The sequence below is a fragment of the Fusarium vanettenii genome, assembly GCF_000151355.1.
Source record: "Fusarium vanettenii 77-13-4 chromosome 2 genomic scaffold NECHAsca_18_chr2_1_0, whole genome shotgun sequence".
Lineage (NCBI taxonomy): Eukaryota > Fungi > Ascomycota > Sordariomycetes > Hypocreales > Nectriaceae > Fusarium > Fusarium vanettenii.
The window spans coordinates 1,393,130-1,515,025 of NW_003315867.1; the positions used below are offsets into that span (position 1 = coordinate 1,393,130).

A 121,896-nucleotide genomic window follows, 5' to 3' on the forward strand; every position below is an offset into this window, starting at 1 on the left:
ACGCATTTACAACCTCTCGTCCCTTCTCCTGGCCATCGTCATATATTTCAATCCATCCCCTCCAGTCAATGAAAGTCGCCTGTCCCTTTCCTGGCGCTTGCATGCACTCCCCTGCGCACCGCTGTCGCCCCACGGCCTTCAGACGCTTTTGTTGGGCTTCGTATCGCCTATCCTCGACGTGGTTTCCTCCCAATGCATACATATCTGGTGCCCAATGGTCAGCATCGCACTTCAATCGAACAGCCAAGACACATCCGACTTACATGGGGAAGTAAGCCTACCAGCCGCAGTCACGTCTACCATGTTAGACCTCTGACTTTCGTTCAAGTTTCAGGTTTGAAAAATCAGGGGTTGTTCACCTTGAATGCCGGGTTGCCGGCCTCGCTCCTTGCTTGGGCAACAAGGAGCTGAAAATCGTTAAACGACATCCTGCCGAGAGCTTAGCAAACAAACGGTACCTCGGAGTTCAACTGATACCAACGCACCCTAGGAACTGTGTGAAGGGGTAAAGTGCCAGCGAGTATAGGAGCTGATTGACGTTTTCGTTGTTCGACCACCCGATCTCATACTCTCGAGCATCTGCAGTGCCATGATCAGCATCATCTCGACAACAAAGTTATCACCTGCGTCCTACCATTCGACCAAGCACACATCGGCAAGGTCAACAACCTTGATTCGACTTCGGTAAACCCCGCACTCCTCATCCAGGTTGCCATCTGCAATGGTGCCCGAGGGTCTTTGTACGGCTGTTGGCTCTGCAGATACCGCCTCGACCACCGTGATAGAGCGTGGTCTGGATGCAATGGTTATTAATGGTCGACAACCCCTTGGTTGAAGATTGGAAGGCTTGCCTCGAGTTAATGTCCCGTTGTCCGACTGCGCGTTGAAGTATATCTCGACCATCTGACACCAGCCGCCCGGCCTCAGTACCCGAAATATGTCTCGAATATAGCTTCGCCATCGATTCGCGTGTATCCCACCTGCCACCATCTGACTATGGACAACATCAAAGTGGTTGGATTGGAATGTGAACCTATGCCGGGACATGACTTAGCGCTTTGCTCTTTGTTCGTTCTTGGACAACCTACCTTCCGTTGAGGTCATCAACCTGGAGCTCCATGTTGTCGGGTGGATTCTCAGGGATCACATGCGGGCTTATGTCGATTCCGAGGACCTGTCGATTACGATCAGTCGCTTATTGCCATCTCTCAACATGGTCGTAAGGAACAGAACGACTCCTTCGGCATCGGCGACCCAGCAGCCCCAGCCCCTGGTTGTCAGTCCCTCTCGGACAGAGCTCTGCTCGGATCTTCTTAGACAAGTGTTACGGGGGCTGGGTGTTGAGCCAAACGGTCGATCTCGCTGCGTCGTACCCAGAGTGGTGTGCCAAGTCCTCTTCGATCAGGACGCCTCGCAGGGACCGCGTGTAACGAGAAGCAAGGAGCGTCGGACTGGGGAAAACGACTTACCTCAGCATCAGGATACTGCGAAGCAACCTCCATAGCCCAGTCCCCAGGGCCACAACCGCAGTCAAGAATCCTTCTCGGAGATCTGATGGGCGGGAATATTAGACGGCTGTCGAAGAGTCTGTTGAGCACGCCGTGCATCAGCTCGAGGCGTGAAATTTCGTCCTAAACCGGTGTGACATGCTCTGTTAACGATTTAGTTGTCTTGACTACCGGAAGTTGCCCTACCTCGTCGATCGGTGCAAAATAGACTCCATTTGTCAGGGCGTAATGTTGATAACTGCGGCCATAGTGCTCAATGGTCTCGGTAAACGTCTCGTCAAGGGGCACGGTTCCGTCTCTTTTGAAAGGGGGGGAGGGGCTTAGCGAGTTCTTCACACCCAGAGATCTTGGTTGTCTTACTCGGCTTCCATGGTTCAGGATTGTTTTCCAAACTGCGTCGCCTTTGGAAAGTTCACGAGTGGATTTGGTGTTTGTCTGCGAGAGACGATAAAGGTAAGTCGATTTCCCTTCCTTCTAAGGGGAATTTGGGCCACTATCAAGTGTTAGGAAATCATGTGGTACCCTGAGCGTGGCCCGAGTCCACACGTCAAGAGCCACCCTGGTGCCGGGATGCAGTCTCCAAAGACATATCGGGGCTTATGGAGGCTCTTGCATACAACGGCCTTTCGTAGCACTTACGGGCACCGCGAGGCTTTCTGGGACAATGCGGAGATGACTTGGCCAACAGCCAAGCAGATTGGTCGAGAAAGTGTTGTTTCCCAAGGTTCTACTGCCGATCTTGACCTCTGAGAGCTCTATTGCTTGAGTCCACCTCAGCATCAGGGATTACCCGCAGACCTACGGCTGTGGGCTATTCTATATGTGCAATGACTCGAAGCCAATAAGTTGGGGCTGGGAATCAGAATCAAGCGCAAGACTGCTTGCTAGCTGGGGTCAAAGTTGATGTCCCTTGAACTGTTGTGAGGATGGGCCAACAGGCTTGATCCGATGCCCAACCGACCTCGAAGAGCAATAGGCAACAACACTCTAATCAGGTATGATCGATCTCCTGGTGCGAAGGAGCCGGGATGAGATGAAAATGGACGAAACTGGCCAGGATACTTCTGGGATTGCCTCATCGTTGACCTCTCTATGGCTCCATCCTTGGACGACGACACTGGTTCCACTCTTAGTGGAGGGGTTGGTGTGCCGCATGTTCAGACATGATTGCGGTCGAAAACAGATGCAGCATTTCCAGGGTCTCATTCCCTTCAAGCTCCATTGGAGCCACCCAATGTGCCCATTCCTGGGCAGAAGCCCTCCCACCATCTCAGATCCATACATCTGTTTTTCGGGAGTCCTGCGGAACCTGCGGATGGCTTGGAGCTACGAGCTAACCATAGAGAGGGATGGATGCGAACTGTTTCACGTCGAGGGCGAGGCTGTCTCTCCCCCACGCCAGCGGCTGTGTGTGCTACCAGACCTCGCCCCCCAAAGATGGCACTTTACGAGGGAGGTGTGGTTCACGCCTTGTGTTATGACGTTCCGCAGCGGGTGAGGGAAGATCTCCTGGTCACTTGAGTGACCACTTCGGGGCATAGTCCAATGACAGACCATGTCAATACCGAGGACATGGACTTGGGACCTCAGAACAAAGACAGGCTGAATCCGCCGCGCCGCCATCTTTGGAGCTTTGCTATACTGGGTGACTGGCTATACTGGCTAAACTGGAAAGCGGTTTAACCAGCATGGATCAAGCACGGGCACGGGGATAGCCCTGCTTACTTACCCCATGGTTTCCTCCAGAGGCAATCTCAGGATGCGAGGGACCGCGGTGGAAGCGACAGGCGGACGGCTGTCCAGAAACGAGGCACGATGATGGAGGGAGGCCATCGCCTGGCCTCAGGGGCACCGTGACCGATCCACCTTGGGAGTCTTGGGGGCCTCTCAAAGTCAAGCAAGGGAAATTCCAGGACCACGAGCACGAAGCTTCATCTCTTCACCGCCTCCTGTGTCCACAGCTAGGCCGACTACGGGCCCTCAACCAGCAGGCAGGTCAATATGCACCATCTGGAGACAGGAGAATTCTAGTGGTAGGAAGGGAAGAGGAAGGAGGCCTCATGGCCACATTGGCGTTGGCAATGGGCCGCTAAGTTGCATCGGGCTGCGGGCTCTCGCGGCTGGTGTGCAGGTTCTTTTTGTGCCCCCCATCGGCTCGCCCTTAGTTGTGGCCAACATCATACGACGTGTCGATTCCCTGACCGACATCAGCGGCTTGGAAACTGTACAAAGGCATCCGTCGATGGAACAAACAAGACGGACTCGCGCCGCTCTAGCTGCTTGTGCTTGTCGACGGGCCGCTGCAGGTCGCAGGACGGCAGAGGTGGTGGGACATGGGCAAGCCAGAGCTCCTCTCCGAGTTCGCGGCCATGCCTCTAACCGCTCTGACACTGTTTCAAGGACCCTAGAAAGGCAACTCTGGAACCGGGAGTCTGGTGCAGTCGAGGGTTAGCGGTACTGGTGGGTTCCCTTGGAAGGCCATTCCTTACCCCTACTCCCGCATCCCCACACAGGGGGTTCCCGACAAGCTCAACCTCATCTGGGCATGACCGGCCTGCTGGAGCTGCCCACGGCAGAGAAGGACCGAGGCATGACGGGGCCAGGTCAGGCAGTGCCTTGCCACGGACTGTGCGTATCTGCCGAGGACAAAAGGCCCGCGAGTCCCAGGATGGGAGAGAAGACGTGGAAGAGTGAGTCTTGGATACAACTCGACAGCAGCGAGGCAAGACAAGACGAAACAACCACGGCGCTGGGCCATCCATGATCACACCAGCGCGGGCAGCTAGAGCGAAACAAGACTCGCATGCGATCAGCAAACGATTACGAGATAATATTGCATTAGATGGCACGGCGGACTCCCGCAACGTTGCGGACGTTATCACGCCCAGAGGCGTCCCATCACTCCGGTACCCACACCCAATCTTGTACGGCCGCTGCGGCCCGCCAGCATGGAGTCTTGTGGGGGACAGGAAGCACCGAATTCCAAGAATTCCAGGCAGGGCTGCACGCCAGAGGAGGATCGTCGACCGATTGCGACCTCCCTGACCACCTGCTAAGGAAGGGCTGCACGGAGGCTAATGCCAGCGGTTTAGTTAGAGAGGCCATCCTTGCAATGCCGATGTGTTAGCCGCGGTCTCCCATGGGAAATTCGCAAAAGACGACGAGGCGACGCCTTTTCCGCGAGACATGGATCCTACTTTGCTTGAAAAGGGATAACTGCTCGGTGTGCCTTTCCGTCTGCCTCCCCGAGGGGGTTGGTCCAAGGTGCTCGTGCGCTACCTATCGCTGGTGCCACAAGAGACAGGGGAACCATGCTCGAGCCACGGCTTGCCGACCCAGACTCTCGGGTTTTTGACCAGAGAGTCGGGAAACCGGTGGGCTATGCTGGACGCTGGACACGCGGGATGACGGGAGGAGCGGGAAACGAGGGCCAGCCAGGACACGGACACGGCCAACAGCTCGCTTCGCAGGCGCAGGCGCAGTAGGCCAGCCATCCATTGACTTGACTTGACTGTTCAGCCCTTGGGCACCCTCTGTCCGACCCTCTGGGACCGACCTCTACGTCCCACGTGCGGCATGCTTCCTCTGGAATCCATCCATCTACCCACTGAGCAAGCAAAGCAGAGCTGCACTGCTACAGCAGCATTTTCATTTGGATGTAACCGAGCTAAAGGGGTCGACAGTCGGACCCGAACCGAAAGAGGATATCATCCAGAAGACGCTGACACGCTTGAAGCTGTTCTATTTTGGCTACATGTCTTTCTTTGTCAGAGGATCCTTTTTTCTTCCCATGGATGCACCTCAACCGTCATGACGCGTTTAAAATTGCCTTCGCACCAGACCCAAGACACGATCAAACAAGACCGGAGCAAACAAGAAAAAAAGGACCGCAAGACGCCCATTGGAAATACTGTACAACATGACAGGTCAGCTCCCGACCCCGCTCACTCTGCGCCCACCATCGCTTCGCTGTCTTGTCCCCAATCTACTGCTACCTGTGTGATGTATGCAGGTCAACTTGAATTTCTTTTCATTTCCTGGTAGGTCCTCTTTCCCCTTTCCTCTGCAGCTCGAACTATACGGAACGGTACTGTACTGCGTCTTCTTTTCCTGGGCAAGGCGGAGGGAAAGGGGAGGGGGTTCATCAAATGGATGAGGCCCCCCAGATGATAGGTCGGTTTTGAGAGTTTGAGACACCTTCATCAGCCGCTCTCATGCATGATAAGCTCGAATAAGCAAGACACGCAAACAGCATGTCGGCGAAGCCTTCAGGCTGGCAAGCAACGGAACGAACCCCTGGAGGCCCAAAATTAAGGTGCTCTAAAGACATGGGTCGTGATCTCATACGACGGTGCGCGTTGGGATGGTTACAACGTGGCGGCTGTGGCTAGAGTCGAGCTCACGCTTTCACGCGCCCAAGCCCCGTTGCAGCCACCAACAGTCGCAGTCGCGCTGGAACGTGAGCCAACACCACCGAGGCTCAGTTGAACTGGATAATCAGTCGGTTCGGTTGGACGCGCTCACCAACACGTAAAGACGGGGTTCCTGCTCTTGACGGCCTCGAGGCGCTCCACGATGACCTTGCGTTGGTTGCCCATCTGACCCTCGGCCGCGGCATAGCCGAGGTCGCCTTCCAGGTCGTCAGTATAGGTCTCGTGGATGTCTCCATAGTACTGCTGCGCAATGGCGTTGCTGTTGCGCCGTGCAGCGGTATTGGCGAACGAGTACCTCCGCTGCTGCCGCGACGTCTGCTGACGTGCTGGTTCGTACATATTGAGCGCCCGTGCAGGCCCTTGGTAACTGTTTCTAAACCCGCCTGCCTGGATGGTGGGACGCTCGTTCAGCTCCCTGCCACGCTGCTGTTGCCCCGCAGGTTCCAGGAAGTTGGAATCGCTCGAAGGGACCTCATCAGGTGATTGGGCTGTCTCGCCTGTTGGAGAAGCAAGCTCGAACCGGCCGGGATGAGGCATATCTGCTGGGGCACTGGCGAGTCCGAGGAGATCCTCAATGGGAGGGTTGTTGGCTGGAGCCGAGCTCGCGATGTCGGCCTCGTCCATAGACTGGCGGACGTGGGGGTTGCGGCGGACTTCAGACGATGTAGCACGCATTGGAACCGCAACGGGGACGTCAACCAGGTCGTCCCAGACGCAGACTCGCGCTCGGCGAGTGAGTTCGAGAGGGCCATGGTCAGGCGTCTTTAGCGTCTCAACGACATTCCACGCCTGGCCTTTCATGACGGCAATCTGCTTGGCAAACATGCGCTCCTGGAAATCAACATCCATCTGGAATACCCTCTTCAGGGCAAGAGTCGTTTGACTCCACCACGTGGTGGATGTGAGTAGAGGTAAAAAGTGATCCCGCGTCTTTTGCGAAAAGGGTCTACCGATGAGGTCGACAGGTAAGAAGAGCCAGCCAAAAGGGAAACTAACATTGAGGTTAGCATATGTCATGAAAACGAGGAACTAGCCTCAGAATCTGTTCTTACCTTCTCCAAGCATCCGGGTGCTTCCAAGGCCACGAAAGCGAGTTATCGATAGCTCCGATGGTGATGGCGGGCTCATTCCCTGCGTATTGCCGGCCGGAGGCACTCATCGGTTTCTGAGTCTTGTAAGGGTATGATGCTCTCGTGGCACGAGGGGCCTGCTGTGAGAGATCAACAGGACGAGGGCCCTCTTCCTCAGCGACCGGCTCCATGTTCAAGTGAATTGGATCTGAGGCTATAGAGGCCTTACCGGTTTCCCAGTCGACCTTGATCATCCAATTATCGAGGCCACGATCAGTGTTTCGCATGATGTAGTCGAGGATGACCAATTTTTCGAGTTCCTCGCGCAAGGATTCTTTGAGGTTTTCCGTCCAGATGAAGTTCTCAGGACCCAAGAGGTGATCATCCTGGGCCTGGTCGTCATCGCTGGCGTACGCATCATCCGGCGAAGCATTCCCTGAGGGACGACAGCTCTCAGTCCACCTCCTCCTCTTCTTGCCATGCCCATCATTTGTCCGGAACCCTGACCAATACTGATCCGGCCAGGGATGTTCACGCAGGAACACATTTGCGTCTTTGAAGCCCTTGAGGAAGACCTGGAAGCTGCCGGGCTTGGCAGGAAGAGGCCTCTTCTTTCGATTGAACTTTCGTCGATCCCAGAACGGGTAGTGAAAGGATTTGGAGGATAGCCAAACAACATCGGTATATGGGACCAGATGTGTTCTCAACTGGCAATCGAGGACGTACGCGGCGGCTTCACTGACATAGGACAAGTTGGGGATAAGACTGGAAAGGAGTTAGCAAAGGTTCAAAGGAAGAGGCGAATGATACATACCAAGCTCGTCCAAAGCAGCAAGGGAACAGGTTCCGATGAATCCACTTGTTCCATTTGGGGTTTCCTGCCGCATAGGGTTCCTCATCTTTGGGCTTGAACACGCCTACAATCTTGCCGTCTGGGTTCCGCGCAAAGTAGCTGCCCGAGCTGCCCTGTGAGATCATACTCGGGTGAATCTCTTGCCGAATGGCACTTCGGACACTCTCGACGATAGTCTCGAATTCAGCCTTTGTCATAAACCCTTCTTGAAACTCGGCCATGCTCTCAGCAGTAACAGGGCGAACGCCTTCTGGAGGCTGGAAGACTGAGTAATGGATCTCGAGACGTTCCTCTTCGCCAGGTTGATTCCTGCCCTTGCGCTTGAAACGGGAGGCGATTTCGTCGGCCCAGCGCTCGAGGCGCGCATTGATGGCCTTGAGGTCGACACCGGAGCTGCTACCGGCACGGTGACGGAACTTGGGCCTTGATGCTGAGACGAAGGACTTGGGGCTGGCCATGCCAGAACGATGGCGCGGCTGGGTGACGGGGGCATATCGGGGCGCGGCGGCTGGCTGCAGCGAAGCGTAGGATTGGGAGAGGGGATCATCCTCGGAGTCGGAGCTGAGGTCGTCGGCCTGGGCGAGGCGTTCGTAGCCCGTTGTCGCGGGACGGGATCGAGGCATGGTTGCGAAGGTCGCGGGAGCCAACCGGGAGAAGGAGGAGAGGATTCGAGGTTGATTTAAGGGTTTTGCAGGGCCATTCCTTATCGATCAAGGTAGAAACGTGGATTAGATGGCGGCGAGCAAATCGTTCCGTTGTCCGATGGTGGCAGCGCGCGCTCTCGCAGGATGAAAAGGGGCGGATTATTTTGATTCCAGGGACGAGCACGGGAGGATGGAAGAGGTTATGAGCAGGACTACAAGGGGATTTTAAAAAGGAGTAAGCCAAAAAGAGGAGTAGAGAAAGGTAAAGGATGATAAGATTTAAAGGTGAAGAAGAGGAAGAAGGAAGCAACAGCAGCCAGTAGACGCGTTGTCGCTATCACCAACCGAAGTGAAGCTCCTGAAATGACGACGGGACAGTGATGGTCTGAGTGTTGGTAGGTTGTTCACCAGTTGCGGGTTTGGGAGCTGGCACATGTTGTCATCCAATGGCGTCGTCCAGGCTCGCGTGGCCACCTCCTTCCTGTTTTCCCTTCCAGCTTGTGACGGGGACGGAAACGGGGAGGAGCAAGGACTCCGGTGGGTACGTACCCCTGAGCCGGAAGCGGAAAAAAACAACCTACCTAACAATCATGAACGCTGCTTACAGATCGAGGCGAGTTTGTAATTAGAAGTTGTCTGTTGGAATTTACGGCTTAGAAGTGAAATTCAATCTTGTGTGATTACGCATTGAGAGTTGCTTTATTTAACTATGGTTTTGATAGTCATCCCATCTGCCAAGGCCAAGGCAGACGATAGGAGATCAAAGCAGTTCCCATGATGTGCCGTCTATTTTTTTCAGGGTTGAAATGCATTGATTATCGGCCCCGGAACTCGACACCCCCGAGGACACCGGGCTGAGACTCGTTTCCGCCGACACGGCGTAACGGCCGATTAGCGATTGACACCCTTTCAAGGGGATGAGAGAAAAAGAAAAAAGAAGGATACCTGGCTTCGAATTTAAACGGGTGCCTGCCTGCTTGGCTTCAAGCCATCATCATGTCTGCCTGCCACCGTGGGGACAAGCTGATTCTCGTTTCCCATCACAACCTCGATGACAGCTCACGGCTTTACGGCTTTGTTGTTGCTTTGCTTGGAATAAGCTCGCAGACGGGCTGCCGCATCTGCCCCATCACGGCCAGCAGAGTCTATGCCGGGCCAGCGCAAATGGACCGGTCTCGACCCATTGACATCAGCGTGTTTGCTCTCCTCGAGGCGCGGCAGAAACCCCCAAGGTTTCCCTTGGGCGAGAGAGAGCCACTTGCTAGAACATCCTTGGTTGAACTTCTGGGGGAATAAACGCGCTGAAGGATTCCAAGCCGACGCCACATCAAGACAGCCAACGAGCGATGCATCTCAGGTGTTTCGGGCGCTAAGAGAGTCCTCTGATCGACGGGTGAGGGTGTGGTGGAGGAATTGATTGTGAGCCTCCTCGGCCGAGCTGCTGATGATGACGAGAACCTACCAAGCCACGGCGACGGATATGGCTACAGAGTGTGAATATGGACTGTTTCTACCATCTCGTCGAAGCCTCGAGGTAGTGTTACGTAGACGAGACTGTGCATCCTGCTGATGGGTAGCAATGCACCACCCCAAAACACATGTTTTCTCGTACCGGCAGCAGGCCAGGCAGCCCAGGTACAGAGGGCACCTGAGCACGTTTTGTAGGTTTTCCCCGACGTTGGCTGATACGTCATGACATGCGTTCGTCATGTTTCGTAAGCACCAGCTGGGAGATGATCATCCGGTGATTCACCCCCGACGGCATTCTGTCTGGGGTAGCACTCGACCAAGTCGCTCTGGAGCGGCTTCTGCTTGAGACGACGCTACTGTACTGTCCTTTCGAAGCATCCAATCCAAGGTCTACACACACGGGCTGACAGGATTTCGTAACTTACTTGCAGTGCTGAGTGTGCATGCAACGGCCAGCACGCGGGGAAGAGAGCTGCCGTCAAGTCAAGTTGAACTGACGGCTTGCCACACATCCCTCCATCCCGTGCAAGAGACAGATGCTGCTGTCCAACTCCCGATGCGACTAATCAAGACAAAGTTCAGCCCCTGCGGATTTGGGCTGATGCTTGGGGTTGCACATCACACATCCCAACACACACGTCGTGGAGCCATCCTTCTTTCCCAATCGACGAGTTCTGAAGCATTGCATAGCATTGCATTGCAGTTAATTTGGAACGACTGGGATTATCGTCAATGGAAGGCTTTCCAGGGTCCAGGAGAAACATCCATGGATGACAAGGGGGGGAGTAAGAAAGTAAGGCGACCCAGACCCCAAAACATCCAAAGCGAAAGGCAAAAAGGCAAAGGGTCCCGAGCCAAGCAACAACCCCATTCCATCATATGACTGACATTTGACGCCCTGAGAGGATCTTGCTTCTTTTTTTTCCTTACGCTTCTTTGCTTCTAATTCGCCTGCTGATGGGACGGATGTCAATGCCGTTACCGCACCCCCTCCATCCACATCCCTTGGCCTCCTCCTCCTCTCTCCATCAATTCGTTGCCCCCTTTTGTTTGTTTTACCCTGCAACTATTTATAATGTAGAGGGAGGCCCAACTTTTTTTTCTACTCTTGCCATTTTTCACGAGTTGCACAAAAACAAACGTACATGCCGCTGCCACGTCTCCCTGCATCAGACGACTCCATCCCTAGAGGTAGTCTGTTGTTACTCGAGTGACCCAACAAACAATCCAATACAAAGAGACTCCTTATATAATACTCTCCTTGTCTTGTTTATTACTCCGTCTTGATCATCAATCACCACCTCTCGCTTTCACTCTGTGCCTTGCCGTATCTACATCACATCCGCTCCGTATCCTACCTACAACTCGATCATCTTCTACTTCGCCAAGGAGCCAAGGCACAATGTCGGCGAGAGTCGCACCCGGCAGCTCCTCCTTTGCTGAACCACCCACCATTGTCTCTCCCGCTGCCGACCACGATGGCATGCGAGGCCGCAAGAGGGAGCGAAGCATGAACCGCGGCGCCAACGTCCGCTCAATCCGCTGTGCGCCCTCGGATGAGTCGAGCACCCTCCGAGGACGTTCTCGCCGCCGCGCAGTGTCACCCTCTCTCGGCTACACATCACGGGCCTCATCCCCGAGGAGGGTTCTGTCGCCAACCAGACGAAGACTTCTCCACGCCAGGCTCCGCCGCGAGCACTGTCCCTCCCGCGTTGCCTCCCCCATCGAGCAGCAGCGCCCCTTCCGGCGGCGACAACGGACACGGAGCCGGAGTCGGGGACCTCGGCTGGAGATGGAGCTCGAGGCGGCGGCCCGACAGGCCGATGTCCTGTCCGGTCTGCGGAACGAGGTCCGAGCCTCTTCTTCTGACGAGAAGGAAGGGGTCAAGACGGACAAATAAAGGCAACACTATGCCTGTCTACACACCTATCAACCTACCAGTACATTCATCTCCACTCGTTCCAAATGAACGAAGATGGAAACCAGATCGATACCCACATCATATACCTTAATCTTTGATTGTACGATGACTGGATGCCACCTATTATTCTTCTCTGCTTGTTTCTTTTTCCCCCGATCAAAACGCACGGAGAGCTGGATATCTCACGTGGGGAGTTTCCTTTGTTCGGTAAAACGGATGGCATCTTTTTTGGAAACCAATGGATAAGAGGGCGCTATGGGTTTTTGCAATTAAAGATTGTATCCTTGGGCAACACGTTTTTTCTTCTTTTTTCTTTTGTTGTACGATTACGATATTCAAAGCAGCCGAGTTTGACATTGGTCTGACCAGCAAATTGATAAACAATTGAAACTATCACGACTTGTATTTGTCTGTTAATACCTGTAGTGAAGCCGTTAGTCCAGGGTTGACACTGATTGGTTGCCACCCAGTCCAAGAAATAAATGGCATACTGTAGGTAGGCAATGAGACCTTTGCCGGGCTATATAGACATTAATTAGATTAGAATAAATAAATAAAAATATAAAATAAATAAATAGTATTCTAGACTCTATATAAATTCTTAGATTTATAATCATAAGCCTTCTATGCTGTGATTCAGCGGATTAAAAGGCAGAATAGGTACTTGCGAAGTGTGCCAATTTTTTCTTGGACCACTAGGTTGCTTCTGCTTACAAGGCCGGGGTCCTGAGTCGAGAACTGTCGAACCGTCAGGCCCGCTATTTCCCGTAGTTGGAGCCTCGCCCATTGGCCATTGACAATTCCATATATTTTTTTTTTCGCCATGAGAGCGTCAATGAGCTGATGGTGATGATCTTGAAGCTAGGCCTTGCTTAACTCTTTTGCTTCTTCTTTTTGCATGCGAGTCTTGTCGGTGCCAAGCTCTTAATCAGCTTCATTTGTCCTGCTCTGTCGGGTTATCTCGTGCTTAATCAGGCTTCCCCCGCATCCATTTGTTTGTGTCTCTCAATCCCTGCACCCCACGAACCGACATCCCTCCTTCGCCGAATTTGCTTTCTTGCAACTCACCTAAGCATGCTGGCATAAAGCAGATCCCTCTTCGACCCAATGCTTGAACGAACGGCTGCCGGCCTTGAAACGCGCAGCCTCCAGCGCGCCATAAGGCAATCGCACACAACCAATCGATCTCGCCAGCTGCGCACCGGCTTCTGGCAGCATGGCGCCTCCGCAATCGAGCTCGCCAGCGCCTTGCCCAGCTCGTCGCGAGCTGTCGATGTCGAGGCCGCGAGCTCAGATATAATCTCCCGTCAGCTGCAGCCGACATTGGTTGCTTCGGCCTTTATGCTCGACTTCCTCTATCCGACTTCGACTCTTCCGCTGCTTCGCCAGATATACCCCAAGCTTCCCAGCTCCCAAGCTGGGCAACGGACAGCTGTCGTAACACAGACACGGCCGTACTCTTCAGAGCCTTCCCCGCCCTCGGACGAAGGACAAGACGCAAGCACACGACTCGCCTCGAACACTTCCAAGAACAATGGGAACAAGTCGGAACTTGAGGAAATCCAGGAGCTTCTGGAGGCGGATGGACATGAGTATCAAGATGTCTGGGATTTATACTGTGGAATGGACAATGACCAGCGACGTCCTGTCCGGGGATCGGTAGTCGAATATCTCTCTAAATCTCACGGAGTCGTCGAGACAGGGAGAGCAGTTTCCGTCTTTCGACAAATACCCTCGGAGGAATGGACAGAGTCACTCTTGACAGCGGGAATCATTCTGTTGCTTCGCGCTGGTGATATGCCGTCGGCTGTGGAGTACTTCAGAAAGGGACTTAAAGAGACGGGATTCAGCAATGGCCTCGAGTATCTCATTGCAGACGCCATGAGCTCGCAAAAGTGGGCAGAAACCCTCCAGGTCTGGATCACATACTGCGAGGAACAGCGCAAGAAGTCACCAGGGAGACCGCTCAGCACTGAGCGGCTTCAGCAGCTCGAAACTCTTCCCAACCAAGGAGACCTCTACTTCGCCTTCCGCCAGTATCTTGTCACAGAAGAAGGCGCCGAATACTACAAGAAGATCCAGACCGACGAGGTTTCCAACCTTGCTTTCCGCATCTTTCGGAGACACTTTGCAAGGATGGCACTGTGGGAACCCTGCCGTCCGGAGCAAGCTGCCATCATCCTCGAAACATTAAACGATGCCGATCTATACAACGATTACTTTGTTCGCATGTTTGATCGCTGGTACGAGAAACAAGAGGTTCGCGCCACCATTCAAAAGCTTCCTGTTCTCTACCAGAAGTTCCGAGAGCTCCCTGGTGCCGTACCCGCCATGCCTGTCTTGCGTGGCATGTTCAAGATCAACTTTCCCAAGAACACACCCAGACTTGAGGAGCTGCGCCAGGATTGGATCAGAACCAAGGGTGGCCTGAACCAATGGGGCTACGAGAAATTCATGAAGCTGTATGCTTCACAGGGTGATGTCCAAAAAACGCGAGACTTGTGGAACCAGTACGCTAAAGAGTTCCCCGAGATGCTCAAAACCACGCGCGGCTTTAGAAGCCCCCTGAATGCTTGTGCCCAAGCTGGAGATCTCCAGGGTGCCTGGGCCGAGCTTGAGAAGATGACGGAGGAGTACGGGGTGAGACCGGATATCGACAGTTGGAACACGGTGCTCAAAGCTCACATGCGAGTGAGCGACTACGATGGCGTCATGAAATGCTTCGATGAGATCTCGCAGAATTACAAGCCGGATCCCTTCACTTACGCTCATGTCATGGCGATGAGTGCTAAGAAGGGAGACCTAGACACGACCCTGGAATTCCTGAGCCGGTCCCAGCAGATCGGAATACCCATCAGCAAGGAGATGGCACTGGCTCTGGTGGTAGCATATTGCCAGAACAACCTCCTCTCCGAGGCAGAGAGCCTGTGTATCGAACTGACTGAGCGCAAGCTTACTCACTCAGCCATCTGGAACCAGCTCATCAACTTCTACGGCGTCGAGGGCAAGATTGACAAGGTCTACGACCTGCTCCGGCATATGCGAGAGTTCAACGTGGAATGGGACGACGAAACTTATGGCTTCCTTCTTCAAGCTCTCGTCAAGGTCAACCAGATCCATCCCGCCTACTCACTCTTGAAGCGGGCCGATGAGGAGCAGCTCTTCCTCGTTACGCCGGAGCATTTCGCCATCGTCATGGCGGGAGCCGCGCGCGTTGGCGAGTATGAACTAGTTGAGAAAATCCACGTTCGTCTTCAAAAGTCGGAGATGCCCGTCACCTTTGGAGCTCTCGTTGCGCTCGTCAGCGCCGCTGCCAAGCGGAAGCCTGGAGAGCAACGGACCAAGAATCTGGCAAATGAGTTTGTCGAACATTTCCGCAAGTCTGTGGAAGCGTCCAAGACCGCCGGCCGCCACGCAACTGTCGCCAGCGGCCTCGATGATGCGGGCAACATTAATCGGCTAAGAGAGGAGAGCCAGCATGTTGGAAGAGCTATTGCGCTTCTTGTGGAGCTCCGTGAACTTGGTTCCGCTGAAGAGCTCATGAGCCTGTTTGCCCAAGTGTTCCCCCAGTACCAGAGCCAGGACCAGTTCCCCCCTACTGTGGTGTCGGCCCTGATGCTTGCGCACTACAAGGAAGAAAAGTACGACGAGGTCCTGGAGCTTTGGGACAAGGCCTGGGAGCGCATCCTAGAGTCCAGCAAGAAACCCTCGGGCGAGGGAGTCTTTGCTGGCAGCGAGTATGACCTCTCTCGCATTATGAATGTCGTCCTGAGGGTGTACAAGGAGAAGGGTGACGCCCAGGGGCTCTCGGACAGCATTGACAAGGTGGTGGGCGCAGGCTTCAAGCTTACAAGGGCCATCTGGGCGTTGGCTATCCGCAACCTGACTGAGCTGGGCAGATGGGAGCGGGCAATGTACTGGTGCGAGACCATGCTCATGCCAGGCTGGACAGGATGGAACCCGCAACGATCCAACAAGGAGAAGCGTCAGCTCCAAAACACGCGTATCCTCAAGGCGCCCAAGAACGTTGTTTACCGCCTACAGCAGGATTGGCTCGAGAAGCGCAAGATGGCAGCGTGGTCCGAAGACATCTCGCGCCAGGTCTCCAGCGTCGAGGAAAAGTACCCCCGTCTGCACCACGCCTTCACCACCTCTGAGATCGAGAGCATGCCTACCACATATGTGATCGACGGCAAGGAGGTGTCTGCCCGTGACCTCGACAAGGTCCTGCAGACCATGTCCTACCATGAGCTGATGAAGGTCAAGGAGGCCCTCCTTAAGGAACTAGCCAAGGAGAAGAAGCGTGAGTCGAGCCTCGGCGTCACGCCCGACCCCAGGAGCCCCACAGACATACAGGAGTGGAAGAGCATGCTGCACAACAAGGTCCGACGGTACGCAGCCATGTGGGCCAAGCGGCGCAGGGAGCAGGCCACGAAGGAGCAGGGCGCAGATGAGGTTGGCGAGGTCAAGATCGAGGCCAAGGACCCTAAGCCAGAGACCCCGGACCAGCAGGCCGCCCGCGAGCGGTTCAGCTACTGGAACGACTTCTGGGACCGGTACGATCAGCGCCCTCACCGTAACATCCGCCAGAAGAAGACCTTCTCGAAGAAGAACCACCACGGCGCCAAGACGCGCGGAAAGATGGACAGGAGCAAACCTCCTCCCCTTGCCCGGGAGGTAGTCGAGTAAATATAGGGAGAGGACTAAACCAAAGCCTCGAGGATAGAAAAAAAAAATGATGTGGGTTGCATCAGTGTACGAAAAGGAGTTATGAAGGCATGATAAGAGGAGGTAAATGGGATGGATAAATGAAAAGAACCTGTATGTAGATATGTATAACTCTCCTGAGCCTTTGTTGTTGTTGATTCGTGTACAATATACTCATCTATTGAAATATCCACTACCCAAGTACTAAGATGATGATTCTGATATATTTCATTCTTGTCAAACTAAACTACTTGACTATGTACCTATCTAAATGACCTGCCTTCCATGGTATCGAGCTACTCCAAACGCCTTGAAAGCAAGCAAACTGATGACCCAATCCCAATTCCCATTCCTTTGTTGGGTGAAATCCAGCCGGAGAAACGCCATCCAAAGGGCAAAAGCCCTGCAGGGTCTATATCCGAGACTCCCAAAATGTAGCAATTAGGGTTCTCTGAGTTGAGAGGAGTGTATGTACAATGCAGCATCTTGCAAGTATCCACAGAATGGATGCCACATATGTGTTGTATTCAAAGAGACGCATCTTCGTCATGGCCAGATGCGTCAGGAGGAGGAGGTGGCTTCATGCCGAGGGAGCGGAGGCGCTGGGATAGCAAGCCCTCAGCACCAGCGCGTGTGCCTGGGCCGTTGTTGAGAGCAAAAGCGTTGCCGCCATAGCCTGGCTCGCCCTTGTTCAACTTCTCATAAAGCGTAGGACCCCAGGGCATCGCGCTCGTCGAGTCTTTCGTCGATGGTCGACTTGCCTGGGACGAACCAGGAGAGCGCAACCCCATCGTGAGAGCAGAAGTAGTGTTGGTGGTGTCACTCACATCGCTTCCCACGCGGTCGCGTGCAGGGAGACGGAAGGGGATAGGGTCAATTGGCACCGTGTTGGTAGCTGCAAACCCTCCAGATGAAGAACCAGGCCCCTGATACATGCCCTCCATGGCGTCAAATGCCTGAGAGGATGGGCCTGGGAAGAAGCTGACGCTGCGTCTGCGCAAAGCCTTGTCAGCAGCCAGCATGGCAGCAGGCCCGGACAGGGCAGGCGTCGGCGGATGCATAACTCGGATGGGCTTGTATGGAGTAAAACGAGGTTCTGGCCAAGTTGTCTCGTTCCTCAGTTTCTCCTTGCCATCAGGGACGCGATTTGCAAAGACAATTCGGATGCTCTTATAGAGGTAGTACCGTCCCTTGGCAGGGCAGCAGATGTGCAGATGAGCGAGATACCTCAAAATTGGCCGGTCTGACGACTCTGCCTCAGACGTGACGGGGACATTCTCGATGATCGGTCCAGCTGAATAGCTGCGCTGCCGCACAAACGTCTTGGTGCCTGGCTCCATGCCTGCCAGATCGTAAGGGATCAGGAAGAGCTTGACAGCCGTCTTGTTCGGGTTCTTAATGATGATTTGAATCTGCCCCTTCTCGGGAATCCTGTAGCTTCCTCCTGGAGGAGCTTTCGGAGACCCAGATCTGCGCTTGGTTCTAGAGTTGCGGCGTGACTCTTGTTCAGACCCTGGAGTGGCAATGCTGATGTCCATCTCGTCCTCTAGAGGCTTCCTGTCGGCATATCGACTCTGAGCCTTTTTCTTGGCCCGGTGTTCCTCATCCGGATTGGGAAGCCCATTTTCGAGATCGATTTGACCAACATATGGGCTCGGGCCGTCTTCAGAGCTTGAGCGGCCATGCGAGGTGCTGCCGTAACTGTAGTACACTGCGGGGAACGCAAGACTGACATGTGGTGGGCACTTGAGGCTTGACTTGCATTTTCCTCGGCCCAACACCCCAATTTGAGCAACAAAGTCCAACGGCTTGGAGGGAGTGGTTGACATGCGGCCACGGAGAATGCTCTCTTCATATGAACCGACCATGGACGCATGATGAAGTGGTGAAGAGTCGGCTACAAAGGAAGCCCGACGTGGCCTGAGAAAAGCAGGAGTTGGTGGCGAAGTGCCGGGCTGCATGAAGCTTGGTGTCGAGGTCAATGACCTCCGGGGCTGATGTGCTTGGTACGGGAAAGCCTCCCGTCGGTATGAAGATACGCGAGGCAAGGAGTATCCCGGAGATGGTGACATGAAGGGGGATGTAGTAGCCGAGTTTGGCATGTAGCGTCTCGCGCTGCTTCGACCAGAAGAGAAACCGAAGCCGTCCAGCGGCATGGGAATATCTAACTCGTCATAACTGTGCGATTGGACCAGAGGGCTCGTAGGCGGCTTATATACGAAACTCGACGACAGAGATGACGAGAGAGGCGAGGTGCCAGATTGAAAACTGTCCACGCTGCCTGGGAATGGAACTCCTTTGTCATGCTGGAAGGGTGTGAAATGCCTGGGAGGTGACGTAGCGACCCACGGGGACTCTGCCGGGGCATCATGATTGTCGATATGTGCTCTGCCGACGGGAGCTGTATGGTCTTTGGCTACCGCTTGTTCCTCAGTAAAGTTTCCGCTGTGTAACGCCGACCTCGGCCGCTCAATGCTGAGGCCATCGCGCAATCTGTTGTCGTCTGATTCGGACTGGCTGTCGGTCTTCTCGGGGGTAATTCGAGCGGGTGGAAGGAGGGTTGAGGATTCGGTTGGAGTTTGAGGGCGCTTCGTGGGAGATGTATGATGCTGGAGGATCGACTCAAGCTGGGGAGCTTTGGTTAGCAGGTAGAGTAAGACAGGAGGCGATCATGACATACATGTCGGTTTGGGATCCAAGTTGGAGACTGAGCCCTCTTGAGTCTCTCAATCAGAGCAGCCCGATCCGATATCGCAGCTTCACCACTTTCACTTCTCTTGGGAGTGCCAGGCCGAGGTGGACTGTCGGGAATGGGCCCTTCGCAGAGCTCAGTACGGATGCTCTCCTCTGAAAGGCGTCTCAGGCTCTGAGTAGGCACGTCGATTGGAGCGGGCTCGACAGGTTCATGGTGGTCTAAATCAGCCTGAAATATAGGCATGATGGTGGTGTCGAGTGGCTGGAACAGCAACCACGATGGAGCTGGCAGAAGCTCGTCATGAATTACAAGGGCGAGGGAGCTGGGAGGTGGTGGTCAAGGCGACGAGGTTCAATGCAGGGAGGAGAGGTCTCGCGACAGGTGACAAAGCCGAAGTCTGAGGCTGGATCTGAGAGTGAAGCTGAGGGTGCAAGACAAGAGTCTGATAATTAAATGAGCCGAGCGAGGTGGATATCACGTATCATGCCATGTGAGCCTTGTCCTGCGTCGAAGCTGTCAGGGCGCAGCGTGGGTCGAGCGAGGTTCAGGTTCGGGATGGGGATGGGGATCTCAAAGATGGGGAATCTGGGATCGTGGGACGTCATCCACCGATGGCCATATGACGACGATGACGATGGAGTGAGTCTATGCGAGTCCCGTCTTCCCCTGGAAGGCGTACGAGGGGAGAAAAGAAGGAGAAGAGATCTTGACGGCGGGGGGATTGAACTGTAAAAAAAAAAATAGGTTGTTGGGGTTTGATGTGTAAGTCAGCGACCTGAGGCAAGAGAGGTTGAGCTGGACTGGACTGGACGGAAAGAAAGAGGCGCCGGCTGCAGGGTCCAGGATAGACTTGATGGGATGGATGGATGGATGGGGACTTGTTATGATACGACACTGATCATCGCGGGAGCCAGCAGCCAGCCAGCGGGCAAGCCATGGAGCCAGCCCCAGCGCCGATGGCGGTGAAAGCGCGTGTGAATCATCCCCTAGAGCTAGACCAACACAGAGCCAACGCTAACTGTAGACCTCCCGGTTTTACTGACACTTCCATCCATGTTAGCACCCTGAGGAGGTGGAGACGGCAAGACAAAGAGACGGGATCCAGTCGTCCGAGCGAGCGAGCGAGTGATTGTCATGTTACTCCAAGACCGGAATCAGGATAGAAATCACTCTCTTTCCCGAGGTCTTTTTGACCATTTCTGGCCTTCTGGGGCGTATGATCATCACTCTTCAAGGTACTTATCAAGCACGTCAAGTAACAGCAGAGTTTTGTCAGTCTGCGTTGGCTCTTGTTTTTCCGGTGGAGATGAGATAACCCCGACTACGTTTCTGGTTTGGTTTCTGATGAAATCATGCACGCGGCCGCTTATGATTCCCTCTGCTGTTGCTCACAAGACACTGAAGAAAAAGAGACTTTCCAGGCAGGGGCCGCTAAATTACAGTGCTCACATTCACTCTGGGTCCCCTGTTGTTTGAGCTGCCCGTCTAGCGCGGCTTTGCTGAGGATTGAAATGTGAATAATGGGCGCTGATGCATAATTGACGTGTTAGCCGGGCTTCATCAGGAATACGACATTTGTCCTTGTGACTCAAAGCATTCTTTTAGGTTATCTCTCTCTCTTGCCCTTGCCCTTTCACAAGGTACAGAGACTAATCCGAGGCTGGGCACAGAAATCACCTTGATGTGTTGGTACCTTGTCGTCCAGTCCAATCCATTCATCCGCAGATTCCCGTTCTGCTCCCTCTCTGTCTGTGTGACCTGGCCATGCATCCATCCCAATCCCGCAACTCTCCTCTCCTGCCAACTTGCCAGCCAGCTCCTTCAGTTAGCCCACTTCTGAGCGGCAAATAGCCGTCTGCAACCTCCCTTGGCCGCCGCACTTGTTCTCGGCCTTGGTCCAAAATGCAACAAACACCCTATTCCAATGTTTGCCATGCGTCAGGCTGTTTCGCCCTGTGAAAAAAGAGAATCCGTCATGCATCCCCTTATATGACGAATCGCGGGTCGGGTTACGGAGCACATACGGAGTAGCTCCGTCCGAAACCTCCGAGACCGCCCCATGAGGTACCCGTAGACCCGCCGTCCCGGTCTGCGATGCATGAGTCCCACTTTCTTCACCTTGGTCCACCGAGAAAAACTGTGGAGACAGAATTCTCATCAACGACAGCTCTCACAGAGATTCACATCTCATCAGCTCTGTCGCCTCGAATCATGGCTGCCAAACGCCAAAACGATGCCGAGCCTGCAGCTCCAGAGGCAAAGAAGCCCAAGCACGGCTTCAGAGTCGGCCCTGAAAATCTTCCCGATGGTCCCTGGCGGCGAAAAGGTTTGTCTCCCTGTTTCAGAATTTTCATCACATGCTCACACTCGGCGCCTACAGTCACCAAGGTCAAGAAGGAATTGATTCACAAAGCCAAGGTCAAGAAGGCCTATGCGAAGATCAAGGCTCGTGAACAGCAGGCTGCTCAGGAATCAGCCAAGAAGCCTGAGCCTGTCCCCATTCAGGCCCCAGCGGAGGATGTCGAGGAGGATGCTTGCAAGCAGTCGGAGGACGATGCCAACGCCGGTGAGGAGAAAAAGTCAGAGGAAGAAGGCGAGCAGATGCACCCCACGCGACATCTCATGCTAGTAGATGAGGCCAAAGCCCAGACCAACGCTATCGGCGAGGACACAAGCGATGGCAACAGACGACGCACACGGCGGCCTGGATATTACGATAAGCAACTCCAAAAGGCAGATGAGCGACGCAAAGAGGCAGAGGAGAGACAGAAAGAATTCCAGCGCAGACGCGAAGAGCGAGAGCAAAAGATTGCCCAGCGGGAGCGGTTCAAGAAGGCCATGGCCAAGACGAGGGATCGCGACGGCAAGAAGAAGCTTGGAAGGGAGAGCAGCATCCTCCTCGACAAGGTCCGGAGGATGGTTGCTGACAAGTGAAGATGCCGGGAGCTTTCGAGTTGGATTCGGGGATGGGTTGTGGTACTCTTCGTTATTACAAGTTCTGCATGGCATCACTGATGTGGGCGTTTACAAGGCTAGATAATTTGTGTCAATGGCTTAGATAAAAGTTGACTGATACCAATTCTCCGCCCATGATCTCTTTGTTCCGAGATATCTATTTGGGCATGTTGCGTGCGATAGTCCTGGACAAATTGATGCTCGGGCGTCCGCGTGTTTAAAGGCTTCATCACCACAATCACGCCAACCTCGGGAATTCTGATCACGACTAGTTTGAAATGAGTATGTTCATTGTTTCGAGCGAGCAGTATTGGGATTTTGTGCACAGAGGAGTAGCTTCATCCGAAATAGCGGAGTTGCTATGGAGGCCGTGAAGTAGCTCACTCACCTAGAGACTTCGTATTACTATACTTGAGGCCAGATGTCAACGCAAAGTCCAAAGTAATAACCTTGGGTCACAACTAGAGTATCGAGGCAAGTTAAGATGAGAATTAACCTTGCTCGTGCTTCCACAGCCATCGTATTCCTGTTACCAGGCGCTTCATGCTGTACCATCATTCTGTGTCACGCACCTTCGATAAAGCAGAGGCCAGCAATCATGTACACGTCATAGCCAACGCACATGTTTGAGAGGGATTATCAACTCGAGATGAGGATATAATATGATACGTAGCCCCGTAGGAAGCGGTCTACCTCTTCCTGGACTCTGGTTCGTCAATATCTTGCTGATGTTGGTTGAAGACGTCGTGTCCGCCCACTTCGAGTGACACTTTTCTAAACCTGTTTGGGAGCACAGTCTGGAGACAAGAATGCTACATGATCTGAAAACTATTCAATCTGAAAAGGCGGCCTGGGGCTACCCGTATACGCTAGAGCGGGAGCATTTCATCGCACTGTTGGAAATGATATCTCATCATGAGCACAAGTGGGCACCCCTCTGCCAAGTTTACGAACTGCGAGCCAATGGCAACACTTACAAATATCCGGAATGGATGGGTTACGGAGAATTTTTGTTAATAATTGTGCTACTGAGGCTCACCGTGTTTGAGGTAGAGGGCGGATGTTGTGAACTGGACCATCTGTTGGTTCTTACTTGAAGCGCATGCTGCATGAGTAGTTCCAGAGCATCTCACGGGTACCTGTCTCGGAAAGATTGACAGATGCAGTAATGCCCGTCAACGGGTTTATACGGGGGAGCCACTAGAGCCACATGGCAAGCCGTCGGTGGAGGATATGAGTTTATGAGAGACTTAAGAGAGGGAACTTGTGCATACGGCACGGCAGGTATCGGGACATCTGCCCTCGGCAGCAGGAAGGGGATAAAATTTGGCTGAAAAAGGTGGTGAATAACATGGCGAGAGGGATATTATTGATAAAAGGATGGGCAACTTGAAACAGGTTGGAGTTGGGTTTCAAGATATGCCTCGTCGGACCCTGAAGTGGTCATGACGATGATGATCAGACGTTGAATCACATCACATCGAGAATGGCTGTTTCTTGTCAAGATTTCACGGCAATCAAAGTCGATCGATGCCAAGAGGATTATCCGACGGGGCAAGGCTGAATACAACAGCATCGGGGTACGCGTAAGTTGTAACTTTTGTGTGTCGTGGTAGCATTACGGGGAAATTGGATTTCCAGGGACGTGGTCGTGACAGGCTCCAGTCAGTGTCAGTCAGGATCCATGCTCTCGAAACCGATCCATGCATGACCCTAGCGACCCTGTTCGAGGCCATGCCCCTTTGGGTCAAATCGCTAGGCCTCTTTCTCGCGCCTGCATCGCATGGGGATGTGTCCAGGGTTCGTGGGGACGACGAGAAACGTGGTTTCATGATGCCGACCCAGCGCCACTGTCAGGGGATCAGTCAAATCAAGGGGAGGGACGAAAATAGATTGATCAGGATGATAGAGGCGAAGAGAAGAAACGAAAAGATGAACCTGATATTACAGGTTGAGGTTGCGGTCAAGGGGTAGTAAGAATCAGTCATGGACTCTTGATTTCAAAGCTGCAAGCCCATCTCTCGTCTTGCCCTATCAACGTTGGCCGTTTTGCGTTTCATCAATGCCTTGGCCAAGGGTAGAAATCACTCTGTCTGAAACAGCCGAGCATGAAATAATTACATAGGCCGGCAAGTATCTCTTTCTTTCTTGCCGTGGTTCATGCTCTGCCTGCCGTCCAGGTCTCTCTATCTCGGCTTCAACTCACCTTCTGGTTTCGTGTAAAGCGGCGTGATGGATGGCAAGATGAGCCAGTTCAGCTGACGGCCCGTTGCTGACGAAGAACAGGGTCGGCCGCTCGCAGGATGGTTCTGTGGTATCTGTATTATCAAGCAGGCTCCCGTGAGCACTTATACTCCGCTTGTACAATCAAGGGCGCAGGACGGAGTGGACGCCTGTAGGCTGTAGGTTTTCACATCCCGCCACAGCCCCAGTGCATGCAATACAATGCTTCTTCATTCCTTTGATGGATGTCTCGGCAGCCCTCCTCTGGGCTAACCGAGTTCCAGCTCCCGTCCCTTCACACCCTCTCGGGGGCACGTCAGGGTCTTGGGTTCTGGTCGGTTTGCAATCCATATTGTCCGATATTCCCCATCCTCCCAGTCGTCGCCATCGCAATGTCTTGTAGCAGTCGTATCGTATGTAGAAACGCCCCTGAGCGGGTCTATCCCATGGGATCGACAAAGCCCAAGGAGCTTGATCCCCATGATGCCCAGGTCGAGCGCCGCCGCCCGCCACAAGCGCGCCTTTTGCTCTGTGACCTTGCCTTGAGCATCCAGAGGCGGTGCGTGTACCTGTGTGTGTGCCTCTCTGCTTGTGCGCCCCAGCCAAATGACTTGGCTGCCCCTTGGACACTGCGCAGAGGCGGCAACGCACTAGGCAAGGCGTCTGCAGGTGGATTTTTATTTAGCCTCGAGACCGTCTTTGATGATGGCGAGGGGAGGGAGATTGGCTTTAATTATAGCACTCGTCTACCAACCATGGGGCGATCATTTTGCTTCTTCTGACGAGACCTCCCAGCGTCCGTATAGAGACATGTATGTATAGGGACATGTATTATCAACTTCGAATCGTGAAAAAGAGTCAATATTTACATACATGCCCTGCAAGAAATCATCACCCCTTATGCCAACCCCTGGGGCATGCTCCAGCCCACACGCACACAAATCTGATGCCGTGGTACCGCACACGTTCATGGATGGCCAAGGTAGTAACCCTTGGATATGCCCTGACGCAGAGCCCTTCCTTGCGAGCTTCTGCTACGTGGATCAACCTCATTCCAATCGACGAGGCTCCCTGCCGGGGAAACCGTGAATCGTAGCATGCACGACAAATCTGACAATGTGCCTGGACGGGTTGACAAATACGCAACAGACCCAACAAGTCGGTTTCCACGGCTTCTGCTGCTGCTTGTTCAGCCTCCTCCTCCTCCTGTATACGTATGGATATTGCGCGGCGTGTACATACACTACTGAGCTTTACCCCTGGTCTGCCACAGCCCCTGCTCCTCTAGAAGCCCTGGCACGGCGTTTCCATAGGTTGTTGGATGGTATCCGTGCCTCGTCAGACCCGACAAGAGGCGGGAGACTGAGGTGATCCATCCATGAGCCCCCCTCCCCAACTTCCTTCTCAACCTGACCCAACCCGGGGCTGGAACGGAGTGCTAGGGGCCGTTTAGCGTGTTGGTCCCCTTGAAAGCTGGAACCCTTCCACTGTGTTCCAGGCTTAGTGGGTGATCCCCTCCCCCTAGACTGCTGGGCGTCCTCACTAATCCCTCCACTAAATCCTCTTCATCCTCCCAGGCTCCGTGAAGTCAAGTGGCTTGCTGTTCATCCCATCCCCATTTGGATCCCACGTCTCCATTCCCACCTATCCATTCATTCCTCCCATCTCGACACCCGCCGTCTTCCTTCGTGAACCAGACACAATCCGGATCGGATCCTCTCTTTTTCTGTGTCTGGCCCGGGGTCCTCTGGGTTCTAGTTCTTCTTCCATCATCCATCACATCTTCTTTTGTCATCCATCCAGAGGGTTCCGTCACTGTCAGTCTCGCCCCGTCCCGCATCGACATTGTCAACCGAGCGTCGAGGTTTCATCGCTCAGCGCCTTTCGTCCTCGCCCATCGCTCCTAGGCCTCGCTCGCTTCCATCCGTTTGCCTCCAGCTCTCAGAGCTCAACTTGCAGCTTCAAATCAACTGAGGCCCCTCTCGCCAATCCCGTCGCTGGACCACCCTGGCCCTATTCCACGGACCAAGGACCTCCTGGACCCTCGTCCTCATCAAACCCAACCCTCCACACGCCCCCTTGTCTGGTCTGGTCCGCCTTTGCTGGCTTGTCCTGACTTTGGCTGGGCTGTCCTCTGCTGCTTCTTGACCTCAGCTCAGGTCCCTCCTCCAGTTCCAATCAGTCTTCCTTCACAGCAGCCCGAGGCACGACCCTGCGCCGTCGTTGCTTGATCGACTCCAACATCGACCGACTATCCCGACGACCCTCTCCTCGCGCCGAGTTCTGGCTACCACTCGCCTCTCCGATCGTTGATCCGATCTCTCCGTTCATCCCCTCGACTCGTCCATGACGCCTGCTCTCTAGCCACGTCGTGTCGCTTGCTACCTTGGGCCGAAGCCTTCACCTTCATGAGAGCCGTTGCCGCCGTCAGCACCACACCTCGCTCGCTCCACTCTCCGCCCCAAAGTCGACTTCCGCTCTTTGGCTGATACAGACCGCCCACCATGGCCGGCATCGTTGAAGACTACCTCGACGGTTCCATGGACAATGATACCGACGATGTATTTCCATGCAAAGGTTGCGGAGAAGTATGATATTTCTACGAGTGTATACGGTCTACGACCTGTTACTGACTGGTGCTATTCTAGATCCTCGAGGAAGGCAAGGCGTTTGAACTAGGTATGTGAAAGTTTTCCACATTGACGATACCCCTCGTTATGCTTCCGCAGCCCGATGCCACCGCAAGATGGCTCAGAGCGGGAGCTGTCGGTTATCGCCGTCTCATTGTACTATTTGCTGACCGTCTTGACAGCTGGCAACCGATGGCACCTGGACTGCTTCCGGTGCAACACCTGTGGTACCCTCCTAGACTCCGATGCGAACCTCCTCCTTCTCGGCGATGGGTCTCTCATCTGCAATAACTGTACATACAGCTGCAGCGCCTGCGGTAACAAGATCGAAGACCTAGCTATCCTTACTGGGGAACAAGCGTTTTGCGCAACTTGCTTCCGCTGCCGCAACTGCAAACGCAAGATTGAGAACCTTCGATATGCTCGAACCTCACAAGGCATTTTCTGCATGGGCTGCCACGAAACGTTGATGGCCAGGCGTAGGAAGAAATCAAAGGCGGCCGCCGCTGCAAAAGCAAGAGAAAAAGAGCACTCGCCGATGATCACTGAGAAGTCGTTGCCCGCTCTGCCAGCCAACGCCATCCCTCCTAATGCGTTTTCCAACGACCGTGTCGACCCCGACTCTGACACTGCTACCGAGCTTTCTCCTCGGCCTCGGACAGGCCACGGTCGGAACGAGTCGTCGTCTCGAAGCAGCTCTCGACCAGCCCGCTCTCCGGAGCGCAAGGGCGGCGATGGCTTAAGCCTACCGGCTACCACATACCGAAACAATCGCAATTCGACCATGATGTCACGGGCTGATACTGGCGCAGTTGATCCTGACAGCTTCCTCATTTCAGTAGCCCTGGATCCTAGCCCGCATCCGACTCCGCGGTCGACGTCCGAGAATCTTTCTGATGTGGGCAAGACCAAGGAAAAGGACTATTTCAGTGCGCCCAAGTCAGCTGCATCTGAGAAGCAAAGTAACTCGCACAACACAACCCCTCACATTGCTTTCCAAGAGAAGGGCCGCCAGCCTTCTTCGTCAGAGTATGAAACCCCTCCCAAGTTACCATCCCGGAAGCTCTCCAAGTCATCGAGAACCGACACGAGTAGACGCTCGCCGGCGATTGATGACAGGCCTCAGAAGGCAGCCAGCCGCCGTCCACCCACCAACGAGGACTTTAAGCTCCAGGAGGCCCCCAAGAGCAAGAAGTTGGTATCAAGGAGCAGCTCACAATCTTCGAGCGTCCCGGCGGAGACCACCAGCTCTGCCAGGACAAGCAATGGAACGCGGAAGGAGAGCGGCTATGGCGGTGTGGCTCATTCCGAAAGCACTGTTACAACACCCGCCTCGCGGTCATCACAAGAGTCGAGGCGGCTGGATGAGGATGAACTTCGTGCTTCGATGGACTCATCATCCAGAACATCTTCCCGGCCAGAGAACGCCAAGCCCATTGCTCGGAAAGAGGTCCCTGCCACTGGCACAAGAAACGGTAAGACACAGTCTGGTCATGGAATCACTGAAGGGTTGCTAATATCGATACCAGTCAACGGAAATGCCAGGCAGCCCGCTCGACAAGAAACAGAAGATGCCACGCCCACTCGAAAGAACCCCCCTCGAACCTCATCGGTGGAGCAGAAGAAGACGGATACCTACATGCAGCCACGGTCAGCTCCCGCTCCTCCCACTCAAATCCACACCCAGGTGCACCCGGGTGGCAAGGAGGCGACTGGTACCAAGGACGATGGCACATCCCCCAAGCACTCACCCAAGCTGCCTAGATGGAGCAGCGGGGGCGACTTTAGTATGGATGAGGACATGGCCCGTATCCTTGGCACCGACGAAGGCTCGACGTCTATCCTTCGTCGTGTGTCCAACGCTGTAAGACATGGCCGCACTAACAGTGTGGAATCGCCCATCGGAAACCCTTCAAGGACTGGCCACACACGAAGCATCAGCGAGACTACTCGCGCAACTGGCTCTCCTCGCTGGCCCAGGACACCAGTTGCCGAGGAATACGGTCACGCTCACGAAATTAGCAGCCCAATGTCGCTGGCATCTGGCGACGATCCTGCTTTCCTCAAGCGACAGCTCCGAAACTCTGAGCAGCGAGTAGCAGAGCTCGAGAGGCAATTCATGACGGAGAAGGATCTCAAGAGCCTCAACAAGAAGCTGGTGGAGAAGCGAAAGACGGTGTCTGTTCTCGACACCCAAACCGAGATTATGATTCGACAGCTGGAGGTCCTGGCCGGATACGTTGAGCGAGCCAAGGAAACCAAGACGCCTGTAGACCCGCGGGATCTTGAGGACTCGGCGATCAAGGAGTTTGTGCAGAAGCTTGACAAGGTCAAGATGAGCATGTCTGCGGCGATCGAGCAGCTCCACGAGGAACGAGACGAACTCCTCGAGGAGAAGAACCAGGCGATTGCTGATCGAGACCGTGCTCTCCTCGAGTTTGAGCAGCTGTCGTCCAAGAACGCGCAGCTCGCAGACATGAACAACGACTTGACACACCAGATTCAGGAACGTTTCAAGTCGCAGATTGGAGGGGATATCAAGTCCCCTGGAGGCCTCGGAATCTATGGCCCCGGCAAGGGACCTAACAGCTCCTCCCTCAACCTGGATTCCGCCAGCCTGTCGACGGGTGCCACTCTTGTCCCTGCCGACGAGGAGCCCATTGTGGAAGCCGGCCCGACGGTGGTGCAGGTCCGGAAGGGCCAGGCCAAGAAGTTCAACTGGAAGAAGGGATCCAAGGGATTGGCCCAGAACGTGGCCAAGGGCGTTAACAGGGCTGTTGTCGCATTCCAGAACGATCGTGAAAGGATGCAGCACCAGGGCGGTGCTCCTCTGAGTGGGGAGAACATCGGCATGCCCTACAATATGACGGTTGCTCAGGTTGAGGCACCAGCTGGCCCTATCTCTAACGGTGGTGCGAACGTGCATGTCGTACACACGGGACACGCAGGCCAGAACAAGCAGCAAGCCGACCGAGACCGACAAGGCTTTGGATTCTTTGGCAAGAAGAACACGCTTCCCAAGTCGGGATCGGCGGGCAACATGAGCAATGCAGAGCCAGCCGAGCCACCGACGGTTCTGTTTGGATCTGACCTTACTGAGCGATCCGATCATGAGCGCCGACAGATCCCCAGCGTGGTGACGAGATGTATTGAAGAGGTGGAACTAAGGGGAATGGATCAGGAGGGTATCTACCGAAAGACTGGTGGCAACTCACAGGTCAACATGATCAAGGATGGATTCAGCAAGGACGAGAACTTTGACATTTCGGATCCTGACCTGGATATCACGGCGGTGACGAGTGTGCTGAAGCAATATTTCCGCAAGCTTCCCATGCCGCTACTGACCTTTGACATTTATGAGCGTGTTCTCGAGTCGAATGGTGAGTCACTGAAGGAAGTGTCTTGGCTGAATCACGGTTTGCTAATACATGATATAGCGGTTGCGGACGAGACAGAACGATGCGATCACCTGCGTAAGACGTTTGCTTCGATGCCCCAACGGCATCGTGATTGCCTCGAGTTCCTCATGTTCCATCTGGCACGCGTGGCAAAGCGTGAGCCCGAGAACTTGGTAAGTGATGACCCCTGAATAACGGCGATGACCTCGTTTGCTGACAGTCCTTGTTTAGATGTCTCCCAAGAACCTGGCTGTCGTGTTTGCGCCAACGATTATGCGTGATACAAGCATTGAGCGTGAGATGACGGACATGCACGCAAAGAACATTGCTATTCAATTTGTCATCGAGAACAGTCACACCATCTTTGAGGATGCTTAAGCACAGGCACCGGCTTTGCTTCTCAAACACGGCAACAAAAGCAACCCAGTTATTACGAGTGTTACATTATGACGCCTTTTTACGAGACCTTTGAGTCGTGGATACCTAGGCTACCTTTGCAGAGATGCCACCATCATCATCTTATCACGAAACGATTTCGGCACCTTTGGATTTAAAGCGGCCTCGCTGGTTTGTTTCCATGCGTGTCATGCTGCGCACACCGGGCGTTTTTGTGCTAGGACATTTAATGATATCCAACTCTTTTTTTTTTCACATTCCGCTTACTTGCTTTCCTGGGTGCTTCACTGGGTTCCCTGCGACTGCTTTTTGCGTCAACGTTGGCGAGTTCGTTTATGCTTCTTCTTTTTTTTACCTGGGCCATGAGGACAAAGGGGGGAGTATTGGTTACGAGTGGACGTTGTTGCTGTGGGTTTACTTTACTTTACTTTGCACTACTACTATGATAGGATCTTGGTCTTTTTGTTGTTTCTATTGATTGATGGAAATGAATGAATGGGTGGCATGCATCGATCATTCTTGCGTGCTTGCTTGGAATGGAAAGGAATGGAATTCTCATGGTGGCCTCAGTTTCACTTCACTTCACCTCACTTTACACTGCTTTGCTGGGTTGGCTCATGTGTTGTTGCTCTACTTGACTTTGTTTCAAGAGTGTTGCCGTCCCTGCTTGGCCAGTTATGCCATGTTGTTGTTCTTTTGGGTCAGGCAGGAAAAGTACCACTTTACCCCCCTTTCAGACATGATATCTTGTTGATTGATGATATTTGGCGGTTGATTGCCTTCTGTTGAACCCCCCTTCATGGAGGGTTTTTTTGAATATTTTATCCCCCATACTCTCTACTCCCTCCCCCTCCCCGCCTTGTTTCTCTTTGAATGTCCATCTCTGGAATTGGAGGACGTGTTGGATATGTGTGTATGTATTGGTTGTGATGAAGTCGATCCCCTGCTACCCGGGAGTCGGAAAGAAAAACTATGATGATGTATGGCTCGTCAAAGAGACCAGATTGCGATGTAGCTACAGACACAAACCCAGATGGCAAACTCTTTTCATGAGATATGTATCTTGTGCGAGGAACTAAATAACGAGAAATATGCTTGCTCTATTACAATAGGCATAAATGATAACTAGGACATTGTTATCAATGACGCCACAGTATCAAAGAACACCATAACGAACACATGACAACATCAAAACCCAATTATGAAACTTTCTATAGCCAGTACATACTATGCCAGACTCTCTTGATTGCCAAATTGATCAGGCATATAATTACAAAAAGCTAAGTGTATAATTACAAGCAACGCAAAAAAGTCTTCACAAAAAAAGGGGGGGGGCAACTATTCAATAGCAGCAGCAACAGCAACAAACGTGTTAGAAACATAGAATCAAAAAACCACGTCTTGTAAAAGCCCACGGATGCGTGACCAGAGAAGAACCATCAACGGCAACATGTCCTTGCAGGTTCGTGTCATGATCCTCTCGTGGTGCCAAAGAAACTCCATAATCAAATCTCACGCCCTTGATGTTTGTTTCCCGTCCTTTACCAAAACTCCGGCATCCAGCGCCAATATTTTGTGACAACAGGTCCCGTCCAGCGCCGCCTCAATGACTATTCAACTCCTCGCTTGCTAAAGTTGACTCAGGCAGCAACAGGAGGGCCCTGCTCGCGCTGTCTCTTGACGATGTAGTATGTGATCAAGCTCTTAGGATCGTCCTGGACATCCCTGAGGGCATGCCAGAAGGACTCCTCGCCGACGCGAGCGTGCAGAGCCACGCAGAGCTGAACAGCATCCATGCGGACGCCAGAATCAGCCGAGACGAGGCACCGACCGGCGAGAGCAGCAAGTTGGCCGAGCTCTGTGTCGGTGGGCACAAAGGTGGTCCTCTTGTCGAGCATGGTCCGTAGAACATGCAGTCCCGTGCTGAGGATACGGTTGTCCTCAGGGGCAGTACCGTCGTACGCTTCGAGACGCTTGGTCAGAACAACAACAATCTCAGAGCCATCGCCAATGGTGACAAGCTCGTCAGCCAGCAGCTCGACGCCGCTGACAATGTGTGCACGGATGTCATATGCGCTGCGAGTCTCGAGAAGAGACTCGAGGCCCCTGGACACGTGAGGCTGGAAGTTGTCACGTTCCTTTCGGAGAAGTAGCCTGATGGTGGCCAGGATCTGGGCCTTGATATCCTGGGCCTTGTCCACGTTGACATTGGGCAAGGGGTCCTCAAGATACTGGAACAGGCCAATCAGAAGCGCCTCAAACTTGTCGTCCGTGAAGATGCCCTTGCTGTCTCGCAAGAGAGACTGCAGCTTCCGGAAGCCGTGGACATCAAGAGTTCGGGCCTTGATCCTTGTGATGCCACTGTCCAGCAGCCGCGAGTTCTGCTTCGTCCTCTCGGGAGAGTCTACGTCTTGCATCACGGGAGTCTGAGCGTTGGGCAGGTTGGCCGCATCGGCGTTGACAGGCTTGTCCTCCAGCACAGGGAGGTTGAAGGTCGGCTTGGGGGTTGCCTGATCATCAGTAAAGGGGTCTTCGTACACTTGCAATGTCGAGGCAGGAGTTCCAGGCACAGGCTCTACCTGCATGGGCTCTGCGAGAACGGGGACAGGAGCTGGAGCAGGAGTCGGTTCTACCACGAGCTCTGCCACGGGCTCTGCAACTGGCTCCGGTGCAGGTGCTGGAGCAGACTCTAGTACAGGCTCTGGCATGGACTCGGTCACTGGAGTACTCAACTCCTCAGGCGCCTCTGGGGGTGGTGCAGATGCCTGCCGTTGCAAGCCAGCCATGGTTGGGACTACGAGAGTGAAATCCTCATTCGCCCTTGAGGGACTGCTTGAGGGTAGCATAGCAGACTGCGATTGCTTCAACTTGGTAGGGCTCACACGGGGCGAAGCCGCTGGCTTGACTGGCGACCTTGCAGAAGTAGGAGATGGCAGGCTAGACTCGCTGGCATGAGGCGCATGACCGGGACGTGGCCGAGGTCCAGTCCTCTTAGGAGTGGTCGCTCTGGGCCTTGGCGTCGTGGTCTTTGACTTCACACTCTCAGGACTCCCAGGTTCCACAGACGGGTGATCACGAACAGAGTAAGGGCCAGCAGTGGCAGGACGAGCCGCCAGTTCCGGCCTTCTCCTCGTTGGCCGCATCGGAGCCCCTGACATGCCACCAGCCTCTGGCCGGGTTCGAGTTGCCGAAGGCTTGGTAGCTGTCGTCGTCGTCTTCACGGGTGAAAGGTGAGCCATGGCAGAGCCAGGTCGAGCTGGGAGGTTCTTGGCAGCAAGGTTTGCCTTTCGCTGAGCCATCATTGCCTCGCGGAGGCTGGGTTTGCTGGTGCCCATTGTGCTCTTGGAAAGCCCAAGACCTGGGCGCGCCACAGGCTCTGCCTTCTTGGGCGAGTTGGGGTTGCTAGGGTCCTTGTTGAGGAGCTTCTGGGCGGTCGTGTCCAAATCGGCCATGAGACTATTTCGTGTTAGCCAAACCAAATGAGGAGCGGTATAGGCGAGTTCAACTTACGCATCTGCTCTCGCGGGCCAGACACCCCAGAATGCCCAGAATGTCGATCGCATCTTCTCTCTCACTGCCGGGTTCGCATCCGCCAGGCCCTTCTTGATACACTTCTCGATCAGATCAACACCACCCGTGTGCTCGATGTGGTTCTTATGCTGGGCCTCCTTCTTCAAGATGGTCTTGACCCAGCCCGTGACGTATGTCCTAGGCGCGACGTTCTTGTCCTGACAGGCCATCCAGATGTGCTGCATCAGTCGAGGGGTGTATGAGACTCTGCTCACGATTGTGTCCACCGTCACATTGGCGAGTTGTGAGCTGATCTTTTTGGTTCCGGCAGAGAGCTTGACAAACGTCTGCATGAGCAGCTCAACCATGGGATCCATGGCCGGGCCAAACGTATTGGCAAGCTCCTGAATAAGGCTACATCCCTCCTTGCACAGACTGGTTCTCAGCGAGACGATCGTCTTGATGATACCGTCCAACAGGCTTCGAATTCCAGCAAGGTAGATATCGGGAAAGTCAGATGCCGCGTTGCCCACAAGCAGCCTTCGGAGCTTTGTGATGGAATCCTCTCGCTTCATCCAGTTTTGTTCCGACTCCTTGCCATCGAAGAACCACGCCATTTCCTTAAAAATGTCATCGAGTTCTCGGTGCGTGTTGACGTACAAGGGGTCGAGGTTCTCGGGCTTAGTGTCGATGCCTGGGGTGATGGGCCGGTCGGCGATGGACGAGACGCTGGCGGAGAGTACTGGACGGGGCGGTGGAGGGGCTTCAGAAGGCGTCTCGGGACGGCCACCCGCTGGGGCAAGTTCCTTGACGATGGCCTGCTCAATGGCGGGTCGCACCTTGAAGTTCTTGAGCTGTCTCTTAAGATCCGATTTGGCGGCACCCGGGGCGGACCGGAAGAGCTCAATGACAGTGTTCTTTGCGGCATCTCGAACCATACCGTCGGCATCTTCGAGTAGTTCCATTAGCGTGGGAACATAGGCCCGGAAGGGAAGTCCCTGTTCTTTGTGCATCTACGGAATTAGCACATGTAACCGCGATCCCTGTTGATCATGGTTCTCACCTGTAATAGCCAACTCATGGCAGACTCTTTTGCTCTGGCGCTCTTTCCTCCCATGGCCGTAGTCCGGACAAATCGCTCAACATCGACGGGCGCGACAGTGTACAGAGTGACGAGGGAGTGCGATGCAAGAGAGCGAAACTTGTCCTTCTGGTCCCCTAGCTTCTCGATAACCAGGGGCAGCGTGCGACCTGCCTCCTTGGTCAAGAGCTTGGGGTCCTGACGGGACAGGCGGGTCAGGAGGTGGTTGAGCGCCGTGAATCCGGCGTTCATGAGGGCGGCATGCTGCGAGGTGGCAGCGGTGCGCAAGCCGTCAAACAGCTGCGGGACGCTCGCCTCGGGGACATTGTGCTGCTTGATGCCGGACTTGATGAGGGTGACGTACTGGACCTTGGAGTCGAGGGTCGAGTCGCTACGGAGGATGGTCGCGAGGTCGGCGACCTGCTGATCGGTGAGCTTTGTGTCGGCCATGGACTTGTAGGTGACGAATCTATACAATTAGGTGTCAGTCGGTTGCGATGTTTATCATGACAACGGGAGGAGATGGAAGCATGGAGGGGCAGGAAGACGGCGCACATGCCCTCGAGCGACGCCAAAGTGGCACGTACACGCTCGTCTCTCCCGTTAAGTGTCATGACGGCGCTGGTGATGCGCCATGCGTTGAGGATTGCCGGGAAATTAGTCTTCCCAGGCAAGGGAGGAAAGACAGCTGCATCCAGAAGAGAAGACAAGCAAAAACATACCAGCGTGTTTAATTGAGTGACAGTTCGTAGACGGCAGAGCGAAACAGTGGAATCGCTCCGGTTGACGTGCGCATCGAGAGGCGTAGACAAGATTTGTTGTGTTTTGTTTTGTTTTGTTTTGTTGTTGCTAGTGACAAGGCTCTAGTCTTTGTTGTTATCTTTTGGGGTGGTGGGTGTGGGTGGGACAAGGGACTTTGGGGATTTTGGGTGTCTGATGATGGACGTCGGGCGCGGGCGCGAGCTCTGACGCGGGATGGATGGAGCGAAAAACAACGGGGACCAGGGGCTTCCGTAGTTGCCCCGGAGAATGATGGATGTATGTAAACCCAAGCCAGGTGTGCCCCGCAGCTTTTGGGCCGCGCTTGCCCACACGCGCTCTCTGCAACCTGCCCGCTGCGGGTAACGCTGGGGCTTGGCGGGGCTTTAGTTAGGGGCATTTCTGGTTAGAGGCTTTATGGAGGGGTTGTTTTGCTGACAGCTTCACTCATGACAGCTTCACTCATGACATCTTCAAGTTGACTACCTGGTATGAGAAGCTTCATCTTCTTTGCACGACCATAGCTATATTCGGTTATTCCCAAGCTCCAATATTCTTGTGTAACTCTATTCGTTCTCTCCACTCTCCCACCGCCTCTCGTATTTCCTTGCCCAGCCCCTTCTGAGTCCGGACCGCCTCCTGAAAACTCATTCACCCCTCCATTCCATCCACCTCGAAGATCACTCTCACCCAGAAACTCTGAGCACATAACCTTGTGGCCGGCCCGTCCCCAAAGAGTCTCATCTAGTCTCAGCTCTCACTCCTTCTCTCGTATGCCTCATCCTCCTCCCGTGTCAGCCGTCCCGACACCCGCCTTCATCTTCTCCCCGGTCCCGATCATGTCCCCCGCCGTCCAGGTCCCCACACCCTCCGGGTCCCGGGACCGCCCCGAGATCCCCGGCGCCGGAGACTTTGATCTCCCCAAGCTCCGTCTCGAGATCCGAGACCTCTCTCACCCGGGCTCAACTGCCTTCCTCGGTGCCGTCAACGCTGCCGACTACCTTGCTCGTGCTGCCCAGCGCGTACTTGCACTGCTCTACGAGTCGCCCACGTGCCCCACAACAACACTCCCATCCACGCGGTCTGTCACTCTTATCCTCCGTGACATGGGCGGTGTTGCCTACACCACCGGCACCGAACTCGATGACGACCACAAGGAGATTCACTTCTCCCTCAACTACATTAAACAAATCAGCCCAACATCCCGCCGCACTGACGAGATCGACGGTGTATTGACTCATGAGCTCGTCCACTGTCTGCAATATCATGGCCATGGGACTTGCCCTGGTGGACTGATCGAAGGCATTGCCGACTGGGTACGGCTCCGTTGCCATCTTAACCCTCCCCATTGGAAGCACAATGCCGATGGCAAGTGGGACGCTGGTTATCAGCAAACGGCCTACTTCCTAGAGTACATTGAGGATCGCTTTGGACATGGGACAATCCGCCGCTTGAATGAGAAGCTCCGGATTCAGACGTACGAGGAAAAGAAGTTTTGGACTGAGCTGGTCGGACGACCAGTCGAGCAGCTCTGGGACGACTACAAGGAGAAGATGAAGTCTTGCTAGATAGTTCCATTAGACAGGTGGCGTTCACGGATCTGGATCGACATGTAGGTGTTTGAGACGACAGAGATTTTATAGACGAAATGAAATAACTAGATGCCGAGGATATAAAACCTGCCCTGAGCCCAATCCCCAACTCCAAAAAAACAAGGAAACGATCAAAAAAATCACGGCATCCTAACTTGTACTGTTAATCCCGGCCAAATCTGTTACTCCAGTCGAATCAAGCGTTTTCCTACGGACCTCCAAGGTCCAATCTTGCACAGTGTTTAACTTCTTAAGAACGAACAGGGAGGGGAGCGTCGCTCTCGCTGATGACACTGCCGACCTCAGACCAGCTGGCGGGGGTGGCCATGCCGGAACTCTCGCTCATCACATCATAGTATCGGCCAGTCTCACCCTCGTGAGATGACTGCGCATCACTGGCAACATCATCTCCAGATCCAATGATGGAGATGGAGTCAGTAGGTGTCATCATACCGTCGTCGCTGATGACCGAAGGCTCAGACATGGAGGCAGTGGGGGTGACGGGGAGGGGAGAGTAGAACTCGGGGCTCGAGTTCTGGGCCCAGGCCTGGATGGAGGCGTAGGCATCCTCACGATCCTCCTGGCCGGCGGTCATGAACTCATTAGGGCCAAGTTCGCGATCGAGGGTGGCAGAGGTAGCGGTCTCAGAGGGAGCGGGGATGGGGTCGATTTCGGCGAGAGGAGCGTCAATAGCAGTAGTGTTCTCGTCCTGGCCGCGGGTGGTAGCGCTGTAGATATCGGAGACTTCATCGGCGGCGGGGGAAATGTGGCGGCTAGCTTCCATCTCATCTTGCATGTCTTGGGCATCGATGTGATATTCATCCGCAAACGGGTTGGTGTAAATGGACGTGAGGAAACGAGATTGCTCCCCACGACGTCGCAGACCGTCGTCGGTACCTCGAACGTCAGCACCGGTGTTGAAAACGTAGGTCCCTCGTTCAGCTCCTTCGTCCTGGCGGAGAAAGTCGTCAAAGGACGATCCTCGGGTGCGAGACTCTGTGGTGGCGGGGCGTGATGCGGCGAGAGCTTCCTTCTCCTTCTGCTTCTCCAGCATGACGGAATTCCAATACAGTAGCTCCTCGCGCTGCCTTCGACGGGTCTCCTCATCAGCATCGACACCAGACTCAGCGCCAGCACCTCGGCGGGACTCGAGGAAGCCATCGGCGTCTTCTGGCCTGTTAAACATGGGCTCTCGGTGAGGGGGGTCGATGCCCTCGCCCAAGGAGTGCAGAGCAAAAGCTATCCTCCGGCGAACATCGTCGGCGTATCGTCGCACCTCGGGCGACTCGTAGATTGCGACAGCTGTGGCGACGGCGACCGAAACGGCGACTACGGCACCTGATGCCAGGACAACATGGTTAGGCATTGCGTGTGGTGGTGGTGATTGTCAAAGACGCAAACACAAGCGAGGGTTTTTGGCAACAAGAGACGAGAACAAGCAACAGACGGGCGAGAAAGAAGACGGGGTCTCTCCTTCTCAAAAGGACGATGTAAAGAGAGAGCTTTCCAGAAACTCTGAGCAACCAAGACGGGAGGCAAAGGGGAAATTGAGCTTGCGTAGTCCTCGAGCATTCGCCACAGACTGATGGGCAGCCTTGTGGTACTGTAGGTCCAAGGTTGACCTCGGGGCAGTGAAGGTGCCCGTGGGCAGTGGCTCAGGCGACTTTTGGCCTGGGGGCCCAGCTCAGGCAGCCAGCTCTGGAACAGCAGCCACGCGACGTGATTCGCAAGCTTCCCCCCAGTGAGTGGGCGCGGGGTAAGGTCAGCGGCGCATCCATGGCCTGGACCTCAGCCCGTGACGACGACTTTCTGGGCGGAAGAGTAGAAGCAAAAAAAAAAAAAAAAAAAGGCACGACAAAATAGCAGAGACAAACAGACAAAGGGTGAATTAAGTAGAGCGATGCAGTTTTTTTCCTTCTTCACGTACCTGTAGCCACCAGAGGATGAGGCATCACTCCTGTCGCCTCTCTCTCTCACGTGTACGTATTCGGGCAAGATGAACGATTGCAGATCAGAGCGTAATGATGAGCCTCAGATCGGATAAACTGGAAATGCGCGTACTGTAGGTAGCGAAAGTGGAAAATTGGAAGAGTGAGGGAAAGGAGGACAAGAAAGAGATCGACAGATCAAGGTGGGATTTGACGGGACAAGAAAGGATTTAAGAAGAGAGAGACAAACCCCGAGCCATCAGCGACAAGACTTAAGACGGACGGGAAAGACGGGAGAGAGCCTCTCGTCAAGCTTTCGATGGGGTGGCTGTGCTCTTGCCTTTTTCCCTGCCTGAATGTGATGTACTGCAAACGACAAGACAAAAAGGCAAGAGAAAAAGTAAGATTTCGTTCGCAGTTTGGTTTTCATCAAGTTTAAATCGAGTCCTTTCTCCTCCGACTACAGCATAGCATTGTTTTTCTCATGTTAGAAATGGCTCCTCTCGCCTGTTTGCTGGCCCCTCTCTTCCCAATTCTTCCTCATCCGCCGCTTGCGGACGGCGGGCGGCGCGTGACGTGATGTGATGGATGATGCGCAGAGCAGAGAGGGAGAGTCACTAACACGCCCGCTTCCCGAACCACATTGGCACGCTCTTGGGTTGGGGGAAAGGACGCAAAAGGCGTTGCGGCGAGATTCCAAAACTTGACAGCCCCTGAAACTCTGTTTTTCTGTCAAGCTCGACACGTCATTGTTTTGCAACTTTGTTTCGTCGACGTCCAGGTATTGTAAGACGAGCTAGATAGCCGCGTCAGAATTGGGTGTACTTGGGAGGTAGTAGAGCCTCGAGTCCCAGACAGCCCCCTCGGGTACATCCATGATCTCGGACGTCGGTACAGTACTACCTCCGTATACTACCTTGCCGTGGTGCGGCACCGATGGCCGGAGCATCCCATCCAATCTGCTCGAGTCAGCCTGGTCACGGCCTTTTTCGAGGCGAGACCAACAAAAAGAGCGATTGTGCCTAACCAACAACAAATGATCCATCCATTGGCGGATGAACCGTGACGACGTCAGGACGGGACGCGGGAATCTGCCGTCATGCGCGGGTTGCGTACGCACTTCATACATTCCCTCTCAAGTAAGACCCTAGATCTGGACCACTGGTGATTCCGCGCCTGGCGCATTTCCGCGTAAAACGCAGACGCGAAGGTAAGAGAAATCAAAACAATCCGATCGACCGAATCAGCCGGCGCATTCTAACAAGTGACCAATGGATTCATTCCATGACCCGGCCCGGCCGACCTTGGACCATCGGGCGGTGAATCCTCGCTCTTTTCGCATTCGCTGGCCATTGTCTTCAATTGAATCGCCACAGGCTGCCTGCCCCCCGGACCATAGAGCCGCCGAACACCGACCTGGCCCCGCTTTCTGGCTCCGGAGAGTCGGCCTCGGCGCGCGAGGCGGAGGATTGTTCACCCCTGGACGTGACCTTTGCGGTGGGCCAGGTAAGAAAGAGGGTCGGTGGGGAAGAAGCAAAGAGGCAGGTGTCTCAAGGCCAAGAAAAAGCTTCGGTCACCAAGAGCACACAAGCCGAAACTTGGCAATCGGGGTCTTGCATCTGGCTCACATGGACAGGTGGCTCTGCTTGTCATTTCAGGTCCGTGAGTGGACAGCAAGGTTGCAATGCCCAGACAAGATGCAATTGCGTATTCGGGCTGGGGAACGGTTGTCTTGGGGTCAACTCGGTGAGGGACATTGTTCAACTTCATGTTGGATGGTGATGATGAATGCACGCACACAGAAACAGACACTTATTTGTGAAGAAAATATGAGCATTTCAATTCATGGGGACGCCGAATGTCCCGTGTTCAAATAACCGTCGCTAAATGCCAGATAATGTGGTATCAAAAAGAACCAAGCCCGATTTCTGTTCCTGGGACTAGCCAGGAGTAAATCCGCCTTTTTTTGTTGGTTGGTTGTGTTGTGTGCCTCACTCTCTCACGGCTGTCGTCCGAGACAAGTGCGTGGGGGTTCAGAGTCGAGACGCCACATCCATACCAAATCCATCCAAGATCCTCAACCATCGAGCCTCAAGCCCGACGTCGATCTCATGCGCGTCCATGGATGGAACGGCATCTGCTTTTAAGCAGACTTGGAGGTACCGGTGGAGTCGGTGGAGGTGACAGAGTCGGTGGAGTTCTGGCGGGCAGCCTTGGTACGCTCACTGATGAACTGGTTAGTATCATGATGGTTTGGAAAGAGAGGGCAGACTCACTAGGCAGAGCGGTCCTGGAGGACACACTGGTAGCGGGCGCTGCCAGTCTTGATATGGAACTTGATGCCCTTGTTGTCGCCAAGGGACGAGGGAGTCTGGACGGGAGTGGTGGTCTCAGGCATGATGAAGGTTGTGGTGGTGTAAGTGGGAGAGGTTTGGTGTAAGTGGGCAGAAGAGAAGCAGACGATGTGATGAAGTGATGGTTGAGATGAGATCTTGGACGAGGGAAGACGAGGCCTAATATACCTTTTGGAAACAGGAAGATACGTATCTCGTCATTTCGGCCAGATGCACCTATCCACGGTCCGCGAGGCTAATAAAGGAGTGAGCCATTTTCTTGACGAGCAAACAGTAGCAACACCCTCAGCTTGCCCCACGATATGAAGCCTCCACTACGACTGTATGGTAGGGCGCACCCACCAAGACAGGATAGACCCCTCGTCTCATCTCCATGCGCCCCAGCATCCAGTGCCAGCAGGGGGTGGTGGGCGTCTCACAAGCAAGGACCAGGCTTTGGAAGTTGGACGAGGAGAATGCCTTGCTGAGGATGTGTTCACCGTCTTCTCCATTAAAGAGTTCCCGGACATCGCGAGCAAGAAACAAACCGAGTACCACGGAGTAAAAATCTACGCCCCGTGTCTCGGGCTGACTGACAGCGAGACACGGCTTCCACGGAATTGGCTCTCTGCGTCTGTGAGGCGTCCGTGGGTCAGGACACCTTCTAGAAGACCAACCGGGGCTTTCCAGGGTTTCCAGTTTTGATAGTGAATGGCCCGCATAGTCCAATCCCCGTCCCCGTCTCCGTCTCCGGTCCCTTTTTTTTTTTTACTCTTGTCGATCGGGGGGCTCGCTCCGCTCCAACGGGGGGATTACTTGGGACCCTCTGCCATTGGCCACTCTTGACTGCGAAGACGGATATCATCGCACCTCCGTCTCTCCCGGCCGTGTCCCTGCACTTTGTTTTTGCCCCCAAATTGCTGAGGCGAGAGGTATTATTGACCGCTCGTGACTGTGAAGTGAGATCTTGCGCATCATCCATTCCTTTGGATTAGGCAATTGCGTGCGAACCTCCGGCCACAACCTTCGGGATGCTTCGGTCTTTTACACAACTTGACTCTGCTGCTACCATGGCTTCCGGGAGATGAACTCGGTGGCAACGAAACACGTTGATGGAAATCCGTCTCATACCCGATGTTGCATACTCTTAGCTCTCACCCACAAAACAAGCAGCACTCTTCGGTCACTCAGCTCAAGACACGTCCAACAGGCATGGGCCGTTGGCATGGATAGGCATGGATCACAGGACAAGCTGCAGGGCGGCTCGCGCCTTGCTGGGCATCCCTTCGCCTCAGAGGATGGGTTTCATGATGGTGATGACGTTGAGGAGCTCGGCTCCTCAAGGCGGCTTCCACAGCTCTCAACAGGACGCCTAGGGAAGCCCATTGTGCAGCTTGTCCCCCGCACTCCGTGGCCGGCCTTGAGCATGATTGGGCGTGTGCCACGAGGATCCACGACGGGGTCCCTGGCTTGTCTTCACCGCATGTCCCTGAGAGCACTGGCTGGGGGTAAAGAAGCTGGGCGATTTTAGCCTGGAACTCGACCATGCGGCTTTTATGGATGCATTGGTCCTTGATTAGAGACTATCGTGTCGACCAAGACCTGTCAACAAGACTACAAGCGCCCTGCTCTGGGGCATCGCGACGCCGTGCAGCGCGGGGTGAGATGCAAAAAGCATCACATGGACCCTCATATTGAGCGCACTACGGCTTCCATATTGTCGCGCCAGCCGCGGTGATGCACACAAGAGCCGTTTGTTCCGTCGCTGGCGCATCTCGAGTTGTTAGTCGTGCGGCCGAATCCTCCTCATCCACCAGTCTCATCAGGCGTGGTCGACCGAGAGCCGGCTGGCAAAACCTCACATATGCATATGCATGGTGAATGTCGAGCGTCTCCCTTGTGTGTGCTTTGCTGGCGGCACGCGACTTCTTCTCGTCTCTTCGAGATTCCACCTCCGCTCAAGATACCCTCCCTGCCTTGTTTGTGGATGCTTGGCGAAATCCAGACTGCTGCGAGTGCTTCACGTTGCAACGCCACCTCCAGGTATTGACATGTCGCTTCGTGGCGATTCACCAACTGCTGGCCTTCTCGATTGTCATCGCCGTTCCTCCGGGCCATGGTGTAACCACTGATATCCACGAATATGGCCTGATGCTCACCAAGTTGACATTGTGTATGCAGAGCCGCGGCGATTCCCCATCAGCTCATTGGTAGCGTTTTGGCTATGCGAAACAGTGGCGCCTTTTCCCTGGACCGTTGCAGGCAGGCCCGAATCTGATACCGAGCACACGTTCCAAGACGACGGCTCGCATATTATCTGCTGTCCATCATGCCCATGATCCGCTGCTCCTCGTCGGCGTCACTAGTTGCGTTGCCGGTACGCACACCCCTTTTCTGCAGCTCCTCATCTATGGTCTTCCGTGTAAGCATACCCTGGGCGAGGTTGGGTATCTCTTCCTTCTGCTTGCGCAAATGATTTTCCACACTTCGCATTCCCACTACGAGGAATCCGAGCTCTTCCCGGTCTACGTCAAAGACCTCCCACCATTCGCATTCTGGCATCTTGGCACCCAAGTCTCGCGCCGCATTGTATATGGCAGCTGTCGCTAGGGCATGCGGCTGATGGGTGAGGTATAGCATCTGAGGCGAGAGCAGTGCCGTGTTAAGGTATTGAATGGTGCGCAACGATATGGCGGATTTTGGCTTCGCCAGGAAGTCAAGAGTTTGAAGGTAAGTGATGGCGAGTGGGTGAGGCAGCGAGACGTGCGTATCGAACGAGAGTGTGTACAAGATACGGGCTTCAATGGCGAGGAGTCGGGCTTGGAAGGTGTGATAATCGGTTTCGGACATGTAGTAGGACTTGGGGTCGTTTTCCGTCACGCTGTTGGATCGAAAGAAGGCCGAATCGTCCGATAGAAGGTAGGCATAGACGTTGGACACGTCGCGGGGTGATCGAGGCTGGGGTCCCATTTTTGATACCAGGTAAATAGCGGCAGCCGAGGTATCCTAGAGGGTGTGAGTATCACCAGGCGGCATATTTTGGACCAGAAGGTGGGCAGATCTCACACTAAACTCATTGGCCATGGGAGAGTCCACTAGCCAGTATCGTGCGAGGATAGTGTTAGCCTGCGCTGTCACAGACTGAGGAAGCTCCAAAAGCTGGCCGGCAGCTTGCGTGAGGCATTGCGAGGCGATAAAGACGGCGTCTTGAAGATCCTGCGGTAGAGCCGAGAATGAAGATCGATGATACAGTTGCGAAGCCGTTGCTAAGGGGTTGAGTAGATGCGCCATGCTGGGCTTGGACTGCGCCAGCAGAAGTTGGTGGGTGATGGTGTTTTGATTTGGTTGAAATTCACCCCCAAAGTTTGACGAGGCTGAAATTCATGGAAGTTCTCCATGGGCTCCAGCGCCTGCTGCCGCTAATAATCAGCCGCTCCACCACACCAACGTGGGGCCAGCCGACCATCCTTGCACTTACATGCACGCACACCTGGACGTAAGAAAACTTGAGACGCCAGAACAATTACACTCAGTAAAGAGTACTCATAAAATAACCTAATTATATACTAAATAAGAGATAAAAATAAGGAATAATATCATAAGTCTTTAAGTCTTTTATTTATTATATTTAGGGACCTTTATATGCTTTAGAAAATAGAGATTATTAACTCAGTACCTTATGTTTTTCTGCGAACGCGTGACGCAGTCGAGAAGCAAACAAGCAACACTCCCAGAACCACTTTATGAGGTTCACAGTCCCTTGGCATTTCTAATGTTTAGGTACGCAAAATGTCAGCCAAGACTCGGTTTATCAGTTGCAAGAAGTTTCGTTCCTAAATAGGTTGGCGAATGCTGTGCTTGTGTGCTTGCAGCAAGATGGCGGCAGACCCACGTGACATGACTTGTAATGATGGATGCTTGGAAGCTCTCACCTCTTACTAGGTAGGTGATTTCATATGTGAGATAGATCCAATATCACCGCTCTAATTTTGAGACTTATACTTAATAGTCTGGCTCGAAACACCGAGGCGATAGTTCAGCCCCTGTGAGCTACCCACACTTGCCTCTTAAGATATCCTCATAGTCGAGACAGGCTACCAAGGCCATGTGGCCTAGGGACTCTGGATCCATCTGGGACCAGGAGCATTAAACATAAGTGCCAAGGGAATCCTGATCGACACTGCAGTGTTACTGAATCATAATGTGTGGGTTAGGGATGTCTTTAATGTTGCATCGCATGAAGGACTTGTCAAATATGACATTCCGACGATATGGAAGCTATTGTTTCGCGAAGGCAACAGTCTGCCCATAAAACCAATTGGGTTGCATCAATAGGTATTTGTACATATATAAATGTACAGAGGCCAAGTCCTAATCCTTCTCCTACTCACATCAACAACGTCGCAGTCTCACATGTGGTCGTGGACATGCGGGGGAGTTGGAACCTGCATTGACAGTTGACAGGGTACGTAGCTTGAGCTTGAGCTAAGTTGAGCCGCTGTGGAGCTCCGTCCTCCGCAACACATCACCGCCATCTTCAGTTGATAGCACCAACCTTTCGGAACAGACAAACGGTCCACACCATCACGACCGCATCACGAGAATACATCGGCTTTGGGTAGAAACAGGTGCTGCAACAACCTGGGTCGCTCCTATCGGAATACATCAAGCCATCCTCCCCCGCTTCCCCTCCTCGTTCTTCAACCCACTCCGACCGACAATGGCCGCCTCAGCCCCCCCCTCCCCCGGCGAAGAAACACCATCCTTCGACCTCAACCTCCAGCACGGCCACAAAGATCTCGTCCAGGCAGTCGCCTTCAACACATACGGCGACCGCTGCGCCACCGGCTCCGTCGATGGCAAGATCCGCGTCTTCAACCGCCACAAGGATGGCACATGGCGCCTTTGCGATACCTGGACCGCACATGGCGGAGAGATTCTAGAGGTAACGCAGCCCCCCCCTTGGAACCCTGCCATTGTCTCTGGCTCCTGTGTCATATCCGTCGCACACATACGAGAGAATTATCACTGACGCGCCATTGTTCTATAGCTTCAATGGCTTCCCGCGACCGTCTACCCCAACTTGATCGCTTCCCTCGGCATTGAAGGCCGTTTCCGCATCTGGGTCGAGGATCCCTCTGCCGCACCTGGACGTCGTTTCTGCACTGGACGATCTGGCAACGGCAAGCCTGCCTTTGACACACGATCCAACAAGGCTCCCTACCGGTCATTCTCCATGAAACACAACGAAGAGACTCGCCATACTTACCTTGCGCTGCTCTCGACTGACGGCCGGTTGACCGTCTCCGAGAATGATCAACCCGAGAACCTCTCCGAGTACGCCTCCATCGACGAATTCACCGTCGCTCCTAAGCCCAGTAGAGGCGAGGAGCTTGCCTTTCGCGTTCGCTTTGACCCCAACCCTGAGCCATGCTACACAGCCTTGCGCGCAGGTGTACCGTCCGATTCACTAGGCCTCGTGGTCGCGGCCATGGACACGGTAAGAGTGTATCGATCGCGCGATATTGTGGCTACTTCCATTGGCATCCAACAAACACAAAAGGAGTTTTATCTCGCCGTAGAACTACCCGGCCATCGAGGCCTGGTGCGAGATGTGGCATGGGCGCCGGGAAACATCAGGGGATACGATATCATTGCGACAGCATGCCAGGATGGCTACGCTCGCGTCTTCCGAATCGAGACGCCATACTCAGAAGACGACGGCCTATCATGGTCAGCCTCCGATCTACTCCGGTCAACTCCCCATGCCACTACCAGAGATTCAACACCTCAAGCCAGAACCAACGGAACCGCAACTCCGACTGAAAAGCAGGCGCAGACACCGCAACTTCAGCCTATGCAGCACCATCACCAGCAGCAACATCATCACCACCAACAACATCAACACCATCCTTCCGGCCTCAGTGCCAGTCTCGCCAAGTCTGGCTCTCTAGGTGATCGCCATTGGGCCGGCCAGCCTGGCCAGGTCAAGCACGCTTTCCAGGAGATTTCAAAGCTTGACAACCACCGTACACCTGTTTGGCGAGTTGGGTTTGACGATGATGGTCAGATTCTAGGGAGCACGGGCGACGATGGCCGGTTGTTGTGCTATCGGCAGACGCCCAACGGAGCATGGGCCAAGAGCTCTGAGTTGGCGGTGCAAAAGGCTCGCATGGCTGCCCCATGAGGCGTCATGATTACGAAGACTGGGTTCAAATCAGTTGTTCGAGTTCCCCTGCGATGACACATTGCGAATGGGTCATGGGCCGTTCGCCAAGTCATCTCCGAAACTAGCTATCTGACAAGCCATATTGAGCACCGTCAAGCATACCAAAGGCCAATATTGCAGAGACTGGTGTATATCTAGTCGTTGTCAGGGTTTCATATGTATCACTCTGATGCTATGGAAGGGTTGTTCTGTGACTGTAACAGTTGCGTTCAAGAGAGAGCAGATCGGAAGCATTCTACCGCCTTGGATTTACCTCACCATGCAGATTGGTCACCACAACTTGATGTTTATAAATGAACAAGGCCCGGACTTGGTATAAATGTCGGTGTCGGGTTGCTGGGAATGCGAGATGAGAGGATGAGACTCACCCATGCGCAAGGAGCGAATACATACACAAGCAAGAAAGATCAAGTTATAGAGTAGTTGCGTGATGATTGAGGAGCAGTTCATCCAGCTAGAATCACGAATTAAATAAACAGTAATCAATACATTCATCATTACTTTGGCTAGAGTCGAAGTATAGGATCTGGTAGCAGTTGTCTGCGTTGACAGCATAGTCAAGTCGATAGTCTTGACTATCCATTGACACCTAAGTGAAACAATTAACACGAAAGTCGAGCAAGGCACATTGAACAGCATACATGGTATTCAGTAGATTTGTATTTTCGGGTAGTCTAATACCAAAGACCCATCTGTAGGTCCAATGGTAAACGATGTTTGTCGGTGATTTTCATCTCTCTTTACCCATTCTCAATTTGGCATATTGCGCCTTGTTGTTACTGCTAGAGCTCAAGTACTTAGTCTTGAAACAAAAAGAAAACCCCCCAACGCCATTCTTCATGAGTCGATTTTATGATTTCCGTCAACGTGCCCTGCGCTTGTATCCTTCAGGGGCAGACGGACAAGGTGCGGGGGTGAGATCGTCCAAGCATGTGATCTGGCTGCGACAACTACTCCCCACACCCTCCTCTCGACGACATGCCTTGGCATGAAGCTGCCCCTGCTCCTCAGGATTGCACATTACTCGATTATTCCATTCATCCTCGTCGTAAAAAAGCTATCCCGCTTAGGCAGCGTCGGCGCTGGCCGCAGGCTGGATAACCTTGGTGACCTGGTTGCCGGCTCGGATGATGCGAGCGCCAGCAGAGTCGTTCATGTAGGTGACATCCTTGTTCTCGAACTGAGCACGCTTCCAGACCTCAACCTCGCAACCACCGCGGAGAACACCAACACGCATGGTGGACAGAAGGTTGTGGGCGGCGTTGGAGTGGTTGTAGACACCACCGTTGAAGATGGCGGTGGCATCCTTGCCAATGGCCGAGTTGATGAGAGCGCGGCCACCGGGGTGGTCCTTGATGAAGTCGGTAACATCGTGGATGACACCGGCGATGGCGACGAGACCCTTTCCGTTCTTGGAGTCGGCGACGAAGTCGTCCCAGTCGACAACAGGGAGCTGGTCAAGGGGAATACCCCAGTCGAGGGTGGCACGCTTCTGGTCAAGCTTCTTCTGGAGCTGCTGGACACGGCCCTTCTCAATCTCGTTCTGGCGGAACTGCTTCAGCTCATAGGCAAGGCCGAGCTGCTTCCACATCCAGATGCTCCACTTGGTAGGGTCGTACTGCCACCACTCAATGGCGTTGCGGTAGTCCGAGGGGAACTCGTGGTGGAAGTTGTGGTATCCCTCACCGAGAGTGACGATGGCGGTGATGACGTGGTCACGAGGAGAGTTGCGGTCGTCAAAGGGCTGCTCACCGAGCCAGTGGGCGAGAGAGTTGACGCAGAAGGTAGCCTGCTGGACGAAGCAGACACGGAGGATACCAGCATAGACGAGGCCACCCCACCAGTCACCCCAGCCGAGACCGGCAACGAGCATGGGGAAACCGAGAGCCATGAAGAGGACGCACTTGATGTAGTTCTTGTGCTGCCAGACGACGACGGCGTCCTCGTTGAGATCGGTAATGTCGGTTCGGCCCTGACGCTTAGGGTTCTGCTTGAAGACCATCCAGCCCATGTGGGAGTAGAGGAGACCCTTGCGGACAGAGTAGGGGTCCTTGTCGGTATCGGTGTAGCGGTGGTGCACGCGGTGACCATACGACCACCATCGGATGGAGCCCTGGACGGCGCCAGCGCCGACGGCAGCGAGGTAGATCTTGAGGGGAAGAGTGCCCTTGTAAGCGGAGTGAGACCACAGACGGTGGTAACCTGGTGAATTGTGAGTATTCAGTCTTGTTTTGATCCGGCCAGAACGATGAGCGTCCTGACAAAGCAAAACTTACCAGCAGTAATACCGAGACCAGTGTGAACGTAGTAGAAGACAGCCCAGAGGGCGGTCTTGAGTTGAAGAGGAACCCAGTAGGCCGAGATGAAGCCAATCATGGGAACGATGACAACGAGAGTGGTGTTGAGCCAGTTGATGTGCTGGTGAATGTTCTTCCAGGTCATGGGGACGTCGGAGATGTGGACCTTGTTGGCGTTGCTCTTGGGGGCACCGGATCGAAGAGGAATGTAGTCCTTGGTGCCATCAGGGAAGGCCTGGGCCTGCTTGCCCGCGGCGGTGGACGACGACATGTTGATGGGTGTTGTCCAAAACGATCTCTATGTGTTGAAGATGGCGATGGCAAGTGTCGTCGGGGAAGAGAGTGCCCAGCACACACGAGAACCAAGAGGAGATGGCTTCTCGGAGGAGTGAAGGGGGAAGGATGGGCCTTTTGTTAATGGCTATCCTAAGAAGATGATGAGGATGAGAGGAGGATGAGGGTCTGAGGAGGGAGGTTGGACAAGAAGGCGGTTGGGGCGGAGGGTTCCAAAAGGGCTTTATATCAGACCCGACCCGGAGCCGGGCGAGGACTGGAGTGGACTGGATGGGATGGATGAGAAAGAGACCCGACCGGGGGGTGTGCGGGTGGGTGTGGGAATGGGAGGCGTGAGACAAGTGGAGGACGAGTGGAGGTTTCTGCGGCGGGAACAGGCCAAGCGGCCAAGCAGGAGACACAACAAGGAGCGGAGGAGGCGAAGAGAAGGGGAGGAGGCACTGTACCTCGAAGCAAGGGCCCTTGCTCAAGGTTGAGGGCAGTGGCGGAGACGATGCGATGGATGCTGAGAATCGAATCGACATGCGTGCGTCGCAGAGGACAAGGAACCGCAGCAAGGAACACACACACAGGTGATGGCGTCAAACAACCGTTGCCCTGTATCCAGATGACCAGTCCATACAGTACACCACCACGTCTCTCTCGCTTGATCAATCAGATCAACATGATCAGTTGGGGACGGACTTGAAAGATCAAGTTGGGGCGGAGGTTTCCCTGTTCTGTTGGAGTTTCCTTGACTGGCACGCGCTGTGTGCGTCCCTCCACGAACGAACGAACCCCGACCCTCCACACATTTCTCGTCTATCTACACAATTCTCGAGCCTCGGTGATTCACCAACACGTCAAGAAGCCGTTGCTTGTGAAGATTGATGAGGAACCCAAATGGGTGAGTTCTCGTGATTGTCAGCCATGACCCTCCCTCCCGTTTCACTGTGATAAGAGGTTGAACTGTAGTGCAGTGCAGCACCCCTATCGGCACACCCCCTGCCGTTTGTGCATGAACAGGGTAAGAAAAATCCATTGGGGATGGACGGACGGAAGAAAGAAAAAAAAAATACAGAGGCTCAGAGCAAATCCCTCCTACGAATGGCCAATGCCACTCCCGTCTCCCTCCGTTCCGGCCGCCTCCCGGCAACTTCAGGTACCCAAGCCAGGTCCCATCAGGAATAAACTGGATATGGGTACCTGGTCGGTACCCTCCCGAGGGTTGTTGACTGGGCCATCTTGTTCACTAACACGAAAGCTCTTGGTCAAGCTAGGGGAGGGGATTGGCAGCTGTCGGGCTCGGGGAAAGCGAGACAGTATGGACTGCCGGAAGTACCGAGCAGGTAGCTTGATCAGTCTAGAGCAGCGAATTTGACCATCCGAGCGGCGACAGAAAGAGGAATCCCATCTTTCTGCAGGCCAGGAATGCGACCCTGTCACACAACCTTTGACAACCGCCGCGATTCTGATTATCAACATAAAGTCCCCTATCCCCGCTTGACAGATGCCGAGATCTCCCATACCCCGAAGTGAGAAAGGATCAAAAACATGTGATGTTCAAGAATCAGCTCATGATTGCGAAATTCGCCGCTGGGTATTCGACAATTGCTGGGAGAGGGACAGAGGGGGAAAAAAGAGCTGGGCCAGGTACCCGACAAGGGGTGAAGCACTTGTCGACGTCAAACCTCAACACCTTTTTTCGAATGGATGATGTGCACCCCACCCCTTCCCCAACAACTTTTTTTTTGGCGGCTGCCCTTCCTTCCCCTCCAATCGCTGCGGGGCCCGGGCGTCCGTCCGGTTGCCGTTGGAGGCAAAGCTCGGTACCCTTGCCAGAGGGCAAAGTACCACTCCGCACGAATCTGGCGTGCTCGGTACCTCGCCTACGTACCACGGCACATCTCTTCTCTCACCTAACCCTGGGTCGGGCAACGCGCCAAGGAGGAGCCGGTGCGTGCCTTGCAGGGGAAGCTCCCACAAAAGTTGATGGAGCCGCCTGGAGCTCCATAGCCATAGCCCGGTGGTTGGTGTTTTTTTTTCCTTCTGTTGTTGTAGGGCTCGGGCATGGAGCGAGCTTCAAAAGAAAGGGTCCACTTGTCGAGAGGCGATGCTGACCATTTGCCGGAGGGGGAGTTTTAGGAGACAGAGAGACACAGACTGAGAGGGAGAGTCCAAGAAATTACGGACCGTGTAAGTCAGTCGCTATCAGATACACACCAGGATTTACGTGGCGAATTGACCTCAATTGGGCTGTTGACGTGTAAATCCATATCCTCTAAACTCGTTGAGAGCGCCGTTTCCACATCCGGTCATGCCGAGGCTGAGACGCACGCTTATCTACAAGATCTTGCCAACGCTTCAGCATCACAAACCGTCGTCGCCCAAACGTCACCTCGGTCAGCATCCAGTCCAAGCATTCCGTAGGTAGTTGCAACCTAGATAGCAGTCGAGCTTGTCGCCTAGCCTGACTTTGACATCACCGCCCCGAACAATGCCGAGAGTCATCCCATTCAGGGCATCATCATGCCATCACCATGTGCCGTCCCTGAATTGCCGTCCCGCTGCAACAGTCAGATCCCCAAGATTCATCTTGAACCCAACGGCCAACCGAGAGAGATGTATTTCCCAACCTCACCCTTCACGACTCCAGCCCTGCCGCGAACTCATGGTCCCCGCCCTCACAGGATACCAAGTCTTCTCCCCAGATCGAACCATGCCTCGGCCCATTTGCTTCTCCCGTGACATGATCTGCCCTTCCTCCAGGCTCTGAGGTCTCATCTATTCACAGTTGGGGCGGAGAGGCCTGTCCATCCCCTGTTGCCGTCCTCCCGTTGTGCCGGCGGGATGCTGTAGCACAGCACAGCTTGCCTTGTAAGAGACGGGACACAACTGACAGGGGAAGTACGTACCGAGGAACCGACCCTCGCTCTCCCCCAGCTTTTTCCCCAACAGAAACGCAAAGATCGGGATTCGCCAAGCCTAGAATTGCCCAATGGCGCCCCCGAGTCCATTACAGATGGATCCCTTTTTTCGCCTCTTGTCCTCCACTTCAGTTCCCTTGTTTTTCCGTCCTTGACCGTCCGTGAGTCTTTGTCTCGATGGATCCATTGTCAGGCAAACAAAGTTCTTCCCTGAAAGCAAGGTCCAACGCTCATCACGTGATACCACCATCACTTTTTCCTGTCAGCTTCCAGAACCCTTCCATGGCGTCGGGTGGCGCGCGCTACGTACCGCGCCGTTTCCATTGAGCTTCCAATTGACTATCGCCCCTGCGTCAGAGCCACGAGCTTTTTCAACCTCTTGTCATTCGAACTTTCATCCCGTCTTGAGCCACTTACTCAACGACAATCTATATTATCGACTCATAGTCTCTTTTTGTTGAGCTTATCAGGACTACCACCAGTTGTCTCTCTGATGCTGATATGGCACACGGCACGTCACGTCACATCAAACCTCAGTTACAGTACCAATATCGTCTGTTAGTCCATCTTTTTTCTTTTTAATATCATCACTACATATTATCCAATACAGTGCTATCAGCAGCCTCTCCTTCACCACTGACGCCATACAACAAATATGTAAAAATCATGACACCTATCTTCGCGCCCCAATATGCAAAATGCCTGCCGGTTGCCCGCTAGTACACATGAGAGAAAACTAATGCTATCAAGACAAGATCAGATCATAAAAGGAAATTCAATCTTCGCCAAACAAAATCGCAGACATTCATCATGCTCCAATCCGAGGCTGAGCCGCCTTGAGTTTGTCGTCAATCGTTTGTTTCTGCCGCATCGTGTCATTGTCGTCAGTCGTCAGGTGCGCCGCCCCAATCCCTGCCAATGTATCCGTCGTCTTGATGTTGCCTCTGGGTGCTGCCTTTGCCGTTAACTCGTCCGCGCTTTTGGTATCCAGCTCTTTCTTGGGGGAGCCCGCAGTCTCAACGTCAAGGCTGATTGTCTTCCCCTCGATCAACTTGTCCCTGGCATTCGGGTTTTTCTCCACGAGAGCATCGGCAGTCTTGGTATCAATGCCGGTCACCTTGGGCTCTCTCTCCTCGCCTACGCCCTTCACATCCAACTCTTTCTTCTGGCCACAACGGTTCGTCTTTTCTTGGTGAGTATCAGGTGCTGTGGTCCCGTGCGTTTCCGCTGCATTTTGCTTCACCTCTGGCTCTGCTGGCAGTTTCTCCGAAATGTCGTTGCCCTTCTCAGGCAGCATCTCAGGAAACTCTGTTTTGTGCCCTTCATTGGCGAATTGGACCTCTTTTGGTCTACTGTCAGTTTTAACCATTCCTTCGGAACTCTTCCGGGTTTCCTTCTCCAACTCCTTTGCTTCCTTGGTTCCTTCGCCTCCCACTTCCTCTGTTGTTCCTTCGAGCGGGTTCACGGCCCAAGAATTGTTTCCTTTTCCTCCAATCGCTGCAGCTCCGACTGGCTCTTCGGTTCTATTGTCGACTTCCGTATGGGTGCTGTCCGAGATGGTATTTCCTGGTGGTGATGACTCTTTCGAGCCAGCATTCGCGTCTCGGAAAGAAACTTGCTGTCCCATGCCCCCTTTTTGGCATGATTCCTCCCTCGAACCCATCTGGGCCTGGATGATGCTCGCAGCAATCCTACCCTCAGGCGTATCTAGGAGATCCACGCCCCTGTCTGGGCTTGGGGTCGAGGTCGACGTTGCCGGCGTTTCCCTCTTCTCCATGGTCGAATTCGGGGCCGTTGCCACATCGGATTCCATAAATCCCGTCTTATCGGCAACAGGCGTCTCGTCGAGGGGCATGCCATCAGGTCCCACGTCGCTGTACGATGAAGGTATGTCCCGATTCGCTGCCCAAGCAGCAATGTTGTACAAACCTCGCGGGGCGTCGCATCCGTCATAGTTGCTCGGCAGGGGACTTGGGGGTGATCGTCCACGTGTGTAGTAGTACGGCTCGTATCCCGTGGGGCTTGCGTCTGTGTATGGCCGGCTCACGTAGGACCAGTCGCTGGGTGGCTCAACCGTCTTAATCTGCGGAAGGCTGTCTGGGTGGTACCCGTCAACGAGATACTGCTGCAACGTGTAACCTTCGTCAATTGTCGATTGCGGGGGGTTCAACTGTCCGCATTCTTCCCCATCCCCTGGTCGTGGGAACATGTGCAAAAGAGCAGACGCCTGGAGCCGCATTTTCGGATCATCACTCAAGCAAATCTCTGCCATTTGCCGGTACCAATCTGGGATGTTCACCTCGGGACCAAGTATCAACGGTCGCCCCTGTGATTCTGGTTCATCCTCCTGTGTTGCCAGAGCCCACAACACCATGCCAAGCTGGTAGAGATCCGACTTGACACCAATGTACATAGTAATCCGCTGGTTGCTCTCAATGAGCGGCGTGGCTTCCGGGGGTTCCCATCCGACTGGGCACCCTCTCCTGTTGATGTCAATGATCTTCGCATCGCCGTCCTCGTCAATGACAATGTTGGACAGCGTGAAGTCGCCTTGTACGAATCCTGACTCGTGGATGTCGGACAACCCTTCAACAATTTGCCGAGCCCATCTTTCGCGTGTTGACCACGGAAGGTCGTAATCGCCGTCTTTGCAGTGCTCGTAAATGATGTCAATGAGGGCTCCTTGGTCGGCGTAGTTGATGAGAAGTCCCTTTACGTGCTCATCGTGATCGTCCACTACGACACCATAGAAATGGATGACGTTGCGCGAATGGCGGAGGCGGTTGAGAGCGTTGACTTCATACAAAAACTCATCTATCGTGTCAGGGCTCGGGATTTCCTTCTTGATCAAGGTATGACCATTAACATTGACTTTATAAACGAAGCCCGACATGTGCGAGTCAAAGACGATATCCTTTTCCCGAATACGCCTGCAACCAAGGTGCTTGATCTGAGCAACAGTCGGGTATTGGATAATTTCCTATCGGCAGTTAGCATTGTTTGGGGAATGTCTCGAGATGCACCAACATTGCCATCCTCAACCACATGAACATGAAGTCTCCCATCAGTCGTCTGAAGTTTCAGATTGGTCACAGTGTCGTAGAATTGAATGTCTCGTAGGCTCTCCCGGATAGCCTCGTAAATTTTGGCGCTCTTGTCTCGTTGGTAGTGAGTGTGAATGAGGTCCATCTCCAGTGAGTTTGGAGGGGCATCTCGGTAATCGAGGGAGATGGTTACACGCCGCCAAATATGTTCCTGCTCCCGATATGTGACAAAGAACTTTTCCCTTCTTGAACGATCCCGGAAGTGCATGCTAAGATTTAATATCCAGGTCTTCTCGAGCTCCTCGCGAATCAGAGCTTCATACTGGGATGCCGTTATCGAATGGGTGTCAGCCGTTGAGAGATTGTCTTGGATGGCACACTCGTCGGCCAGTGTAGCCTCGTCATCCCTGTGCACAACTGATTGAACCGGCTCCTGGATTGGCGCATCTGCAACAGGACTGGATGGTAAGGAAGGTACAAAACGAGGTACATCGTCCTGCGGGGAGCCGAGGAAGCTTGGGGCGCTGACCCGGGGATTAGTCGCTGGCTGTGAGGTTGATGACGTTCGGGGTCCATGAGACCGACGGTCCATGGACACAGCTCTCCTCTCATCTGGCGTTGGTTCGATAGGGGACAGGTTTGTCCTCCGCTCCGACACTTGGCGCTTGAACGTCTGGGCACGGGGAAGACCCGGCACGACCCTCCGGGACATTCGGCGAATCAGGCCGCCCTTGTCCGAGTCGGCCGAGTCGTTCTCAGGCGCGGGACCGGCAGCCCGCTCTGTCGGCGGCGAGGGGGCCTTGTTGCTACTCTGCCGACCAAAGAGTTTGCGAAAAAAGTTGTGAGTCCCGGACAGCGCAGATGGCTGGGAATGGGGCGGCGGCGGCTGAGACGCTACAACGCCCGCCTGTGCCATGGCCGCGACAATGCGACCAGATGTCTGTTGCTGAGCTCGAGGTGCAAGTGACTGTCAACACCGAAATGTTATAGTCGAGGCTAATAAGTCAGCTCGGTGTTGGTATGAGCTAGTGGGCTGACGGCTGGCTCTGTGGCAAAAAGTAGGAGTCTGGAATAGGACAGTTGGAGCAGATGCATGTGCCACGAATGCCTTCGTATCGTCGTCGTAAAGCGGATTCTATGTGGGAAGGCGAATATGGGGATAGTTGGTATGGAGTTGCAAGAGGGTAAAAAACTGGCATGTATGCCGTCCAGCAAGAGATGATGAGACGAAAGGTGCACTGACGAGAGCTGGAGAGGCCGCACGGCCCCGTCAATCAAAGAAGCGGTCTCTCGGTGAGAGGAGTAGAGTAAACAAGCTCTGCTTGACCCATCCAAGGGCAAGCGAAGGTAAAACAATTGCTTGGTCGGCACTGTCACCGCGACTAGGAGGCTGGGATGATACAACGGTCGGTGAGAAGCGGGTCCTCTGGATGAGCGGTCGAAGTCGCGGGGAGCGAAGCCGGAGGCGCAATGAGGTGTTAGAATGGCTGTGGGGGCATGGGTGAAATAAGAATCCGTGATGATCTAGGACGGCTCCTACACGGGGTGTAAGTGAAGGGTGCCCGTGACAGCAAGACGCCTTGAGAAACAGAGGTTGATGAGTTGCGATGAAAGCCCTGCTATATTAAAACGACCACGACAGAGAGTCCAGCACCTAAAACGGGCGCCGGCGGCGGCAAGGAGTGGATGTGGGAAGCTGTGACTGGACGTGAGCTTTGGTGGGCTGAGTGGGTTAGTGCGGGTTGGTGGGCTTCAAGTGCGGCGGGAGGACACGGGCGGAGCGGCGGAGGCGCTGGGCTTTTGACCTTGGGCCTTCATTTTCTGGGTCCGTTTGGCAGCCCGAGCCACACTGAGAAGGTAGGATTGCCCTAGAACGCCCTGATGACGGTCTGGTCGGACCGCCCTGCTCAAGGGGCTGGGTCCTGAGAAGTCTCTGGGCGCGGTGCTCACTGGCCAGCAAAGCCACCACTGTCCAGGTGTCAGCGCAGGGCTGTGGCCATCCATTGTCCTTCCATTGCCCCAGACTTGCCGAGGACCGTCAGGGGTCTTTGCTTGACTGAACGACATCTCTGGATGTTTTTGGGCCTGGGTGTCGAGACCTTGATCCATCCATCCCACCATGCCGGATCTTCCATGCTTCATGGCCAGCCAAAGGACCCTGCCAGTCTGCCGCCTGTCGTCTGTCGCATGTCGGCCATGGTCTGCCTGCGGCTGCAGGAGTCATACTTCCAAGAGAGACGGTGACGCTCGACGGCTCGCTGGTGGGGAACAATCGATGAGTTGGCCCCTTTCAGATGCCCTGGTCTCGTCCCATTTCGTCGACGCTAAGACGTTTTGCTGAGCGCAGGGGGAAGCGGTGATGCATCATCATCAGGCAGACTTTGGTCGGGCACAAAGAGGCATGAAGATGGTTGGCGTTGATTTTGGGGGTTGGATGTAGGAGGAAGATGCAAGAAAGGGCGCGACTATCTGCGAGCGGGTGGTTGACATCGAGGTCTTTGTCAGGGGATGGGGGAAAGTGCAATTGTATCATACCTTCCTCAAACCTCCAGCTATCTACCCAAGGCTAGCAGGTATCGTCGGCAGGTACCTACCTACAGCCGGGAGTGAGGCAGACAAGGAAGGTACAAGCCAAGAGCAGCATCACGAATTGGAAGCTGCAACCGTCTGCATCGCGACTTCCTGCCTACAGTACCTTACCTGCCGAGTTGCCTTGCAATCACATCTGCCCACAATGCCGTGTACAATCATCATCGCCATCTGTTCAACATCTACTCCCTACACCAACAGCCCCAGACTCGTCATCCACACAACACATTCGATCGAACATCTAGGCCCGCTTCAACAAAGAGGGTGGACATGCCATCAGCCAAAGACAGCGCAGAACATGGAGGAAATCCCACGCAGCCGGTACCGCGGGGACCGAAAAATCAGGGACGTCCTGTGCGTCTTTTTGCCGGGCCAGGGCATGTCATCCTGGCTCCAGCTGCTGACCTCCATCAAGGCTCGAACCATAGGGCGATCTGATCGCTTTGCAGGGCCAGGCCGACTGCATACGCAAGTGACAACGCCATCTAGTTGGGCATCTCACTCACACTCGCTTACCGCCCAACCCGATAACTGGGCACCTAGTTTCACACCTGTCCAGTTGAGACTCTAAACGATTCGAATATGAGGCGAGCAGATTCAAAGGCCAGGTCCGAGTTTTTAAGGCCAATCGAGCATCGACTGACTGTCGTCTGCCGACATTACACACGCAACTGCCAAACATGCATGCTGCATACGGGTGAGGACGGCCGTTATGAAGGGCACTGCATACTGTGTATCCGACGTCACGGATCAATGACCAAAGGCGTCGAACAGGAGAGGATGCTCATGTGTTCCAATTGACCATGTTTACTCGGCGTGGCGGTGAATTCTCCGATGATAAGGTGGTCGCGATTACAACACAACCCACATCTTGAGTTGTCAACTCGGATATGCCTCAATCAACCCTCGAGTGCCTCTCAGAAACTAGAAGCTGGCAACTCCCGGGGCAGACGTCACGTTACCCCTGTTTGCCTGTCCAGAAGCCGCCTGATTCGCCAATTGCGCCGTCACGGCCTCCTCGGTGCCCAATGCGACTTCGTCTTGACCAATTCAATGGTTCAAGCAACACAGCTGTTCAAACATGTGCACACCACCAAGCACATCTCTCGATGGGGAAATATCTACAGCTTGTGTTGGGCTCTAATGGCCCGTCTGCTAGCCCTCTTTCCTCTCATCTCAGCTCCCGTCAAGCCTGTCACGTCACACAGTACAGGAGGCATTCTTTGCTTCCGCGAACAGACTCTGCGGCTGCGGCCTGTGGTGAGGCCTGGTCCACACCCAAGCTCACTCCCAAGATCAAGGCCATCAAGGGGAAACGTGTGGGGTCAGGCATAAGTGCAGCATTCGCCATGGCCCGCTAAGGAGCGTGAGACTGGCTCTAGTGAGGCTGCCTGGGCTTGACAGGTTGTCGGTTCGCCATGCAAGCAATGGGTCTGCATCTCACTCCTTGTTACGAACTGGCTTCCAGACCGCTGAACCGGGCCTCTATTGGGTACGGCCTTCCCTTGCCTTGGACCATTGTCGCATACCAGCGGGGCTGGATTTGAGCCGCCTAACCTTGTGCCTCTCTCATTTCTCCGAGTCGCTTGTAAGCATCTCGTGGAAGAATGTCGTGAGACGTCATGAAAGGACACGACCATGCAGCATGCGCAGCTTCAGCAGACAAACAGCATCTTATCCTCAGCCAGCCAGTTCCCGACCTCGCTAGGCTCGTCCCGCGCTTGACCCCACCGATCCCGCGCCGTCAGTGACGGGATCTCCAAAAGCCTTGGCTAGGGGCCAGGATCAGGTCGCTGGGGAACCATTAGGGACATCCGAGGCAGATGGCTTAAACGTTAAAGGGCGTTTGGCTTCCGTCCGGCGGCGGTCAATTGGGCAATGCACCAGCACCCAGCCGTCTCAAGTTCCCTGCCGAGATCCGGCCTGACATTGGTTACGCCTTCGGGCTGCAACCACATTGCGGGCCTCGGAAATTTTGCCTGCCAGAGAAGGATTGTCATCACGTTCTTCTCCACGGGATCAAAGACCATGTCGTCATTACTGATTTAGGGGATGACGATGATTGAAGTCAGAAGTAAAGAGAGAAGACCTCTCCATTCTCCACAAGACTTGCCAATCCCAAACTCGCTGACAACAACTCACAATATGCCCAATGAGGGGATTCAGGTAAACAGTATGACGTCGCTTTTCCTATATGTACAATTGCACATGGAGGCGTCGCCCACGTGCTGGCATTTGCTCATCAGCTGCTTGTCTCCAAAACCCGCTGTTGCATGCTTCTAAAAGTACAAAAGTCCACAGACTGGTAATAACAGAGTAGGAGTCTTTATATCGTTTCCATCTAAGATTCTTGCCCCCCGGTGCCCAAACGCCCCTCAAATCATGCATAATTCCTACATTGATGCCATGCTTTGCGCCCCCGTGTCCATGACATGTTCTTCACCTCGCCGTTTTTTTCGGCGTCTAGTCTTCCTCCTCGGCGGACTCGGGCTTGTCCTTCTTCTGCTGCTCCTCCCACTCGCGGATCTTGCACTTGTTGGCCTGCTCGCGGTCAATGTCGGGGAAGACGAGGTTGAAGACCTCGGGGTACCAGGCCACGGGATGGCCTTGAAGACCCTCCTTGATGTTCTGTTGAGAGTTGTTAGCCAGGGGTCAAAATTATAGTAGAAACATAGCGTAGACGTACCTCAGGCAGCTCCAGCCAGTCAGACATGTTGTCCTTGGGGAAGATGATGGTCTTGCAGCCAGCGCGACGAGCGGCAACAGTCTTCTCACGAAGACCACCGATACGCAGCACCTTGCCAGTAAGTGTAAGCTCACCAGTCATGGCGACAGTCGGATCAACAGGGGTGTCGAGAGCGAGGGACAGGAGCGAAGTAGCCATGGTGATACCAGCCGAAGGACCATCCTTGGAAACGGCACCGTCGGGAACGTGAAGATGCATCTTGGCCTTGTCGAAGAAGTGGTTGTCGGGGAACTCCTTGACCATGAAAGCCTTGGCGAAGGAGTAGGCGATTGTGGTGGACTCCTTCATGACGTTCTTGAGGTTACCCGTGATCTCGAGGTGCGGCCGGGTCTCTGGTCGGAGGGGAGCCTGCAGGATCGACTCAATGTACATGGCAGCGCCACCAAGCTGTGTCCAGGCGAGACCCATAGATACACCAGGGGGGCTGACGTCGTACAGACGATCCGAGGTGAAGACGGGAGGGCCAACGTAGTCATTGAGGTTGTCCTTGCCGATGACGACGTGGACCGAGTCGGGAACCCGGAGAGGCTTGCGGGGCTTCTCCGTGGCCTTGCCAGTCTCGCCAGACTCTGAAGAGCTCTCCACGTCTGACTCCTTGCCTGTGCTGGCCGCCTCCTCCTTCTTCTTCTCGGCCTCCTCTAGAGCAGACTTGCCCTCCTCAGTCAGGGCGTCCTCCTCTGGGAGAACCTCCTCGCCGAGCTCTTGGACAATCTTGAGGGCAGACTTTCGGTAAACCTTTTCGATCTGCTTCTTGAGGTTTCGAACTCCCGACTCGCGGCAGTACGACTTAATCAGCTCCTCAATGGCCTCCTCACTCAGGATGACGTCGGCATTCTGAAGTCCGGCGGTTTCCTTAGCAGCGGGTGCGAGGTACCGTTGGGCGATAGCCATCTTCTCATCAGCAACGTAGCCCGAGAGGGTGATGATCTCCATTCTGTCGAGTAGAGGTCGGGGGATGGTGTCGGTCATGTTGGCTGTGCACACGAACAAGACCTTGGACAGGTCGACGGGCACATCCATGTAGTGATCCAAGAAAGAGCTGTTCTGCTCAGGGTCCAGCAGCTCCAGCAGCGCAGATGAGGGGTCGCCCTGGTATCCTCGGCCAATCTTGTCAATCTCATCGATCAGGATAAGAGGGTTCTCAGTCTGACACTTCTTCAAAGCCTGGATCATACGACCGGGAAGGGCACCGACGTAGGTCCTTCGGTGACCCTTGATCTCAGCAACATCGGTAAGACCTCCGACACTGAATCGGTAATACTCTCGGTTGAGGGCTCGCGCGATCGACTTTCCGATACTGGTCTTGCCCACTCCGGGGGGTCCGACGAAGCAGAGGATCTTACCCTCGACAGTGCCTCGAAGCTTTCCAACCGCGATGAACTCGAGGATACGGTCCTTGACATCCTTGAGACCGTGGTGATCCTCATCCAGGATCTTCACGGCGTTGGGGATGCCAAAGTTCTCGGCGCTCCTCCGACCCCAGGGGATCTGTGTGAGCCAATCCAGGTAGTTCCTCGTCACGTTGAACTCGGAAGCAGCAGTCTCAAGATGGGCAAGCTTGTTAAGCTCCTCGTCAAAGACCTTGCGCACGGCATCGGGCATGGCGAGCTTGTTGGCCTTCTCCTTGAACTTCTCGACCAGCTTGTCCTTGCCGTCCGACTCGAGGCCGAGCTCGCGACGGATACCCTTCATTTGCTCCATAAGCCAGTATTCGCGCTGCCTCTTGCTGATCTTGTTCTCCACATCCTTACTGATCTTGGACTGCAGCTGGGCATTCATGAGCTCCTTCTTTAGCACCACCAGGGCCTTCTGCATCCTCTCCTCCACGTTGAGACATCCCAGAACCTCCTGTAGCTCCTTCTGCTCGCCCGACGACACGGCGGCGGCAAAGTCGGCAAGCTTGGCGGGCTCTGATGTCACGTTTCCGGTGGACTGGCTCATAGAAAAGGTCGAGATTTGGTCACGGAAGAGGTTGTTCATTGTGGCCACCTCCTTGAAGACGTTGACAATCTCGTTGGTGACGGCGCGGATAACAGGGCTCTTGGGGTCGTATGGCTCATCAACAAGGTTCTCGACGTTGACCAGGCTGACGGGGTATCTCTTGAGGAACGAGGTTGGCTCGTACTTCTCTGCGGTTTGGTCGGGCTTCTTCTCCACGGCACTCTCCTCGAAGCTGGCGACGACATCACCCTTCTTCTCTTGCGTAGCCTCCTCCTCGGCGGGCTTCTGGGGAATGGGTTCGGGTGTAGGCTCGGTCTTGGAATCGGTCTTCTTGGCAGCATCTTGGCCACCGGGAGGAAGCAAGCTAGATAATCGGATACGTCGATGGGGGTAGAGGATGGCAGTCAGAGCCCCCTCTTGGCCGTGGATGGGAAATGCACTTGTAATCTGGGCAAAGACACCCACGTCGTAGACATCATCAGGGTTTCGGATGACATCCTCGTCCTCGTTCTCGTCCTTGAACAAGAAGGCGCCGACATAGGGCTGACCACGCTTGATGGACTCAGTGATTGCGTTGGCCACATCGGGATCCTTGATGGTAATCGCCTTATAGAAACCAGGGAAGAGCGGTCGCCGGGCAATGGGGATGGCCAGGACCTGGGGGTAGACCTCGGGGACCACAGGCTTCTGGAGGGCCTTCTCGGCGGACGACTTTCGACCGCGTCGGCCTCCGTCACCGCCGTCGCTCCCGGAACCAGATCCTGCAGAACCTCCAGCCGCACTCCCGGCCTTTCCGTCTGGTGATTGACCTCCGGCGTCATTCTTGCCAGAGGCGGGTGAGTCGGGCCCTGGGTTTCTCGATTCGGCCGAAAGCTTGTCCTCGGCGTCCTTCCGCTTGTTCTCCAGGTTCGCCTGAGCCTCCTCCTCAGACAACGGCTCGGTCAATGGCTCTATGGCGGACTCGAAAAATCCCTTGTCGTTGCTGTCCTTCTCCTTCCCGAGGCGTGCGGCCGTAGAGAAGGCGGCGGAGGCTAACCGCGGCTGAATGGCGGGCAGCCGGCGAGCGCAGATGTGACGGTTTAGGTAGGCGGGTGAAGAGGTCCATCGAGCGGCGATGGCTACGGAAGAGACTCGGGATGCATGGGCGGCAGAGCGCTCGAGGATGAGGCGGCCAGAGAGGCGTGAACGCGGGATCATGTTGGGCGTGGTCTAGGCAGACGAGCGAGGACGGAGCTGGAGATGATTAGAAGCTAAGAGCCCCGCGATGGGCCGTTGGTTGGAGGGGGGGAACAGGGCAATTAAGAAGGGGAAGAATTATGAGATGAAGGAGAGAAAGAGGATTGAGAAGAGGTTCTATCAAGGGTGACAAGTAGAGGTTCTGTTGGCCGCAATTGTGCGCATCGCCGCTTCGGCTTGGCTCAAGTTGTGGTGGAGGCGACTTAATAATGTCTTATGGCGACGTCGGACTTAACGTCGACATCATCCAAAATTTCGAGTCGAATCGAACAGAACCATGAGCTTCCATCGGGAGAATATCGGATGCCGAAGCTGTTTGCCCACTTGCCCACTTCGTCGGCCAATCTCGGCTTTTGATGGCGGATTTCTTATCAGATTGTGATATTCAGTTACCGGTGCTCACGTGCCGTTAGTGAGGATAGAACCAAGATGTAGATGGAGTAAGTACCTTTATGGTAGATTTATTTATTATGGTGGCTAGTAGTGAGGTTTCTTTCGTGATTGTCAAGTATGTCATGTTGGAGCATCACTCTCGGTCTGACCTCGATATGACTCAACCTGCCTCGTCATGTGAATAAGACCATGCTCGAGATGGGCAATCTTCTTTTCTGTCTCCATGTTATTGTTTACATCAAATAAAGGCCTGGCTGTAATTTGGGGCTTTCTTTGTTTCCTTTTTAAGATAATGATCTCAGGTTGCGCGTATTATTATTTAAAGTCGCATTTTATGAGCTGCAAAAGAGTCAACGTTATTGTATTCAACACGCAATTGAAGGCCATTTCCCTAGAAAGATCACAAACCACTTTACAAAGGCCCAATGAATCACATAGGAACAGAGGGACTAGAAAAACATAAAGAATTCAAGACAGATAGCATGTATTCCAAAAGTAAACGAGACAGGAAGGAAAGACGCTGCCATCACCATCATGACTACCCTACACCTTCTCCGCAAACTCAATTCAGGCATCATTTTCTCATCTTCAAGCCCGAACACTGAACTGCCATCATCAATAACAGCCGTCCAAACTCGCATGCTCCAATCTCTATTATACTCAGACTTACATAAACATCGCAACGTCGACGTCTTTCTCGCAGCAACCCGCCATCATGTCTGACGACGCTGACGTTTCGGCCTCCATCAACAAGCTCTCCATCACAAGCAACAAAGAATCAACTCAAACCAAAAAACCCGCACCAAAAAAAAAGGCCAAGAAAGTCGTGGCAGACTCATGGGAGGATGAAGACGTCTCCGAGTCTGAACCTGAAGCAGAGTCTGACAAGGCTGATGAGCTGACGCCCAGCGCAACGCCTGCACCACCACCTCCCACTCCCATGTCACCCGTTGGAGGGTCGACGTGGACGCCTCCAGAGGATGCACCTGGACCTCGAGCCGCCGGAGAATCAGCCAAGCGGCCCGAGAAGACGGACGCTGTGGCCCGGCGCATGATCGCTGCCGGACTGGGCCTCAAGGCGCCCAAGCAGACCGAGGAGCAGCGGGCGTACCAGAAGAGTATCCGTGAGCAGGAGAAGAAGAAGCGGGAGCAGGAGCGCGAGCAGGAAAAGAAGCGACAAGAGGAGGCTGACAAGGCAAAGGCCGCTATTTGGGATGACTAGGCGAGGCTGGCCCTAGACAAACATCACATAGACATGATTGGGATATGAGAATAGCATTGGTCGAAACACGATTCCTCGGCAACTCAATCTCCGCAACCCTGCTCCACGACAAGAATACAGTCTCCTGATGCTCAAAGCTGCTTACAATATTGCTGAATAATTTCGGAGACATTTCGACCTTGAGACGGCTTAATCTCCCAGCGTGCCGCGGGCCTTGCTCCAACCTCTCCTCGCCAAAGTCGAAGCGTATCGCCAGATTGGGACAGGTAACCAATTGGCGGCTCAAGAATCTCCTCCACAACTCCTCCTTAGTCAGTACACGCGCGGCTACACCTACACGCTTCATGTATCCTCCCTGGGGGTCTATATAAGGCTGATTGAGATCGGGGATGATTGTGCCGATTGAAAGAGGGTTGGACGATCTTCTCACTTCATCTTGATGCGGAGTTGCGGGTCTTGGTGTTGATGATTATGAATCGTCCATGGATGCTTTCAAAGAACGGGATTAAGACACGGAGTTGAGGCTGTAGGGACGGGTTTCAGAGAAGCTGAAAGGACATGAAACAGATGTAGTTGATGTATTTAAGACTGCTTGGGTTGTGGGAGAAGGGAGAGGAGCATCACCAGACAACTTAGCAACTAAACAACCAGAACCAGCTGACTACCATACTTCCCATATCAAGCAACGAAAACAACCACCATGCCTGACCTCAAGCCCATCACCGTCTATGTCCATGGTTAGCCTTCAGCACCTCCCCTACGTTGCAGCTCTAACACTACACAGGCAAGGGACCCAACCCCAAGAAGGTCACCATCCTCCTCGAGGAGCTAGGCATCCCCTACACAGCTGTATGTACACTCTCGCAACATTCTACTCTTACATACTGACATGACTTGACAGGTCGAAACTCCCAACCCCAAGGCTGAGTCGTTTGTCAAGATCAACCCCAATGGCCGAGTCCCCGCCATCGAGGACCCAAACACTGGCATCACCATCTGGGAGTCTGGCGCCATTCTCGAGTACCTAATCGAAAAGTACGACAAGGACCACAAGTTTTCATTCGACACCGAACCCGAGAAGTGGTACCTGAAGCAGTATCTACACTTCCAAATGTCTGGACAGGGCCCTTACTACGGCCAGGTATGTAGCAGATACCCTGTATGAGAACTCACGACTGACAGGGAATGAGACCTTTTGGTTCCATTTCTTCCACAAGGAGCAAGTCGAGTCGGCCAAGGAGCGCTACGAAGAACAGATGGTCCGCGTTGTCGAGGTTCTGAACAATATCCTCGAGGGCAAGGAGTATCTCGTCGGCAACAAGTAGTGAGTCCCCAACAATGACATTTCCCCTGACGGAGCAAATACTGAACTCTGCAAAAGTACTTATGCCGATATCGCCTTTATCCCCTGGAACACGGCTGTCCCTGTCGTCGGTGATGTGTGGAAGAAGTTTGATATTGAGAACAAGTACCCCAACTTCATTGCATGGCACAATCGCCTCTTGGCCAGACCTGCTGTGGCCAAGATCCTGACTCCTCCAACTGAGGAGAAGTAATCATGGTAAAGAGGTTAGACTGTTGGGGGTGTATTGGGTATCTGGAAGCTAGTGTGTAGTAATATGGATGTATCACTCACGATGAATATCAAGTTGTTTAGAATATCAGCCTCCTATCTCGTGTCCCTTGGCTGGGCCGTGTAACTCTCCTCTAACTCTCCACGTCACAAAGGAATTTCAACGCAGGCGTTTATCTGGCACTTTCGTATCACAATCTGAGCACCGTCAAGGACAGAGATACTTCATTCGTGGAGCAATCGCGGACATGCCGCAGGTATCATTGTCATTTCTCAATCTCAAGTTGCCGTTCGGCGATGCTCTCAACTTTTCGTCTCCGCTCGCTAGCAAATTGCTTCGTTTGTCGCGATGTCCTTTGGTCCCAGGACAAGTCGCCGTGGAGCGAGTAAACCAGTTGCCAACCATGATTGCCGGCATGATGCCATCATGCCGACTACCTATATATGTCGGCCCAAACAATCCTCTCCCGTCTTTGACTCCGTGTATGGTCATTGCCTTCAAATAGGCAGACTTTTGATGTTTCTTGTTTTCGTTGACATTGGTATCTTTCTCCCCAAACATCCATCCCATCATGTCCCAAAACATCCTTTCCTTCTCATTCGGCAACCAGGGGTATTCTTCGTTTTTTTGTCTTCAGCTTTTCGTTGCATGACTGGGTATAATGAGCGGGCGTCAAGTCATCAAAAGAGAACCCCCGATTCCGATAACCAAAAGAAAAAAAAAGCAGATAAATAAATGCAGCAAAACCAAAAACCAGTAACAGAGCACTCAGACACAGTCGAGCAAAACAAAACATGACAAGACGTAAACCGACCGATGCACAAGTCGACGTTCCAGGGTATTTTACGCCAGGGTATATCCAGCCGGGGTATTTGCATGTAGAGGTTCTAACACGGGGGAATCTAACGGAAAGGCCCAATAGGGGCGGGGTATCCTGAATTCATAGAATGAGATGTGGAAGGGCGCCCGCTGTCGCCGGACGCGCGGGTGCTGTGGCGAGGCGTGATGTCGCCGGGCTGAGGAATCGACAGCTTGTTGTCGATGTGGGTGCTGTAGGGTCGTGGCGCCCACGGGTTGTCGTCGTCTGGAAGGTTCACGCCGCTGTCGTTCCAGGGGTTTCGATCAGCGTTGAAGCTGCGGGTTGACTCGATCGAGATGAGCGAAGACTTGGACACGTTGCTGGAGCCCTTGAAGAAGTTGTTGGCCGAGTGTGAGCTGTTCTTTCTGCGATCCAAGAAGGAAGAGATCGACGTCATGCTGCCGGGCTTTCGGAGACGGTCGAGGATGCTGCTTCGTTCGCGGGCGACGTCATCACCGAAGCCAGCCTTGACGGGGGAGTCAGTAGCAACAGGGGCCGGAGCATGCTGAAGAAGCTTAGAGTCAAAGTACTGCAGAGAGTCCTCGAATGAGTCCGACTTGGGACGAGGGAGAGCGCCCTTAACGATGTTCACCTCAGCCCCAGAAGTCGCGAACTGCGATTGGATAAAGTCCATGGCATCGCGGAGACCACCAGCATTGTTGCGGGTAAAACCCCAAAGCAAAGTGACTGTAGGAGATCCATCCTCAGTGAGCTCATCAGGGTTCTGGTGAATGGTAAGCTCAACCTCGTGTTGGCTCTTCAGCTTGGGCACAAGGTCATGGGCAAACTCGGGAGACTCGAGAAACTTGATCAGCTCAGGACTTCTGGCAAGAATGAGTTCATGCTTGTCAGGCACCATGCCCAAGAACTCGTCAACGCAGTGGGGGACCTGCCACTGAGGGCCATTCACGGTCACTTCGTCGCTGGCCTGCTCCGTGCTGGGGAAGTTGATCTTGCAGTTGTACTTCTGCTCGAGCTCGTCAATCTCCGGAAGCCTGGCAATGAGCTGGCGATGGTAGAGTCGATCAACACTGACGATCTGAGAGGTATACTCGGAGTCCTAAACCGGCATTAGAATTGACGAAAACAATAATTTGGACCACACTTACTGCGCGGTCAACCATCTCCAGGATCTCGTTCTTGACAGCGTCGAGGTTCTGTGCGTTGCGAGCTGGGGTGCGGCAGATAACATTATCCACCTTGATGTCGTCGTCCTCTCGTCCCATACCGCCTACAAAATATTAGTTTGGGAATTATATGTACTAATGAGGAGCATTACCTCTGTCCATAGCGTTGGAGAATTTGACGAAGACCGAGTGCTTCTTCATAATTCGCTGAATGTGCTGTCCACCAATGCCGATGATGCGCTTGTGGTACTGATCAGGAACGTGGAACGAGATGGATGCGGGCATCTCCTGCTCGACCAGCGTCAGACCCTGCTTCATGGAATCGTAGCTTGCCGCCATGACATCAATGTTGAAGTTGTACTCGTTGAAGCCGTCGAAGATGATCTGGACATTGCTCTGCCCCATGATCTTGTTGATCTTGCCGTTCTTCTTGCCACTGACGAACTCCTTGTGCTCATTGGCAAGCTCAATCTTGACACGGATCTGATATTGAGCCTGTGCAACAAACTTGATGTCCGAGATAACCTCGAGGGCAGACTTGACAGCATCATCAGAGCCAGTGATGGCAAAGTTCAGTTTGTCAAACGAGAGATCGGCATCCGAATTGGCGCAAATATCAACAAGCATAGCCCTGATGTCAGCTGGGTTGGGAAGCTGCCTAGCCTCGGGATGTTGCATGTACCACCCGGCGCTGTAGAACTGGCCGGCCTGTTGCATTGTTAGTCGCCTTGAATCAAAAGTAGAGGATCTTGCCACTCACCAGGGACATGATTTCCCTAACAGTTCGCTCCACGTGAAGACCCTCGCTGCCCTGGACTCTCACCATGTTCCGCTGGCTTGCCAGAGGGGGGAACATGATGTAGGTGCCATTAGCCTCGAGAATCTTGCGGACCTTGTCCAAACGGCCAAGCAGAATGCTGTCAATCTTTGCGGCAGGGATGGTCACGTCCTTGACATAGAGCCTGATCCGCTGGACCGTCTCATGAAGCTTCTGCTTGGCGAGCTCGATCGCCTGAGGAGTTTCACCGGTGATGAAGACATCCGAGGGATCACGGCGAGTAGCGTTGGGGGGACAGTAGCGGTACATTTGCGAGAACGGAGGCGGGAAGTAGATGGCGGTCCCAGTAGACGACTCGATGAGTTTGATGTTTTTGCGGTGGCGGCCGCAGACGAGCTGGTGGCAAGACAATTCAAGCTTGGTGCCATCGACAATACGGCCAAGCTGGATAAGGGTTAAACTTTGCAAACAAAACGTTGAGGGGAAATCTGTACCAGCGTATCAATGTGAATCAGGACCCGAGCCTTGGCATGCTCTGACGACAAGATGTCGCCGTAGATGGCAACTCTCCATCGCTGATCCATCCGCAATTCGGAATCACCAGTCATGCCATCCACGACAGGGGTGAGCTTGGGGCCAAGAAGGAAGATGTCGACGCCGCAGTAGCTCGAGATGTAATCTAGGGTATCGGTAACGGGCTTCTTGAGCACTCCAGCATTGAGATCGCAAACGAGTTGACCATCAACATCAATTGTGGTGCAACGCTACGGAGAGAAGTCAGAAGAGGTTTGCCAGCATGCCACAGAGGGGCCTGGTGCGAGATCAATCGAAACCTACGAGAGAAATGGGGGTATCATTCAAAATGGTCTCTCGGCTCTTGTGGACCAGCTCTGGAGAGCCAGAGAGACAGACGGTGGTGACCTGCTGGCCCTTGCCGTTCTTGGGCGTGGTCGAAAGGACATGAGCCTCGATGGGTAAGGGCCCGTTGGAGAGGTCGCGGCACAGCCTTCGGAGGTTGTTCAGGTTCTGTCCATGGACGGGCAGCTCGTGGATCTGGACGTCGTCCGGCGCGTCCTCGGGGTGCGTCCATCGCAAGACGGCGTCAGTGGTCGCGTGAAGAATGTCCTCGGTGTCGGGGCCTGCAAGATCGGAAGCGAATGGGACGTTGAACGAGTAGTGGATCGTGGCATCGGCGGCTTGAGGGGAGGCGATGGGCTGACCGGGCTGGGCGGCGTTCTTGGGATGGTTGAGGGCATTCATGGGCATATTGGGATTGGGACGGCCCATGCCGAAATTGGGTGTCATTCTTTCCGACCAGTGACGCATGTTTGCCAACTTATTCATGATGGGGAGCGAGGTGAAGGCGTCGTCGTCGTCGTCCGAGGCGTGGGCGGCGACGGTCGGCGAAGGTGGAGGTGGACGGGGAGCGAGGACGGCGGCGGGAGGTGGAGAAGAAGCAAGAGAGAGAACCTGACCTGACCTGACCAGGAAAAAGATGAGAGATGAGGGCAATGATAAAAGGGAAAAAGGGTATCGAAGAAGCTGGGCAAGAAACGGTGGGGAGGGGGAAGGGGGCAGGGGGGGAAGGGGGGAAGAAAGAAAGATGGTGGTGTTTGTGAGCTCTTTCCAAGTCTGACGAGGGAGAGGGAGAAGGAAGGAGAGGGAGGGTTACGAAGGTGAGGTAGGTACGAGAGGTGGAGGGAAGGATGGAGCGGAGATGCACTACGTACCTACCTACAGTACTGCTCAGCAGCAAAAAGCGAGGAACCTCAAGTCAGCAGGACGTGCTCTGTCGAGGACAGGATATGGAGGCCAAGGTGGAGAGGCCAAGGCAATTCAGAAGCTGTGAGTGGCAGAGTAGAGGCATGGAGATACAGCTAGGAGAGGTACCTACAGCCCCTAGGTACCCAGTGGCTGCGATTTACCTGGGGGAGAGTTCCATAAAAGACAGCCCCCCCGGCACATGCGCCGCCTGTGAGTGCCCTGTAAGGCCGCCCGACACAGCGAGCTCAGCTCATCCATCGACCAGCCCGAGACAAGAAATAGCCAGAGAGTGGAGCGGGAGTGGGATGAGATGCGCACCTCAGTCCGTCAGCGCGAAAGGCATGAGTACAGCATGCAGAGCCCGGGGGGAGAGGCGCACTCCCGTATGCAAGTTGGACCCAGTGGTTGTGCGTACGAGGGCACGAGCACGCCTGTCCGAGTGCGCTGAGAAGCAGAAGCCAGCCAGTCTGAGTGGTGGTGACTTGGAAATGGTGGATTTTGCAAGGGCATGGATAAACGACAGCCACTGTGAGCAGCCACCACCACCACTACCAAGGGCAAGCAAAGACGTTCTGATCGCACAGATCTTGGAATCTGGTCGCTTCAGTTGAATCCCTGAGTACGTCCAATCACGTACCGCCAGCGTGAGAACTCTACGCTTCTTACCCGGGGCTAGGGCACTCTCGCTCGCAACAGACAAGTCACCAACCATGACGACCAACCCCAATGACGACAAGGTGAACAGCAGCGGGAGCGCTCCCGGGTTTCGGTGACCTTCGAACGGCAGCGAGCGGCCCCCTAGGGCATGGCATGGGCTCGCTTTGCGTTTTGGGCGGTGGGGGCACCATCAGCCCAGGTGCCAGGCTAGGAGGCACCTCCTGCAGCCTCTGTCGTTGCACTGGCGGCGGCTCTCCAAACGGGACACGGGAGACAGGCTCCCCGGGGACGGGATTCAAACCGACTGCGTTCCAGAGCCCTAGTGGACAAGCCGGAGGACTTTGGCAATGGTCCAGCACCGCACAGCTTCATAGGGAGACATCTTGACGAGCTCAGTCAAGACACAAGGTACGGATACCCAGGTCATCTACCAAGCCGCTAGCTGGGATCACGTACCGTTGTCTTGGATGCTAACACCAACTCAGCTTAGATGGAGGGCCACCTGGCTGCACGGGAATGGGGCCGTCTCCGCTGACATTCGTCCACACCAACAGGTTATCGTCAGGCCTTGCAGCATCTAAAGAGATTGTTTCTGCACAACCATGTTCCCGAGCATAAGCAGGAGAGAGACGGAGTAAAAAAGGAGATTCATCAAGCTGCAACTTCAGAGATGCCGGGATACATGCTTGTCCAAGAATTGCCATCTCTCGTCAGCCGTATCTCGCTCGGTAGCGTGTCTTGGCTAAAGCTTCGATCACACGGCGTCCCCACACGACCAGGTCTCGTCTGTGTGACTTGTCTGCGACTTGCCTGTGACTTGATCCAAGGGTGAGGGAGCGAGTTGATTTGAGGTTGGCCCATGCAGGCCCAGCTCTTCTCTCCACGAGCCTGGTATCAGCTCGTCCACTAGCAACTCGTTGTTCAACATGTCAACTTGCAAGGCACCTTGTTTGACCGGCACTGCGGTGATCGATCATCATGGACGGGTATGTACTTGAACAAGGGAGTCGGCTTCCAGCATCGCGAACTGGTCAAGGGAGCCGGCATTCTTGGGTTTGTCTGTGGCGGGACAGGGTCTGGACTGTCGGACGTGCGCGCCTGCGCGTCCTTGCATCCCGTTGATTGCTTCAGTTGCCGCCTCGAATTCCAGTGGCTTTTTGCTCTGTTTTGTTCTGTTTTGCCTTGCCTTGCTTTGCCTTGCCTGCTTGCCTGCAGCTGAGAGAACCGATCACGAGCCACGCCACTCGCAGGCACATATCCCTGGGGACTCGTGGGTCACATCACACAAACGGTATGCGTGCATGTCCAACAACGCGAGGCTGGGCATGCCTAGGCCTGGAGCCTATCTGGTTGTATCGAGTAGAGATTGCAACTGATAAATGTTCCTTGAACCCCTTGATAACTCAAACACCTGTCTTTTGTCGTGGAGGTATAGTATAAAAGCAAAGCCATAGTGGAGATGCAGGCAACACGGTAGTCAGATTCATCAGATGTGACCATGTCTTAAAATGTCAACATTCGTACCAAAGACCCCTCCAGTTTGGTACCACCGAGTAGCCCACTTGATTCGAGGCGATCCGACTGGTCCAGCATTGGGTCTCGGAGTCTCTCATGGCTGTCCGTGAACTCTGAGCGTGCTGAGAAGCTGCCACGACAGCATGAATAAAGCAATGCTAGACAATGCTGATGCCTGTGCGGACATTACACCGTATTCCTGTTGCTCGGTGAATGGGGGATGTGATATATACCACCCCTTGGATATCATCCGACCCCTGGCAGATGCTGTCCTCCTCTGACGACTGAGAGAGTTCTCACTGGCCATTATCTTGTTGTGAAACGGCACTTCTGCCGGCTCTTGATTACAGCTTGCGTAGACTCAATCAAAAGAGCCAACCTAGCACCCATTCCAGGGGAGAAGCAATTAGGTCCAGCAAACGGTGCGTTCCTCAAGATCCTGGCCTGGTTTTGTACTGCTTGAATCCCTGCCCTGCACTCCCCGAGCTGGCATTCCCCTCTATCCGTCAGGAATGACCTCATTGACTTTTCTCGTCCTCTCGTGTTAGGGTTCATACATCCGAAGTTTTGTCTACTCATTCACAGCGCCTTGTTGGTTCGGTCAAGCTTTCTGGCTACACACCCGTACGCTCGGTGTAAGGCTGACGCCGCAAAGTAAAGTGTGGCCTTGTTTGCACATGCAGGTTCCCACGAGGTGAACTCGAGTTTGTGTCATTAGTGATTATCCTCATTCTGCCCTGTCTATCATTGTTGTCTGTTCCCTTGTATCCGTACGCCTGTGCCTCAAACATCAACGGTAGACTTCCCTCCTCCCATCATCTGCATACACGATTTCTTGTGCTGCCCCTCTGGGTTGTTCAATAAAGGCAATGTCCTCCCCTCCTCTCATCGGCTGGTTGTAGTACCGCTCTAAGGGCGGCCGCGCGCTGTACTCGCGTCTTACTGCCCCTTGCTCCACCGGCAAGGTACCATATTCTCGTGCATAAGGCTGCGCAGCCTCACGGCGACTCTCCGGGTGAACACTGGTTGCATATTGACGTACGGCTCCCTCGGGGCGTACGCTCTGCACCCGTCCGTAATCCCGGGCAACCTCATACCACACGGGTTCTGCTGGTCGCACGCTGGCCGCCCTCGTTATGTAGTCTCTTGGGCCTTCCTCCACACGCCGCCTGCCTGGCGGTGCCATCAACTCCACAGGTTCCCCTGGATGTGCCATCGGCCGTGCGGGATACTCACGTGGCCGATGGTCCCTGTAATCCTGCGAGATGTATTCTGGTTGTGTGACAACTCGCCTGGGTATATACGTCGGCGAAGGTCGCCTGTAGACAGTTCCTCCTTCTTCGTATGTCTCCATGCCCGTCTGTTTGGGCAATGCCCGAGGCGCGGCTCGCTCGTAAATGATCTCGGGTTCACCGGATCGAGCGGGAGGGGCGACTGAGTGCCGGATTACCGTTGGTCGTGGTGGTTCAATATACTCACGCCCAAAGGCATCTACAATAATCCGAGTCGGTGGCGGCCTTGGAGGAGCCATAAAGACATCCCCATCTGGCCTGGTCGATGCTGATGATGCCTCATAGGACCCGTGATATGGCCATGATGGACGTTGATGGCCCTCGCTTGGCCGAACCTGTGAGCTCGCTCTCCCCACTGACGGTTCTCCTGGATGGTGAGCTGAAACGAGCGGAGGCTGCTCCACAGAATACGGGCCGCCGGGTGCGTAGCGATCATCGGTGTATTCCCTCCTATAAACAGCGCTGCCAGGAACCGCAGTGCTTACCGCACGTCGGGTAGAGAGGCTCGGTCTGTCATACCCTATCGGTATTCGGTCATCTGTACCTGGACGGCTCGAGAGGGGTTCTGGGGGGTAATCGCCAGTCTGGCGTTCATATCTGACATCTTCGTAGCTGAGATCCTCTGGCTGATGCTGTGTGTACCTTTGGCGTTTGTTGGGGCGGATGTAAGAGGGAGCACTCATGGGAGATGGGGATCGTGGCTCTGGCTTGATATATGGAGTTGGCTCGGCCTCGGGCGCTTGCCTGTCTGCCTTCCGCTTCTTCTTCTTTCCCTTCTTCTTTTCAGATGCCCCTCCGCCTTGGGGTGAGCTTTCTGGACTGGTCACAGTGATGGGCTCGTTTCTAAGAGCAGCAACTTGTGCGGGTGTACCTCTGGACGAGTTTGAGGTTGCTTCAGCGGCCATGGGCGCCCGTCTAGCTGCTGTTAATGGTGATGCTTGAGCAGACCGCTCATGTGCTCTCATGAGAGGAGAAGGGGGGCGGCTGTCAATGTAATGTTCACGGGGCTGTCGGCGGGGATTGGATCTATTGCTGCCCCTATGCCGGTCGATCTCCGCGTTGCTCGAGTCTTCAGAATGGCTTGGCCCAGCACCTGTGTCCTGGGCTGAAACAATCCTGTCCTCGGCAAACGATGTTAAGCCTGGGACTCGCCCAACTTGTGACGTATTGTTTATGCTTGAGGCACCAGTGTTGGTAGATGGGTTGGCGTAGGCATGACGCGGCCGTGTCGCGCTCGGCTCGCTCGTCTCCAGATCAACATCAATGGGATGTATTCGCGAAATAGCGGCATTGTGGGCGTTGCTCGTCGACTGCGACTCGATAGTATCCAGGCCTCGTGCCTCTTCGGACTCGTTGCGGACGCGGGACGTAAGAACCGAGGATGGGGTGTTGTGCTGGGACGAGTAGAAGGTGTTGTCGTCAAAAGAATCACTTGCAGTCTCGAGGTTAGTAGTAGCGGGATTGTCATCATCAGGAGCAGGCCCGGCAGTGGCTTCGACGAGTTTCAGAGCCTTCGTCAACACGTCATTAAGGTCGAAGTCGGGAATAGGCTCTCCCTGAGCAGCATTCTTAACTGCCGCCCGCCGTTGCTCAACCTCGTCCCTCAAAGTACGCTCCAGTCTCTGCCGCTGCAATTGAAACTCTGCCTTGACAAGATCGTCCGACTTTTCTAGGAAAATGGGATTGATCTCAACAGTCCCAGACCCGTAAGGTTTGCTGACTTTGGTTGTGCTAGGGGGTATGGCAGGCAGACCAGAGCTCGACGCGCCCGGCAGCTGGGCTTTCGCGACAGAGTACTGCGACTTGTCTGGTTGATAGTTGGAAGCACCATTTTCGATGGTGACATCTATTGGGTGGATGGAGGATTGCGCAGTTGCAATCAGATTAGCCGGAGGCTTGATGCTTGGGTGTTTACCAGATAGGATCGTGTCTGAGAATCGCACGATCTTCTCGTACTGATGGAATCGATGACGCTGGGCGCTAGACAGGCCGAGGAGCTCATCCCCGCCAGCAAGCTGCCCCTGAACAACATGTCCCTGTGCCATGTCGGCAAGAAACGAAAAGCACACGTCGCGTTACCCAGTGCCTATCCAAAGCAAGGGCGCCTTCAGGTCGGCTATGCGTAAGCAAAATATCGACAAGCAGCGGCGCGCGAGACGCGTAATTTAGCAGATGCTTCTTGAAATGCGAGATGGACAGTTGATGTTGTTTAGAGGGGAGGGATGGCAGTTGGTGGTCGGCTGCGATAAATTAATTTAGGCGGTGTGACTGGCCGGATGTGGCAGAATCGACGATCCCAGTGGCACCCATCCGTCACCGACTCCAGCGAGGAGCTTCGAGGGCTTGATGTATCCCCACTGAAATAGAAATACACAGATATACGAGGAGCTCTTTTGATCCATGGCATATCGTATTTACAAGGCCCGCATACACTTGACCCAATCACTTGATTACATGTTGTTCCATATGCCATCAAGGTTCCCCGTTATGATCACTTATAGAACTACTAAGATCCACGTCTCAGTATCTACTCATCTCTTTAAGATAAATGATGAAGCCCCCTCGCGACATGCAATGTAGATTTTAGTTCCAAGAGTTCACAATGTATTCATCTGGAAGCACGGCACTTGAAACGTTTGTCCAAGGATGACTTCCTCACGGGAGATGAAATACTATTGACTCGATCATGGGTGGGAGACAGCTCCACTGTCACACTTGGGCTCCCATCGTGGCCCTTCTAGCGAACCGATCATTGAACCTTTCTGGACTCGATGTAAAGCAATGTATCTATCTATATATGCTTTATCGCTCTTACAAAGTATCAGCCATTTCTCATATAGGGCAAGAAAACCCATCTCACTTGTTTCTCTGTCATGGCCATGATGACTTGTAGTTGCACGGAGCCTCCGCTCCCGTCATCGGAGATCGGAGCTGTCCACGCAGGTACAGTGGGGATTATTCAGCTACGCCGAAAGAGTCACTGGGGGTGGGTGGGCTACGACGTCAATATCGCTCCTATCATTGATTGAGCAAGTGCTATTCTTCGCTTTTGGCTTGGATCGCCCTCAAACATTTAACTCGGCTTTTCTTGTTGATGAGCCATTCAATGTTACAACTACGACCACGTGTCTCAGCATTTATTTCACTCAATCCCGTCTTCAGATCTTTGGCCCTTTCACCTTCACGCCGTGTCTCATACCCGACATCGCACCTTCGCTCTTCCAACGTCAACAGTCGCCTTACCAACACAAAGATCCGTGCCAAATCAACCATGGGCAGCACTAATGGCGTGAGCACCGGGAAGCCGGTTTTGTTCTTGTAAGTATCCTTTTGCCATGACATTGAATGAATGACTTGAGCTGACACGTGCGTAGCGACATTGACAACTGCTTGTACCCAAGAAGTGAGTTTTTAGAGAAGGGTCTATGATGACCACAGGCTAACCGAGAATCGAGGCGCCAAGGTTCATGATCTTATGGCAAAGCTTATTGACGAATACTTCTCCAAGCACCTTGAGCTGCCCTGGGATGAGGCTGTGAAGCTTCACAAGGAATACTACACCAACTATGGCCTGGCCATTGAAGGTCTCGTGCGACACCACCAAATTGATCCTCTCGACTACAACGCCAAGGTGGACGATGCACTACCTCTCGAGGGAATCATCAAGCCCAATCCTGAGCTTCGACAACTCCTTGAGGACATTGACAAGACCAAGGTTACCATGTGGCTTTTCACAAATGCGTATGTGAACCACGGCAAGCGGGTGGTTCGTCTTCTTGGCATCGACGACCTTTTTGATGGGCTCACCTTTTGCAATTATGCCGATCAACCGTTGATCTGCAAACCCGACCCAGAGATGTACAAGAAGGCTATGCGCGAAGCAGGTGTGGAGCGAGTGGAGGACTGTTTCTTTGTTGGTATGTTTACTATCTTGTTCTTTGTCCTTTTGCAATCATGCTAATGGCCGACTAGATGACTCTGCCTTGAACTGCACGCAGGCGAAAGAGTTTGGCTGGACAGCTGCCCATCTCGTTGAGGAAGGGGTGCAGGTTCCCGAGACCCAGGCATCACAATATCAGATCCGCCATCTTAGAGAGCTGCGTAACATTTATCCGCAATTCTTCAAATCGGCATCAGATGCTGCGTAAGTGTTGCTTGGGTTAGATTTGAACGAATGAGAAGAGATCGCACATGGAATATAGACAAACCCCTTGAGAGGTGGCGTTTAAGGCACTTCCCGGAATGAGATACCATTTGCGTTATGCATTCATTAACAAGCTCGACTAAGCCTGCATGGATCAAAGCCCCGACCTGCCGTTGCCCAACCTGAACTCCTCGCTATGTATGCAACCATAAAGATGTTGGCGCGTGGCACCAGAGAAGCACAGAAACACTTAAGGGCGTCGGATGCTGCTGATCACAGAGTCCAGCTCGGACAGTATTTGGTCCTTCTCCTTGATAGCTTCTTGGCGCTGAGCCTCGGCAACCTTCAAATCCTCCTCGAGTTCCTTGATGTATCTTTCCTGATCCATCTCGCTGTTGTCCAGGCCTGGGAGCGAAGAGATGAGCACTTCAATTTGCTGCTCTTTGAGAATCAGGTCTTGCGACAGTTCGACCATTCCAGCTCGAAACTCGTCCGGGGGTAGGGAATCGACTGCAGATATGGTTAGTATCTAGGTGCATTTTATGAGTGAAAACCTGGATCCCGCACCCTCTTTCGGAGCATCTTTAACGTCGCGAATCTTGTCGTTGGGACCGAAGGTTTCCAGATCATGTCGCTTATTTACATAGTGCAAGCATGCGACGAATTGCTGCGCAAGCTGTTTTGTGTGTCAGCTATAATGTTGCTAGTGACAAAGAAGAAGCGCAAACCTGGTCAACAGCATCCTGAAGTTGAGTTAAGCGGTCGCCCATGGTGGTGGCTGTCAGGTTGCTGGACTCCCGCGATACCTACTAGCTCTCAAAGATTAGAGTGCGACTCAGAAAGTCGACGTCAGTTCACCCCGGATGCGCTATCACGTGAAGATAAGCCGGAGCACGGGGAATTAGAAATCCGGCCGGCAATTATTGGGGCACGATCTTGGGAAAGTGGAAGTGAACACCGTTGTCTCTGGGTGAGCTATGAGATGATTGGCACAGTGTGGTCCAAGTGGCAGTTCATGTTCGCTCTTTCATAATAAACTCCCAACCCGCATCTCTTTAATTCACCTCACCACCGTGCTTGTTCGTTTTCCTCTTTTTTCTGAACTAACTCTTCTCTACACTCTTTTTATTGACCACCTTGCACAATGTCCTCTCCACCCCCTCAGCCCGGGCCGGGCCAGATTCCCATGCCCATGCCGGGCCAGCGACCGACGCCCGAGCAGATCCAGGCCATGCAGCGCCAACTCGCCATCGACGCCGAGAAGGCCGGCATGACTGTGCCCGAGTTCATTGAGCACATCAAGAGGCAGGCGCAGGAGCAGATGCGAATGCGCGCCCAGCAACAGGCACAGCAAGGAGGCCACACTCATGGCCCCGATTGCAACCATGACCACGACCACGACCACGACCACGAACATGGCCACGGTCACTCTCACCCACAGCAGGGTCGCCCACAGCCTATTACTCCTGGACCTCCCAACCCCAAGGCTATCGCTCTGGCCAAGTTCCTGCGAGGCCAGGAGCTCAAGCCTCGAACTGTCATTTTGAACGGCGAGCGCAAGGACATGTTTCGAGGTAGGTTGGCTCGGCGCATGAAGCTATTCACACGCTAACATGGCACAGTCAAGCGAGCCCTCCGAGCCCTGCAGTCCCCCGCATACGAAAAGGCCCGGAAGAAGAACCCCCTCCTGCCTGAAATCACCGACCGAGCTTCCCTCGAGAATACCTTCAAGCTGTTGCCTCTGAGCATGCTCGCCCTGCGAGTTTCCAAGATCGAGCCCCAGGCTGGTCCTAACGGCAAAAAGCCCAAGCGTGTCAAGGGTCAGTGGACCGTCAAGATCGAGCAACAACAAGAGGCCAAGGACGACATGTACTACATTTGGCTGTGGGAGGGTAGCCAGATCAAGCGCCAGATTTATGCTGCTCTGGCTCTTCTCGCCATTTTCGCTGTCGTCCTGTACCCTCTTTGGCCACTGGTGCTCCGCCAAGGAGTCTACTACCTCAGCTGGGGTTTGCTGGGACTGCTTGGTTTGTTCTTTGTGATGGCCATCTTCCGTGTTATTCTGTTCTGCATTACCTATTTCACGACACCTCCCGGTCTGTGGCTCTTCCCCAACCTTTGGGAAGATGTCTCGTTCGTGGACAGTTTCAAGCCTGTGTGGGCTTGGCATGAGGTTAGTAGAGGTCTAGTCAAGGTGAAACTAGAGGAATGCTAACTTGACCACAGACGGAAAAGAAGAAGAAGAAGAAGAAGTCAGCAGCGGCTGCTCCCGGAACCAGCCCCAACCCTGCCTTCGCCGCTGCTACAGGACAAGTTGCGCCTACAAGCGCGACGACGACAGGCACAGATACCCAGGTCAAGACTGGTGTACACCAACGGCACTATGAGGCGCCAAAGGTCGAGGAGCTGGCGGACGACGAGTAGATCATGTACAAAAAGTTGTGAACCCGGGTGGTTGGCGTTTTCTGGAATTGTGTATCAACATTTCTTGCTATTTGTGCAGTCATTGGTAGTAATGGAGCAGGATGTCCTCGATATAAGACATTGGTCGATACAGGAATGCAGCCGATGGTCGTTGGTGCCGTGCTTCTTGATACCTACTTTGCATTGATATTTGGTATGAAAGCTGGCCTAGATATATGAGTGGTTGGGTTCTTTTGCGTGTTAATAGCAAAAGGGTTAACTTCACCGCAGACAGAAACCTTGAGCTCCTTTCACAATTCATCTTTTTTCTTTTCGGGATCTAAAATCAAACCAAAGCTCCTCGCCGGCCAGAATCCATGAGAACAGCAAAATCGAGTCGCCTCGCTCTCCGACCCCCTTTCCGGGAGGCTCTACAGTACTACCTAGGTATTGAAACAAGCAACAAACCAATCCTCGCGCCTACAGCTCCTGTCATAGGACCACGTCTGGTAGCATCATACCTCACAACTGGAGATGCTTGTAAAAGAAGGTCCCGTCCTTGAGCTCCCCTGTTGGACTCAGACCATACTTGGGGATCTGGCCGAGCTCGACATAGCCAAACTTTCTATACACTTCCTCCGCGACACTTCCAGCTTCGGTATCGAGGAGCTATAATTGAGACCAATCCGGTTAGAACATTTCTTCCGACAACACAGGGGGTAACCTGATCCAACTTACCAGTACCGTCCTGCCGCGCCGCGCCGCCTCAGCTTCGAGAGCGGAAACCAAAGTCCTGGCACCTCCCCTGCCGCGAAACGTCTTGTGGACGAGTAGTTTCTCTACGACGCCGCGGAAGGGTCCCGTCTCGGAGGAGGGCATGGCAAGCATGACAACGCCCATAACATCGGACCCCTTCGGCCGAGAACCCGGTTCAGACTCGTTGAGGAGGATGAAGATGAGACGCTTGCCATCAGCAACCTCTGCGATGCGTTCCTTCCACCAGGCGAGGAGTTTCTCGTGGGATAGAGGGGGGAGGAACGTGGCGATGGTGCGGTCATGGGTGATGCAGGATGCGTGGATGGCGGCGAGATAGGGGATCAAGTGGCCGTGTTGGCTCGGGGAGAAGAGGGCTACCGTTCCTGCGCCAGACATTTTGAACAAGTAATTCGTATGAGCTGAGAGTATTTGGAACAAAAGCTGTGTAGTAAGGGGTGTGGTAGTTGTGAATAAGCCGTCAAGTAAGAGTATAGATGGATGTCAATGCATAGCCCATATGGGGTAGGGCTTGTGGTTGTCTTCAACTTGGGCCGCAACAGGTTTGGTTTCGATTGCCCAAAGGCGATATACGACGAGTTGCAGAGGCTGGTCGAGTAAAGTTGATGGTTGGTGAAGCTGATGCTGGGCTGGGCAAGATTTTAGAGGCTTATTGATGAGGGGATATTGGTTCGTTCTCCGATCAAGCGGACCAAGACCAAGACATCCCAGGTTAGACTCAGATCCAGGAGAAGGCCGAGTAAACTCAACTCAATTGACTGGTAACGTAAACGACTGGGCAAAGTAGAGCTAGTATGAGGGAGAGGAAGAGGCAGAGTAGAGAAGAGTACTCTTGTGTTATCAAGAAGGTGACGGTTTCGGAGAATATCGGCACAGGAAGTTAAAAAGGGTGAATGTCGACGGAATGGGTACTCCGTCAGTAGTCCAGAAATGACAGGAATGAATGAATTCACTGATGAATCCTCCGTCCAGCAAGAAGAAGAAGAATCACAACCCATCCACCAATTTGCAAGGTTTCGTATGGAGCCGCCAGTGAAAAAAAAATCATCCGAATTTTCCAAGCCCCTGCAAGCCACTGCAGCGAGCCCTGGAAGACAGCGAGTGCCAGCACCTTCCAGCGTCTCGGCGCCGGCGCCGGCCCCTGAGTCCGCCCCATAGTGCTCAAGGGGGATGCCGGTGGACGGGGGTGACTGCACCTGCCGGGACCCTCTAGCTCCCGCCGCAACGGCTCCGCTGTCCTGTCCTGCACCACCTCTACACGCAGCAGCCCTCCATCAACAGGAGCACGACACACACCTTCAAACGTGGAATCCTGTCGAGGCAGCGGAACCGTGAGAGGGTTGTACGCCACCGTCGTAGCAGATTCACGGAATAAATGGCGCACCTACGAATCTGGCAGTTGGCAAGCTGTTGAAACGTGTGTGGCTGTCTTGGACGTGCGTGTCCTGGGCTGTCTCTTGGGCACTGAGACGATGTTGAGGGACGAGATGGGCACCAGTTGCGCTCATACAGTTGTTCATTGTCCCAAACATGCCCCATGAGCATCAGGAAAAGACCCAGCGTTTGTACAAACTACACACGGCCATGTACAAACACTGTTGCCGCTTGGCCTGTAAGACGGTGCTGCTGCGGCTACACGGGCGTTGAGTGTTGGGAAAAGCAACAAGAGGACCACGATATTTCGGTTACCAGGACGAGTTTCAGATATCAACATCCTCGGCTGTTGAGTTGAGAGGTAAAGTCGGTGAAGAAGGGGCTAACTGGTCACCTTGCTCACTCGGGCCATGGTCTTCTTTAAAAGAGGGTGGTATACAGCCCAAGTGCTGCATCCCGTCAAGTGGCTGCCCGGGGAGAGCCCTATGGACGAGCTTCCATGAACCCGGGAGCAGGGCCCGGCATTCGAAAGGAGGATCGGCCAGGATCCATGGATGCTCGCTCTTGCTGGGCCAGGCACGCGACAATCCGGGACCTTTTAGGTACAGCAGGTAACTAGTATGCTTAAGACTGAGTTGTGGTGTTTTCGATAAGCGAGAGGCCGCTGGTGATGGAAATGTGGACATGGCTATGGATCCATGGACGGCAGTGGAACTAGTTGATGAGTGATGAATGCTTGGCGACCAACTTGTATGCAACTAACAATTCAGCCATCATTCCTGTTTCGATTGAAGTTGAAGTTGTTATGGATAGGTAGGTACCTATCTACGTACTCAATCACTTATTACTCGTCAGCTTTCACGATTCAAGCTGGCCCTGTTTGCAGATTACGTAGAGGCCGTGATGCGGGGTCCAGAAGCTCTCAGGGTGCTTGTCATTGAGCGGAAAGTCTCAGTCAGGCACAGACAGGCCTGGCCGGGCTGAAAGGCATGTGGATGCCCGTCTATGAATGGCAGTCCAGCTCAGCTCAGCTCAGCTCCAGTCAATTCGATTGATCGATCCATCCATTGCTTCTCCGCTTCATGCATCTTCCGAGAATCATCATCTTCCTCTACCCGCTGACTTCGGGCCGTTCCATGGCGTCAGCTTGTCACTGTCACTGCAACCTCATCTCGTCATCTGCTTGATTACCTGCATCTTGGATAAGCTAATCAGCTACAGCTCGAGCTGCATTTATCCTGTCATCTTGCCCCATCACCAACCGTGTCTTGATATCCCTCTAGGTCTCTGAACATCAGGTCGCGTGCCCCGTCGTACGACATGGACTTCTTCAAAAAGGTCGGCGAGCACGTCGAGGGTCTCAGCCAGCAGGTTGAGAATGCCTTTGGCGGCAAGGAAGAGCAGCAGCATTCTGAATCTCACGGCGGAGGGAGCCACAGCTATAACGCTCAGCAGACCGCCAACAACCGCTACCAGTCCTTTGCCCCAGAGTCTAGCGGCAACGCCAAGTGGTATGTCGACGGCGCCTCTTACTTCTGGGCCGTCTCGCAGGCGATTGAGCGTGAGTCGCAGCAACCCTTCTACTTGCAGTTATCCAGAAGCGGTTATCTGACGCATGGTAGAGGCCCGGGAGAACATCTTCATCCTCGATTGGTGGCTGAGCCCTGAGCTGTACCTCCGTCGTCCTCCGGCCAAGAATGAGCAATATCGACTGGACCGTATGCTCAAGGCCGCTGCCGACCGGGGTGTCAAGGTTTATATCATCGTCTACAAGGAGGTTGAGGCAGCCCTCACTCTGAATTCGGCGGTGAGCTCTATCGGGACCGACGGGCCGTGAAGGCATGCTAACATGTCCGCTGGTAGCATACGAGAACCTCTCTAGAGAAACTCAGCGATAATATCCGCGTTTTCCGGCACCCTGACCATCTTCCTACTGGCTATGACCTCACCAAGGAGCTGGGCAAGTCGTTCAAGGCTTTGACCAACATGGATCTGGCCAAGGCTTCTGGTGATGCCATCAAGGCTGTCTATGGTACTGCAGACGGCATTGTTCTGTACTGGGCACACCACGAGAAGTTGCTCGTTGTCGACAATGGAAAACTTGCCTTTATGGGTGGACTTGATATGTGTATGGGCAATTACCATGTGCTGATTTCCATCAATTGCTAACAACAACCCCAGGTTTCGGACGATGGGACACCAGCAGTGAGTTACTTGGGTGCTGCCCCTGCTTCCGTTACTCACATCAATAGGCCACCCGATCGCCGACGCTCATCCTGGTGACTTGGACGCCATCATCTTCCCCGGACAGGACTACAACAATGCCCGAGTCTATGACTTTGCCGACGTTCAAGACTGGAACCAGAACAAGCGTAGGGGAACCATGTATCACTCCTGAGCGTGTCGTCCTGACCTTTGATAGTTGACCGTACCAAGAGCTCTAGAATGGGCTGGTCTGATGTCGCTCTGAGCATGAACGGACCCATCACTAGCAACCTTGTCGATCATTTCGTCGACCGATGGTAAGGTGCCAACTTCACTGTATAGAGCCTGTTGCTAACCCCTGTAGGAACTTCATTTTCAAGGAGAAATATGCCAAGAAGAACCCAGGCAAGTATCACAAGCTCGAGCTACCACCGTCAAACTTCTCTGGTCACCGGGGTGGTCACTCGGGAGAGGACGATGACTACCTGGGCGGCTTTACGGAACATTTCAGCCGTGGCATGAACAAGCTCATGTCGTTTGGAGATGATGATGATGAGCCGCGTCACCGTAGACATCGATCCCGCGATGGTGAAATGCCTCGCATTCAGCTGACTCGAAGGTATGCTGAGGAAAATCTCACCTTGCTGTCCCTGTCTGACTTGTTGTAGCTGCTCTGAGTGGTCTTCTGGTCATCCTGTCGAACACTCCATCGCCAATGCATACACCGAAGCCATTCGCAACGCCAGACACTTTGTCTATATCGAGAATCAGGTATGACGTCTGATACTGTTCCTCTGACTATGCTAAGTCTGTCAGTTCTTCATCACCGCTACCGATGACAAGCAGCGTCCTGTTAAGAACAAGATCGGTGCTGCCATTGTGGACCGAATCGTCCGTGCCTTTCAAGAAGGACAACCCTTCCACGTCTGGGTGCTCATGCCAGCCGTCCCTGCATTTGCCGGCGACCTGCAGGCCGAGGAGGCACTGGGAACTCGCGCCATTATGGAATTCCAGTACAACTCGATCAGCCGCGGTGGCTACAGTATCATCGAACAACTCCGCAAGGCCGGTATCCGTGACCCTGGCAGGTACATTGGATTCTACAACCTCCGCAACTATGACCGCATCAACACGTCTCGAACCATGGCCGATGTGGAGGCCCGCGCTGGTGTGTCCTACGAAGAGGCGAGAAGGGAAAGGGACCAGGAACTTGGTGGCTACCCTGACTCAGACTATCGTGGTGGTGACGAGAACCGTGGATACTCCGAGTCTAGAGGATATCAATCCGAGTCTAGGGGATACCAAAGCGAGAGGTCTGGTGGTAGATATGATCGGGATGACGACCGTGGTGGTTATTCTGACTCTAGATATGGTGGTAGGCCCAGGGATGATGACTACCGTGGAGGATATCAAGAAAACAGACAGGGCGGTAGGGATCCATACAGCCACCCGGGTGCCGACCCTCGCTTTGAGGGGAGACCTCAGCGCCAGGAGTACCAAGGGGGGTACTCCAGTCCTGCCTATGGCGGTAGGCCACATGATGACGATTATGGCCGCCGACCCGACTCTCAAGGCTACGGCCGAAGACCTGAGCGCGACGATTACCGTCACCCCGGCGCGGACCCAAGGTTCGACGGCAGACCGGAGCCTGGTCGGTACCAGGGAGGACACGAAGAGTCGAGGTACGACAGTCGACCACAGCGTCAAGAGTATCAGGGGGGCGGATACTCTGAGCATTCGAGATACGAGCAAAAGACGACTACGTACGAGAACCAGTCCGGCCAGTCTCGCCCCTCACACGATCGATACGACAGATATCAGCAAGAGGCCCACAAGGTTGCGGATAGGACTCTCGATACCATCAGCTCTTGCTACATGGATCAAGGTCCCAGGGTTACTGACCTGCGCTGGGACGGCAACCCTGAGGATGAGATCAACTCTTTCGTGACTGAGGAGCTCTACATCCACAGCAAGCTCCTCATCGTCGATGATCGTCTCGTCATCTGCGGCTCAGCCAACCTGAACGATCGTTCCCAGCTAGGATCCCACGACTCCGAGATCGCTGTTGTCATCGAGGATCCCACCCCCGTCGAGTCCTACATGGACGGCCGCCCCTACACGGCCTCCCGCTTCGCCTCGTCCCTCCGGCGCTACATCTTCCGCAAGCACCTCGGCCTCATCCCCGACCAGCGCTGGGATCAGCCCAACCAGAACTGGACCCCCGTCGACCGTGACCCCAACGTATACGACTGGGGCTCCCCAGCCGACCTCCTGGTCCGCGACCCGCTGCACCCCAAGTTCCAGCAGCTCTGGACCGACACGGCGCGCGTCAACACCGAGACCTTCAGCAGGGCCTTTCACCCCGTTCCCAACGACCACGTCCGCACCTGGAAGGACTATGACGACTTCTTTGCCCGTCACTTCATCATCCCCGGCAAGAAGGGCCAGAAGCCCGAGGAGGAGGCCAAGAAGGGCAAGATCGAGTACGGCCACATTATTCGCGAGGAGTTCCCCGGCGGTGTCAACGAGGTCAGGCAGTGGCTGTCGCGCATCCGCGGTACCCTTGTGGAGATGCCTCTCGACTTCCTTGTCGACGTCGACGATATTGCCAAGGAGGGTCTGGCTCTCAACGATCTTACCAATGAGCTTTACACCTAGATAGTTGGAGGGAGGAAGAAAGGGCAGATTGGATGTGGCACATGGGTGGATTGGACGCGGATGGATACATCTAACGCTGGTACTTTTGTGTCTTGCTGGACCATCTTAGTGAATGTCACTTTGTTCTTCACGAGCTGTACTCTTCCATATTGTCATCTCTGGCTTTACCCAAGCACCATGCCAAGTGCAGGCCGTTCTCCCACACGGCCCGCCGCGACGGATGCCCACGGATGCAAGCTCCCAGACCGTTGAACTACATGCAATACGCACATCAACGACTGCGCAGCCCGAGGACGGAGACGAGAGAAAAGGGCCAACTTGTGTAGCCAAGCTAGCAACGCAACACAACACACAAATGAGCGGGCGAGCGAGGGAGCAAGGCATAACGGTAACTGACATATGCAAGCGGTGCGTTTCCACATCAACTAGTATACAGGGTGCCACGCATGGGGATCCCAAGTACCAAGCAAGGTAAATACCAAACCCAGAAAACTCCGTAATTCGACAATATCGACCAACTAATGCGAACCCATCCATCAACCCCTTACTTGCTTTTTTCATCAGGCCACACAACCCGACTGCGGCCACCGCCGTGACTCTCAACCCCGGACACATGTCTCGGGACACGGCAACGGCCCAAGGAGCCACATCCTGAGCGGCCTGGTTCCCATCTCACACTGCTGTCATCCCTCACAGTGTCCCTTAGTCAGACTTGGCGTTGCCGTTCTGGCCAAGCAAGCCATCCTTGAGACCCAGTGAATCATCCATGCGGAAAAAGGTGCCACGAGCCCGTCGGGTGCGGTTGCGGAACCAGTAGTACACGCCGAAGCAGATGGCAACGACGACGCTGCACGAGAGGAACGGGCGGTCAACAAAGCTCATCTGGATGTCGAAGAAGAACTTGGCGAACGAGCTGATGGTGTACTTGGGAGAGATGGGGTTGGGTCCATACACAATCTTGTCCAGAGTGTCCATGATGGATGTGTGGCTGATCATGATGTGGTTACCCGTGGGAGTCGTGTCCCAGAACTGGTGTCGCTGCATGCCGTTAGTAACTAATGCTGTCCAAAAGTGTCAGATATAGGGAAGTACTTACATCTTCCTCGTTAATGATGACACGATCGCCATCCCTGACGTCGATGCCGTAGGTGCTGGCAAGCCACCTCTGCCAGAAGATTCCGTCAACCCAGGCGAAACCAACCTCCTTACGGCGAGTAGAGTCCATGTCGATCTTGATGGCCTTGGCGTTGCGAAGAGCACGCTGGTCATCACGCTCCTCGGCCTCCTCGATCCTCATCTGCTTGGCGTCGCGGAGCTTCTTACGCTCCATCTGGAACTCTTGAACCTGACGGTCCATCCACTCGTTGGCCGCGTTCTTGAGCTCAAAAATGGAGTTCTGGAATCGGCCTTCATCCTCCCGGTTGAGGACAGCAAGCACGACGAGCCTGTGGTTCATGATCTGGCGGGCGTTGATGGCAGTCATCTCGGGGACAAGCGGCAGCCACGTCGACTTCATCCAGGAAACCAGCTCATCAACATTTCTCATCTCGTCAGGGGTGATAGGAGTATAGTAGGTCGCACGGCCTTCTCTCGAAACCAATAGTCTAGGCCAGGTCGTAATCTTAAACTTGGTGCAGAGCTCAGGGTCGTTCGTCTTGACAATCTTGCCACGCCCGATGAGGTTGAGCGGCAGAGCCTCCAGGGCCTTGAAGTCCTCTGTCGTGGTAGCATGGTCATAGAAGTAAACAAAGACAACCTCCTCACTCTTCTCAAGCTCAGCGAAGGAGGCAGCATCCACATCAAGGATGCCGCCAGAAACCTCGAGCGCTCCCTCGGCATACTCAACAAAGTCACCAACACCGCGAAGGCCCTTATACTCCGCTCGTTCATTGCCCTGCATGAACAGAATGGTGGGGAACGCCGAGACGCCCATTTCCTTACAAAGCTTGTGATCGGCTTCGCAGTTGACCTCACCAATGCTAAGCTTTCCCTGCATCTTCTTGGCCAGCTGTTCCCAAGTAGGGGCCATCGCCTTGCAATGAGAGCACCAAGGGGCGTAAAACTTGATGAACCAGGGGTCCTTCGTGTTGGTGACAAGTTTAGGGAAGGTGTCAGGAGTCAAGGGGGTGCTGACACCATCCAGGTTGTATTTCGGCGTTGCGTCCTTGGGCTTGGTCTTCTTGAGCATCTGACCAGTGCTGGGGACTTTCCAATCATCGCCAAATGACGACTTCTCGCCTTCCTTAGCGGCGGTGGACTCCTTGGGGCTTTCCGGCGTCTCGTCCTTGGCTGCCTCCTTGGGGGTCTCGGTGATGTCGTCGAGCGAGCTGCCAGGGGCCTTACCAGCGGGCTCCTCGGCCGCGTTCTCAGCGGCCTTTTCCAGGGGCTTTTCGGTGGTTTCGCCGACAGGCTTCTCCTCAGCCGCCTTGGGATCCTTCTCTGGTTCCTTCTTCTCAGCATCGGGGAGCTCTGTCGTTTCCTCAGTTTTGGGTTTAGGGAAGACTGTGTCGCCAGGCTCGGGGAGTTCGAGGATCTCAGCTCGACCTGGGTGTGGAACTGCAAGAGCCTTCTCGATCGCACTACTCAACACAGTCATGTTCTTGATGCCTCTCATGTTCTGGATCTCCTTTCCGTCTCCGTAGAGGATTGTAGTCGGGTATGACATGACATTATGATCCATGCAGAGATCATAGTAAGCAACGCAGTTAATGACGGCGAATTTGAAGTCGTAGTACTCTGAGAAGGACTTATCGACGCCGTCGGCTTGGGGTTTCGAGGTATAGTAGAACTCGTACAGGGTCTGGTACGTCGGAGCAAAGTGGGTGCAGTGTTTGCAGTACGGGCTGATAATAAGTGAGCAGGCGCTATGCGATGATTGAGGAGCACCAAGTACCTGAAGTGCTTAACCATCAGAAACTTGTTCTTCTTGAGCTCCTCCTCCCAAGTTGTAGGCGACAACTCAAGCAACGGAGGAACTGAGACTCCATTGAAAGTAGTGGGATCCGTGACCGGGTTGGCTTCTTCCTCGGCGTGCACCAAGGCTGTTAACCCTGCGAGCACCGCGAGGGGAGAGAAACGCATGGTGGGCGAAGCGCACCTTGTCGGTGCAAGGCTCGTGTACAGCGGTCGGTTAAAGGAAGCAGATCAGAACGCACGGCGTAAACGATCTAAGAGGACGTTGAGATGGGAACGGCAGAGTCGGCTCGTCGGAGCGTGGGGGAGCGATGATCAAGACGAGAGGGACAATGTAGTAATAGGTAGGTAATTAGTGGCGGTCGTATCGGCCGATGGTAGTCGCAGTCGCGGAATATTTGAAGCTATCGCGATATAGAAGAAATAAAAAACACCAGAAATGCAAGCCCACAATCGCGCTCGCCAGGCGCAAAAGTAGATGATGATGAGAGGCGAAAGCGAAGATAGAGAGAAAAGCTTTGTAAGACGACAAAGGGGATGAGACGGGATGGATGGCATTCAGGAGGCGCATCTGGAGTTCGAGACCACGTTCTCCATTGGAATTCGACGCCACACCGGGGCCCGCGCATCGGCTGCTGAGCCACACGGGGCTTGTCTTTTATAGTGATGCGTACCTGCTTCAACAGGCACACGACAGAGGACCGTGCTTGCCTTCGATGATGGATTCAACCAACCACATGTAGATGCCTGGACTTCCTTCTTCTCGAAAGCACACACGGAATTTCCCTTCTTCTCTCTTGCAAACACCCAAGAAATCTCCGGTGACTCTGTCTGAGTTATGCCTGGTTTTGTTTCACGTCCTACACTTCGTTCTCTAGCAACACAAGGCACCTGTATTCCCCGACCTTACACTAGTGCTCACAACAAAAGCACCTTGTCACGGATTCCACAGCCAACAGCTCACTGTTTCACGACTCTCTACTACGCACAGAAAAATCATCTGTCCACCAAATCGGCCAAGAATCCAATTTTCAACGGGGGGATGGATCGTCCAGCCAAGCGTCAACGGGTTGAAGACCCTCAGGCTCATATCCTCGAATCGCTACAACGCCCTATCAGTCCTCCTAAAAGGAGGCGACGTGAGGTGTCGACTATCAAGTCTCCCTGGCAGCTGACCTGGATACAAGACCTATCAGAGGAGGACAACAGGGATGCAGTGAGCCTGCGAGACCTGCTTGGTGACCCCCTCATTGCAGAATGTTGGGAGTTCAACTTCCTCCACGACATCCACTTTTTAATGGATGCTTTCGACCCTGATACACGACATCTTGTTAAGGTGCACGTCGTACACGGCTTTTGGAAGCGCGAGGACGAGAGTCGAATCGCCATAGAGGTACGTTGCTCTCGAGTGAACTTACGGTCGAGCTGCAGGAACTCTCTCTCCCTGTTTGGCAACCTCTCAAGTCGCTAATATCATTTAGCAAGCAGCCGCAGAATTCAACAATGTCCAAATTCACATTGCTCCTATGCCGGAAATGTTTGGAACACATCATTCCAAGATGATGATTCTATTCAGACATGACGACACTGCGCAAGTCATCATCCACACCGCCAATATGATCTCCAAAGACTGGACCAACATGACAAATGGCATCTGGAAATCACCTCTTCTTCCTAAGATGACGGTTGCGCCAACTCATACTACTTCTTCTCCTGAAGATCACCCCGTCGGTAGTGGGGATCGCTTTAAAATCGACCTGCTAAACTATCTGCGGGCATACGATAGGCGCAAAATCACATGCAAGGCCCTGACTGACGAGCTCGTCCATTACGACTTTTCCAGCATCAAAGCTGCTCTTGTTGCAAGCGTGCCTGGTAGACACAACATCCGCGATCTGTCTGAGACTTCATGGGGTTGGGCTGCTCTGAAGAGATGTCTGCAGCAAGTTCCATGCGAAGACCAAGAGCAATCGGAGATTGTTGTTCAGATATCCTCGATCGCTACCCTGGGAGCAAAGGAAGACTGGCTGAAGAAAACTCTCTTTGAACCTTTGTCCCGTTGCAAGAACCCTAGCCTTGGAAAGCCCAAGTTCAAGGTCGTGTTTCCGACTGCTGACGAGATTCGGAGATCTTTGGATGGGTATGCATCAGGAGGCTCCATCCACACAAAGATTCAGTCGGCACAGCAAGCAAAACAGCTGGAATATCTTCGCCCAATTTTCCATCACTGGGCAAATGACTCTCCTAGTGGAGCCAGTGAGTTCATCTATGACAAGAAATCAGTTGGGACTGTACCTAATGGACGACAGAACTCCCCGAGGGCGCTACGGTAAAGGACGGCGGGCGAAAAAGAGCAGCGCCACACATCAAGACGTATATCAGATCAAACAAGTCATCCATCGACTGGGCCCTTTTGACGTCGGCCAATCTTTCAAAGCAGGCCTGGGGCGAGGCTGCACGCCCTACAGGCGAAATGCGCATTGCATCTTGGGAAATTGGAGTTTTGGTCTGGCCAGAGCTGCTGGAGACAGATTCGATCATGGTTGGAACATTCAAAACCGATGTCCCAGACACCAAACCTGAAGAACAGAGCGAGAAGAAGCGATCACTAATTGGGCTACGAATACCGTACAACACGCCGTTGCAACGATATGGAAGCGACGAAATACCATGGGTTGCGACGATGGTTCATAGCGAGCCTGATTGGATGGGCAGGGCGTGGGGGGAACGATAAACGGGGGCTAAGATCTGGCCCCTAGGCAACTGGTTGATTGATCCAATGGCATTATACTATACAGAAGATTTGGCAGCTACCCAAGCTGCAGCAACTCATGTTGTCAGCCTCTGAGCCGTCAATGACAGACGAAGAAGGGCACCTCACAGGCCACAGGCGGTCCTGAGCGAAGATCCACCCCCGCATGGTTCGAGATCCACCAACCATACGATAGGCATCGGACTCCCCGCCAGCCGAGGTGGGTGGGATGCCGGCAGGTAGCGAAAGATGCAAGTCTTTTGCCGAATCGAGATGGATGCTGGTCAGCGGAGGAGTGAGTCAGTTGGCCGGGCCGAAGATAGCAAAGACTCCACCTTGACTTGACGGACGCCCTTTGTGCTGTGGCTGGCGGGTCATGTCGACGCTAAACTAACCCGAAAGCTTTGCCGTCCGCGTTGAAAAGCAAGTTGATCCATCTCGCCTCTTTTTAGCTCGACTCTGGTGACTACATTTCCGCAACTACCTTGCGACTCTATCTTACGACTCTATCTCTTCATTTTCACGCCTCGAGCCATTGTCTACAGAGCCGATTGACTCGAGAGAGGAGGTCCCGGCAGTGTGAAACCTTGTACAACTCTCTTTTGATCACTCTTCTCCACGTCTGAAGCTTGAGTGGTGGCGTTCGTTCTCTTCCGTCACGCATTGAAGAAATCTGTCTGTTGCGTAGACTTGAGCACTTGATTGTTCTTGATTGAAGCTACATCTACACCTCATCCCAAAAACTCACGGCTGCACGAGCTGTTCCATGGATCCAATCGGTAGGGGCACCGGAGCCTCGCCGTATGGCACCCCTCATGGCCCTGGAGCGCATCCAGCCTTATCGTCATCATGGCGAGTTGGATCGCCTCTGGCCGAGCAGTCACTGGCTCGAGACATCGCTGAGTGTTCAGATGATGACTTTGAGGACAACGCCATTGACGACGATGCCTCGGTATCTGACTTTGGCACGGGACCGCTCATGTACCGTCGACCAAGCGGCGTCGCCTTTGGAGGCTCTCGGCCAGTTCTAAACCCGCAATCATTTGCCGACCCAGGCCTGACGGCTCTTGAACGGAAGCAGTCTCGCAACGCTGAGCTTAGTCTACTGCGAGACAACCACGTCCTTCCACCAAAGCACGCACATAAATCGCAGGGCTTCTTCCCCAGGCTCTACCGCCGCCTTTTTAGCACCAAGGTACCGCAGGGCGAGGATGAAGAGACGCCCGCTGTCACTGTCCAGCCGCCTGATGAAACGGCACCTCTTTTGGGGGCCCAGAATGGCGGCACTGAGCATCTCAGCGAGACATGGGAGCATGCCGTGGCCGAGCACCGGATCAAGACGACTTGGCAGCGAGAGGCCAAGACGATTGTGTCATACTCGGGGCCGCTCATTGTCACATTTCTCCTGCAGTACTCTATCAACGTCACCAGCATCTTTGCCGTTGGCCGCATTGGCAAGATGGAACTGGGTGCTGTCTCGTGTAAGTGCTTACCTACAACATGCAGTCTCTCGCAGCAACGGTCAAACTAATTCTTGCAGTGGCCAACATGTCTGCAGCCATCAGCTGCTTGGCCCCGTTCCAGGGCCTCGCAACTAGTCTCGATACGCTATGTGCTCAAGCGTACGGCTCGGGCCATAAGCATCTTGTAGGTCTTCAGTTTCAGCGTATGACGTGCTTCTTGTTCTGTCTGTCTGTCCCTGTCGCTGTGCTATGGTACTTTTCCGAGGGCATCATCGCGTCAATAGTTCCTGAGCCTGAGTCAGCTCGCCTAGCAGGACAATACCTCAGGGTCATGATTTTCAGCATCCCTGGCTTCATCCTGTTTGAGGGCGGTAAGCGTTTTACCCAAGCTCAAGGCCTCTTCCGGGCGACGACGTACATCCTTCTCATCGTAGCGCCGTTCAACGTGTTCCTGAGCTGGCTGTTGGTGTGGAAGTTGGAATGGGGCTTTGTCGGCGCTCCCACGGCCGTGGCTATCAGCAACAACCTGCTCCCCATCTTCCTGTTCCTGTACGTCCGTTTCATTGACGGCCGCCAGTGCTGGGGTGGCTTCAGCCGAAGGGCTCTGAGCAACTGGTGGGTCATGATTCGACTTGCTCTACCGGGCATGATCATGGTTGAGGCGGAATGGCTGGCTTTTGAGATCCTCACGTTGTGCTCAAGTCGGTTTGGTCCCGAGTATCTTGCCGCACAGAGCGTTCTGGCGACCATTACAACTCTCTCGTACGAGATTCCATTCCCTATGTCGATCGCTGCTTCGACCCGAATCGCCAACTTGATCGGAGCCGGGCTTGTCGATCCTGCCAAGATGACTGCTAAAGTGGTGAGTTGCTGTTTTACTTTACATGCTGGTGCCTAGGTCAGTAGATGCTAACAACAAGTTCCAGGCCTTTGCTGCTGCCTGCATTATCGGAATGTTCAACTTGACCCTATACACCAGCCTCCGATACAAGCTGCCCCTTCTGTTTACCAAGGACGAGGACGTGGTGGAGCTCGTAGGAGCTGTGATCCCGATTGTGTCTGTGATGCAGGTGTTTGATGGTCTCGCAGCTGGAGCCCACGGACTGCTCCGAGGAATCGGCAAGCAGTCGATTGGAGGACCAGCTAATCTGATTGCGTACTATGTTCTCTCGTTGCCCATCTCGCTGACGCTGGCTTTTGGTCTGGGCTGGAAGCTGGATGGACTGTGGGCAGGTGTCACTGTTGGCACATTCTCGTGAGTTCCCTAGTTAAATCAAGTCAGAGGAAAATACTAACCGGGGTAATAGGGTCGCGGCGATCGAGTACATTTATCTGATGAAGACAGATTGGTACAAGGCGGCTGACGAGGCAGCTCTTCGAAATGCTGCTGGTTAATGATGGATCCAGTGGCGTCCAGTGCTTACTGCACCTACGATGAGCCCGCTTTGGGTTCATTGCATGAGATGGTTAAAGAGTTTGGCGCTGCGGGCTATCAAGAGAAGGGAAGGGATAACAAGGGATGGGCCCAGACATTCCTTGCAAGATTGCTGAATCAAATGGTGTGTAATAATTTGTTTGCATTGCGAGAAGGTAATCATTTAGTTAGTTATACAGCTTCTAGATAATAAAGCGAATCTAGTCTAGCTATCAATATGGAAATTGCATTGTGTCGTGATGTTGTCAGCCTTCAACACACCGCCGGTACGGGTCACGTCGCTGCATATATTGAGCCACGCGACGACTATTGTGAGTGTTTAACCCCATTAACCTTAATACTTAAGCTAGCAACGGTGCTAGTTTTAAAAATGGGCCAAGACATCGACATCATGTCATCTTTGACAAGATATATGTTCTAGCCCGCCTTAGTATCTCCGAGACTAACAATCTATTGCTTTCAGCTCAAGCCACAACCAGCCAAAGACGGTCTCGCCCTTTTTCCCTCAGCTCGAAATGGATCTTCAGCCGTTTTTTTCTTTACTACAATTGGACATGGCTTTTTAGTTAGCTGCCTGTTTTGGAGTTGCTTAGCAGTGCCGTCGAGTCGGTAGGTATATGCATATATATGTATATCTGGTCTTGGCCCTCCAAGGCCAAGACTTTTTAGTTGGCTATACAGACACTCAATTCACAAATCCCTATTCATGCGTTTCTATCATCCGCTCCTTATTCTGTGACCGAAGGATACCTCGTTATAAACGTGACCTCGACGGGCAAGGATACTAGGAGCACATATGGGGCCGTTTGGTTCAGGGGGGTTGATTATGCCTGTTACATGACCTGGATTACTGGGTCGTGTTTTGGTAATACCACTGTCCCGACCATGATTACTACTTAGATGAGTTGATAGATCCTGAGGGAAGAAATATGAGTTGGGGTTAACATGGATGGGACAACTCCTTGTAGGGAGTGGTCAATGCCGAATGAAGGCTTAGTTGTCAGAGGAATCCAAGTTGGCTGTAGCTCCTGTACGGTTAAGCGAACCCAGTTGTCAAGACTAGGTAGCTCTATGATATCAACTTTCGACTTTTCAACACTTCAACGCACCGTACCGCTGTCTCGGGTCACGGCACCATGTCGAGCCAGCCACGAAGAGACTACCATGACTACGCTTGCTGAATCAGGCTTCACACCAGAGCTATTGACGGTGCTAACACTTGAGACAGGTAAAGAGCTCGTATCATAAGGCCCAGTCACGGAGTGAATGCTCCATATGTGCCCCAGAGGCTATTACTCTTAGTTCAAGCCATAGCAAGCCAAGAAGGGTCTCGCCCATCACTTCGGGATACAGTAGTTTCGAGGTAAGCTGCCTGTCCTGACCGACATCTTGTTTATTATATGTGAATATATAAACATCTACGGTATCCCTCTTTAGATTATACTTGCCAAGACCCCTTTTTCTCAAACAGACTCTACCTACACACAATGCGGCCCTCTCTCCTTCTTCCCTCTCTGCTGGGCTCAGTCTGGGCCTCGCCCACTGCATCACCTCTTGACGTGGATCCCGCCCTCGTCGAACTCGGCCGCCGAGCTGCTGCCGCCGGCCAACCCACCTTCAACTTCACCCAGTGCTACGTCACGGTCAAGGGGGATCCCGGGTTCCAGAGCTTCCAGGCCGGCACGGCCACGGGGACCATGTGGCTCGTGTGGGGCATCCCGCCGCCGGCGGACAACAAGAACGGCGAAAACCCGGTCGACGTGGTCCTCCGTGTCGGCGGGGGTAGCATTGGGTCCATCAACTTTGTCACCAACGGGTACCTGAACAATTTCCCCTCCGTCAGACCCGGGCCGAGCATCGACTATGTCAAGGTCAAGGGCACAGCCGCCAAATTTCAGGCCGACGTCGACTTTTCCTATGTTCCGTACGGCCAGCAGCCTCAGTGGTTCGCCACGACCATGTCCAAGAACATCGGGCCGCCCTGGGGCCCCCTCGCCACTTATGGTGTGACCTCTGGGTTCCTCGGATTGAAGACCACAGAACCGACGGCCCAGAACACCAGGGAGGTCAACGGGGCTGTTTTCTTCGCGGGGGGCAATCGCAATCCCGGTTACGCTGGCTATATTACTGGGTCGTGCTTGGGAAGTGGCACTCTTCCGCTTAGTATTGTCTAGATGAGAGGAAGGCTTTCAACTCGACAAGACAGAGTGGCTCGTCAGTATATAGTATAGTAGTGATATCGATCAATACAAGGCGAGCTTGAATCTATGGATGGTATTATGGCTGCTCCTCTCCTAGGAGCTATCCACTAGACCTTCTTTTCTTCACTTTTGCATCTTCCATGTTCCCTTTCGCTCGCCCAAAAACTCCTCAAGCCCAATGTCCACATCGTGAAGCCCCAAATCATCATGTGAACGAGAAACCCTCAAAAGGATATGTTATAACAAAAGCAACCTAGCTAGCAGAGTCATCCTAATCTATCTATCCTAGCATCGAGTGCGTGCGGATGCCCTTGGGGCCAAGCTCACTTCAAACATGTTAGTGAAAAGCGTCCATAGTTTCCAAGACAGAAGAACTTACTTGTAATCGACCCGGCTCAGGCTCATCAGGCGCTGGGCTTCAACCGTCTGGGCGTCCATGTTGGAGTGAACGCAGAAAGCAATACGCGCCGCCACCTGCGCGCCGAGAAACATGGACTCTTCAAAGCCGTTCTTGGTCCATTCACCAAGATACGATGGCAGCGTAGCCGTCTTGATGCTTGTCGGAGTTTGGCTGTGGAAGTGATGTCCAGTGGCAGGACCGCCGGCCTCGGAGGCGGCCTGGGGAGTCAAGGCATTGTTGGCACCACCCGCAGCGGCAGCTGTAGCAGCCTGTAAAAGGGGGTTAACGCCACTTGTAGGGAGCTGGTGTGGCATGCCTGTGAAGGATCCGGTGGGCGTCTGCGCCCCTGTTCCAGTTGGTGTGGCCATGTTAGACGGCAGCTCTGAGGTGAACATAGTTGCCGTAGATGGCGAGACGAGGTGACGGGCGTTCAAAGTCTGCAAGATGTTTTCCCTGAGACCGCGCAGCCGGGAGCCATTGCCGACAAAGACGAGGTTGTCCCAGCAGGCAGGTCGCATGTACATGTCGTCGACGCCCTGGACGGTGCGGTAGATGGCGTAAACGATTCGGTCGATCTCGCGGCGCTGAGCAAACTTGAACCGCTCAAGACCGACCTCGACATTTCGCTGAATGCGCTTCGGTCGACGTTCTGGGGCCTCGTTGGTGGGAGGACCTGGTGTGGGATTGACTTCAGGCTTGGGCTCTACTGGAGGCTGTGTCTGCTCCTGGCCTTCTGCCGGTTTGGGGGCTTCTGTTGTCGCAGGGGCGGCAGTGGTGGCATTTCCCTGAGGTTGAGGTTGAGCTCCGTTTGTCTCGCCCTCCTTCTTCTCACCTTCGGGAACAGTCGCACCATTGGCCTGTTTCTCGACGGACTCCTTGGGCTCCTTGGGCACCTCCTCTTGGATGATTTCCTCGTACGAGAAGGAATTGTGCGATCGCTTCGAGTTGGGTAGACGCACCGCCTTAGCTGCGTTATCAGCCTCCTTGTCGCCCTTGGGCTTCCGACCAGGCTTGCCCTTTTCCTTCTCCTTCTCCTTTTTGGCCAAGAACTCCTTGGTTTGGCCACTCGTGACAATGGCTGCCACGTCCAACACACCGTCATCCTCTCCGGTACCATTGGTTTCATCGCCGTTAGCTGCTGCAGGCTTGGATGCTGATGAAGCCGCCTGCTGGCCAGTACTAGGAGCACTACCACCAGGCTTCAATCCAGCAGTGTTCTGCTGAGGAAGCTCCATCAGATCTTCGGCGGTGGCGACATAGGGTAGCACCTCGCAGATGGCGCTCTTCTTCAGCTGCTCGGCCATGTCGTAGTTGAATCCCTTTTCCTTCAGAAGATTGAGCAGGCTGCGGGTGAAAACCTCACCTCCGCTAACCTCGCTGTCGCCCTCGGAAGCTCCAACATCCATGTGGTTCACAACGCGACCATCGTGGATGGCTGTCACGTCCACCTTTTGGTAGCCGATATCCACCACGGTCATGTTGGGCCACTTGAGGCCGTACTGCGTCGCGATACCGCTATGGATTATGCAGAGAGCAGGCGTCCGCGTGTTCTCAAAGATGTATCGGGCGATGGTCTCACAGTCGGGGCGCGTCCATTGCGGCGAGGCCATCAGCATGATGGGGGTGTTGTGGTATGTCGTCGTAAGGAGGCCGTGTACATGATCGAGGAAGGCAAGAAAGGCGCTCATGTTGACGATGCGCCCAGCTACAAGGAATCAGCAGCCCATTCCACACCTCGAAAAAACAATAAATACCTTCAATTGGGTACACGGCGCCCTCGTCCTCGTCCATGTCTTCCACCCACTCCTCTTCCTCAACACCGTTTACCATCGTCATGCGCTTTGTCCTGTGGTACGGCGCCCACTGATCGCCGTCCTTAAACATCCTCGTGGGCATGCGCCGCGCTGGGGGAGTCAGCTCGCTGCACCCCAGCTGAGCCATGGTACTGCGACTGCCAGGGCAGATGATGAGCACCTGCTCTTCGCGCCACTTGCCCGCCGTGCTCGACATTGTACGGTTTCGGTATCGCCTTGCGCTTGCGCTTGCGTTGATGCTGTGAGAACGATGTTGCTTGTTCTGGTGTGGAGTTGAGAGAAGGTTGTTGTCGTCGTCGACTTGGATCTGCCCTTGAAGTGAGTCGCGCCTGCTCCTACTGCGTCGCGATGGAGTCGACGAGGGTTGAGCCTTCCGCGCGCGTAGCCTGTACCGTGGCGTGGGGCTTGTGGCTGGGGCAGGGTCATCTTCTGGTGTGGCTTGTCGCACGTGATCTCCCTTGCTCTTCTTAGTGGGCGTCTTTAGACAGTTAGGATGGGTCATGGTGTTGAGTTCAGCAAGTGATATAGCTCTTGTGGTTGACCAAAATGATTGCGGGATCGATGTCAAGAATTCAAAATGATTGAATTGTGGAAATATTTTTCAAAGCAAAAGGAATCGGTGAATGATGGGTATAAACGAAGGGCAAACCGAACAGAGCTGGCTGCCAGCTGCCCGGCACTGCTCACCACCACATTAATCACCTATGAGGAACCCCAAACATTCACTCCTTATTTAGTCGAGCAAAGTTGTTCATGAACCAGTGGCAATTTCTCTCCTGGCCCATATTGTATTCAACGGCATTAATAGTACTTTAGCGTAGTCTGCTCTTCTTCACTAGACACTGAGGCATGAAAGCAACAACCGCAACGAGTCTCCACTGAACAGACAGATCATTCGCTTACAAGCATTCCTTCATCCATATGTTTTGGCTTTTGCCTTCTTTCATCCCATGACACATCCCAGTACATGAATAATACCCATTCCTCCCATCACCTGCACCTCGGACCGGTATCAGCTCTGCGCTGCCCGAGGATGCTGTTGTGCTTTGCTGTGAAATCAATGACAATCATCCTCCGTCCTCCCAAACGCCATCTGGGGGAATGAATAGCCCGCCCAAGGATCCCATCATAACGTACACTTCCACCAAAAAAAGTATTGACAAGAAGAATGCGCAAAAGTCTCTCAAAAGCCTCTCGCAAAAACCCGCAGGGTTCTGTCAAGTTGTTCTTTTACCATGAATAGTTCACGACGTGCGCCATATGCCATCTACCCGTGTAAAATCGTCGTCTCGTCTTTTTCAATTATGCAACCGTGATGGTGTTTGGGGTTGCTTCTTTCGACCCAATCTTGGCCAGTTCTTCATGCTTCTCGTTCATGTCGATACGCTCAACCTCTCTGGTTGGCTTTCGGGGCGTCTCATCTTCAGTAATGTCGTCAACAACCGAGTACGGTCGGTCCGAGGTGGGAGTCGTGAGTGATGACCCATCGAAGCTCCATCGATCCTCGGTTGCGCCAGTGTAGACGGAGGAAGTGTGCTTCTTGGCAACCGTATCCGAGCTGTCGGAATGCTCGATCTGGGGGATAGTGGGGGATGTTCCAATGCTCCTCGGCTCAGTCTTGGCTTCGGTTTCGGCTTGAGTGGGCTTGGTTTCAGCTTCAGTGGCGGCCTTTGCGTCCACCATCTTGGATGCTTCAGCCTTGGCCTCTTCAATTTTGGTGATTTCAACCTTGTTGTCCACCACCTTGTCCTCTTCGGCCGGGAAGAATTCCGAATCCGAATCCGAAGATCCATCGTCTGTTGAATGCTCCTGGATCCTGGAGGTTTCGGGCTTGAATTCCTCAGCCTTCTTCTCATCATATCTGACCTTCTCAACCTTGAGCTCCACAGGCTTCAGGAAGGGTGAAGGCTGGGCCTTTGCTGGCTGCTCATCATCCGACTTTAGGTCCTGCTCGTTGAAAGCATGTCGCAGAGGGCTTCGGAGGTTCGTGACATCGCCGATCTCGCTCTTACTGGATCGAGATGTCCTGGCAGGGCTCCGCATAGGCAGTGGAGGAGGAATCCTCTTTGGGATTGTCACCATGTTGCCCTTGGCGTGGATCACTCGGGATGCCACAGCCTGGGTCCTTGCCGGCTGCACGGCTGCCACTTCGAATACCACGGGCTCCTCTTCATCGTCTTCCTCCTCGGCGTCACTTTCCGAGTCGTTCTCATCATCTGCATTGCGGCTGCTCCTGTCATCCCTGTCACTATCATACTTGCTTGATGCCTTATCCGTGTCGTCTCTCGGCTCAACCTTGAGAGTGTCGTGCTCCACAGCGGTCGTACTACTGTGGCTGGTTGCACTGGCAGGAGTGTGATTTCCGCTGAGATGTCTTATGGGCGTCAAGTCGACCTTTGTGTAATCAATCTCCTCCTCTTCCTCCGTCACATCGGGGATTTGTGCTCGAGAAGCCCTGTCATGGCCGTCTTCACTTTGGCCTGGGCTTGGCGTTGTCTCGGGTGTGTCCTTTCCAACGTCCGTCTGGGTTCCTGCATCCGTCATCTGACTCTTGACGGTGCGTGACGACATGTAGCTGCCACGGTTACTCCTCGTGACAAATGTGTCTACGCTCTGTCTGTTAAACTTGGAGTAGGCCGGGCTAGTGGGCACGGGGTTGAAGTCGAACTGGCTGCTAGTAGGTCTTAACCGCGACCCGGCCTCTCTGATTTCTAGTCCAGCCATCTCGAGGGCCAAAACACCAAAGGGATCGGGATCGTCGGCGCTGGGAATTCCGAATGGAGTGCGAGGAGAGGCTGGTGTCGAAGACTTGGGGCTTGCAATGAGGGCGTCTCCTGGGGCGCACTCAATGGCAATCTTGCTCGTGATAGCAGCGTCGTAGTCTGTGCGGCCCTCGGCCATCTTGATGATTTCAAAGAGCGGCATAGTCTCATCCACATTCCGCGCGACGTTGCCGGCGAGAATGTCCATTTGTGTTAGGGGGCTAGCATAGAAGCGCTCGTTCTCGTTGCCCCTCTCGGCCAGGATGCAGCCGTTCAAGTTCACGGCCTGGGTCTGACCGCGCGACTTCATGTATGTCAAAACGGTGTTGCCCAGGTCCTTCCACCTGATGTGCGACTCATCTGAGTCGAGAGACACCAGAGGACCGCTAGTGAGACCGACATCTTCACCTAGTGTGACACGGGGTTTCGTGATGGACTCGAGAGCGGCGAGATTGTTAACAACGAGGACGCAGTCGTAAACATCGACGCCGATAATGAAGCTGAGAGTGGGCGTATGTAGCATGATTCCAGAGGGCGGCGACCAGGTACCGTCCGATTTGCGGGCAATGAGAATGCCGGAGCCGCCGGAGCCCGTCATCCACAGGCCACTTCGCATACAGGTAAAGATTGCGATTCCAGCGGCATTCTGGATGATGCGCCGAGGAATTTTCTTGGTGACTCGTTTTGGGGAGAGTGGTTCGCTAGTTGTTGACCGGGATTCGTCCTCTTCTTCCTCAAGAGGCACAAGATATCCATCCGCTAGCAGACACATGTTAGCAGAGACGAGGGCGAACGGTGGGTGAGGCGGGCATACTACAGAACGACTTGAGGATGCGGGCAGCCTTCTCGCATTCGCGGTCAAGGGTCGCAGGCCAGAAGGCTTCCCGGTGGACTCGGCCATTTGCATTAGCGGCAGCCGTGTTTATCCTGGTTAATGAATTGGCGTTTGCGACAGATATGGAGGTGCTGGAGCGGTTCGAGGACCAGCCAAAGAGGCCCTGTCGAGAACCCGACGCCCTCTTGTCCCAGGACGGGAGGAAGGAGGAAACTCGCTGCATGGCGGGCCGTCGTGCCTCTCCGTCGCCGCCGTCTTGGCCAGGCGGAGGCACGACAGAGAGGATGGGGATCGGGGGTGCGCTACTGGTGTTGCTGCCGGTGCCGGTTGTGTTGCTGCTGGAGGTGGTGCGGAAGTGGACGGTCTTTTGAGAGGCTGGCTTGGAGGATGAGGATACAGTGGTATCAAATGTCGAGGTCGATCTCGGAGTCGGGGAAGAAGTTGAGGAAGCAGGTGACGAGACAGGTGTTGTGGTGGTGGGCGAGCCGTGAGTGGGTGTAGATGCTGTCGTCGAGGTAGAGGAAACTGAGCAGACAGAATTGGAGTCGGAGAGGGAGGCGAAGGAGACGGCAGGCTTATTCAGAGCCGAGTTGTAAGCTGAAGGGTGCGGCGGCGCCTGGCTGCTGGCGTGTTGTTGGTGGTGTTGGTGAGGGTGGGAGCGAAATGCGTGAGGGTGGTAGTGGGCATGGGCTACTGAACCGACCTGGACAGACACGGACACAGACTGGGTCTGGGTCGAGGAGGGCCCTTGGGTCGAGGAGGGCCCTTGGGTCGACGCCGAGGCCTGGGACTGGGACGGGAGGAGATGATGCTAGTCGTAGTATAACCTGTCAGCGCGGGTGGGTGACGTGGGCCGTTGAGCCATTGGGGCGGCCCTGGGAAAAGAGCAAGGATGAGAGCGAGCAGGGGCAAGTGATCCGTAGGTAGTTGGAGGAAGAAATGGATTAGAAGGGGAAGAGGAGGGGAATGTGAGACTGGATGATCCGCTGTGGACAAGCCTCCCCCAGATCAAGATGAGACTTGATCAAAAGCTAGAATGATGAAAAATCTGGAGGTTGTTGAACTGAGTTGAGTTGAATAAAGACAGGCGTGAAGAGGTGGGTTATGACGGGAATAGTGGGCGAGAGAAAAAGAGGCAGGAGGTGAAATTGACTTTTTTTTTTTTCTGTCTTTTCCCTTCTCTGCCCTTTTCTTTCCTCCAGAGCTCTCGTCATCCTCTGGGGGTGCTGTTGCTGCGTCTGCTTTGCCCAGTCTGGTCTGGTCTGGTCTGATGACGGCACCGCGCGCATGTACGCACGCACGCACGCACTTGAGTCCAACCTTGGGAAAGTCGGGGATCGTCCAGGTACAGTACAAAGCAAAGCGACGCTCAGCCAGGGCGTTGAAGGATACCGCTTTGACGGGGCCCTTCAGCTTTTTCGGGGCGTGGTGCGTGTGGGTTTTGCAAAGGTAAAATGGGAGGAGTGAGTGAAAAGTGGGCGAGATGCAGCAGAGTGGGCTGAAGGGATAGTATCTGTACCTTGACAAGAGATGAAGCTCAGCTGGTCAAGGAGATGGGGAGGGAGAATGTTTATCAAACTCGCTTAAGCTTCAAGTCATGATGTTTGTAATGATTGGTCCATAGGAGGAGGGATTGAGAGGGAGATAGAGACAAGAGATCCTCTTACCGTGTTGTTGCTGCTGCTGCTGCTGCTGTTGCTGCTTGTATTCTTCGCTGACGCCCCCCAGCGCCCAAAACTCCAACCTCCTCCACTGCCTTTTCCACTCTTCATGGTGTCCTTGTCTCCGTTCTTGTTGCTGCTGATGATGCTGATGTTGCTCCCGCTTCCACTGGCAGCAGCGCTGCCTCTCCCTCCAACACTACTAATACTCAACTTCTTTCTCCTAGTTGTCGTCGCGGCCGTCATGGTCCCCCAGCCTGCTCGCGGCTTGCCCGCTTCGATTCGAGATTCCTCCCCCCCGGCCGCGTTAGTTAGCGCGAGCTCGAGCTGATGCGCTCCCGGGCAAGGGCAAGGATGACCAAGCCGGGCGTTCCCACTGCGGTTTGGTTAGCCCGGGTCCCGCTAGCTAGGGAAAGCACATGGCCTTTGACCAGTCGTGATGGGCGGGCTCGGTCGAGGTGGTGCGGGTGGCCCTGCGCCATGCGTGCAAGGTGTGCGTCCGTGTGTGTGACGATGCGTGCCGAGCCAACGCCGGGCCCTCGACGAGCCCGTCTCCAAGTGGTAGATCTTTGTTTGGCCGCGAGGCGAGACGGGATGGGCATTACATCTGGAGGCTGGAGGATGTAACAGGATGGGGAATATGGGCAATGGGAAGAGAAGCGACGACGGGGAAGAGGAACGAAGAAGAAGAACGCAAACGGCTCCCGTGCATACATACCTGGTTTGAGCAACGTCGGCTGTGCTCCCAACGGCTAATACCATTGCCCGCCGTGTGCCCTCGTCATTCCCTTTGGACAACCTACCTATGGTCGAGATAGGCCCGATCGCGATTGATTCTCCGACGAGACAAGCAACAAAGAAAGGATCAGCCGTGTAGAGTGGAAACGATCAAGATCGCAAAGGCGAAGCAGCAGAATCGAAAAAAAGACAACGTGTGAAGAAGGACGACGAAGGACCAGCCATTGAAGAGAAGGGAGAGAGTGAACAAAAAAGAAGGACGAAGGGTCTGGTTCACATTCCGTCTTCTCAACACGCCCCCCTTTTTTTTTACTATTGCTCACTCTCGAAATAGCTTCCCAGTCGACAGGATGCAACTTGGAACACTGGAATATGCAAAATGCCATGACTTCTCTGCCTTTGTCGCCTCCCCCAACCTTTGCTTGCCTCGTCTTGTCTCTTGCAGCCAGCCACAGCGACCCCTGCCCCACGGCGCGACCAATGCTGCGATATTAGGTCGACGAGACTGATACTAATAGATGAGAAGGGACCTATTAACTGGTCCATGTGGTCCTGCAACTGCATTCCAGCAGTGTCTGGCATTGCATTCTGTTGCGTGGAACTACGTAGTAGATTGGCCGTCTCCCCGTCTGAGACCCTGCTCGTGTATGCAACCCAGTCAAGTCACATATCCAAAGGAACCGCGTGCGGTGGACAACATTTCTCCGATGTGGACGGAATCTCGACGAGAGAAAGTGAAGTAGATGAAGGGGAGAGACTCTTTGCCGTGGGTGTTCCCGCGCCACGTTGATCCTTCTATGCCTATGCCTGACTCGAGGAATGCAGTCGTTGGATTCTTAACAGTCTCTTCGACTAATAAGCAGCGTCTACGTTGACGGACCAAACTCAAACCATGCAGACGGGATCTCTTAGCACAGCCGGTATGGATGTACAGTACAAGCCAAGAGAGGGCAATAAAAGGAAGACGGCTGGAAGCTTCTCTTCCCCGTTGAAGTGTGTGTGTGTCTAGTTTAGTTTCATGACAGATGCTCGAGTCGAGTCGAGTCAAGGTTGGCGCCTCGTCCGGTTGACGCATGGCAAAAGCGGGTCAGCAAGTAACTAAGTTAACTAACAAGATGCATAGTAACAGTCGCTGAGAATGTCACTCGTGTCAACTCGTGGCTGTCTGTCTGTCAAAAGTCAAGATGGTATTTTGCTGCATGCAACATGTAGGAGCTGGAGGGGAGGCTATTTGCTGCATATGCACCATCCCTCGCCTCAAACGTGAACGGCACCGTCTCAATTGCCCCTTGAATGGTATTCTACCTGCTGACAGAAGCCCATTCCGCTCTCATTCCAAAGGGGGGGGCGGTTCCATGTCTTGTTTCGTCGGGTTGTACCGCCCTGTGTATGTATGCCAAGACATTAAACCACCAAAAAAAAATAATAACACGCGTACATTGGAAATCTCGGGTTCTTGAAATTGAACCACGCGTCGACTTAATTATCAAAGAAGCGGATCTCATCTCAAAATATCCCGTGTTTATCAGCATCAGCATCAGCAACTAGGGGCAGGGGTTCCTCGCTGTGGCAGTGCCGTAGAGTGGTCCTGGCCAAAAGCAAAAGAGTCGTAATCCAGATCCGCGGGTCCAGGAAAAAGAAACCGTGGTCAGGTCAGGCCTGTAAGAACAGGGCTATAGTTGACTACGTATTATCTCTGGTTGTCCGCTTCCCACCTGTGGTAAACAAAAGCCCAGCTACTAGGGAGTAAAATACGGAGCATCCGTTAGGGACAGATTCAAGAGATCAGATGAAGTCATCCGGGATATCCATCCTATCCCGTTTGGCTGCAGGGGGCCCTATCCCGGTCAAATGCATGGATAATACATGTACATGCGCGCATCTGGGGCTCATTTCGTGCTCACTTCTCCTGCATAACGGTTTATTAGCACCGTCATTAGTCTCTTTTCTCCTGCAGCCCAAAGCCTTGTTGTGCAACCCTTCCTCTCATCGCCCCCTCAACCATGAAAACATTCATGTAGGTCGTGAATAGGGTCACCACCCACGGACCGACCACCTCCTGTTTCGTCGCCTGTCGTCTTCTTCCCTGACTTCTGAGCTGTCAATCATGATACCAATTCATTCAGTCATGCGGCAGTTGTGCTAGCCACGTGTAACCCACCTCATCACGATGCCCTGCCTTCCCTTGACATTTCACTACCGCCATCATTCCAGTACACGCCTTGATGAGGAATGCCTTTGAAGCAAGTGCTGCAAAGCCCCGGCATAACGTGTCTTGGGGCCAGACCTTCTCCCAACGGGGACTTCAGTCATCCCAATGCCGGTTTCATTCTCCACCGTGATTGATGTCCTGCACGCGCGGCACTTTACGGCAGTCCGCTGCATGCACTCGAGGCTTTTTTTTTTTTTTCAAACAACTCACATTACATTGCATCCATTCATCCTGATGTCTACATTACATCTCGATCGTCCAGTTGTCATGTCCGTGCCAGCAAGCCGCCTGTGACATTGGGGCGGGCGGACAGAAGCAAAACTGACTCCCTTCCTTTCCTCCTTCACTCTGCCCGCAGAGATGAGAGACCCAGGCCTCATTCTGCCATGTATGAATGTCTCTGTTCTATCCTCTTTTGCCACTTGATGTCTCACTCAACTACATCGCCCCTTTACGCGGTATGCTCTCCCCTCAGCTCCGTGTGCCTCGATGTCCTAATATGCGCCTTTTCTCGCTCATGGCTGGCGACGTACCAGCCTGCGTGTAGTTGACGCTATTCCCTAAAGTCACATCTACGGGCTATTTGGCCTTGAATGATGTCTCTCCATGCTCGATATCTGGGGCATCGTGATCACATCTTCATCGACAGTCTCGCTTCGGCTCAGGTGCCCATCCCCCGTGGACTATGGAGTGACTCTCCAGCAGTGTCTTGAATCCTTCCCATCCCCAGTTTCTCTCGTAGACCGGCCAGTTCCGGTATCAGAGACTCAAGGACACGTGACGTCTGTTCACACGTAGATACTAAGACATCACGAGAGTTAATTGCCTTCGTGAAGAAGTGTGCACCCCTCACGAGGGACTACGTACCATTACGCAAAAGTTAGACGCAGCAAGATGGAAAGTGAGCCGTCTTGATATGTATCAACTTAAAGCATGTTCTCATGTTGACATAAAGTCAAAAGCATGCACATGATGAAATGAGCCCCCTTCGCTCCTCGGGCATATCCAAGTGAAGGATTTGTTGATCCCGGGATATGACTCCAAATCTTGTGAATATACTTTGAAGCTACTGATATGTTCATTAGAGTTGCTTAGGCACTCATTTTTGAGCATCATGTGTTTCTCGATCTAACATGCATTCCCCAACCACGTTGCCTGATCTCCTCAGAGTTAGAAAGCTGAGATCCTAAAGCTGCCATGTGACACGTTCCCCAATCCCAAAGGCAAGGCATGGAACATCGGTGCTTGTATCCACCCTAGATCATTCGATAACAAAGGCCTGGTGTTGATCTTGAAGTGATTGTGACACTTCCGAGACACCTAACCTCCAGTATAGGGCTCACCGAGTTCAGTGATCAATATTGGAACTACGGCATCCGGGGCATTTTGGCCTTGCCAATAATCATTTCTCTCATCTCACCTAACCAATCGTTCCCTGAAATTTGAGAAACAATCCCATTGTCAGCACTTTCTCCTTCCTCCAGCCACACCTTACTCAAGCTCCCCCTGGAGACACGGGAACATCACGAACTGGCAAAGTACACAAGGTCTTATCATCTCACATATTATCGGTGAATTTTAATCACTAGTCATGAAAGATGCCTCTTTGGAATCCTCTCACGGCCTCTATGCCTTGTTCCCAGTCCATCCATGGGCCCCGAGCGCCCGGCCAGAGACGCAACAATATCTCTCCTCGCCACAAACCCTGGAAGCCAAGTATCTAGGATCAATCAGTCAATTAGTTTTAGGGCTTCAATTATTTGGCCATCGTTTCTGTTCTTAGCATTTGTTCGGACTGGGATAATGTAGCCAAGGAGAACGTGTGGGTAGTCCTGAGAGAGGATAATAGCCTAGTGAGATGCAACACGAACAACTGAGCTGTTTGGCGATCATTCTCCCCTCTTCTCTCTCGTTTTGACTCATGGGTGCTCCTGTCAAAGATGGGGATAAATCAGTATATCACACGTTCATAGCATCGCTCACACCTTCATTCACTCATGTTGCTCCTCCTCGAACTAACGAACGATGATACTTCATTATCTCTACTTTCTCGATAAACACATACTCCTGTCTTTGCTCCCATGATAATACTGTTCTGTCGTTGCCATCTCAACTGATGGCATGACATTGTCATTGCCTTCATGATGATGCTGTCCTGTGTTTTCGCTGCCCGGTGATATAACCACATTGCTTCTCAATCTCATCGAATGCCCACCCTCGCAGTGTCCTCGCAGTATCCTCGCTTTCCAAACAATGAATAAAACAAAACCATCCATTTTTCATATCGCCCCAGCTTAGAAGCTGTCGGGGGATGGTGTAAGCAGTTCCCGGGTTCGCTTTCTCGCATTTCCGTGGTGTTGTCGGGGACACGCGACACTCTCCAGATTCGCCAGCATACAGCTCTCGAGAGGGTCGAACTCACCCCTTGAAGAGAAGTGACGCAGCCCACGAGCACGTACACCAGGGCCGTTCCGTCTGAGGAACACCTGCTTTTGACCAGCATCATTTGTAAAGGTTCCGCTGAGGCTGATCTTCTGCAGGGCTGTTAAACTGTCTCTCATGTCCAGCAACATATCGTCCCAGCCGAGATTCCACTTGGCGGACTGTTCACACCACAAAAACAGATTGTCCAAGTTGACCCATTTGATCGTTGATCCATGCTCTGAGAAGAACTTGGCAAGCGTGCCATATTTGACCTTGAGGCAGGAGAGGTCGATGCTCTCCAGATGTCGCAGTCTCGTCTTTGTGCAAAAGTCAATGCCGAATGCTTCATCCTTGACCGACCAAGCGTGGACGCTCAGATGACGGATGTTGGGCATCAGGGATAGGAAATAGTTGAGATAGTTGGGTTTGAATACGGAAACACTGTAATCCAGTTTAAGTGTCAGCCTGGTAATAGACCCAAAAGCAGTCGAGACAGCTGGATCAAAGGATGAGAGTGCAAGCACGCATTGAGGCATGAAAGGTTCCAGTGTCAGGCTCTTGAGAGGAAGGTTGCGCTCTCGTAGCGCCTCGATAATGACCTGCTGCGTCTTGAACACCTCGTTGCCAGCTCTGGCCAGTGATTCCTCCTCGAAAGAGGGACAGTCCACCGCCATGTGTTTCTTCCATGGGCATTCAACCCAAGTCAAGGTGACGGATTCGAGGTTGGGCAGGTTCGTCAAGGCGGCAGCGACCAGCCTCCGTGGGAAGGCAGCGGGTTCTATGGCTTCACCCTGGCTTGAACGGTAAAGTGAATTTGCCTCTGCCTGTTTCTGGGGATCCTTGATCTTAGCGAGAGCTTCCTGAAACATGTCCGGATACACGCGGGTCAAGTTAAACTTGACAGAGCGGATATGCGACGCGGAGCTGGGTATCTTGGATAGCTCGTGAAGGCGCAGGCCGTCATCCCTCCATACCACGCCATCGAAATGGGAGGCGACGAGCCCACGGTGTGCGTATTCTCTGATTGGCATGTCTAATCGATGGTGGTAATCAGAGTTGTCTCGTGAAAGATGGTCCGCTGCGTAGTGCGTGAGCTTGTGTGGGATGCAATGGAAGCGGGAGCCCAATGGCGGGTGCGAGATGTATGACTCGGACATGGTTGTCTTAAACAGCAGCTTTCCTTGAAAGATGGATAAGTCTTGTTTGATGTGGTTTGGTGTAAGTGTTGGATGTAAGTGTTGGATGTGAGTGTAAAAGAACAAGACCGGATCGATTTCAAGAGTCCCTGGTGGTGCTTAAATAGACTGAATGAAACAAACATCGGTTGGGGAAAAAGGGGGATGCCTCAATGATTTAAGTTAAGTTCCATGCATCGGCCTTACATCCGCTGTGCCTTCCTCCTATGCCTCACCTGCCTTCTTCCCAACTTTCTCGGGGAAGGAGACTTTGAGCTTGAGGTTCACTCGCTATGCACACGCCCACCGTGCACTCAACTCTATCCGCCGCGGCCTCATTTTTCCTCATTTTCAGTCAAACTCAATCAAACTTCAATTACCTTTAACGTGTGCAGTCTCGCGCCCTTTGGCTCTTGTCTTGAGTGAGTCGGCTGTTCAATACCAGGCAGCAGCATCTCCTATCAACTCAGTCCGCCCTACCCTTCTCTCTGTTCATCTCACGCGATCACCATGTTCAGGTACGTCTTTCCTCACCCATTCATACTTCGATCATTCTCACTCCGCCTCTGCAACCAGAAACTATGGAAGCTCACACGCATAAACTCAGGGCTTACAAGAACCTTTCTCCAAAGACCCGTCTCGGTGTCGGTGTGGCTATCCTCGCCTGGGGAGCCGGAGGCCTAATGTTGGCCGACACAGTCGAGGAGACACTCGGCTTTACCCCAACCGAGGAGGACAAGGCTAAGCTGGACAAATACACGCCAAAGATCATCACCGTCGAGAAGGATGAAAAATCGGAAAACTAAACATTCATCAACAACTATTGAGCCTACTTTTGCAATGAATACGTATCTATTTCCAAATGCCCAGCTGGTCTCTCCGTCCACGTTAGTGAAAAACTGTTCCAGTCATTCAGCAACACGACATGCCAATTCGCCCGAGTCTACCACAACTCACTTCACCAATCACGATTCACAAGCGAGGCAGAGACACAAAGATTTGGCAAACATCATTAACCAGCCCAAGCCATGAAGTCATGATGGTCTGCCGGAAGACCGTTTAACCGGCTAGACCTCCCTCTCTATCTGGATCAAAGTCTAATAATGCAGCAACTCCTCTCCCCGTCTAATTCTCAACAAATGCATTGCACAAAAATGCCGGTGCCGACCTTGGATGCGTATGAGACCAATCCAGCCGATCCGAAGAGGGCCATCACTTCGGTCGAACCCAGTGACCCAGATACAAAGAAAACAAGAAAAAAATCAGAATGCAACGCCTCCTGATGCAACCCCTACCCCTCCGAGTGCTTTTTTTGGTGTAAATAGGTAAGAAAGTCATACTGCCGTTCCTGTGTCGAGTTCCGTCTTGACAGACGCAGTGCCAGCGTCTTCCACCACCTGTGGAAGAGGCTTGAATAGTTTTGCCATCTCAAGTGTAAGATCCATTGCTCCATACTGATCATCAATCTCTCCGACTGATCCCAATTCTTCTCCTCTTGACGCACCATCAGACATCACCCATGATTTGACCGACTTCAACAGCTGAATGACCTGCACGAAACGAGCGTCCGGGGACAGTCGCAACTCAGAGGTCTGTGTGTGCTTGAGCATGTAGTTGGCTAGCCAATAGAAATGCACACCGTCCCGCGAGAAACCATGTCGTCGAGGGTTGCTTGATCCCGGCAAGGTTGGTGGAAACTGATTGGCCATGTCGGTGTCCCAGTTTTGTTTGAACTTGCCCAGGGCGATGGTGAGTGCTTGCAGGCTCTGTGGGTCCGTGTTGGCAGCCGCCCCATCCACAGGAGTTGCCCGTCCGCTGTTGGTACCGGTCGGGGTCATCCAGTCATTGGGAGGGGGGGTTCCAAATTTGGAGAGCTGTGCGGCACTACCGTCCACCTGGGCCCGTCGAATCAAAGACAAAATACCATGGATCAAAACGAACTTGCCATAAAGGTTGGTGCTTCCTGGTTGGATCTGATACGATGGATGAAGGAGAGCCTTCAGGGCCCAGTCCATCTCTGGTTGCTTTGCTCGTTGGGTACCCGAAGGATTTGTCTCCCGCACAGCATCAGCACCACCGAGACCAAGCGCTGCAGCACACACCTCAGCCTTGTCGGCGTCCCAAGCGGCGTCATCGCAAGGTAGAGGCAGATGGATCTCGAACACATCGAAAAGTGGATTCGAGTTGAAGTAGAGACCCATTGCCGCATCCAAAAGGAAAACACCAAACATCAGGCGGTTGCGTCGTTCGTGGTCAATCCAAGTCTCCCAGGCAAACTGTCTCGGGTCGAATTCAGCTGGGTTGAAGTCGATTCGATGCAGAGGGGACATCAAGGCGGTGTCATTTGATGGCTGGAAAAGATTCAGCTTCCGGGCGTGAGCCGCGAGCACAGGATAGATGTGTCGAGCCCGCTCCCGTTGTTGAGGCGATCCGTTCCAGAGAAGAAGGATGCATGTTAACAGGACAGCCTGCAGCTCTTCGATGTCAGTCCGAGATGCAAATCTCGGTTCGCCTGTCTGCAGTTCAGCATTGGACATCATCTTGCAGTCACGCTGGAGCGCGACAACTAGAAAGTCCATCATTTCGCGAACGTTAGACGACGTGACACGGTCTGAGTAGCAAGCGCCAATGCAACACATGCCTGCAAGTAAGCCAGTGTATGCCTCCATGACCTTGAATGTCGTGACGTGGAGAAAAGGCATATGAATGTGGAAATGGGTGTACTTGTCCAAGAAGTCTTTGACGTTGTCGGGTGAAAAGTAGAGGTTCATTCCCGCGCTTTGGGGATCGATGGCCTGGTTAGGAGGATAAAAGAAGTTAAGGATCTGATCAGAGAGTTGGTTGTATGGATTTTGGAGATGAGATGGCATTCCCCAATTCGACAAGAGGGGGTCGGTGGCACTGGCACTGTCGCCTGTCGTTCCGGGCCCGGCATTAGGTTCGGGTTTGGTTCCGATCTGCGTCTGTCCAAGATTAGGATTGAAAGAGTTGTTGATATAGGTTTGATGCGCACCAGCCTGGAACATCTGAGACCAATCAAGGCTAGATTGTTGGTTTGTGTTTGAACCGCCATACATGGGCATTCCGTTCTGAGCCGGGGGCATGCTGTAGCCGGGCATCTGCTGCTGGCTCAAGTTGGGGTCGGTAGCGTAGGGCTGAGAAGCACCCATGACCTGGCCGTTCATTTGGCGTCTGTCAGCGTTGTTACCATTGTCAAGACGGCCGAGCGAGCTGGATCGGGACAGCTGGCTCTGGTCCTGAGCCATGTTGTTCATGCCGTCGTTGACAGGGACCATGCCGAAGGGGTGGACCATGTTGTCACCAGGCATGTTGCTCAAGCCGTTGAGGTGGTTCAGGTCGCCCTCGTGAGCGAGGCCAGCAGCCTTCTGGGCCTGGGCGTTCTTCTTGACGTGCGCTTGAGGGTGGGACAGGTGGCTAGCTCCAGTGGGGTTTCCACGGCGGATAGAGCACTTTTGGAAGTGGCGCTTCAGAATATCACTTCGAGAAAACGTATCGCGGCAAAGGACACACATGTATGGGCGATCGCCGGTGTCTGCCAGGTGCGTGTTAGTAATCACTGTATGTGTCAATAGTGCTTTCAGACTCACGTCGCAGAAGATGGCGCTTCAGATGCTTGGCGTGAAGATAGGTCTTTGTGCAGTGAGGGCATGGGAATTTGCCATCAGCATCCTTCACTGGAATGACCGTGTTCTTGGTGCCACCAGTGCCAGCGGCCGGGGCAGCAGGCCGACCGGGAGCGCTTGGCAAGATACCACGTCGTCCCTGGGATCCGACAACATGAGTAGGCTGCTCGCCTTCCTGAAGAACCGAGGTAGGCTGCATGAGCGAGCTAGGGCCATAAGGGGAAGAGACACCAGGCTGGGACATGATGCCGCCAGGAGGCATGGGTCGCAACACGGGAGGCCCTCGGCCACCAGCGGGCGCGGGCGCGATGGGCTGTGGGTGAGACGCGGTCGTCGTCGCCTGGGGCATCATGGCCGAGGTGCCGTAGGCCTGGGGAGGCGGGTATTGGTTCGGGGGCATTGAGTAAAGACCGCCACGGCCCTGGGGCTGCGATGTCTGCTGCTGGTAGCTAGGCAGGTTGTTGGCAGATCCAGGCGTGTTTGGGGTGCCTGGAGTCCGCGGCGTGTGCGGGTGGCTGCCGTAGATGTTTTGCATGGCCGACGTTGGGGGCTGCAGCGGCGGCAGTGTCTGGGGAAGAGGCGAGCCGGTTTGCAGCTGGTTGGGAGAGATTGCGGTAGGTGAAGGATAAGTCTGACCAGAGGAAGTCGTGTTTATACCATTGGAGGGGTACTGCGAACCGTCCATGCTACCCTTGGGAGAGGTTGATGTTGGTGACAAGGGACGTGGTGTTGAAGAAACCGCGACGCAAAGACTGCCGGGGTAGAATGGACCTTGGCGGTGGATGACAAGTCCAAGTCGAGGATTTGCGGAGAAGAAGAAAGAGGGGTCGAAGGGATCCTCAGAAGTTTGCAAGCTTCGATGGCAAACAGAGATCAAGTACGAAGCCTTGTAGAGCTCCGCAGACGAGGTTCCCGGATGGTGGAGGATGAGGCTCGTGGCAGGTCCCTCTTCTGAAGGTGGTGCTTTGGAGAGGGTGCACAGAGTGGAGAACTGGGTCTCGAACCTTTTTATTTTTTTTTCTCCTTCAGGCGGGCAAGCTGTCAGGGCAGCAAGGTCGGAAAGGTGGGTTGCGGTGGGTGGATGTTGCGTGGGTGGGAGGGGAGGCGTGAGTGCGAGAGGCGCGAAGGAAGAAAAAAAAAGAAGTGGGCGGGGGTGAGATAAAAAAGACAGTGTTGCGGTAGCGGACACTAAGTAGCAATTTTTTCTCTGCTTAGTACGCGATCGTAGGAGGGCGCGAGGCGGCAGTGGAAAGCGGCAGCAGAAGAGAGAACTTCGCAACAACAGCGGAACCGTTGAAATGCCTTGGCTGGCACGCACAGTACGTAGTAGTCGGTCTTGCACGCTCACAATTCACACACCTGGGTGGTGCAGTGAAGAGAGTGGGAAGTGGATAATGCTGGAAGGGAAGTGGGCCCACGGCGAGGATGAGGAACCACAACGAGGATAGCTGGGGCTGGGATCTGGAGCAGAGAAAAAAAAAATAGGTCGCGGGTCGCGGACGTGTTTGATGGGGCCAGGCGCCAGACGCGCAAATCTTGCGGAGATATCGCGACAATGAAGTCGGGCGAGTTTGTCAATGGGAGGGAGGATGCGAGAGCTGGAATTGATGTGAGGGGATGTTGAAAAAAGTGAGAGAGGTGAGCGAGAAAAAAAAATTCGGGGGAGATCGAGGAAGATGGAAGATGAGGGAACGGGAGAGAGGAACAAACCGAGAGAAGGAAGCCTAAGGTACCTCCTACCTCGCCGTACCTGCCAACCTCGCCTTGCCAGACAGAGGGCAGACAGTGAGAGCGCGCGCCAAAATGAGAGACGAGTTGCCCGCCTGCCTTGTCTTCTGTTCTGTTACCCCTGTCGGCCAGTGAGAGACGACAACGGAGAAAACGACCACCGGAGTAAACACGGAAGTACCTGGTACCAGCGACATCTGCCAAGCAAGGACGACGCTTCAACACTGGACGCCAGCTGTTTGCAGCATCCAATTCTTTTCCCTTCCCTTCTTGTCCCGACAGTCACTCTTTTTTTTTCCTCGTTTTTTTTTTACTCTCTACACACCCGCGTCTGCTCTCGCCTAAGTACTATTACTAGCAATCACCCTTCGTCTTTCTTCTCTTTCAAATCGGGTCTACGGCGAAATTTCTGGCTTGTCCCAGTTGGCCGCTAGCGTGTGTGCCATTGCCGCTCTAAGCCGCCAGAATTGGGGCCCGAGAGAGACACTGCGGTTTGCGGTGAATCTTTCAATACTTGCTCGTCACCTACTGGCTGCAGCCATTGCCAGCGAGGTGCCAGGTACCCTCGTCGTATCCACAGAAACGATCAGGGTGCTTCTTTCCCTTCCACCACCGCCTTATCACCAACGCCTCAACGCACTGCAATTCTCCAGATGCCGAGGGGATGATGGATGGGGGTGATGCAATCTTTTACACCTCCAAGAGATACAGACACTGGCAAACACTGGGCAATGTCCTCATTCAGGTTGCCGCCGGCCATGACGCCTCCCTAGAAAAACTCTGCATCCCGTCCGTCCTCGCTACTGTACCAGCAGGCGCATCCAGCGTATAAGGTACTTGACGGAAATGCCAAACACGCCAAACCGATTTGGGCGCATCGGCCAAGGTGTGCGTGAGGCGGCGACCTGACATGCAAGCCCCTCGCTCAGGCACCATCCTGATCTGATGAAATGCACCTCCGATCCAGAGCAGCCTCCAGCGTTGAGGCCATGAGGCAACTGAGGCGCTGCCGCTGCTGTTGCTAACGATGCCGCCCAGCGATAGCGGCACCGGTCTCGCCGTCCGACACCGCCCGGCAAGGGAGGGAGGAACCCTGGGGCAAGAGGCGGGCACGCACATCTGGGGATTCGGCCTCATGACAAAGGCCCGCCAAAGGCAACCAAACCCAAGGCCCTGAAAAACCACCTCTTATTCCAACGTCGTGGTCAGCATCACCGCATCACTATTTTTCCTAATATCACCCAGTGTCAGGCGTCCCTCCAATGCCTGTGTCAAGTCAGGGATCTAGCGGCACTTGCACCGATGCTCACAATGCTGGCTCGTCTCGCCATCCTGGCCCGAGGCAGGGAATCGTTCTGCACAAGAAAAGACAGAAACCAGGATGATGCACAACGCGTCGAGACACTTCACAAACGGCCTCTCGGACAACGGACTTTGCACGGTCGGTTGGTACGGTGCGCCAACTGTGCTCGGGCCAGAGGGGTGGGGGTGTCCTCCGCGTGGGAATTGTTGGAGGTTGGGTGATTTCGTAACAGGTACGCTTTGCCTCCCTACCTGTCATGCTGTCCGGGCCTCCTGGACTGTTGTACACGATACCTCGTACTCCTAGTCT

General features: G+C 53.8%; 31 protein-coding genes across 31 annotated transcripts; 12 read left to right on the plus strand and 19 right to left on the minus strand.

The window, feature by feature from the left end:
• Positions 1 to 344: 344 nt before the first annotated feature.
• NECHADRAFT_32990 (uncharacterized protein) lies at positions 345 to 1,799 on the minus strand (the record flags this gene model as incomplete). The annotated part of the gene is made up of 7 exons (XM_003046460.1): positions 345 to 429; positions 486 to 579; positions 635 to 793; positions 825 to 1,033; positions 1,089 to 1,174; positions 1,470 to 1,631; positions 1,695 to 1,799. Coding segments are annotated over 7 exons (900 nt in total), but the record flags the coding sequence as incomplete, so codon positions are not given.
• A 4,229-nt stretch (positions 1,800 to 6,028) lies between these two features.
• Positions 6,029 to 8,487, minus strand: NECHADRAFT_34322 (uncharacterized protein; the record flags this gene model as incomplete). Its single annotated transcript, XM_003046461.1, has 3 exons — positions 6,029 to 6,932; positions 6,994 to 7,776; positions 7,826 to 8,487. The coding sequence occupies 3 exons, from the start codon at positions 8,485 to 8,487 to the stop codon at positions 6,029 to 6,031; spliced, it is 2,349 nt and encodes a 782-aa protein (XP_003046507.1).
• A 2,625-nt stretch (positions 8,488 to 11,112) lies between these two features.
• Positions 11,113 to 12,294, plus strand: NECHADRAFT_102426 (uncharacterized protein). Its single transcript, XM_003045896.1, has one exon. The coding sequence runs from the start codon at positions 11,381 to 11,383 to the stop codon at positions 11,876 to 11,878; it is 498 nt and encodes a 165-aa protein (XP_003045942.1). The 5' UTR covers positions 11,113 to 11,380; the 3' UTR covers positions 11,879 to 12,294.
• A 712-nt stretch (positions 12,295 to 13,006) lies between these two features.
• NECHADRAFT_33925 (uncharacterized protein) lies at positions 13,007 to 16,588 on the plus strand (the record flags this gene model as incomplete). The annotated part of the gene is made up of 1 exon (XM_003045897.1): positions 13,007 to 16,588. One exon carries the CDS (start codon positions 13,007 to 13,009, stop codon positions 16,586 to 16,588), a length of 3,582 nt encoding a protein of 1,193 aa, XP_003045943.1.
• Positions 16,589 to 17,133: 545 nt separating this feature from the next.
• On the minus strand, positions 17,134 to 19,544 carry NECHADRAFT_76284 (uncharacterized protein; the record flags this gene model as incomplete). Its single annotated transcript, XM_003046462.1, has 2 exons — positions 17,134 to 19,233; positions 19,287 to 19,544. 2 exons carry the CDS (start codon positions 19,542 to 19,544, stop codon positions 17,134 to 17,136), a joined length of 2,358 nt encoding a protein of 785 aa, XP_003046508.1.
• A 1,968-nt stretch (positions 19,545 to 21,512) lies between these two features.
• On the plus strand, positions 21,513 to 22,235 carry NECHADRAFT_76285 (uncharacterized protein; the record flags this gene model as incomplete). The annotated part of the gene is made up of 2 exons (XM_003045898.1): positions 21,513 to 21,627; positions 21,682 to 22,235. 2 exons carry the CDS (start codon positions 21,513 to 21,515, stop codon positions 22,233 to 22,235), a joined length of 669 nt encoding a protein of 222 aa, XP_003045944.1.
• Positions 22,236 to 26,983: 4,748 nt separating this feature from the next.
• On the plus strand, positions 26,984 to 30,885 carry NECHADRAFT_32676 (uncharacterized protein; the record flags this gene model as incomplete). Its single annotated transcript, XM_003045899.1, has 5 exons — positions 26,984 to 27,067; positions 27,128 to 27,158; positions 27,292 to 30,489; positions 30,547 to 30,680; positions 30,739 to 30,885. The coding sequence occupies 5 exons, from the start codon at positions 26,984 to 26,986 to the stop codon at positions 30,883 to 30,885; spliced, it is 3,594 nt and encodes a 1,197-aa protein (XP_003045945.1).
• Positions 30,886 to 32,543: 1,658 nt separating this feature from the next.
• On the minus strand, positions 32,544 to 35,944 carry NECHADRAFT_32798 (uncharacterized protein; the record flags this gene model as incomplete). Its single annotated transcript, XM_003046463.1, has 4 exons — positions 32,544 to 34,359; positions 34,414 to 35,093; positions 35,157 to 35,426; positions 35,477 to 35,944. The coding sequence occupies 4 exons, from the start codon at positions 35,942 to 35,944 to the stop codon at positions 32,544 to 32,546; spliced, it is 3,234 nt and encodes a 1,077-aa protein (XP_003046509.1).
• A 1,806-nt stretch (positions 35,945 to 37,750) lies between these two features.
• Positions 37,751 to 39,211, minus strand: NECHADRAFT_58047 (uncharacterized protein; the record flags this gene model as incomplete). The annotated part of the gene is made up of 1 exon (XM_003046464.1): positions 37,751 to 39,211. The coding sequence occupies one exon, from the start codon at positions 39,209 to 39,211 to the stop codon at positions 38,096 to 38,098; it is 1,116 nt and encodes a 371-aa protein (XP_003046510.1). The 3' UTR covers positions 37,751 to 38,095.
• A 463-nt stretch (positions 39,212 to 39,674) lies between these two features.
• On the minus strand, positions 39,675 to 42,291 carry NECHADRAFT_102427 (uncharacterized protein). The gene is made up of 3 exons (XM_003046465.1): positions 42,050 to 42,291; positions 41,589 to 41,998; positions 39,675 to 39,693 (listed from the first exon to the last, which is right to left on the minus strand). Exons 1-2 carry the CDS (start codon positions 42,169 to 42,171, stop codon positions 41,917 to 41,919), a joined length of 204 nt encoding a protein of 67 aa, XP_003046511.1. The 5' UTR covers positions 42,172 to 42,291; the 3' UTR covers positions 39,675 to 39,693; positions 41,589 to 41,916.
• A 2,128-nt stretch (positions 42,292 to 44,419) lies between these two features.
• On the minus strand, positions 44,420 to 45,397 carry NECHADRAFT_76290 (uncharacterized protein; the record flags this gene model as incomplete). Its single annotated transcript, XM_003046466.1, has 2 exons — positions 44,420 to 45,112; positions 45,173 to 45,397. The coding sequence occupies 2 exons, from the start codon at positions 45,395 to 45,397 to the stop codon at positions 44,420 to 44,422; spliced, it is 918 nt and encodes a 305-aa protein (XP_003046512.1).
• A 1,429-nt stretch (positions 45,398 to 46,826) lies between these two features.
• Positions 46,827 to 48,293, plus strand: NECHADRAFT_33981 (uncharacterized protein; the record flags this gene model as incomplete). The annotated part of the gene is made up of 2 exons (XM_003045900.1): positions 46,827 to 47,051; positions 47,157 to 48,293. 2 exons carry the CDS (start codon positions 46,827 to 46,829, stop codon positions 48,291 to 48,293), a joined length of 1,362 nt encoding a protein of 453 aa, XP_003045946.1.
• A 668-nt stretch (positions 48,294 to 48,961) lies between these two features.
• Positions 48,962 to 51,113, minus strand: NECHADRAFT_58049 (uncharacterized protein). Its single transcript, XM_003046467.1, has 2 exons — positions 50,612 to 51,113; positions 48,962 to 50,537 (listed from the first exon to the last, which is right to left on the minus strand). The coding sequence occupies exons 1-2, from the start codon at positions 50,901 to 50,903 to the stop codon at positions 49,402 to 49,404; spliced, it is 1,428 nt and encodes a 475-aa protein (XP_003046513.1). The 5' UTR covers positions 50,904 to 51,113; the 3' UTR covers positions 48,962 to 49,401.
• Positions 51,114 to 55,735: 4,622 nt separating this feature from the next.
• On the minus strand, positions 55,736 to 57,468 carry NECHADRAFT_66289 (uncharacterized protein; the record flags this gene model as incomplete). Its single annotated transcript, XM_003046468.1, has 2 exons — positions 55,736 to 56,812; positions 56,860 to 57,468. Coding segments are annotated over 2 exons (1,686 nt in total), but the record flags the coding sequence as incomplete, so codon positions are not given.
• A 4,164-nt stretch (positions 57,469 to 61,632) lies between these two features.
• NECHADRAFT_66291 (uncharacterized protein) lies at positions 61,633 to 65,349 on the minus strand (the record flags this gene model as incomplete). The annotated part of the gene is made up of 2 exons (XM_003046469.1): positions 61,633 to 62,093; positions 62,152 to 65,349. 2 exons carry the CDS (start codon positions 65,347 to 65,349, stop codon positions 61,929 to 61,931), a joined length of 3,363 nt encoding a protein of 1,120 aa, XP_003046515.1. The 3' UTR covers positions 61,633 to 61,928.
• A 1,147-nt stretch (positions 65,350 to 66,496) lies between these two features.
• NECHADRAFT_76295 (uncharacterized protein) lies at positions 66,497 to 67,003 on the plus strand (the record flags this gene model as incomplete). The annotated part of the gene is made up of 1 exon (XM_003045901.1): positions 66,497 to 67,003. The coding sequence occupies one exon, from the start codon at positions 66,497 to 66,499 to the stop codon at positions 67,001 to 67,003; it is 507 nt and encodes a 168-aa protein (XP_003045947.1).
• Positions 67,004 to 67,703: 700 nt separating this feature from the next.
• Positions 67,704 to 68,559, plus strand: NECHADRAFT_90907 (uncharacterized protein; the record flags this gene model as incomplete). The annotated part of the gene is made up of 5 exons (XM_003045902.1): positions 67,704 to 67,740; positions 67,788 to 67,852; positions 67,905 to 68,144; positions 68,194 to 68,327; positions 68,385 to 68,559. 5 exons carry the CDS (start codon positions 67,704 to 67,706, stop codon positions 68,557 to 68,559), a joined length of 651 nt encoding a protein of 216 aa, XP_003045948.1.
• A 524-nt stretch (positions 68,560 to 69,083) lies between these two features.
• NECHADRAFT_66293 (uncharacterized protein) lies at positions 69,084 to 72,601 on the minus strand (the record flags this gene model as incomplete). Its single annotated transcript, XM_003046470.1, has 6 exons — positions 69,084 to 70,496; positions 70,546 to 70,667; positions 70,716 to 71,262; positions 71,324 to 71,785; positions 71,836 to 72,105; positions 72,179 to 72,601. 6 exons carry the CDS (start codon positions 72,599 to 72,601, stop codon positions 69,480 to 69,482), a joined length of 2,841 nt encoding a protein of 946 aa, XP_003046516.1. The 3' UTR covers positions 69,084 to 69,479.
• A 3,466-nt stretch (positions 72,602 to 76,067) lies between these two features.
• NECHADRAFT_76298 (uncharacterized protein) lies at positions 76,068 to 78,614 on the minus strand (the record flags this gene model as incomplete). The annotated part of the gene is made up of 1 exon (XM_003046471.1): positions 76,068 to 78,614. One exon carries the CDS (start codon positions 78,612 to 78,614, stop codon positions 76,068 to 76,070), a length of 2,547 nt encoding a protein of 848 aa, XP_003046517.1.
• Positions 78,615 to 79,840: 1,226 nt separating this feature from the next.
• On the plus strand, positions 79,841 to 80,717 carry NECHADRAFT_90909 (uncharacterized protein; the record flags this gene model as incomplete). Its single annotated transcript, XM_003045903.1, has 4 exons — positions 79,841 to 79,887; positions 79,944 to 79,972; positions 80,025 to 80,486; positions 80,542 to 80,717. The coding sequence occupies 4 exons, from the start codon at positions 79,841 to 79,843 to the stop codon at positions 80,715 to 80,717; spliced, it is 714 nt and encodes a 237-aa protein (XP_003045949.1).
• A 246-nt stretch (positions 80,718 to 80,963) lies between these two features.
• NECHADRAFT_33887 (uncharacterized protein) lies at positions 80,964 to 81,483 on the minus strand (the record flags this gene model as incomplete). Its single annotated transcript, XM_003046472.1, has 3 exons — positions 80,964 to 81,223; positions 81,281 to 81,389; positions 81,442 to 81,483. The coding sequence occupies 3 exons, from the start codon at positions 81,481 to 81,483 to the stop codon at positions 80,964 to 80,966; spliced, it is 411 nt and encodes a 136-aa protein (XP_003046518.1).
• Positions 81,484 to 81,857: 374 nt separating this feature from the next.
• Positions 81,858 to 83,137, plus strand: NECHADRAFT_90911 (uncharacterized protein; the record flags this gene model as incomplete). The annotated part of the gene is made up of 3 exons (XM_003045904.1): positions 81,858 to 82,287; positions 82,336 to 82,886; positions 82,940 to 83,137. 3 exons carry the CDS (start codon positions 81,858 to 81,860, stop codon positions 83,135 to 83,137), a joined length of 1,179 nt encoding a protein of 392 aa, XP_003045950.1.
• A 501-nt stretch (positions 83,138 to 83,638) lies between these two features.
• Positions 83,639 to 84,268, minus strand: NECHADRAFT_76302 (uncharacterized protein; the record flags this gene model as incomplete). Its single annotated transcript, XM_003046473.1, has 2 exons — positions 83,639 to 83,785; positions 83,855 to 84,268. 2 exons carry the CDS (start codon positions 84,266 to 84,268, stop codon positions 83,639 to 83,641), a joined length of 561 nt encoding a protein of 186 aa, XP_003046519.1.
• A 2,316-nt stretch (positions 84,269 to 86,584) lies between these two features.
• On the plus strand, positions 86,585 to 90,127 carry NECHADRAFT_66296 (uncharacterized protein; the record flags this gene model as incomplete). The annotated part of the gene is made up of 9 exons (XM_003045905.1): positions 86,585 to 86,825; positions 86,887 to 87,071; positions 87,128 to 87,392; positions 87,446 to 87,469; positions 87,517 to 87,636; positions 87,687 to 87,786; positions 87,834 to 87,878; positions 88,138 to 88,240; positions 88,286 to 90,127. 9 exons carry the CDS (start codon positions 86,585 to 86,587, stop codon positions 90,125 to 90,127), a joined length of 2,925 nt encoding a protein of 974 aa, XP_003045951.1.
• A 702-nt stretch (positions 90,128 to 90,829) lies between these two features.
• On the minus strand, positions 90,830 to 93,208 carry NECHADRAFT_76304 (uncharacterized protein; the record flags this gene model as incomplete). Its single annotated transcript, XM_003046474.1, has 3 exons — positions 90,830 to 91,165; positions 91,224 to 92,970; positions 93,021 to 93,208. The coding sequence occupies 3 exons, from the start codon at positions 93,206 to 93,208 to the stop codon at positions 90,830 to 90,832; spliced, it is 2,271 nt and encodes a 756-aa protein (XP_003046520.1).
• Positions 93,209 to 94,082: 874 nt separating this feature from the next.
• NECHADRAFT_34138 (uncharacterized protein) lies at positions 94,083 to 98,514 on the plus strand (the record flags this gene model as incomplete). The annotated part of the gene is made up of 6 exons (XM_003045906.1): positions 94,083 to 94,433; positions 94,522 to 95,296; positions 95,350 to 95,603; positions 96,511 to 97,273; positions 97,333 to 98,117; positions 98,182 to 98,514. The coding sequence occupies 6 exons, from the start codon at positions 94,083 to 94,085 to the stop codon at positions 98,512 to 98,514; spliced, it is 3,261 nt and encodes a 1,086-aa protein (XP_003045952.1).
• A 1,663-nt stretch (positions 98,515 to 100,177) lies between these two features.
• On the plus strand, positions 100,178 to 100,864 carry NECHADRAFT_76307 (uncharacterized protein; the record flags this gene model as incomplete). Its single annotated transcript, XM_003045907.1, has 1 exon — positions 100,178 to 100,864. The coding sequence occupies one exon, from the start codon at positions 100,178 to 100,180 to the stop codon at positions 100,862 to 100,864; it is 687 nt and encodes a 228-aa protein (XP_003045953.1).
• A 307-nt stretch (positions 100,865 to 101,171) lies between these two features.
• Positions 101,172 to 103,301, minus strand: ARP2106 (uncharacterized protein; the record flags this gene model as incomplete). Its single annotated transcript, XM_003046475.1, has 4 exons — positions 101,172 to 101,217; positions 101,271 to 101,947; positions 101,999 to 102,996; positions 103,046 to 103,301. 4 exons carry the CDS (start codon positions 103,299 to 103,301, stop codon positions 101,172 to 101,174), a joined length of 1,977 nt encoding a protein of 658 aa, XP_003046521.1.
• Positions 103,302 to 103,883: 582 nt separating this feature from the next.
• NECHADRAFT_66301 (uncharacterized protein) lies at positions 103,884 to 107,006 on the minus strand. The gene is made up of 3 exons (XM_003046476.1): positions 106,682 to 107,006; positions 104,993 to 106,626; positions 103,884 to 104,950 (listed from the first exon to the last, which is right to left on the minus strand). Exons 1-3 carry the CDS (start codon positions 106,923 to 106,925, stop codon positions 104,408 to 104,410), a joined length of 2,421 nt encoding a protein of 806 aa, XP_003046522.1. The 5' UTR covers positions 106,926 to 107,006; the 3' UTR covers positions 103,884 to 104,407.
• A 6,601-nt stretch (positions 107,007 to 113,607) lies between these two features.
• On the minus strand, positions 113,608 to 114,894 carry NECHADRAFT_76310 (uncharacterized protein; the record flags this gene model as incomplete). Its single annotated transcript, XM_003046477.1, has 1 exon — positions 113,608 to 114,894. The coding sequence occupies one exon, from the start codon at positions 114,892 to 114,894 to the stop codon at positions 113,608 to 113,610; it is 1,287 nt and encodes a 428-aa protein (XP_003046523.1).
• A 1,305-nt stretch (positions 114,895 to 116,199) lies between these two features.
• Positions 116,200 to 119,241, minus strand: NECHADRAFT_58067 (uncharacterized protein; the record flags this gene model as incomplete). The annotated part of the gene is made up of 2 exons (XM_003046478.1): positions 116,200 to 118,465; positions 118,521 to 119,241. 2 exons carry the CDS (start codon positions 119,239 to 119,241, stop codon positions 116,247 to 116,249), a joined length of 2,940 nt encoding a protein of 979 aa, XP_003046524.1. The 3' UTR covers positions 116,200 to 116,246.
• Between the last annotated feature and the right edge of the window lie 2,655 nt (positions 119,242 to 121,896).

What these genes read in the sequence shown, in the direction of transcription:
- NECHADRAFT_102426 (XM_003045896.1), top strand. Translation starts at nt 11,381, where the DNA reads ATGTCGGCGAGAGTCGCACCCGGCAGCTCCTCCTTTGCTGAACCACCC.
- NECHADRAFT_58049 (XM_003046467.1), bottom strand. Translation starts at nt 50,903, where the DNA reads ATGTCGTCGTCCACCGCCGCGGGCAAGCAGGCCCAGGCCTTCCCTGAT. An exon ending in TGGTCTCGGTATTACTGCTG is followed by an intron (nt 50,538 to 50,611) that starts GTAAGTTTTGCT and finishes ACAATTCACCAG; the next exon opens with GTTACCACCGTCTGTGGTCT.
- NECHADRAFT_102427 (XM_003046465.1), bottom strand. Translation starts at nt 42,171, where the DNA reads ATGCCTGAGACCACCACTCCCGTCCAGACTCCCTCGTCCCTTGGCGAC. An exon ending in CTCCAGGACCGCTCTGCCTA is followed by an intron (nt 41,999 to 42,049) that starts GTGAGTCTGCCC and finishes CCAGTTCATCAG; the next exon opens with TGAGCGTACCAAGGCTGCCC.
- NECHADRAFT_66301 (XM_003046476.1), bottom strand. Translation starts at nt 106,925, where the DNA reads ATGCAGCGAGTTTCCTCCTTCCTCCCGTCCTGGGACAAGAGGGCGTCG. An exon ending in CATCCTCAAGTCGTTCTGTA is followed by an intron (nt 106,627 to 106,681) that starts GTATGCCCGCCT and finishes TGTGTCTGCTAG; the next exon opens with CGGATGGATATCTTGTGCCT. An exon ending in CTTCACCCTTCCTGAAGCCT is followed by an intron (nt 104,951 to 104,992) that starts GTGGAGCTCAAG and finishes GATGAGAAGAAG; the next exon opens with GCTGAGGAATTCAAGCCCGA.